This window comes from Rhinatrema bivittatum, chromosome 5 (assembly GCF_901001135.1).
Source record: "Rhinatrema bivittatum chromosome 5, aRhiBiv1.1, whole genome shotgun sequence".
NCBI lineage: Eukaryota > Metazoa > Chordata > Amphibia > Gymnophiona > Rhinatrematidae > Rhinatrema > Rhinatrema bivittatum.
The window spans coordinates 379,990,561-380,134,739 of NC_042619.1; the positions used below are offsets into that span (position 1 = coordinate 379,990,561).

At 42.0% G+C, this 144,179-nt stretch overlaps 1 long non-coding RNA gene across 1 annotated transcript; it reads left to right on the top strand.

The window, feature by feature from the left end:
* The first annotated feature begins 18,829 nt into the window (after positions 1 to 18,829).
* On the top strand, positions 18,830 to 121,305 carry LOC115093122. Its single transcript, XR_003857175.1, has 4 exons — positions 18,830 to 18,921; positions 20,600 to 20,717; positions 88,650 to 88,768; positions 121,086 to 121,305. It is a non-coding gene; the product is annotated as an uncharacterized LOC115093122 (long non-coding RNA).
* The last annotated feature ends 22,874 nt before the right edge of the window (positions 121,306 to 144,179 follow it).

The window sequence follows — 144,179 nt, forward strand, 5'->3', positions numbered from 1 at the left end:
TTTAATTAATTGATGCCGCACTCAGGCCGAAAAAGAAGGGCACGGGAGAGGGGTATGACTGAAACCCCACCTGCGCTACCGTTTGTCGGCCCAATGGACGCCCATGTGGTCACTGGGTTTACTCAACCTGGAAGACAGACACTGGAGGATATCCAGGAAGGCATGAGAACAACTGATATCCTCCAAGATTTAAGTACTTCATTATCCCCGGTAATGAGATCACCCCCAGGTAACTCAACGTTGGTGAGAGGAGACCATCAAGAGTGCAGTCTGAAGATTCTAGTATTATAAGAACTTTAAAAGAGGGAAATTTAAAGGAGAAAGCACTGGTGACAGAGACGTATGGTGAAGCTGGGGGGATTACAGTGGGAGGAGAGAAGCAGATAGAGGCTAATAACATTAGGAAATATTAAAGATTTAATTGTTTCTAAGATAAACCCAATGGTGCGACCGACAACATTTACCCATGAAACTATTTGGGAAACATTAGTGCAGCTTAATGAAAATATCGCAAAACAATTCCATTGGTAAATAAAGTTGTGGAGAATGAAACAAATATAAAGAAAATACAGGAGGAAATTGTAAAGAAAGATCATACATTACAAGTAATACAAAAGTCAGTGGAGAATTTGAATGATCAATATCTATTATTAAAGAAAATCAATTTTTGGAAAGAAAAGTAAAAAGTTTAGAAAACAAATTGTGTGGAAAGAATTTAAGATTGATAAATTTTCCAAAAGTGCCAATGGTCCCAGCTAGGGACATGTGGAGTAGATACGCTGTAGAGATTTTGAAATGTACACCTAATACTATTCCACCCTTAACTAAAGTGTATTATATACCATCACTGAAGTTAAGAGATAGTGAAAAACAAGATTATCAATCTTTTACACCCCTAAATGTATCAGAGATTCTGGAAGTCTCTGATACAGAGATTGCTCAACCTTCTACATTAATTATATCTTTTTTTGTTTGGATTCTGATGAAGAATTAGTAATGAGAAAGTATTTCCACATTAAAGAATTATTTCTTCGTTTGAAAGTTCAGATATTCCATGATGTGGCAAGGGATACTCAGAAGAGAAGGCGTCGGTTTCTGCTAATGAGACCTCAGTTAATACAAATGGGGGCAATTTACAAATTGAAATATCCATGCAAGTGTTGTATTACCCATAAAGGGGTTAATTATATTTTCTTTTGTCCATTACAACTATCAAAGTTTATAACAGATACAATGTCTCATATTCCTATTGAAAATAAACCAGAATCTGCGACACCTTAGTAACACTGTAATGATTCTCTAAGATAAGAATTAAGTAATGCCCTTTCGCTATGGCTCTTTTAATATATGTATTATTATTTTGCCTTCATTTACTTGTTTGATCGATAATTATTGTGGACTTGATTCAATGGCCATTGATAGTATAAGGACACATATTGGATAAATGTAGTTTAAATCTTAACAATTTACTCAATTGGTCATTGTAAATTTCCTAGTTAATAAGTATTTGCTTGTTGAGATGTATGAAAAATTTTGCAATAAATACAAAATTTAAAAAAAAAGAGCACTGTTCTGTTCGTACATCTCACTTTGAATGTCAAAGTGGCCTCTAGCCCCTATGCTAATACCTAAACCTCACCTCGAGTGACTAGGTAGGCCTCATATAAAGGTATAAATACCTAACTACTAGAAGGGTTTTCTAGCTAGTCTCTCTCTCTCTCTCTCTCTCACATAGCTAGGCTGGATCTCCAGCAGCTTAAAATGCGCCCCCCAGTGGTTGTATGTAGGAAATACAATTCTGGCACTTATCACATGTGAAAAAGTTATCACACTTTGTGATAAACTGCCTATTACCATTAAACATGCCCCTTTTTCTATCGCATGCGATATTTAGTGCATTTTGATAAATCCAGGCCTTAGATTGTAAGCCCTCTGTGGATAGGGAAATACCTACAGTACCTGAATGTAATCTACTTTGAAATGCTGAAAAGAGTGTGAAAAGCAGAACATAAAAATCTAAATAAAAAAAATAAACAACTTTAGAACCGTATTACAACTATTAATCTTTGCAAACACAGTCTATTGCAATTCTATCCTGCTGGGACTCCCAGCTTCTACACTACGTCCTTTACAGGTTCTTCAGAATTCAGCAGCAAGACTACTGACAGGGAAGAAGAAAATAGATCACATTACATCTGTATTGATATCTTTACATTGGCTCCCAGTAAAACAGTGCATTGAATTTAAAATCCTTTGATTAATACATAAGATCATTAATAATGAACAGACTGACTTATTGCAGCAATCAGGCTGCACGTCGCTAGTAGATATCTTCATTCAGCTGATCAGGGTTTGTTAACAAACCCTTCGATAAGATCGGCTCATCTATCTGGCCTATGAAACAGAGCCATCTCTGTAGCAGGCCCTAAAATCTGGAATTCATTGCCAGTCACCTTATGTACTCAGTCGAACCCCAAGATATTCAGAATGAACTTAAAAATCTGGTTATTCACTAAAGCATTTGAAGAGTGACAATAAGATAACATCCAAATAGCACACTACATACTCTCACCCAGTATGAACCTTTTAATCATAATCTTATCTTCTTTTATTTTTACTTGTAACAAATAATATATCTTGTTTTATTTTGTAATATGTTTTTTATTTATTGTTTCTTATATAATTTGTTTTATTTATAATCCTTTATGCAAATGTTTGTATTTCTTGTTTCTATGATATTTGTGAACCGTTATATACCATTATGACGGTATATAAAAAATAAATAAATACAAATAAATAAATAAAATTCTCTGGCAATGAATTCTAGAGCTTAACTATGCACTGAGTTAAAAATAATTTTCTTCGATTTGTTTTAAATGAGCTACTTGCAAACTTCATGCAGTGCCCCCTTGTCCTTCTATTATCTGAAAGAGTAAATAACCAATTTACATTAACCTGTTCAAAGTTTTTTCATGATTTTGAAGATCTCCCCTAAGTCATCTCTTCTCCAAACTGAACAGCCCTATCTTCATTAGCCTTTATTCATAGGGCAGCCGGTCCATGCCCCTTTCAATTTGGTTGCCCTTCTCTGCACTTTCTCTAGTGCAACTATATCTTTTTGAGATGCGGCAACCAGAACTGCACACTATTCAAGGTGTGGTCTCACTATAGAGCGATACAGAGACATTATGACATCCATCATTTTATTTGTCATTCCCTTCTTAATAATTCCTAGCATTGTTTGCTTTTTTGATCGCCCCTCTATTTCCCTGCGCTTCACCCCATTCTCCAGTTCCATTCTTCTTTGTTGTCCAATCTACTCTCTACTAACACATATGGAAACTGAGCTCTATCCCTTTGGCTGTACTCTCCAGCTCTTCCCCCTTTCTCTCTAAAAATAATCAATTCACGTTCTACTACCACAAAGTTCACATGAGCTCAACATGCACTCTCTACTACCACACATCACAATTATGTACTTCCTACACTTCTGAGTATTTCCCAGCCCTTGGAAAGTCTTTGCTTACTACTTTTAAATAATGAATAACAATGGGTTTCTCATCAAAACATTATTTAAACAAACTTTAAATAGATTTCTATGAAATTGTGGAAAAAAGCAACAGTAAAGATGAATAAATAAGTGAGTCATCATGTGCTTTTTAATTATTAGAAACTGGCCAAAAAGTTGTAATTTGGCATCATGGTTATAAACCCTGCCTCTAATCCATGAATTTCCATACAACCTGTGTTCATTAGCTTATAGTCACTAAGCACAAGATAGAGTGTGTATTGGTGGTAATAATAATATTAGGGATTTTTCTCATCATAATAAATCTTTCTATTGGGATCTATAATTGTGATCCAACAAACCCTGCCCATGGGGACAATTCAGCAAACATCATGATACCTGGTCACAATTTTTTTTTATACATTTTCTAAACTTTATATAAAGTACTTGTAAAATTCTTAAAATATACACTGACATTTAGAAAAATTGAAGAATTTTCACTAGTCTTATGGAGGATAATTTACAAAGGGATTAATTTGGGTCTAAGTGTTTTATATGCAGAAATGGCCTTTTACAAAATTGCTCACCCAATATGCAGGCAAACATAGGCCTGGATTCACCATTCTATCGCAGAATGGTGAATCCAGCGAAAATGGGTGGCAGGGGGGTGAAGAGGAGCGGGCCTGCGAAAGCCGGAAGCCATCGCACCACCACGGAGTTTTCGCTGTTGGCTTTCGCACCCAATAGTGCCACCATGAAAGGTGGTGCTATTGGGCGCGCTGCTGGCGACGATAACGTGGCTTACCTTATCACCGCCAGCAAAGACGCCGCGAAGTCCGCCTCCTCGCTGCCCCGACTCCGCCCCCGCATGCTATCGCACGCGAAAAGGGACATTTCGCATGCGATAGCGGCTTATCCAATGCGATAAGCATTACAAAATGACCTTCTTAGGCATGTATGAAATGTTCATGCATAAGTTTACTTATACCAAGTGGAGGCATTCCTGGGAGCAGGAGGGGTCTGCATTTATGTGCATAATTTTGCATTTTCAAAAGTATGCATGTAACATTTTTCAGAAAACTTCTGTGCACAATTTAGTAGGCGTAATTATGTACAGGTAGTTTTAATGGGCTGATTTTCGAAAGAGAAAGTAGGCGCAGACAAATATTAATGTGTGTATGCTTTCCATTTGGAAACTGGTGTAGTTTATGCATATATATATGCTATCTAAATTATGTGGGCTGTTACAAAATTACTCCCTTAGGGTTCAATATTCTAAGATCATGTGATGGAGTATGCTTAGGGCTGGATGGCATTCAGGGATCATTATTTTGTAAAACATGGGTCAGAACTGCAGGCAAATAAAAAGGTTTATGCTCCCTGCAACTCAGCGCTCCCCATTGAGTTCTAAACCTTGTAAAATAATAATCCTCAAAAGCCTTCAGCTGTATGAATTCACAACATAGGAGTTAACTCTTAAAAAGGAATTTTTCCCCATTCTGTGCCTATGACCTCTGCTTTATGTCAACGTGTGTAACTGAACCTGTATCAAAGCACATAGATACACAACACTGTTGTGAAAATCCAAATTCAATATTGCTTTTTATAGCCTCATTGAAAATCCTTAATCCTGAAATTGATTTAGGAAATGGAGTGCACTGTGACCAGTGATTTCAGTCAGTACTGTTTAATGTAGAAGATTTATAAAGTATTTCATTATTGGGACTACTTGCATTGTTGAATTTTTGTGCATTTGGAGATCTGGGTTAAACAGCTAAATTTCTCCCCATAGTGTGGCCACATTTAACCCCTAAATTTCACTGTGGATAAATATGGCCAGTCAAATTCTGGACAGGCCTGGGGCTTAGGTTGGGCGAAAAAGTTAGATGTTAGCATTCTGCCTTCTTAACTTGACTGGCAAAAATCTAGGCATTGCAAACCAGACCTATATTATAATAGTCTGTATGGTACAATATAACCACATGTACAACGAGGTGAAAACCATTTCATGGCAACAAGTTATTAAGAAACCATACAGTTATTAGTTTATAAAAAGCAGTCTTGGCAACTTTAATAATCTGAGTTACTGGCAGATTTGTTAAAAGTGTTACAGTCGGTATAAAATGCTGCAGTTAGGATTATTTTTAATATATACTCTCCCATTTCTTTTTTTAAATATTCAAACTATAAACAAATGAAAAATGATCCAACAACAAAAATGAACAATTTATCAAGTTAAGACATTTAGGGGTAGATTTTCAAAGGGTTACACGCGTAACCCCCGAAAGCCTACCCCTGTACATGCTGAGCCTATTTTGCATAGGCTCGGCGGCGTGCACAAGCCCCGGGACGCACGTATGTCCCGGGGCTTCAAAAAAGGGGTGGGCCCGAGTCCTCCGGCACAGCAGCTGTGCCGGGGATGGTGCACCGGCGCGTGTAACTCCCTCAAATAAGGTAGGGGGGGGGATTTAGGTAGGGCCGGGGGGTGGGTTAGATAGGGGAAGGGAGGGAAAGGTGGGGGGGGGGGGGGGGGTAGAAAAAAAAAGTTCCCTCCAAGGTCGCGCCAATTTCGGAGCGGCCTTGGAGGGAACGGGGAAAGCCATCGGGGCTCCCCTAGGATTCGGCGCACGCAAGATGTACAAGTGTGCACCCCGTTGCGCTCACCGACCCCGGATTTTATAACATGTGCATGGCAGCGCGCATGTTATAAAATCGGGTGTACATTTGTGTGCGCTGGGTAGCGCGCAAAATGTACTAAGTTGCATACTTAACTGTGAAATGTCACTTTTGTTTTGAATTGAAATAGTGTAATCATCCTTTTTATATTTTCTTATGACAGTCTTTGTCCTTGGGGTGTTTGAGCTTATGTTAAAAATGCTATCAGCATCAGCAGTTTGTATGCTGATAGGGAGGAAAACTTTAGAATATGTGCATATGCGCCTATACATGCATGTAAACGAGTGCACATGCTGATGCACATGTATTTTATATAGTGTGCACACCATATAAAAACAAACGACAAACAGGAGCACTACTGCACGCAAACCACAGAAAATGTGCAGGAAGAAATTCAATGTCCACACGAAGTTCAGTAATTTATAGTGTTTTCATTTTAAACGGCAACTCCACAGTGTGTATTACAGCAGTTTAAGGTGCAAAGTGGGTCCCCCGACACGGACCCGTGTTTCGCTGCGAGGCTGCGTCGGGAGGGACAAACGAAACTTTAGTTGTTCTATGTTCAGCTCAACATTCACCTGGGAGTGAATGTTGAATTGAACATAGAACAACTAATTATGTGGTTTCTCCCTCAGCCACACAATCATGGGAGCCTAGAAGCACTGAGTATACTGTACCAATACACATACATACACATCCGTAAAGAATAATGGTATATTCATCATGGTAATGCATGCTATCAGTAATAGACCCCATTGCAATCAGTGGTAACCACAGTAAATAACACGTACTAACATGTGGCATGGGGGTGATAAATAGACCCTATATATTATTATCTAAATATTTATATATTATAACTTCTTGCTTAGAGAAACAGCTTGACACTGAAGGCTATATCTATAGCTATCAATCTATCTATGTAAATATCGATATAGACTCCTGTTTCAAAAGTTTTCTCTATAACAAGCAAGCAATGATAATATGCAAAGTATTTTCCTGGGATAATACCTATCCTTATAAATGAACTTTATTCTGCTCCCTTGTTTTGTTTCCCACTGAGCGCTACTTCCCTTCCCTTCATAGTATAGTTTTACGGAATCTTCAAATATGGTTAGAAAATCATTACACACACAGTATGCACAGTTCATATTTTGTGCTGGTCTGTCATCCCTGCTTTGCTGAATGATTTATAATTTCTGACTAATGCCCATCAAAAACTGATGCTAGTTTTCCTCATCTATGGTTTGTAAAACTAAGCATGCTTATGTAACAAAAGGGAATGGCCTCTGCTATTACTGGCATCAGTAACTTGGGATCTTCTTGGTGTTTGGGTAATTGCCAGGTTCTTATGGCCTGGTTTGGCCTCTGTTGGAAACAGGATGCTGGGCTTGATGGACCCTTGGTCTGACCCAGCATGGCATGTTCTTATGTTCAGAGTCAAAGGCAGATGAAGTGCTGTGGTATACACAGTATGGGCCCATGAGGTAAGGGCTAAAAAGGAGCTAGGTTTTGTAGTTACAGTGCATGCTACTGCAAGCCATTAAAAGCTATTTAGATTCATCTTTTATGTACTTGTAAAAAGTATAAATGCTTTAAAAAACACATTAATGCATATTTTAAAAGTGTAACATAGTCATATAATGCACCTAGTTTTATTTCTCATTGGTGAATTAATCTTTTATATAATGCCATATATTTGATTATAAATGCAGCTTGTAAAACCTGCATATTATCAAAGCATTTTCTTTCAAAAAACATCTGTAGCAGAAACACTAAAGTCCAAGGTTTGACTTTCTTTATTCGTAACACACAGATTCACACACACACACACACACACACGATTTTGTATGCAAAGCAATGATTCCGAAACCCAGGCTGGGGGAATAGTGCAGACCAAATAAAATTTCATTTTGATTTGGCCTCCTGCTGAAAATGGGACTGCTTTGTTCCAGTCGGCAGAACGAACAAGCCAGAAATGCATGACTAGTGGTGTGACAGTGAGGAGCAAAATCAGACCCTTAATGTTTTCAGAGCTCAGCATCCCATCCACATCCTGTAATGTCCTTTTGCTTTTCTATGTGCTTTCTTTCTGTGTTGCCTGCCATCTACCTGCAGGGGTTAACTATGGCAGACCATATCACTGTTATTTATTTTGGCATATGTTTAATGGCTGATTGGCTTTTTTTTTTTTTTCCCCCTTTGCATTTGCTTCCTCATTTCCTTTCTTCAGATTTTATCTTTCATTCTTTTTTTCCTAGGTGTTAAACACATGCACACCACCTTAAAAAGAAATTTTATAAGTACTGCTGGGATGCTCCAGAGAATTTGATTAGATTTGCATTGCTGAATTGCATTGTAAATTTGAAGATGCACACAGTAACTTCGTAGGATGCTGGTTTCCACATCTCTTATTGAGCTCTTTAGGAAGAACAAATGCTACTCATTTTTGTGAAAAACAATTTTTTATTCCCTATTTTTTCTGTCCTAAAATATTTTAAAAGTGACACCTTGATTTTTCATTGAAATTACGTAAATATATTGCACGATTTTCAAATGTTCTCAGTACACCATTTATAAGTGAATGTGCAAAGATTTATGACAGTATTATAAGCTTTTGGATGGAAGCTATACATTTGATAAAATACATTGTATTTCTACAGAGAGAGAGAGAGCACCCTTATATACGGACCATTGTAAGGGGGCACTTTGATTTGGGGTGAGTTTTTGGGAGGTGGGTTAGGGTTAGGGGGGTAGTGTTACAGACACATTCAAAGGTATCCATTGTAAAGTTAAGAACATAAGAACATGCCATACTGGGTCAGACCAAGGGTCCATCAAGCCCAGCATCCTGTTTCCAACAGTGGCCAATCCAGGCCATAAGAACCTGGCAAGTACCCAAAAACTAAGTCTATTCCATGTTACCATTGACATCATTAAAGCATTTTGGACGTTATAAGTGATGGAAATTATTTAAAAAAGGGGTTTTGTTGCGCGTCCCGGCCGCACTAGGCCCACGCCCAGGCCTGCTCACCTCGCAGCGGGTCCCTGCATCCGCGGCGCCTTGTGGCGGTATTCCCAAGCCCTTCGGGCCTTCAACCTCCCAGTTCTCCTCACAACGGGGATCGGCATCCTCCTCCGCGTTGGGTCCGCCCCTAGGTGCGCGCACACATACCGCTCAGCCATTTAAAGGGCTAATGGCGGGAAACCACTCCGCACACGTCACTTGAGCACAGTATTTAAGCGAGGGCCCGCTCCTCAATCCCTCACCTTGGCAAACGGGTTGTCACCTCAGTGTGAAGATAGTTGCCATCCTTGTTCTAGTGTTCCTGCGTTCCTGTGCCTGTTCCAGTGTTCCTGTGTCTGCTTCTGTGTTCCCATGGTTCTTCCTGTGTTCCAGCCTCTGTTCGTGAGTTCCTTCATTCCTGAGTCCTGATCCACGTTCTGCTACCCAGGTAGTACCTTCTCGGACTGATACCCGGAACTGACCTCTGCTTACCTCTGACCACGCTCGGACTGATAACTGGAACTGATCCTTGCTTTGGCTGACCATCCTCAGACAGATACTCTGGCTTTGACCCTTGCACTCCATTCGGACACTCTCTTCACTTCTCCTGTGACTACCAGGCCTGCCTGCTTTGACGCTGCCTGCAGCCTTCTTTGAGCTGGACCACTAGGCGCTGCCTATCCTACCCGGAGGACCTTCTGTTCCTGCCTTGTTCTCCTGGTCTCTGGTACTCTCTTACTCTCGGTTCCGGTCTAGCTTGCCTGTTCTCCGACAGCCGCGCACCCCTTTCTCTTGGTGGGCACACCTCTCCGTCATCTCTCCAGGAGATGCCCAGAGGCCCTCCTAAGCCCAGGCAATCCAGGAATCCAAGGGCTCAACCTGCGGAGCCCCCGGACCGTTATTGGTGAAGTTCCTGTCAGCCTCTGTCTCCTCGTGTGCTCCGCCTCCTGGTGGCAGGTGCCCTCTGGGATCCCTCAGAGGGCCGTACCAATCCTGCGCCAGGCCAAGGGTCCACCTCCAGCACAACATGTTGATTTGGACATTGCAGTCTCTGCTAGCTGCATTGTACAAATCAACTCCCTTTCATCACTTATAGTCAAAAAAATCTTTAATGATATTGGAGCGGACTGGGAGGAACTGGTAAAAAGGCTAATCGCATCACTGCATGTAATTGAAAAATCCCTCCCCCCCCCCCCCCCCACGAGTATGTGCAAACGGGGCACCCGCCCGCACATGCGAGCACCGATTATAAAATCAGGCATTCATATGCATGCGGATATCGTATTTTATAATATGGTATGGCAATGCGCGCATGTTATAAACTCGGCGCGTCCATGTGCATGCGCTAGGAACTGTGCGCACATGGACGCGCTTGCACGGATTTGAAAATCAACCCCCCGAGTGACAAAGAATTTTCTCTGTTTTGTTTTAAATGCTCTACTTGCTAATTTCATAGTGTGTCTCCTAATTTTTGTATTATTTGAAAAAGTAAATTACCACCCAATTGCCATCATCTTCATCAGGTTGAAGCCTGATGGGTTAGTGTCACTCCAACTCTTCGTTCTGAAGAAAGGTCGAGATCCCCCTCAGACCCCTTACTTGACCTGTCAAAGAATTCATTTCCACAAGAAGATCTCTTGTACTCTAAATTCCTAAACAATCTAGTTAAGGTAATCAGAGCCAATATCCATAGGGGCAAGGATCCTCATACTGAGGTCTTTAGATTGCTTCATATTCTAGAGATGCTTTCCAAACCAGCAGTGATCCCAGTCCATCAAATCTTGTGGGATTTACAAATAAGAATGTTGGATAATCTGGCCTCATGCTTCCTAGTAGAGAGGAAATTGGACCTTAAATACAGACTCATTTTTTGTTTTTAGTTTTTATCCAATAGTTTGTATTTGCTTACTTATTATAGTATGGTGGATGAGATGATTGATTTCTGCCATGCTATATCATTTTATTGTGTGTGTGTTTCTCTGTAAATTGCTGTGGGTCTTGCTATAGGCAACTAACAAATGCAAATAAACTCCTTGGTTTGGAGTAGTCCAAATACCACACCAGTCCATGGTAGGAGAGTCAGCTTTAAAATGAGCTAAAAAGACTAGAATTTTTACAACACACCACCTCCTTCCCAGACAAGGATCCCAGAATGTTGGACAATTTCAGGAAGAAAGTCTTACAGAGTTCAATGCTCAATGCCCATATTGCGATTCATCAACTCTATACGGTGCAAAACTTACACGACTGCATCAACAGCTGAAGCCTCTGGTAGTCTCTGGACAGGGAGCAGGAAGGTTATTGACAGGCTCTTCTAGATGTTAAAAAGCATGAGCATGTGCAGTTAGTGTAACTGCTATTAATCAAGTTGTCTTAGAGAATATCCACTGCTATTACTAGCATCAGTAGCATGGGATCTACTTAGTGTTTGGGTACTTGCCAGGTACTTGTAGCTTGGATTGGCCACAGTTGGAAAAAGGATGCTGGGCTTGATGGACCCTTGGTCTGACCCAGTATGGCAATTTTCATGTTCGTATGTTCTCATTTGGTTGGTAAACAAATCATTCAACACCATGGCAGGATCCTCTGCAGCAGCCATCAGGCCTGGTTGAGAGCCAGAAACCTTTGTGAGGTTGTTCATGACAAGTTAGTCAATGCACCTTGTTCCGGGAACAATTGCTTTTGGAAGAAGGTCCAGATTGTTAGGATTCATGGGTTAGTGGGTCCAGATTGTTAGGATTCATGGGTTAGTGGGCCCTTGGCCGAGTTGAGAGATGGTACCGCCCATGGGGAGGAGCCCCGTTGAGCTTCACCATCGGGAGGCAAGGTCAGAGCTATGTATAGTGCAGGCCAGTGAGGAGGAAGAGAGTGAGAGGCTGGGCTGTGGAAGAAATGAGACAGAGAGGATCCCTCTGGTAGTGGAGTACTGAATACGCCCCGAGGAGCAGGGAGTGCAGAGAGAGCGACCCCAGAAGTGGAGTCACAGAGAATGTCTAGCACAGGAGGGATGACATAGGTGATCAGAGACCTGGGGAGCCCAGGGGTCTCTGGTAATGCAAGGAACATTACCCCGAGGAGCAGGGAAGTGTGGCACAGTCTCAAAGTGTTGGCGGGATGTTACTCCGAGGAGCGGGGAGCAAGATGTAGTAGCAGTTACAAGGCATTGGCCCGAGGAGCGGGAGAGCACCAAACAGTCACAGTTCACAAGCACAGACCCGAGGAACGGGGGGCATGGCTGGTCCCTAGCGATGGCAGTGGCCCGCGGAGCGGGTTACACCAGTGCTGATTCTCCATGAGGCAGAGTAGCACGGCAATGGTCCGCAGAGCAGGGTACATCAAAGTGGAGGCTCACGAGCAGGGTAGTTTGGCAGTGGTCCTTGGAGCAGGGTACACCGAAGTGGAGACTCACGAGCAGAGTAGTTCCTGAAGCAATCCCCGAGGAGCGGAGGAAGGTAGACAGCATCTGAGGCACAGGGCCCTCTGAGAAGCAGATAGCCAGAGAAAGGAGCAGGGCCCCCGAGGAGCGGATACCCGAGAGTGTCTCACACCACAGGAAACAGGAAGCAGGAACCAACATCCGTATAAAGCATAGCAGGATTCAGCAAAGCAAGAACTCAATGTCAAGTCGATTAGAAGCAGGCCCCGATGGTGCTTAAGAGTCCAGGGCTAGTGATGTCCTCAAGGGGAGATGCCCCTGAGCTTCCCGCCCTGGCGTCCACAAAGAAGGGCCCTAGAGCGCGTGGGCCTAGGGAGGTCCAGGAAAACATGGCGGTCGGTGGCGTCCTTGTCGCTCAGAGGAAGCCTGAAAAGGAGCCATGAGGGTCGGAGGCAGCTAGCCACAGCCACGAGTCTTCCCAGAGAAGAGAGGGCAGTGAGGCACGAAGTGAGTTATAGCGGTTGGAGCTGTCTACGGCCGACGGTCATAACACAGATTAAGGAGCAGCAAGCAACCATTCAGTATTTATTGGTGGGAGCTGAAAAGCATCCTTCATCTAGATGTTTTTACTTCATTTTAAGCACTCCTTTTTCTATAGACACACCTTCCATTAATTTCAGTGATACCACACGCCACCTGATCTGCTGCAGCATCATCTTCCAGCATGCAGACAGCCATATAAGAGGTGGAAGCTAAGGCACAACAACAATCCTGGCCCAAACCCGAGCCTAATTTTTGATGATACTCAATTCTCAGGCTTCAAACCCTCTGGTAGGGGGGAGAATTACCTTTTCCTCAAAGGGTGGCAGAAGATCACCAAGGACCATGTGGTCTTCAGTCTTGTGAAATATGGTTATGATTTGCATGTTTCCCATCCCTCAGCACTGCATCAATGTTTAGCCTTCAATCCAGATCTGTCTCAATCTAGCCAGCTCTGTCTCGACCTGGAGTCACTTTTCTGCCAGTGGGTGATAGAATCTTTCCCTCCTAAAGACTATAATAAAGGGTTCTATTCCCGCTATTACCATATCCCCAAGAAAATAGACTGAGACCTATCCTGAATTTATGAAGACAAACAAAAGCCTGTTATGAGAGAAGTTCAAAACGAACACCCTGTACAGCATTCTACCCTTCATCCAAGTGGGAGACTATATTTTCCCTGGATTTGAAAGACACATATGCTCATATACCCATCCATCCTTCTAATTAGAAATACCTTACATTCATGCTGGATTCCTCTCTCTACCAATAAAAGGTTCTCCACTTTTGGGCTCTTAGTGGCCCCCAAAGGTCTTCACAAAATGTATAGCAGTAGCAGTGGCATATATTTGTCATCAGGTGATTTGTATTTCTTTCCTTACCTGCAAATGGCTGGTGATGGGACCTTCTCAAGTAGGGGTGTTAGATGCCCTGCAGAAAATGATTCAGTTTCTTCAATCACTAGACTTCATAGTTAACTTTGCCAATTTGAACATAAGAACATAAGAAAATGCCATACTGGGTCAGACCAAGGGTCCATCAAGCCCAGCATCCTGTTTCCAACAGTGGCCAATCCAGGCCATAAGAACCTGGCAAGTACCCAAAAACTAAGTCTATTCCATGTAACCATTGCTAATGGCAGTGGCTATTCTCTAAGTGAACTTAATAGCAGGTAATGGACTTCTCCTCCAAGAACTTATCCAATCCTTTTTTAAACACAGCTACACTAACTGCACTAACCACATCCTCTGGCAACAAATTCCAGAGTTTAATTGTGCGTTGAGTAAAAAAGAACTTTCTCCGATTAGTTTTAAATGTGCCCCATGCTAACTTCATGGAGTGCCCCCTAGTCTTTCTACTATCCGAAAGAGTAAATAACCGATTCACATCTACCCATTCTAGACCTCTCATGATTTTAAACACCTCTATCATATCCCCCCTCAGTCGTCTCTTCTCCAAGCTGAAAAGTCCTAACCTCTTTAGTCTTTCCTCATAGGGGAGTTGTTCCATTCCCCTTATCATTTTGGTAGCCCTTCTCTGTACCTTCTCCATCGCAATTATATCTTTTTTGAGATGCAGCGACCAGAATTGTACACAGTATTCAAGGTGCGGTCGCACCATGGAGCGAAACAGAGGCATTATGACATTTTCCGTTTTATTCACCATTCCCTTTCTAATAATTCCCAACATTCTGCTTGCTTTTTTGACTACCACAGCACACTGAACCGACAATTTCAATGTGTTATCCACTATGACACCTGGATCTCTTTCTTGGGTTGTAGCACCTAATATGGAACCCAACATTGTGTAATTATAGCATGGGTTATTTTTCCCCATATGCATCACCTTGCACTTATCCAGTTTAAATTTCATCTGCCATTTGGATGCCCAATTTTCCAGTCTCACGTTCTTCCTGCAATTTATCACAATCTGCTTGTGATTTAATCAAGTTTATTGGACTCGTTAGAAAATAAAGCATTCCTCCCATCAGATTATGCATTTTGTCTTCAAGCAATGGTCCAAAATTTGCTGCAGTGAGATCAAATCCCAGTCTGAGAAATCCTGTGTGTCCTTGGTCACAAGGTGGTAGCATTGTGTGCAGTCCCCATGAAGAACTTAAAACTGAGAGTTCTCCAGTGGAGCTTCCTCTCTCAACAGTATCAACTGTATCAGCCCTTGTCACACCCTGTAAGAGTGACCACTGAGATGACCATATCCCTTCAGTAGTGGCTAGAGCCATATTTCCTGAAGATAGGTGTCCCACTTTGAGTTCTGCCTCATCAGGTAACGCTAGCTATGGATGTGGCCACCAGGAAGTGGTACATGCACACATATTCTTTCCCAACTCAGGGGATCTGGTTGATAATAGAGCATCTATTTCTGATCAATCTCTTAGAACTACACGCCATTCAGCATGCACTGAGGTTATTCTCGTATCTTCTTCACGGAAAAAAAAAATTCTGATCCAAACCAACCCGGGGCAGTTCAAGGCACATGCGAGCACATGCTATGTTATACACATAAGTGTTCATTTTACATTCACAGCTTTTTGAAAATTCACCTTTTAGTTTTCAAATTGACTCAAACCTAAAAATGTGGAACCATATCTCTGCTTTGATTTGCTCCTCAATTAATTTTTTTTTTTTTAAAGAAATATTTGATATGCAAACTGATTTATTTACTTGTTCTATCAAAATAAAATTATTATATCACACCCCTTCTGGGACTACTGCTGGGATCAGTTTTACATTTACTGTTAATTCAAAATTCATCTGCAAAGCTAATCCTTGGTGAAAATAATTGGATCACCATTCCTTGTAAGGTTACATTGGCTCCCTATAGTCAGCGCCCCTGATTTCTCTGTAGCAAATTTTTCAAAATTCTATGTCAAGAGTTAGCAAATTCTGTGGCAATCAAGCAGCAAATTGCCATAATTTTGTACACAATAGCTTATTTATGAATGTATTTTACTTTTTAAAAATATCCTTTTCTGACATTTCTGTGTCCAGTTAATTTATTTGTCTCTTATTTGTTGGGGGAAGGGATCTTAGTGATGGTATTAGAAGGGGAAGAAGAGGCTAGAGAAAAGGGGGAGTCAGGAGGAGAGAGGGGAGTTTAGAGAAGGAGTCTCAGGCAGGAGAGGTAGAAGGATAGAAAATGGAAGGAGTCTAGAGGTGCAGGAGGGAGGGGAGGATGGGAGAACTCAGGGATCAAAAGGAAAGGGAATGAAGGGTAAGACAGATTAAGAAGAAGGAGGAAAAAGAGAAGATCCTGGATGGGGAAAAGGGACCCAGGATCAGGGGAGGGAGGGATGATTCAATGACACTCCTCTTCTCAATAGTGATCCCTTCAAAGACAACTCTTCTCTTCCCCTCATTCAGAGCCCCTCTGATCACCTCCCTCATTTTCTGCACCCTCCCCCCCCTTCCAATTTCACCACTTACACTCCACACATCCTGAGGAATTAAGAGTAGAAAGACCTATTTTTCCGAGTCTTGAGGTCTCCATTTTATAGGTCAGCTGTATGGAGCAAACGAGTAGAACACGTATACATTTTGCAAAGCTTGGCACATTTGCTGGTTAAGAAGTTGCTGTTATCTCAGAAGTAAGCTTATTTTTAAGTCAGCTTCTAGACACATTCTCATAACCTAGTGCACGCATGTGCTTAGTGTGAAAAAAAACATGACACAGCTTAGTTTGCATCAGTATTGCAACAGACACCCAGCATGAAATGACTGGTAAAACCTAGCATGGATGAAAAAGGGGTGTTGCTTCAGTATTTGGACTCGGTTACAGGGGCCAATAAGTGATTGGGTAGAGATATTTGATTAGGGCTGTGATTGGACAAATTGTATGATGAAAAAAAAAATAAGGATGTGATGGGAAGGGGCTTGTCATCAAATAATAAGGCATTTGATTGGGTTATATAGTTTTTTTTTAATGAGAAATTAGAATTATATTAGCCCTGTTTTGTAACGTACGGGGGGAACCAAGGGAGGGAGAGAGCAATTTGCCAATGTCATGTACGTTTTTCTCAGTAAAGAAGAAAACCAAAAGATGAAGCTTTGGTTTACTAGATAAGTTAGACAAACTGAAAGTTGCTTGATGGAAATGAATAATCCCAGGGTCTTCTGAGAGCTGCGATTAAACTAACGGTCTTTTTAGACCATAAATCTGACAATCCTCCATTCTCCTTACTCACTTTCCATCCCCCCCCCCAATCTGAGTCCCTCACTCACTCTTACCCCATCTTCTCTTCCTCCTTTCCACGTCTCCTCTAATCTGCTCATTCACTCTCACGTCATCCCCATGCTTTTGCCTCATCCTAGTAGTCACCATCTCTCTCCCTGTAAGCTCTCCAATCCTCTCGTTCCCTCTCCCTTCCCTAGCCACTCCTATCCTCTCATTCATCCCCCTCCCTCCATCCCTTCACTATTGTTCCCGAGATTTCTTCATTTACCTGAATTCAACCCCACATCCCATCCTCCTCCTCAGTACTTCTCCTCCTCTCCCTCCTCCAAGCTGAGTCAAAGGCAGGAAGAGGACTGGAGCAGGAAGAGCCCACTGGGCTACTTCCTCATCTCTTGCTGTTAGAGCCCAACTGCAGCTTTCAGTGGTGCGGCTCTGTGTTCAGCCAGGTGTTTGAAAGCTGCAGTCAGGCTCCTGCGGAAAGAGAGCGGGAAGCAGCCCAGAGGGCTCCTCCTGCTCTAATCCTTTTCCTGCCCTCTGATCCACATGTTGGTGAGGTGAGAGGGAGGACTTAGATTGGTACCACCAGTACCCCTGCAGCAAGAGAGCAATCAGCGTTTGGGGAGGGGGAGAGAGGGAGGGACTTTAATCATTGTTGGCAAGGCAAGAGAGAAGAAAGGAGCCCAATGTGCTACCACTGCTCTCCTCCTCCTCCTGCCCTCATATCAGCATGCAGGAGGAGAAGAGGGAGGGACTTAGACTGTTGCTGGCATGGTTTATGGTCTTCTATGGCAAATTTGCTGAGATAGGAAAAATCCATGGGAAGAGACAAATGTACAGAGGGAATCACAGGAAACTGGGGCCCTGCCTATAATAGCCAGGATTAAGTTAAAAATATTATGTTTTGTTTTTAAGTCTTTAGTAAGAGCGCAAACAAAATATATCCATAAGATACTGGCGCCTTATCAGCCAACGTTAAAGTTGCACATGGACGTTTGCATATATTTGAGCGAGGTATTGCAGTGTATATGCAAATGTGTGTGCAGCATTCACATGCATACTTCTGTGTCTTCAGGGGTGTGGTTTCATGGGTCATGCTGCCACCAGCAAAGCAGCCCAACAACCTCCAGGGATGTCCAACACCTGGATATCCCTGGTGGAAGAGCATGAGTGTAACTTGTTCCTGATCCAGGGAATGAGGAGGAACATTTACTATAGCAAGTAGGCCTAGCCCACAGTATTTTTTTATTGTGGAGCATCATACCCACCTGGGGTAAGTGCCACGTGGACTGTGAGTTTGGAGGTAGAATTAGGTCAGGATGTGCATGGTCAATCACTAGGGGAGTTCTAGGATGGGGTGGGATGGGGGTGGGGTCTACTTTTGGGGCAGATGGTTGCACACCACTTCCAGATGCATTAAAGGAGTGCAAATACCCATTCTACTCACTTCAGACATTAGTAGAATACATTGCCACATACCAGTATGGATATCACAGTGACAGTTGTGGTGCACACTCAACTTTGTCATTCTCTGTATAGATTGAAACCTGAAGAAGAAGGCCCGGGATCTGCAACAGAAGAAATGGATGTGGCTGGACCAGCTGCAAGCCAGGCAGGATGGGGCTGGAGGTAAATTCATGATATAGCCATCAGGAACAGTTTCACAAGGTCATTCTATATCCTGTTTCCAACACTGGCCATACCATTGGCCTACTGCTCTGCACGATCCTTTGTCTTCAGTTTAAACAAACACTCATTCATACATACTTAGATCTAGGCTGGGAAATGCTGCAGCCAATGCTTGCCCTCCCTCCCCCAGCCACTAGTTTTCATGATATAAGAAAATGCCATACTGGGTCAGACCAAGGGTCCATCAAACCCAGCATCCTGTTTCCAACAGTGGCCAATCCAGGCCATAAGAACCTGGCAAGTACCCAAAAACTAAGTCTATTCCATGTAACCATTGCTAATGGCAGTGGCTATTCTCTAAGTGAACTTAATAGCAGGTAATGGACTTCTCCTCCAAGAACTTATCCAATCCTTTTTAAACACAGCTATACTAACTGCACGAACCACATTCTCTGGCAACAAATTCCAGAGTTTAATTGTGTGTTGAGTAAAAAAGAACTTTCTCCGATTAGTTTTAAATGTGCCCCATGCTAACTTCATGGAGTGTCCCCTAGTCTTTCTACTATCCGAAAGAGTAAATAACCGATTCACATCTACCCGTTCTAGACCTCTCATGATTTTAAACACCTCTATCATATCCCCCCTCAGTCGTCTCTTCTCCAAGCTGAAAAGTCCTAACCTCTTTAGTCTTTCCTCATAGGGGAGTTGTTCCATTCCCCTTATCATTTTGGTAGCCCTTCTCTGTACCTTCTCCATCGCAATTATATCTTTTTTGAGATGCGGCGACCAGAATTGTACACAGTATTCAAGGTGCGGTCTCACCATGGAGCGATACAGAGGCATTATGACATTTTCCGTTTTATTCATCATTCCTTTTCTAATAATTCCCAACATTCTGTTTGCTTTTTTGACTGCCGCAGCACACTGAACCGACGATTTCAATGTGTTATCCACTATGACACCTAGATCTCTTTCTTGGGTTGTAGCACCTAATATGGAACCCAACATCGTGTAATTATAGCATGGGTTATTTTTCCCTATATGCATCACCTTGCACTTATCTAATGAATATGCATGAGATTTATTTGCAAGTACTGCTTCCTATGTATGCAAATAGTTCTCATGCATGCTCATTTGGGATATCATTAAAACCCAACTGCCTGGGGGGAGGAGGGCATAGGACTGGTTTGAACACCCCTGATCCAAGCATTTCTCTGGGTCACAGGCAGCACTATCATGAAGAGTTACTTGCAAGGCACCCTCTGGACTACTGGAAACCTTTCAGGATGTCCCCACCCACTCAGAAATTTCTGCCTACTGAATGATTATGCCCCCTATCATATACAAGTATGTACTGCCTAATGGCCCTAGATGCCTTGCTATGTTGACCACAGCCCTACACTTCAAACATTGACATAGAGTCAATCTCTGTCCCCATATCACAAGCGATGCATCATCAAATTACATACTACTGAAATCAAGCTTCAGTATATCAAAGCATCATAATATGGACTTGCCATCATCTAATTTCATGGGTGTCCCATAGTTAGGAGTACTTCCCTTTGCCTGCAGCTATCCTCAAAAATGAATGTCTTTTAAATGCTTGTCTGAATATGCACATCGTACCTTGGAGTATATGAGCACACCTAATGACACCCATTTGCTCTTCTCTTCACAGGTGACAACTCCTTATCACCGGAGGAGGAGGTAGAGGGAAGATGATGATAAGATCCCAACCCCTGGTGACATCACAGGTCATGCCATATAAGGCCCAATATCCATAAACAGCTATTACGGTAATTAATAACGAATAGTAGCTTGAGATTTATTTAATGTTTGGGTTCTTGCCAGGTACTTGTGTCTTGGATTGGCCATTGTTGGAAACAGGATACTGGGCTTGATGGACCCTTGGTCTGACCCAGTATGGCATTTCTTATGTTCTTATTCATCCCCTCTTCCACTGGAGGACTCAGCGGTGGCAGATCAGCTCCTTCACCCACAGCTGGTGGGCCCTAGGCCCCAAGAGGCCAACATTCCTCTCCCCATCCCAATAGGCCCTGCTCCCCTTCTGCCCAGGGAGGTAGTGATGCCAGTAGTCAGACTGACCAGCACTTGATATCTGATGGAGTCCCAGATCCTCCTAATCTTCACCTACTATTACCTGCCACCCTGCTTGGGGCTCCTGCTCCGGGCGATGAGGCTGCCTCTGTACGCTTTTCAGGGGAGGGCATGGTGGATGAGATTAGAGGAATGTGAGCTGACCTCCAGAGTCTGCTCAGGATGGTGGAACGGCACGTGAACAGCCACAAATGCCTCACTGTGGCTGTGAATCTGATAGTAATGAACCACCCACCATCACAGCCAGACTCCTGTCTGTAGGCCGTCCCTGATCCGTTTTGCTTGTGTAAATAGTTTGCTCCCAAGCTGGCTCACTACTATTTCATTTTATTTAACATTTTCTAAATAGTTTTTTTAAAGTTTATATTTTTCATATTTATGATAAAGGTTTTATAAATTTTGCACATTTTTAGTCTGTGTCTTTTTTACTACGTACTATGGTTTATTTTTTACTACATTAAAAGCCTTTTTCAGCATATCGTATAGCCATGACTCTCTCAACCAGACATAGCCCTGCGTGTTGTTTGCGATGCTGTTTTGTCCAGTAATAGTTAGATGCCTCTTGGTAAACATAGCACCCATAAAACCGCTACCTGTAAGGGAAAACACAATTCAAATAATAGATATATATACACTCGTACCAGTCAACTCCACAAAGGGCACCAGATGTGAGTGCAGGCAAGCTAGAAGCAAGAGTTGTATGCCTTTCATTTGTTGCATGTTAGCTATCCTCCTACATTAAATCACAGCATAGGGATGGCCCTTTCACGATCATTATACTTCACAACAGAGATGAGGGGGTGATATAAGGATTCTGGAAGGAGCTACAGTCCATTCCCCTGAAGCAGGCAGCAGCTTAAAGGTCTAGTGAGGTACCCTCAAGTCCCATACACATCTACTGTATGCAGTACTGCTCAGAAACATAACTCACCTGTCATAGAAATCAAAATATATACTTTACCATCTGAAATGATCTATTTTTAATAATGCATGTACTGACATCTCTTGAATTCGGGGACTCAGTCATAGGAGCGCAGTTTAAGTGTAACATTATAAATGAAAATGCCAGCTTTAGAGTGTTTATTCTGGAAATGCATTGCTGGCATTAACATGGTGCTGGCAGGCTCTGGCTATGCCGGAAGCTCTCCAGTCACTTCATTTTAAGCACATTCCTACAGGTACCGCTTTCCATAATGGCTGGAATACATCTTGTTAATAGCGCGAATAAGGAATATCTGCTTCTCTCGAATCATTCAAATATTAAGCTGATTTGCATTTGTAAATTAAGATTTTCTTTTTTTTTGCTAATTGAAAAAGATTTTTCATTTAATACGAGTTGTGACAGATTGGATCGCAGTGGCAATGGTAATTTTGCAGATGCTTATATACATTCTTTTGATACCATTGCTGCACACAAAGCTTTTGCCTCCTTGAGTGACTATCGTCGTCTGGCCTGGTGGTGCGGGGGAAGGGCAGCATGCCTCGGAAAGGAGACTGGCATTTGGGAACAGACCCAGAACATGACTTCCTTGATGTGTCTGGTGCAGATGGCTTCCAGTGGACAGCTAAGCTATCGCTGCAACAGTCTTAAAAGCACTTTCACAAAATAGCTCAAACAGGCATGTTACTTTCTGATTGTTTGCTTTTTTCTTTTCAAATAGATTTTATTGAAGAAAAATATGCACAAGCAAACACATAGGGTGTCTGCTCCAAAAAGAGTTGCATATAGCTAGATATGGCCTAGCTACATAGTAAAAAATACTGGCTTTCCACTATTCCCTTGGTTATTCATTTATGCCCCCTTCATCTGCGCACTCGATAAATGGCTTTTATGTGATCCCTGTAATAAGGTTAGAAATCTTTTATAAAATAAACTTGTTCATCTCCAAAATATGCACTGCTCGATACAATCATGATGACTTCTCTGGGTAAATCCATTTTTTTTTTAAGCAGTGCATATCCACTCTAAAATGGTCATATTAAAGCAAACCTGGACATTTTACCATGGCCATATCATTCTTATTTTTATCGGCCCAAAGTTAAAGGGCTGGTTAGTTCAGCAGAATCTTCATCCTCAAAAACAAATCTCCCTCCTACAGCTCCCCGGCGTCAGCAACAGGAACCTCCAAAACCCTCTAGCCAGCAGCAACATCCCTCTTGATCCCCTAGATCATTCCCAGACTAGACCCCGGAGTTCCGCAACTTCCTCAGCACCCACGCCCTCCTAGGTCCTCTTCGACTCCTAATCCCTCTGCTGCCACTTGTGGCGTTAATCTTACCGCTAAGTTATATTAAAACTGTTTATTGCTATGTTATGTTAAAACTGTTCACCTTCAAGTCTTGCTGCTGACCACCCTTGTCATCTCTCCTCTGTCCCATTCCTTTATGCCTGTTCCTGCATAGATCTTCTTTTTGCTCTTGTTATCTGTACTCCCACCCTCTGCCCCTGTTTAATGTATTTTCCACCTTTGAGTTAGATGTGAACCGGTATGATGTAACCACTAATACCGGTATAGAAAAGCTGTTAAATAAATAAACAGGGTCTCCCAGACTTCTGAGCTAGCAACAGTACTCTACCATCTCCCCAACACTTCCCTTCTAGGCAACGCTTCTCACCGCTGTCTTGCCATTTCTAATGAAATGACAGCCCTGAGCATGAATTCACACTTTGCACTATTCACTCACAATTTTTTCTTAATATGTGGGTTTTATGCAACACGAGGGAATTTTAGGGGATAATAGTTTGTCCGGCTAACAGGATCATTCATCAAAATACGATGGGCCATTATTGCGTGCTTTAGGGCATTATTGCACGCGCTAATGCCCTAACACATGTGATAACTACTAGGGATGTGAATCGTTTTTTAACAATTTAAATTATCGTCCGATAATTTTAAAATAGTCATTAATCGGTAAGGGACTCGATACAATAGGAATTCCCTCGATTTATCGTGAAAAATCGTTAAATCGAGTACGGGAATTATTTGGGGGGAGGGCGGGAAAACCGGCACACCAAAACAACTCCTAAACCCACCCCGACCCTTTAAAACCAATCCTTTACCCTCCCCCACCCTCCCGAACCCCCTCAAAATGTTAAATTACCTGGTGGTCCAGTGAGGGGGGGGGGTGTCCCGGCGCGATCTCCCGCTCTCGGGCAATCGGCGCCATTTTGGCTACCACTGATAAAAATGGCGCCGATGGCCCGATAAAAAAAACAAACACCTCGACCCTGTGACATAGTGAGGGCAAAGGCGATCGGCGCCATTTTGAAACCAGCACCGGCACCGAGGGTATGATTGAAGGGATGGCTCCCGGACCCCCCGCTAGACCACCAGGTACATGTAAAAGGTTTTTGGGGGGGTCGGGAGGGTGGGAGTATTTATAGTCATTACATACCTAGCACATTATTGGAGAGGAGGAGTAACCTAATAGAGCAGTGGGCTATAAAGCAGGGAAACCAGGGCTCAAATCCCAGTGCATCTCCTTGTGACCTTTTGCGAGTTACTTCACCCTCCATTGCCTCAGATACAAACTTACCTCTAGATTCATCAAAATGTCTTAGTAATGCTTTGATAAGAAAAAGGGTAAGGAAATGTTAGAATTACCGCTTTGCATTGGTAGTATCACATGGTGCAGTAAACTTATTGTGTCCTCCAATAACTCCTATTTTTGCATGAGAGAGAGAGACTATCTACAAGGCCCTCATAGTAGTCAATAGAGATGTGAATCGGAATCGGTTCGGTTCCGGTTCCGATTCAAATCTTATAATTTTTATCGTCCGGCCCGATTGGTTTTTTGTTTATCGGCTGCGCCCAATCCGATAAACAAAAAACCCACCCTGACCCTTTAAAACTGACCCCTTAGCCTCCCCCACCCTCCCGACCCCCCCCCAAAAAAATGTTTTAAAATTACCTGGTGGTCCAGTGGGGGCACAGGGAGCAATCTCCCGCTCTTGGGCCAACGGCTGCGCTAATAAAAATGGTGGCGATGGCCCTTTGCCCTTACCATGTGACAGGGTATCCGTGCCATTGGCCGGCCCCTGTCACATGGTAGGAGCACTGGATGGCCGGCGCCATCTTTAAAAATGACTTGGGCATGGCCATTTTTTTTATTGGGCCATCGGCGCCATTTTTATTAGTGGCAGCCGACGGCCCGAGAGTGGGCGATCGGTCCCGGGGCTTCCACTGGACCACCAGGTGATTTTAAAACGTTTTTGGGGGGTTTGGGAGGGTGGGGGAAGGTAAGGGATTAGTTTTAAAGGGTCAGGGTGGGTTTAGGGGTTGTTTTGGTGTGCCGGTTTTCTTGCCCTCCCCCAAATAACTCCCGTTAGTGGACACAAACCCGATTAACGATTTTTCACAATAAATCGGGGGAATTTCTATTGTATCGCACTCTTTAACTATTTTTGACGATTTAAAAAATACGGATGATATTTTAAATCGTCAAAAACCGATTCACATCCCTAGTAGTCAAGTATTTATATTTTATAGGTGGGCAATTTAATAGGTTGAGGTGAGGTGCTGGTGGTGGTTTAAGGTTTAGGGACCAGTTTCTCATGTAGAGAAAACCGTATGAACAGCACAGTACACCTTGATGAAGATTTGACGTCATTTGGAGTGAGGAAAGTCTCACAAAGATGCCATGTCTACTGTGTTCTCTCACCCTAGTTTGATGGACTCTATAACAGGGTACCATTAAGGTGGAGACTGTGAAATATCCAGAGTACCTGAATGTAATTTACTTTGAAGTGCCTGAAAAGTATAATGCAAACCAAATAATTGAGAAATAAAATAAATACATTATTTGGTATTCTTGTAGAAAATAGTCAGCTGGAGAGCCAACAGGTTGCAATGTGTCCAGTCCTGCCACAGCTGTATCTGAAATGGTGCTGAGCACCATCCATTCAGATGTGGAGAAGGTTATCTGGCTGGCATCCATCTCAGCTATAATGTGGGCCTGCTTCCACTTGATGAGACATTGGAGGTCCCGCAACTTGTGGCTCAGGCCTTTTTCACAATAACTGATTAATGTGAAAAAACGCATTGAGCCTGTTGCAAATCTTTTCCCACATTCCCTCTTTCCTGTATGAGCCCACTCTCCTGGACTTGAAGCCATACAGAACATACTGGGCCTTCATGACCTCATGGACAAGAAAGTCCACCTCCCTAGGTAGGACATTTGGCTTCCTCAGAAGTGCTCCACTCCTTCCAGATATGGTGCATGAGAGTAATTTTAAAAAGCATTTAGATGCAGAGAGCCAGATTTTAAAAAGCCTTTACATGCTTAAAAATGAGCTTTCACATTATTCCAGTAAGTGTTTTTTGAAAATTGTTACAATATAAGCCATTGAATTATCCATAGCATTTACTTGCATAAGTACACTTTACATGCATAAATGCCTTTTGAAAATTGCTACGTTACATTTACACATGTAACTCCTTTTAAAATTACCCTTAAGTTGTTTTTTTTTTCAAATTCCATTTTCTGTATACCATAATCCTCTTGGGCAGAAGGTTTTGTTCACATATGACGTCATTTTTGGCTTAGCATGTTTAAACTGACTGGAAGTCAATCATCTAGTCCTGAAGTGGATTCATTGGTGGTGGGGGGGATGGAGGGTGGAATTAGTTTTGGATTGTATACCACCTAGTGAGAAATTGACTTAGGCAGTATATCAAGTGTAATAATAATAGTAGTAATAATAATTCAGTGTTTTTCAAGCTTGTCCTGGAGTATATGTCATATCAAAACATGATATATAGAAAACCTTGGGGTTTGCTCCAACCACTTCCTGCTCCCGAAGAACTGTGGACACATCTCTCCACAGATTTCATTGTGGACTTGCCACAATCTAAGGGTCACACTGTTATATGGATCACCATCGACAGGTTTTCAAAAATGGCCCCATTTTCTTCCATTGTCAGGCTTACATTCTGCTACAGAATTGGCACGCCTGTTCTTCCTCCATATATTTCGTCTGCATGGCTTACCCAAGGACATTGTCTTGGACGGAGGTCCACAGTTTGTCGCCAGTTACTGGCGCTCACTCTGTCGTAAGTTTGGCATCAACATCAGCCTTACCACAGCTTACCATCCACAGGCTAACGGACAAGCTGAACGTATGAATCGCACCTATATAAATGATCGGCAAGACAACTGATCTGAACTTCTTCCTTGGGCGGAGTTCTCCCACAACTCCCATATTGCCACTGCCACAGGTATGTCGCCTTCCATTGTTTATGGTAAGCAGCCCCAGCCACCTCTAACCATACCACTGTTAGTACCTTCTGCTGCGCAAGCTACTGCAGATGCCCTCAAGGCCCTATGGAATCAGACGAACCTTCGACTACGTCAAACCTCAACTCGGGCCAAAAAGTCTGCGGATATTCATCGACGCTCTGCTCCTGAGTTTCTTTCTTGCCAAAAAGTCTGGTTAAGTACACAATACATTTGTCTTAAGATACCTTCCCAAAGGTTCACACCTAGATACATCGGAGCTGTTGCGTACCAGCTTCGGCTGCCGCCAACTTTGGGAATTCACAATACTTTCCATGATTCACTTCTGAAACCAGAAATCCTTTCCTGGCCTTTGCGCAAGGTTCCAGAACCCTCCCAGCTGGTTGCGGAGACCAACACCACTTACAAGATCCACGAAGTTCATGATGATCGCCGTAGGGGCCGCTGGTGGGAATGCCTCCTCTCCTGGGAGGGGTATGGCCCAGAAGAGAATTTGTGAGAGCCAGCTCATAACATCCTGGATAAAAACCTCCTCCTCCTCCAGTTTCATGGTGCCCATCCAGGCAAACCAAGACCTCCAAGAGGAGGGCGTAAGGGGGGGTACTGTTGCGTGTGCCGCCCGCGGCCAGGCCCTCTTACCCTCTGCTGCCTACTCCAGCGTCTAGCTCCACTTCTCTTTTGGCTGTGGGCCACTGTCTCCATCCTTGGGCCATCCCTGGCACTCCTGTTTCCATGACGGACTCCTGTGCTCCGCAGTGGACCTCTCCACGTGGTCCGCAGAAGTTGCCGCCATCCAGCGCCGCACCCCTCCCTAGGCACGCGCACACATCTCAGTTCCTTATGAAGGGCCTGCAGAAGGAACCTAGCCACAGCCTTGGATGATGACATCATTGAAGTCCCAGTATATAAGGCCGGGCTCAGCTCCTGTTAGTCGCCTTTGCAACATGTCTCCACGCTGGACGTGTACTTCGTTGCCTCCTGGTGATTCCCTCGTGTTCCTGGTTCCTGTTCCCTTCGAGTTCCTGTTCCTGGTTTCATTTTCTCTGTTCCTGTGCTTTGTGCTACTCAGCTTATCCCTAAGGACTGTCTGACTACTCTATTGATCTTCTCTTGGACCCGACCACTGCTTCGTCTGACCACGCTACTGATCATCTCTTGGTCCAGACATCTGCTTCGCCAACCACGCTACTGATCATCTCCTAGTCCAGACCTCTGCTTTGTTTGACTACGCAACTGATCATCTCCTAGTCCTGACCACGCCATTGCTTCTCTCCTGGACTGACCACACCATTGCTTCTCTCCTGGACTGATTTCAGCCTTGCCTTGCCGCCGCTCCTGGATTGACACCTGCCCTAACTTCAGCCTGTTCTACAGTGCCTCTACAGTCTTAGTTCTGGACTTGTCCTTTCAGGCTTTGGCCTGCTCTTGCTCAGGCACCCCCTGTCTGACTGTTCTTCCTATTGGCGCCCGGGTCTCTGGGACTTCGCCTCATCTAGTACAGACTCTTCAATTCTGCTGTTGCTGACCCTGGGCTGACCTCTTCATCTTCTCATCGATGGCCATGAACAGAGGCTCACTTAACTCCAACTGGCCCCTGTACCCAAAGGCCCAACCTGCGGGGAATGAGGGCTGGGATTGGTGAAGCTCCAGCCGGCCTCTGTCAGTCAGCCTACTCCACCTGCCAATGGTGGGGACCCTTAGGGCCTCCCCTACAGGTAGCATCAACCCCACCTTGGCCCAAGGGTCCAGCTCCTGCGCAACAGTATCATATATCTTTAAATTGTACCACATCTTCCGTTTGCTTTCAAATCAGACCTTGATTGTGTATCTTAGTGACTTTGGCATCCCATGCATTCATTTGAGAAAGTAAATTGCTATTTCTCTATATAACTCAATATTATCCTTCACTAGAAAACTGAAACATATATCCATTTATTAAAATAAGTAGCCTTGCTTACCTTATTGAGATCTTAACTGTCTGTAAATTTGTTTCCCCAAGTTCTGTTCCCCCAGTAAACTTAAAATTTATATAGGCACAAGAAAGAGAGTAAAATGTATTATGCCAATACTACCCTTTTTATCTGAGTAAATTTAAAAAGTTGGTCATAGCAGCTGTATTCTTCAGCATAATTTACCTATTCAAAAGAGAACAAATCTTTATTGGCTTCTAACAACACCATCATTCTTTGCCATATTTTTCTGCCAAAAACTGAATACATGATAATTGTGAATCCCTGGATAAAAATTGGGCAGACAGAATGTTTATCCTGTAAGGTCCTGCATAAGCTCAGTGTTCAGCAGAGGCCCACTCTGTTTATCTCTGTAGCCAGTTTGCCTCTACTTCAGCAAAAATAGCTCTTTGTAAAAAATATGGTATGGTATTGGCAGAAAACATCATATATTCTGATATTTCTGTTTGAAACTTTAGTGCATGTCTTTTCATTTATCTCCTAAAGAGATTTGCTAGTTCTGATGGAAGCCACTCCTGCAGATATACACATTTAAAGTTTAAACAGGAAACATGCAAGAGGAGGAAAGACGGCCATTGTGGGGACTGGGAACGTGTGCCAAGGTCTTAGGGAAGCCTTCAAATACATCTATTACTAAGTGTATCAGAAATAATAGCTAGGGAGGAATTGTGCAACCAAGATAGAGATGGAGGCCTGCACAACTAGGAGAAGGGTTGAGGCCCACATGGCTGGAAGACTTGGGGTTGGCCACTCTTTTGGGGAGGGTAGGTTGGCAGTCCTAGTTTGAACTAGCAAACAAAGAATGTCTGATGCTAGGCTAAAGTGTATTTTATTATTTAAGTTTTGTAATGCTTTCAAAAACCTATCACAGTGAATGCCACTCCCACACACCAGGTTTTCAATTGGCAAATCCTTACATGCTTGATTCCAAAAAAACAGTCAGTGCTTCAAAAATGGCATTTAAACCAAGTCAACAAATAAGGTTCCTAATCTGTAACCCACAATGTCTTTTGTAGAAAATCTATAGGCACTAGCAAGAATCAATTTGAATTTCTGCTTGAGTCATGCCAGTTTGAACCTTGGTGTGATGTGCTGAGCTAGTTGTGCCCTGAAGGAATAGAATTGCATAGTTTTATAAGCAGCTGAGATTCCTTAACTCAAATTAGCTTGGAAGATGGGCAAAAGAAGCAGACTATTATCATATAGGAACTATATCAGAGGCAGATAGAAGAGTTTTTAAATCCCCAAATAATATGAGAGTAATCATCTGACAAAGTAGAATCCAGGCTGTGCTACTTGAGCTTTATCAAAATTTTACTCCCATACAAAAATGAGCTCCAGTTCAAGATGGAAATACTGGGATATTTTTTATTGATAAATCTGGAAACATGTATTTTGATCTTTCCCCCTGGATGTTTTACAATACCTGAACAAAAAAAGATCGAGCAATGCTACTAAGATCAAGAGTGACAGTGGAAGAGTGCAGTTTGCTATGAGATCAAGAACATCTGGAAGCCTTTTTTTATGGGAGTTCTAGCATTATTAACACTGGCATTTTATTTCTCTGTTTGTTTTCCAGTACTACAAATTAAATTATTATTTCTTAGGTGTGCATACATGGCTCAACATTAAATGGACAGTATCTCTTTCCTCTTCCTCTCTAGTTCTTGTCTAACTTGCAGATATTTTAGTCTGCAAGAACGATACCATTTCAATGTTGCTAGAGAGGGATAGTCAATAGTTCTTTGTTTTGGCTTGCTCCTTCAACACTTTTTATTGGGGTCTCTGTCTTCCCCAGAGTTAATGATCTCTAACCTAATCAGTCTGAAAGGGTTTCTGCAGTTTCTTGCTATTGGACTGCATTATGCCGTGCTTAATTCTTGAAGTAGTAAGCAGAAAAGGAAGTATTCTCTTCAGAAGAAGACAACATGCAGGAAAAGCTATTATGAGGACAATTTTCAAAGCCATTTATCTGGATAAATTGAATTTATATGTGCAAAATTGTCTGTCTGAAAATCACCCTCCCTCAATATGGTCCAAAAGATATTGCGTTGATCCACAACACACATACATTTAGCTATCATTTCTGGGGCCATGTTTAGATCGAGGTAGGAAAATAACATGCGCAGATTGTATTTTCAACTCTATGCACATTTTCTGCCTTGGAAGAAAGCACCTCACATAAAGCAGGTGCAAAAATTTCCCTGGGAATTTTGCATCCGTGGCCATTTTCAAAGTGAAAGTTACATGGTACTTTCTCCTTGAAAATTGGTGCAAAGACCATGGCAAAAAGTGCCCACAGACTTTGTTGTAAGGTACTTTGAAAACTGTTCCCTTAACCTCCCGTTTTCCTTGCCATGTCACATATGAGGTGATGTGCCATGATAGATTATACTATCAGAAACATGAATTCATAACCACCAGCCAATGCATCTTGTTTGGATACTTGTTCAGTAGCAACTTTATATGCTCTTTCTGTGAAAAAAACAAGTGACGTCCTAAATCCACAAGCACTGAGCTCCAAAATGGCAGAAAGAGAGTTTACTGAACAGTGAGGAAAGAGGTTCAAAGGCACAGTAACACCTACGATCCTCTGTGGCAGATAATGGAAAGACGATACCTGTAGACAGTTCCATGGGGTAAGCAAGCTAAACTAAAAATGAATGACGAAATATGAAAAAAAGTCAACATGCCACAACATACATACAACTCCACTTGGGAATGAAGACCAGGGTTTTGAGAATGAGAACTCTCTACCTACGCACATCACAGTATAGGAAAGATACATGCAATGTAGGATGAATTTTGGCACAATGTTTGGGCTATGAAGGAAAATTCTGTACAGTGCATTCACACCCTTCCCCTTGACTGTATAGAGGACCTTGGGCAAGAAACTTGCATATCTGATTCCATTGAGGTTATTCTGAATTGTTTTTATCTAAGGCTGCTGCTAATTACAGTGCTGCTGCCAGGGATGGCAAGTTGGGAGTTTTGAAATCACTAGCATTGGTTTCAGTTATGGTTTAGCAGCCCAGAGATGTAAAATGAAGCAACAGGCTTGGTCCATCCTGCTAAACAAGTTCCCATAGAACTGCTCCTGCTGAGTCTTTATTGCTTCAGGCCTGGATTTATCAAAATGCTATGATTTTCACATGTGATAGGAAAAGGGGTGTGTTTTATGCTAATAGGCATATTGCACTAATACCTATGCAAAGAGGTAAGTTACTGCAAATTGTAATACCTTTTTTGCACTTTCAGATAAGTTTGTACATTTCTATAAGTAAATATGAACCACTGTGATTCTTCACACTATAACCAAAAAAAGGTGCAAGTTTTTATTTAAAAATTAAAAACTCATCTAAAAAGCAAAAGAAATATAGGGCATAATGAATAGATATGATCAGGTAGCTCTGTGTTAGCTTTTAGATATTGTCAAATTACCATATTATCAACTTTGACAATGTCATTTCTATGACCAAATACCTTTGGATCTTTAAGTACAAAGGCATTATTATACATATAGATGATAAATCAGAATGTAAAAAGGCACATTAATATACATTTTCAAAGTTTAAAAAACAATTACTGCATTGGTCACTTTGAGAGAAGGACAAGCAGTCTCATGTTTAAGGCACTGAGATAAAAGTCAGTAGAACTTGTAAATATATTTCTCTCTACTTCTGATACTCTGTCTGGATCTTAGCTTAACCAATTGAAACAGAGGAATTATAGCAGTAACTGGCACTGCATTTTTTATTCCTTATCGTCATTGCAAGCTATCCTGTAGGCCAGGCACTAGAAAAGAGCTGCTAGGCTCCAGCCCACTATTGGCCATTCTGAGATTGAAGATGAGGCACATCAGTGGCGTTTTCAAAGATTGTAGGTTTGGTCTACCCTTGACTTTACTGGGCTGTGGGGCCCAGAACGTTGCTGGGACTGTAGGCTACACTTCCATAATGATCTTTCTAACGATACAAGCAATTTCTCATCAGTGGCATGCTTAAGTTACTGTATGCATTAATTCACAATATATATGAATAACATAGGCTACTGACGAGTCCCATACAACTGTGTCCTCAGGGAAATACACTGTATATTTTTCCTGAAATTCTTCTCCGAAACCACTAATGCCAAACCTACAGCCGTGCTGTGCAAGTTGAGGTATGGCATGTGCAGGAAACTTAGAAACAGCATGACCTCAGTATAGAATCCAACAGTAATATGGATTTAGCAAGGAATCTGTAGATTATACAGTTCCAAGGCAATTGCTGGTAATAGCTCAGATCTAGCAGTGTATGCAGAGGTAGCAGAGTTTTAGAGAAGTCTGCACAATGTATAGCAGAAAAATACTGATACCTAATGGCAGCAGAAGAGAAATTTAATTTATGGCGTGATGCCTCACAGCTTCAGAAGTGAGGAAGAAGAATTAGGTTTTATAGAGGCAGAAGGGGATCAGTTATAAGAACATAAGATAATAAGATATGCCATACTGGGTCAGAAAAAGGGTCCATCAAGCCTAGTATCCTGTTTCCAAAAGTGGCCAACCAAGTCTCAAGTTCATGGCAAGTACCCAAACACTAAATAAATCTCAAGCTACTAATCCTTATTGATTAACAGCAGTTTATGGATTTCTGCTGTATGTATGTATGTATGTATGTATGTATTTATTTATTTATTTATTTATTTAGAGTCTCTTCTATACCGATAGCCGTTTGCACATCGTATCGGTTTACATAAAACAAATAACTTTTGGGCATGGCCCTTACAAATAACAATCGAAAGACAAGTAACAAAAAAAAAATATATAAGGGGGATAAGTGTGTTAAGATATATATATGTTTTAAGATCCAGAACTATATATGGGGGTATCATAGGCATTTACAGTAACAGGAACTATAAATAATGCTGAGCAGCATAACAATGAATACGACAACTATAATACAATACAATGTACCAGGAGACAGCATTCTTAAGGCGTTCTTAATCAGTTTCTAAGGGAGGGGTAAAAGCCAGGGATGGGGGGCAAACTTAAGAGATGGTAGTATGCAGGGGTCGAGGAGCACACAGAAGGGAGAGCAAAGATAAAAGGAAAGGGAGAGCTATAGCGTCATTAAGGATTCATAGGGGGTAGAGAAGACCAAGGGGGGGTGATGCATAAGCGACTAAAAAAAAAAAAAAGGGGGATAGAGAGGATGCAGGGTAGAATCGAAGTCAGTAGATGGGGGGAGAGTAAGAAGCATAACAGGTCAACTACTAGGGTGCCTGTTAGGTATTTTTCGTGGGGGGGAGGGGAAAGGGTAGGCTTGACGGAACAACCAAGTTTTCAGTTTTTTTTTTAAATTTAGGAGTAGAGGTCTCAGTGCGTAGATCAGGAGGCAGGGAATTCCATAGGGTGGGGGCAGCAAGGGAAAATTCTCTGCTCATAGTAGAGGAGAGTTTGATAGATTTGATTGATGGTGTGCGGAGGGTTCCTTGAAGGGCAGGGCGAGTAGGTCTAGTGGAAGTGCGAGGGAGGAGAGGGGGGTTGATCCATTTGAGGTTTGCATTTAACAGACTTTTATGGATGAGGGAGAGTGCTTTGTAAAGTATTCGTGATGGTATTGGGAGCCAATGGAATTTGATAAGCGTAGGAGTAATGTGGTCCCTTTTTTTAGAGTTTGCAAGAATACGTGCAGCGGCGTTTTGTAATAGTTGTAACGGTTTGGTGTGCGTTGAAGGGACGCCAAGGAGGAGGGCGTTACAGTAGTCTATTTTAGAAAAGATAATAGACTGAAGAACTGTACGAAAATCAGAAAAGTGTAGCAATGGTCTGAGTTTTTTTATCGTTTGTAGCTTAAAATAGCAGTCCCTTATGATAGAGTTAATAAAGGGTTTGAAAGTGAGATGGTTATCAATGAGGACACCTAGGTTGCGAGTGTGCGAGGAGAAAGATGTAGATGCATGTGAGAGGGGGATAGCTGGAAGAGGCTGTTTGTTAGAGATGATTAAGAGTTCAGTTTTGTTAGGATTGAGAGCCAGGTGCATGTCTGTGAGGAGTTGGTTAATGGAGGAAAGGCAAGATTCCCAGTTTTGTAGGGCAGTTTGGAGGGAGTCAGAAAAGGGGAAGAGAATTTGAACATCGTCTGCATAAATGAAGTGCTTGATGTGAAGATTGGTGAGAAGGGTGGTAAGGGGAAGCATGTAAATATTAAAGAGGGTAGAGGAGAGAGAGGAGCCCTGGGGGACACCCAAGGAAGACTGATAGGTTCAGATTCAATGTTATCAACTAGGACAGTGAAAAAGCGATTTTGCAGATAGGATTGTATCCAAGAGAGTGCGTTTCCAGAAATCCCAATACTTCTGAGGATGTTGAGGAGGATAGAGTGATTGACAGTGTCAAACGCAGCGGAGATGTCTAGCATAGCAATCAGATAAGAGGAGCCCGAATCGGTTCCTTTGATAAGTGTGTCAGTAAGAGAGAGTAGTAGGGTTTCAGTACTTAGATGCTTCCTGAAACCATATTGAGTTGAGGGAAGAATGTTGTGTTGTTCGAGGTGAAGGGAAAGGCGAGAGTTGACTAGTTTTTCAAGAATTTTAGCTAAGAGGGGTAGGTTGGAAACAGGACTGTAATTAGACAAGGTGGAAGGATCAAGATTAGGTTTTTTGAGTAAAGGTTTCACTACTGCTTGTTTGAGAAAATTAGGGACTGTGCCTTGCTCCAAAGAGCAGTTGAAGATGTTGGATAGTGGTTTGGCGATTACTTTGGGAATAGATAGTAGAAGTTTAGAGGGGATAGTTTCAGAGGGATGTGAGGAAGGTTTCATCTTTTTTAGGATGTTTTCTATTTCCAGCGAGGAAGATGAGTCAAAAGAGGAAAGAGTAGCTGAAGAGCTGAGGATAGGAAGAATAACATTGTTGTTGTTATGAGAGAAGTGTGCCGTGAAGGAGGCAACTTTATCTCTAAAGAAATGCGCTAACTCGTTGCAGCGATTCTTGGAGGTGGCTGCTAGTGGTTGTGTGTGGGAGGGGGTGGTAAGGTCAGCAACCATAGAGAAAAGAGCCTTGGGGTTATATTGTAGACCGTGTATCTTTCTGGCATAGTATTCTCGTTTAGTATGGAGAATGGAGTTTCTATATTCGTGCATGCGTTGGTAATAGGTGGTTTTGGATGCAGGGGAGAGGTGCTTGCGCCAGCACCTTTCAGCAGCTCTAAGCTGTTTTGAGAATTCTGAGATCAGGTGTGTACCAGGGTTTTCTATTTCGATGGGTCGGATTGATAGTTTTTGTTGTTAAGGGGCAAAGTTTGTTGGCAATGTTAAGGGTGAGGTCGACCCAGGAGGAGAAGGCGTTGTCTGGCGAAGAGAGGTCAATTTGGTTGGCTATGTCAGAGCATGCTTGCTGTAGGAACTTATCCAAACCTTTTTCTTTTTTTTTTTTAATTTAAAGTTTATTAAGCATATCCAATAATGTACAGCATAGTGGACATGTACAGAATAACAGATACAATAATGTATTAATTATCATCAAACTGTAGCATGAATGTTAATACACATTAAACTTCTATCGTGCATTTATAACAACAAATCCCCTATCACATTGCAGTAATGGTCTTAAACCTTTTCTCTTACACCTATACCCACCCCACCCTCCCTAGGCACAAGAATAAGTCTACCAAACATTCCAAAAATAAAGTTCACTAGCTAGTAGTGGAACACTTCTGTTGCCACAAAACAAAGCAATGCCACATTTTCTCAAACTTAGTTTCCTCTTAATGGCTATGAGTCTTCTTAAATGATAGATCTGGGTCAGCCTCCGAACTACTCTGGAGATTTGCGGAACAAAGGTATCCCTTCAAAAATATGCTATTTCCCCTCTGGCTGCCAGAATGATTTGCTGGGAAAGTAAAAGAACCTCAGAAGTCTGGTCATTCAAAGATATATTCAATAGAAAAAAACATAGGTTCTTTATACACTACAATCCCCACTCTTTCCTCTATCAGCCTTACAATATCAGCCCAAAAGGCAGCTATTAAGGGGCAATCCCACCACATATAGAAAAAGGTATCTAACCCCCCCGCATTTCCACTACCATAGCTTATCTACCTTGGTGTTGGGTGCATCAGCCCTTGATCCGAGGTGGTGTTGGCGCTACCTGTGGGGGAGACCCCCGCAGGTCCCCACCATCGGAAGGCAGGGCTGGACAGGAAGCAGAGGCCAGCAGGAGCTTCACCACTACCAGCTCTTGTTCCCCGCAGGTCGAGCCCTTGGGTGCCGTGGCCGGCTGGTCATAGGTGGGCCTCTGAGCGGATGATCCTGTATAGCACGGCCAGACAAGGCGGGGCGGCTACTAGGGACCGATGGTCCGAGGCAGGCAGCAGAAGGCATGGTCAGGCCTGGTCCAGAGGTCAGAGGCAGGCGGCAGAAGACGTGGTCGTCCGGTCCAAGGGTCAGAGGCAGGTGGCAGAAGAGGTGGTCAAGTCCGGGTCAGAGGTAGGAGACAGAAGAGGTGGTCAAGTACAGTCCAGAGGTCAGAGACAGGTGGCAGAAGACATGGTCAGGAAGCAAGCTGGGTCAAGAGCCAAGGTCCTTCTGAGGGGTGAGGAGTAAGGAACTGGAATGGAAACGCAGGAACAGGAGCAGGAACTAGAGCTGGAAATCCAGAACAGGAAGTGGAACACAGGAACAGCAACTCAGGAACACTGGCAGAAGACAGTGAGGTGACCCGTTGCCAAGCTGCCTGCTGGGAGCCCAATGCAGCCTTAAATAGGCTAGAGCTCATGATGTCATCAGGGAGGACCAGCAGCAATTTCCTGCCGCTGGCCCTTTAAGGCCCGGGAAGAGATGTGCACACATAGGAGGGGCCCATAAAGGAGCGACAGTCAGTGGCATCCTGGCCGCAGGAGAGGGAGGAAAGACTCCAGCGGTCCCAGGAAGGGAACGGCTTGTGTCGGCAGCGGTTCCCTGATGCTGCCAGAGAGCCCGGGCCCACTGCTGCTGCTGCTGCAGGGCAGCGGGAGATGAGCAAAGCTGGCCGCAGAGCCCTGTGGTCGGCAAGCATCACACTTGGGATACAAATGGTTCAATTTATTGGGGATTAAGAACCATCCATATAGCATTTTATAACTGTTTTCTACTACTGCTGCTGAGACAGAGCTCTTTTTTGACTGAAAGAAAGCATAGATCCCATTGCTTATCCCATAATTCAGATACTAAATCTTTTTCCCAATACAATATATATGAAGGGGGTGGCTTAAGATCTTTGTCGAGAAGACTGTATATTCTAGACATCCCTTTCATGGCCAAATGAGCTCTATCACAGAATCCTTCGAATAAATTTTTACCCAGCCTTAGGTTTTCCTTTACCTCCCTCTGCGACATAAAATGGATGACTTGCAAATAAAGGTAATAGGCTGAGGATCTAAATGAAAAGCCCCCATCATGTCCTGAAAGCTCTTCAAGCCAGATCCTGTCCAAAAGTGTTCCAGTCTGCTATATCCCTTCCCCTCCCACTCTCTTGCGACCCTAGCTGAACATCCTGGGGTAAAAGCTCTATTCAGAGAAATATCTATCTATCTATCTATTTATTTATTTACTTATTTAATAGAAATAAGTTCTATCACCCACATTCAGATTTCCACTTATCCCAAATTGTTAAAGTCAAAGCCATTTGTGGTGGAACCAGGTTAGGAATGAAACGGGCTTGATTCGGCAACTACACTAAACTGGGTGTTCAGTAACCCCTTCATAAAAATGTAGGAATTTGTGAGGCAAGATTTTACTTGGGTAAATTCATGCTGGCTGTGTCCCATTAAATCATGTCTATCTAAATGTTCTGTGATTTTATTCTTTATAACAGTTTCCATACTTTTTCCCAGCATTGAATTAAGGCTCACTGGTCTACAGTTTCTCGGATCTCACTTGGAGCCCTTTTAAATATCAGGGTTACATTGGCTACCCTCCAGTCTTCGAGTACCATCGACTATTTTAATGATAATCTAGGAGATTGGGATTGAGAGGTGGAAATAATTAATGAGTAGAGTGAAGGATCATAAAGGAAAGTCACATAGAAGGGAATTATATTGGTAAAATGAGAGTGAAAGGGCTCATATTTGGAGAAAGATGAAGACATGCCAGTCAGAGTACAGATGTTTGAAAAGAGACTGTTAAGGCAAGACGCCAACAGGGGTCAACCATGGAGTTTATGATTAGAGCCCTAACCTTGAGACCAGCTCAACTGAGAACATGAAGCAAATTTAATCAGAGAGCCCTTAAGGTTACACTCTTGAACACGAGGGATTGGCTGGAATTCAGTCAATAAGGGTTGCTGGGAAGCAGGAAGCTGTTAGCAGCCATCCAAAAGCTAACCTGCCCTTCTGCTACTGAACTTCCTATATGCAGAATCCGTCTTGCCAAGTTTCTCTTATCCAAGATATGTTACCTGTGTTCTCACTCCAGTTCATGGCCTGCAATTCCTTCTCATTACTCATACCTGCTTCAGTTTGAAATGTACTTCCTGATTCGTTCCTTACTTGCCACTTTAGCTCACTGCCAACTCCTTTTTCTATTCTGCAACCTGCCAGATTCCCAGACAGTTCCTAACCAACGCAAAAAAACAGGAACAACCCTCACTAAATATAGGATACATGATCTCAGACTAGAAATATAAAGATGCAGACAAAAACTAAACTGGAAACTCCCATGAAGACAAACTCTGTATGCAATGCAACGCTGGAGAAATAGAACAGAAATGCATCTCCTCCTGTACCATTCAAAATCAAAAAGGGCAATATCAAAGCTATTTAGATGGATGACTCACAAGTAATCTATCTAAATGGCAAGTTATCCATGTAACTCCAAGTTAGCCATTTATATGTTTGGTTTTGAATACTGACCTCATAAAGATCAGAGATACATATTTCCCAAAGCTTACAGAGAAAATCCACAAAAAATGAGTAAGACAATCTCTTTTTATTCCTGAAGGAAAGAGGAGAAACATCAACTATAGCAGCAAAATATTTATTTATTTATTTATTTATAATTTTTCTATACCGAAATTCCTGCATTAGATACAAATCATTCCGGTTTACAGAGAACAGGAACTCGCCCGGGGCTTGTCTGGCCGGGGCTTTTTACATTAAAACATGTGGTATCCTACTAGGCCAGAAATGAAATCTGACCAGGGACAACACAGACCAACATTCAAAACCTGACATGTCCTTGATGCTGTATTTTCTGTAACCTTTATCTTTATTTATTATCATTTTGTAATTATTTTCCATTCTTTTCCTACTCTTTTAATTATTCTATATATTATTTTGGCAACAAATGTAAAATTGTCATGCCAATAAAGTTATCAGAATCTGTTCCAGACCCAGTCTGAGTGTCCACTCCCAGGGCTCAGCCCTGCCCTGAGACCCATAAGCCCCTAAAGGGTGTGAACCTTGCAGACTCAAAACATAGACTGGGAAAGGGATGAGATTATAAAAGCAGGAAAGAGATAGATTGGTGAGAAACTACACTGTGGTGGAAGAGAGATAGAGGGACAGTAACAGAAATTCAGAATGGTCCATATTATTACTTGCTGACTTGAGGCAGGAGATAGCATCTTTGAATGTAGCCAATTTTTTCCAGCAGCTGGCTAAGAATTGTCAAGAGCTGGCAGGGCTTGACTTGCAAACGCGAGGGTGCGGTTGCTTGCTCAAGAGGGATGTGAGCCCTTGGGCTATGGCACGGCTTAGGGAGGAGCCCCAAGGCACACACCATGGAAGGTCAGAGTGTCCAAGCACAGGCTGGAACAAGGCTGAAGCAGGATCAAGAAGTGGAACTTCATAGGAACTGCAACAAGGCAGGCTCAGACCTCCGCTGAACCTACACACACACACAGGTGAGACCCAGCAACGCAATGCTGGTCTCAGGAGTATCCCTCTGGCCACTTGGTAGCCCTTTCAGACCTGCCACTTGGGATCGACGAGTGCTTGAGGCCAGATGGAGGCTGAGGGCAGGAACATAATGAGACGTGGAACTGAGGAACTTGGAAGACTTAGATGAGGACTCAAGAAACTTGGAAGACTCAGAACTTGAGGAACTTGGAGATTCAGGTTCAGATTCAGGATTCAGGCACTAGTACAGGGTGAGTACTACACTGCAGCGCACCCTACACAGACGCCTGTGGCTGATTGTGGACCACGCTGGAAGTGAAGCAGACTCCAGATGAGAAGAAGACTTGAAGCTGGAAACATGACAAAGATTCAGGAGAGACCTGCACCAAGGCATGCCCTACACAGTCGAATGTGCCTGGTCGCGGACCACGCTGAAGCAGAGCAGGCTCTGGCTTGAGTCTAGAGCATGGACAGAAGCAGAAACAAGGAACTCTGAAGACCAGGAACAGGATTCAAGGATTCAAGACTCAGGATTCAAGACTCAGGATTCAGAACTTGGATTCAGGAACAGACCTCGGCATTAAAAGCAAGGGCCTTCCAGAGACTTGTGCTGCAGATATGAATACAGGCCTTATGCCACAAAGCACCCTACACAGCCCTCCATGGGTTGGTCTCAGACCATGATTAAGGCATGCCAGGAAAGGTGGACAAGAAGGAAACCTGGGAGCAGGATGAAGAGCCAGAGACTGGAACATCAGGACCCAGACTGGAACATCAGAACCATGGAACATCGGGAACATAGAACAGTCAACTAAGGAGCTCTGAAGAAGAGCAAGACCAGGAACATCCTCAGGAGACCAGGAACATCAAGAACATTCAATGAAGGACCATCTGGAAATGAGAAGACCATGGAGGACGTTGACCAGGGATGACCATGAAGATCCAATGCGAAGGTTCCGAGGAGTGGAAGCAGAGTCCTTTTATAGGGCTGACATGGTACAGACTGATGACATCATCCATTGGGGGGCCGCAGGGCTTTTACCACCGCTGGCCCTTTAAATATTGAGAAGAGGCGCACGTGTGTACCTATGCAGGGACTGGGGAAGAAAGAGAAAGTCGGCATCGGCGACAACCCTGCTGCGAGGAGGTGAAGGTAACATCGGCGGCACTCCACCACGAGAGGACGGAGGTGATAGCAGCATCCCCTTCTGCGCAGAGATGGTTCCGGCAGAGGCTCCTGCCGCAAGAAGGAAAAGACAGCGGCGGCCCCTCCTGCTGTGTACAGTGGTGTCAGGCCGTGTGGGAGTGGCAGCAAGCACCGATGGTCTGGGGGAAGGCATAGGCCACATCAAAGCAGGGGACCAGTGGTCGGGGCCCGCGAGCAGCGAACGCAACATCAACATCAACTATGCCAATGTGTTAACTACCAACCAGTTGTGCCTAGCAGCCTATCATCCTGGAATATTCAGCAGCATAGCCATGCTGCTGAATATCTCATTTAAGTTAGTTGAATAACTCTCTCCAGCTAACAGATAAATGGATAATTTCTGAATATCTACCCCTTTGCCTCTACGTAACCAAATAAATTGAAACTTATCCGGGTAAGTGCAACTACTTAGCACTTTCCTTTGTATTGCCAATTCTACATTTCCCCAATATCGATTCAGGCATTTTTTTACATGCATGTTTCAGGATGCGTTTACATATATTTTATCATATACAGGTAGGTTATTAAAATCCAGGAGTAGATTGTCACACAACCATATATATATGCACATATGTGTGCATGCAGCTGTTTGAAGGTTATCGTTCCTATGGGAAGAAAGAAAACAAAATGCTGACCTTGTCAGATATAGAAAGATGAACATTTAGAATGAACTCCAAAGGAAAGAGCAAAATAGTGTAAACCATACTATGAGCCACAAAAGAAATGAAAGAGTACCCATGCATTTTCACAAGGCACAATGAGCAGGAAGAATTGATAGGCAACCATGTCATAGATCTGAAAACATGAAAAGCAAACTGCTGTTTTTAGAATATTACAGATTCAACGGTGAAAGAGAAAAATGTCTGTGGGATAAATGATTCAGATCTGAGAGAGCACCTGTTGTGTTAAGTGGATTTGACCCTGGATTAATGCTTGGAGATTTGTAGAGTTGCAGCACTTTCAAGCGAAGGACAAGGACCATTGAGAGGAAATGTAGAATTGGCAATACAATCAAGTACTCCAAAAACAACAGTCACGAAGGCACACAGACATAGAGCTCTGTAGACAATCTGGGCGAGTCCTGTGACGGAAAAGATAACTGGTGAAAAGGGAAACTTTTTTGAGAATATGTTTAAAAGATGAATGAAACTTTTCTATGGCAGTGCAAGGCAAAACAAAACCCAGGAAACTCAAGCAAATGGGAAATCAAATGGCTCAGAGGACTGAAAAATTAGATAAATATATTCCAAAAAGGGAATGCATGTTTTCAGGAAATACGTTCGATGGAATCTATGAACATATATCACTATCTGGCCATCTCAGAGGAAGAAATCAGCCGACAAAGGAAAGAGATGAAAATCCTTGAATGCTGAAAGTAGTCATCTCGAAAGTATGACTGAATATAAAAGGGATCTCTGCTTGAGGCAACACCTTTTTTCGATGTCAAATGAAGTTGGTATACAAAATGGAATTTTTTTATATGGGAGAAACGTTGCACGTCCCGGTCGTGCTGGCAGCATGCCCAGGCCTGCTTACCTTGTTCCACGCTCCGCAGGTCCCGGCCCTTCCTCCGTCGCTGCCGCAGTTAGTTGGCTGCATTCCTGGCTCAGGACGGTGGTGTCCCCAGCTGCCTCCAGTGCTTTGGCATCCCAGGCCTCACTCCTCGCCACAAGTAGGGGCTTGGTATCCTCCGCTGCCTCTACTCTGCCCCTAGGCACGCACGCACGGATCGCCCGGCCCTTTAAAGGGCCAAGAGTGGGAAACTCGTCCGCGGCGCGTTCTGATGACATTACTTGACTCAGAATTTAAGGGCCTGCTCCTCAGTCCCTCGCCTTGGCAATCGGGTTGACATCCTCGTGTGTAGCTAGTTGCCATTCCTTTTTCCTGTACTTGTTCCAGTGTTCCAGCATTCCTTGTTCCTGTGCTTGTTCCAGTGTTCCTGCATTCCAGTGTTCCTGTGTTCCGTGGTCCTTCCTGTGTTCCAGAGTTCCTCTGTCTGTTACAGAGTTCCTCCGTTCCTGAGTTCTGTTACTCGTCTTGCTACCCAGGTAGTACCTTCTCGGACTGATACCTGGAACCGACCTCTACTCGTCTTGACCACGCTCTGATTTCTGGAACTGACCTCTGCTCATCTTGACCACGCTTGGACTGATACCTGGAACTGACCCCTGCTTTGGCTGACCACCCTCGGATGGATACCCCTGGCTTTGACCCTTGCGCTCCACTCAGACACACTCTTTGCTCCTCCTGTGACCACCAGGTCCATCTACTTTGACACCGCCCGCGGCCTTCCTTGAGCTGGACCACTAGGCGCTGCCTACCCTTCCCAGAGGACCTTCAGTTCCTGCCTTGTTCCCGTGGTCTCTGGTACTCTCGATTCTGGTCCAGCTCGCCTGTTCACCAACAGCCGCTCACCCCTTCTCTTGGTGGGCACACTTCTCCATCATCTCTCTGGGAGACCCCCAGAGGCCCACCTAAGCCCAGGCAGTCTGGGAATCCAAGGGCTCAACCTGCGGAGCCCCCGGACCGTTATTGGTGAAGTTCCTGTCAGCCTCTGTCTCCTCGTGTGCTCTGCCTCCTGGCAGCAGGCACCCTCTGGGATCCCTCAGAGGGTCGTACCAATCCTGCGCCAGGCCAAGGGTCCACCTCCAGCGCAACAAGAAAGGGTTAAAGTCCCTGAGGACATGAGAAAAGATGACTTTGACTGCTACATCAGAAGGCTCAATTAGTGTATACAATGCAGGGATGAAGAGACAGGTTGGAAACTTTATGGAGCTGAGCAAAATCTGACAATATTATGAAAATAAGCAATAAAAACAAAAAAAGCTATTGTAACCATGTGGTATCCCAGCAAAACCAATGGACAAAGGTCAACAAAGACCTATTTAATATAAATAGTAAAGATATTATAGTAACAGTATGTTAAAGTGCAAATTAATTTCTGGGTAGTTGACTATGTTTGAAAACTCATTTTATGAGATATGCCTTTCCAGAGGTGATGTGTCTAGTTAACATATCACAATGCGCTTCAAAATAATTCCAGTTATTTGGTTGCCTGTGGAAGGTTGAACAATATCTGATATCATCACTAAGGTACTCCCAAGGGCAATGATGAAGTGAAATTCATAGTGAACACAGCAAAAACGATTTCAAATAAAATCAGTAGCGCCAGCTACAAGCAAATGAGCCTATGGAAAGTACACAAGGGGTTTTTTCAGATTGAAAGCTCCAAACATATTTTCACTCCCCTTACCTATTTCCACCCCTGCTTTCCTACCTTTTATTTGACCCCGGGTCAAAAGTGACTGTGTTGTGAACAACATAAGTGCTGTTACCTGCAGTGTTGGTAGGGGAGGAGAGTGCAATTTTCCGCTGTTTACAATGTAAAAAAAGTTTTTTAATATTGCTTACTGTAGGAATGTATCTTTTTATCATTTTTTGTTGTGTTTAAACAATGGATGGACAAGCAAGAGAAAACAATGTGGAAGAATAACAGGGTGGAAAAAGAGTAAAGGAAAGAATAATTACCATCTGAGATGTGCAGAAACCTTAAAATAGTAAGGTACACAGAGAATGTATCAGAATAACTAGTCGAAGCATGAATAGAACAAGACTGAGATTTAAAGGCAATCAAAAATAGATTTCAGAGTCAAAAGACCATAGTAGAGAAGAAGTATGAAGAAGTCATCACATCAAAATAATTATGGTTCAGGTTTATCTACAGGGTTAGCAGGAATGATATGCCCTTCAGGTACACGGAGATAATTCTCTTGCTTTTTCTTTTTCTTTTTTTTTTTTTAGGAACGGGGTAAATTATTAGCCAAAACTAATGCTTATGAATTATGCAGTAGATTAGCCAGATAATAAAAACATATCACAGAAACTGACTCCAAGTAAGTAAGACAGCTTTTTTAGTAAATTATAGAAAGGCCACTGGAGCTGCAGAGCTGTAATTACTGGAGAGGCTGTGGCTGATGCAGCTCCAGAGACGGGAGAGAAATAGAACTTCGGACTAAAACTGGTGTCCTTGTTATGCTACGGGAGCATTAAAAAAACTAATTTAGTTAAGATTGCTGGAACAAGATATGTTATACTGGAGGAGGAATGAAAGAAAGCAAGGACTCTAATGGAAAGAAGAGTCAAAGAAAGCAGTAGGAAACAGGGAATTACATAATTATATATCTGTGTAATGAAAGCTGTATTGTATTTACTGTTTTGTACTGCTTTGTCATGTTCATTATCTTTTTCTCCACATACAAAGTGCTAAGCTTGGTTGCCTCTGATGACCATTCACTTTGCAACTTTGTCCTCACTAAGAACATAAGAACATAAGAACATGCCATACTGGGTCAGACCAAGGGTCCATCAAGCCCAGCATCCTGTTTCCAACAGAGGCCAAACCAGGCCATAAGAACCTGGAAAGTTCCCAAAAACTAAGTCTATTCCACGCTACTGATGCTAGTAATAGCAGTGGCTATTGTTTAAGTCAACTTGATTAATAGCAGGTAATGGACTTCTCCTCCAAGAACTTATCCAATCCTTTTTTAAACACAGCTATACTATCTGCACTAACCACATCCTCTGGCAACAAATTCCAGAGTTTAATTGTGCATTGGGTTCTATACACTCAGAGCTAATATGTCTCTATTATTATAGAGAATTTATTTTTTTCAATCACTGCTGTTTTCTAACCTAGATAGCGACTTGAGTTTCTTTTCCTCTTAAAACATGTATTATGTTTCTGCTTTGTTATTGATGATGACTGTGATGAGTCAAGGTTTTCTTTAAAGCTATCAAGCCAGATGGAGTTTGAGCTGCCTACTCCCTGACTTTCCAGACCCTACGTCATTCCCCCTTTCTTGGGGATTTTTGGTATAGTTTTTATTGCTGCATCTTTTTTTTGATGTTTGATTTTTTGTTGATGTTTGATTTTGGTCTGAATTTTACTTTTTTCTAGTTTTCTACAGGGTAGCTGTTTTGTTTTTTGCATTTTCAATATGGTTACTACATATTTCATTGGTTGTTAACACTATTCAGCTATTGAACATAAGAACATGCCATACTGGGTCAGACCAAGGGTCCATCAAGCCCAGTATCCTGTTTCCAACAGTGGCCAATCCAGGCCATAAGAACCTGGCAAGTACCCAAAACACTAAAGATCCCATGCTACTGATGCAATTAATAGCAGTGGCTATTCCCTAAGTAAACTTGATTAATAACCGTTAATGGACTTCTCCTCCAAGAACTTATCCAAACCTTTTTTGAATCCAGCTACACTAACTGCACTAACCACATCCTCTGGCAACAAATTCCAGAGCTTTATTGTGCATTGAGTGAAAAAGAATTTTCTCCGATTAGTCTTAAATGTGCAACTTGTTAACTTCATGGAATGCCCCCTAGTCCTTCTATTATTCGTAAGTGTAAATAACCGAGTCACATCTACTCGTTCAAGACCTCTCATGATCTTAAAGACCTCTATCATATCCCCCCTCAGCCATTTGGCACTAGCCAAAGTCTCCAGAATCTTCTACTGTTCTGTAATTCGCTGGGCCAGGCCAAGGATGACCTGGAGCACCGAGACCTGTGCCGGGTCCATGGACTTGGCAATCTGTTAGGATTTGTGAGTTTGTGGGCCCTGTGCCAAGGTGAGAGATGGCACCACTCATGGGGAGGAGCCCTGTGAGCCTCAGCGTCGGGAGGCGAGTTCTCAGCAGCTAGGTGTGCAGGGCAGCAGGTACTGGAGAGAGAGAGAGAGAGAACCACTGCCCACGGAGTGGGGAGTGCAGGCAAGAAAGTCACACAGAGACAGAGGTGCCACAGAGTCTGTGGAATGGGGTATACCCAGGAGGAAGGATTCATCAGTAGCGATGATATGGTAGTGGTCTGCGATGAGGGTTCCTTAGTAGAGATGATATGGTAACGGTCCGTGAAGTGGGGTACACCAGTGAGGGTTCCTCAGTAGAGATGAAACGGTAGTGGTCCACAGAGTGGGGTACACCGATGAGGGTTCCTCAGTAGAGAGAATACGGTAATGGTCTGCAAGCGAAGTACTCACAGTGGAGGTAGCAATGGTGCCAGAAAAGCCCTGGGGAGCAGGGCAGGAAGTGGTCCTAGGCGCAAGAACTTCCAAGGAGCGGATAGCCAGAGACGAGGAAGGGGCCCCCGAGGAGCGGGTACCCAGGAGTCTTACGCCGAGGAAGCAGGAACTGGAACGGAAGTCCATTGTGAGTGAAGCGGATTCAGCAATGAGGAACTCGTTGTCAAGTCGTAGGCAGACAGGGCCAGCTGGCTTAAGAGTCCACGATGAATGATGTCATCTGGGGGGGGGGGGGGAATGCCCCCGAGATTCCTGCCATGACATGGATAAGACTGGCCCGGGAGCGCGCGCGCATGCCTAAGGAGCTTCGATGGTAGGATGGCAGTCGGCAGAGTCCACGCCTTCCAGGGAGGCCTGGAAACAGGGGCTGATAGGCCGGCAATAGCTGGCGGAGGCTATGAGTCTTCCTAATGGAGTCAGAGCCGTGAGGCAAGAGGTGAGCAACAGCGGTTGCAGCCGTCTGCGACCGACGGGCGTAACACTGTACTGTTTGTTTACATGTTATTAGATGATATACGTATGTATACTTGTAAACCCACATAGTACAATGTATTATTTTAGGTGGTATAGAAAATGTTTAACATAAATAAATAAATAGATAGCTAAGTAAATAATAAATGGCTTCTTGGAGGGGACTTTGTAATTGCAGGCTAACAATGCAGAAGAGCTTAAAGCCCATGTTCTCCACTATCTGCAGGGACTAGTCATCAAAGGCAATAATTTTCCCAGTGCTTCTCATTACTACTTTACATGTTGTCTGCATGTTGCCCTAGGACTGTGCTATGGAACACCACTCTATTTCCTCTTCAGAAACTGCTGGCAACTGCTGGCCTTCCACCTGACTGCTGGAAGGTGCCATGGAATCAGCACCAGCAAACGTTTTCCCCTTTTCAATCCCTTTCCTCTCGTTTTTAGGTTGCCTGGCAGAAGAGGCCCCCAGGCTAGTACTGACACCCTCCCATGATACCAATGATAGCAAGAGCTGCTTCTCCAGGTAATGCTGCATACTAGCATTTGTGATTTGCACCACTTTCTTTCCTGGACTTATATCTTTACTGCAGTGAATGCACTGAACAAAACATAGGTTCTAACCCACTTTAAAGTGCATCCAGATTAGGGATACCTTCTGTGATATCTTATCTATACCCTTGAAGACTGATGCTGGCACTGGAATTGAGGTTGAGTGTGGAGCCTGTGAAAAAATGTCAGGGGCATCACTCATGCTCTCTACCTGTTGGAAACAGGATGCTGGGCTTGATGGACCCTTGGTCTGACCCAGTATGGCATGTTCTTATGTTCTTAAGAGTTTAATCTGCAAACTTATAAATCATCGTTATGATATGTATTATTTCTCCATACAATTTTTACATGGTAATATGCACTTACTGAATCACAAATACATCTGTGTTTAATGGCAGCACATACTTAATAGAACACCTGCTGCCCTATTCCTAGTCCACAGAACTTACGGCAGCCAATCACTTCATACAATAACCATCCAAGCCAAATAAAAGTAAACATGTTGTTTCTTTCCATTGTTCATCATCTTGCAATTTAAATGTTCATCGAATCTTAGTGAATGTTGTTGACATTCTTCCTTAACCATTGGTGGTTTTAACATGTATTTCTTCTGCCAATTAAATCAAATTCCATTCTATGACTACATTTAACCCTTTTGGTTCCACAGTATTCAACCGATATATCCATGGTTGCTCTTTTCTAGTTAAGTATGCTTCCACATTACCACCCTGACAATGTCTTTTAACCACCTCAATCACATGGCATCGAAGATGTTCAAATGTATGGTTTTTCTTTACATAGTGGCTCACCAGGGAAGATTAATATATAAAAATGTTACTACTTCTTTGGCTGCCATTTATTTTAGGGGTGGGGTAAGCTTTGATGCCTTTGCTGCCCAATTTTGAAGTTCCTCCACAGTGGAGTCCTTTCACTGCTAGCAATGCCCTCAGAGGGCACAGGACCCCGGGTGTCATTATAGCTGCGGGAGGGTCGTGCAGGGGGTCATGATGCAGGCTGTATGGGCAGTGGTGGTAGTGGCATTACAAGAGGAAGTTGTTTGATGGTTGGTGGTAGAGCAATATGTGGAGCACACAATGGTGTAGGTGAACTTTTGGCCTGATGAAGTAGCATCCAGGCACCTGATGCTGAAATGGGTGATGAGAGCTACAAACAGGGCAGCATGAAATAGTTGGAGAATATATTGCCTTATGAATGCCCCACTTCTCCTCATTTACAACATCCCAGAGGGCCTGGAATTCCCTTCTCATAGAATCCTGAAGGCCATGCAACTCTGTGCATGGTCCCGCTATCTCTTGCACTATTCTGGCATTAATACTGACAAATAGCCTCTCTGCAAGAGTAATCTGCACCTCCTCTTCTAGAGGAGAGGTAAGTTCTTCCTCTGGCAAACTGCCCTCCTGCTGGTCATCTGCAAGCTGGCTTAACCAGGAGACTGTGCAAGAGTAGTTATCTGCTGGGTCTCTTCTTCCTCCTTCTCCTCCTTGGGCTGTCACTGCTCAACTGTCTCTGTGTCCTCCTCAGAGCTAGCAGGCAATACCCATGAGTACTGCCTTGACCTTCAGTGGCCTCTTTGGCCCGGCCCATCTGACTCCTCCCCAGCCTGCTCCCCTGCAACACTGAAACTAGTATATGCTTTAAACATACTTGCAATGTGGGTATTTCTTGTTGCACTCAGTTGATTTTCCATTATGCCTAAAAGATTAGCTCTATGATCCCTAATAAAGTCCCTCCAACTACACCACAAACTGAATAGAAAGCATTGATGTGGTACAGATATATACCATGGAAAGGCTTGCAAAGCACCAGCTTGCAATTCCAGAGAGATTTATTTTTATTTATTTAACAGTTTTATATACCGAAGTTCTGGTAACAAAGTTACTAATCACTTCGGTTTACATTACAACAATAGATTGACAGTATATAGAATAATGTCTTACAATGAACAAGGTAAATAGAACTTGGAAAAAATAAATAATAATAACTTACAAAGGGCAAGGAGAGTATATAAATACAAAATATTTTGAGGAAAAGTGAATATAATTGCTGGTAATGAACAATGTAGAGAATTATGTCGACCGTCATGAAGATCAAAGTTTGGTTATTGGGATTAGGATTAAGAGTGCTTGGTTGAACAACCAGGTCTTGAGTCTCTTTTTAAAGGTGGGTGTCGATTGTTCAATTCTACGGTCTGGTGGGAGAGAGTTCCAAAGTTTAGGGCCAGCGGTGGAAAGAGCTCTTCTGCTTAGTGATGTCTTGAGAGGATGGGCCCTTAGCGTGCCTCTCTGTGCTAGTCTCGTCGGACGGGAGATGGAGTGAAACTGTAAAGGGATGGTGAGGTCAATTGGAGTTATTGATGACTTTGTGGATTATTGATAGGGTTTTATAGAGGATTATATATTTGATAGGGAACCAGTGAAGGTTCTTTAAGATGGGAATAATGTGGTCCCTTTTATTAGATTTAGTTAGGATCCTCGCAGTGCCATTTTGTAACATTTGTAGAGGTTTCAAAGTGTTTGCAGGTAAACCAAGCAGCAAAGAGTTACAATAATCTATCTTCGAGAAAATGATTGCTTGTAGTACATATCTGAAGTCTTGGAAGTATAAGAGGGGTCTTAGAGATGAGATGAGATCTCTGAGATGGCACAGTAAATGGTTTGGTTCTTGAAAAGGGTTGCTCATTGGCTCTAGGTATAGAGAACTGGAGAATAAGATAGCAGCCAATATTTTCCTACTGTGGGGGGAGCAGGGTGATAGTGGTACCTGTCCCAAAGAGGTGCCTAGTGTTGTGGGTTTGGGGGTGACAAGAAAGTGGGTTTCAGCAGTTTCTGTGTGCATACATATACTGCAGCTACCCAATACTGGAAAGGCTCCCAGTTACAAATTCAATTCAATTCTATTATACTTCTCCCATGTCATAGGTGTACAGAGCATTTTATTGGAGTTTGGCAAAGTTGCTGGAAAATTCTCAATACTTACAAGAACATCAGGGCTATTACATTTCACTGCTTTTGATCCTAGGAGATAAGATGGTCTAGTGTACTATTGTGCCCAAGTGCCCAGGTCTGTCATTGGATGATGATAATTTATATCAAAAGTCAGTGAAATACATAAGAAAAGAGTCTATAAGCACACTTTATCTGACTTTCCTGTACACAATGCTCATCTTGCTGGTGTTCTGGCTCAGAGGTGTTCAAGTGGCCAACTCATCCCACAGGTGCATCCAATTTGGTGCATCCAATTTTGGTGAAGCTGGCCTAACTGTAAGGCCCTTCAGCTGTCATGCTGGCTTGTTTCCTCTTCACCAGCCATTGGAGGTCCTGTCACTTGTGGTTGTTGTGAAATACCACATTCACCCTGTGACAGATCTAGCACAGCTGCTCCTTCCTTTAGGATCTCAGTCTCCTGGACTGGAGACCATACAAGAATTGCTGGACCTTCATGATCTCCTTGACAAGAAGCTCCACCTCATGAGGTAGGAAGTTGGGTTTCTTGACAAGTGCTCCACTCCTTTGGGGCATGGTGCAAGTAGGAAGACATGCAAAGGGAGCCAACCCTTTTACATCTGCAGTCATAAGCAAATTGCATATATCTGCACAGGTTTGGGAAGTGGATTTACGCAGCTAATTATTATTGGTGTAAATCATTAAAAAGGAAAGGAGAATTACATGTAGTCATTGTTATTCACATATACCGGTATATGTGTAACTTTCATGCATAACTTCCACTTTTGATGTGTTGTATGTGTATTATTTCTACTCATCAGTGTAGAGATGAATTATACCAGGGAATTTCAGCTCAGCCCCCATGACACATCAAGGCATTCAGGTTGTCTCCTATACACAATTATAGGGCATGAGATAGATTACCATACAATGCAAATAGTACATAATAATATAGTTCATGCATATTAATTTTGGATGTCCTGAACACCTGAATGCATAGGTGTGTCCCAAGTACTGGGTTGTGAGTTCCTGATCTATACTAGGGATAACAGCAGGATCCTTTTTTTATGGGGCCATTAGATCTGACCCTTTCATTCTCCTCAAAGATACCACTGTGGGAACTTGACCTGAACCTGATCTGAACCTGCCCTGACAGCCCCTGATGTCATGTGTGCATCTGCTATTCTACCACCACAAAGTATACCTTGGAATATAGGATATCATGGAATGTGTGAAGAATACTGAATCATCAGAGGTCTGGATGATTATGCATTGAAGCTGTGCCTTATTTCCTGTTAATCAGTATTTCTCTCCATCTGCAAATGGACATATTTACCATTATGTATCACCTAGTCATTTAGATGTGTCCTTTATCCTACAATATATCCAGCCCAGATTATCTTGTCACACTCTTGTTTTATATTCTACCCTTCCAACCCTTTGTCTTCTAAAATCCGTATGAATGGGAAATAGCTGCTGACAATTACACTTTAGACTAACCACCAGGTGCTAGACAAGCCCTGATAATTCCCTTATATCACATCACTGTTCTAGTCCATTCCTTTTACTAGTGATGAAATAGGGGGTCCAGCTAATTAGATCACCAAGGAATGGCCAATTGCTCTCAACTGGGAACTATCATCTAAGAATCCTAAAACACCACATGATCCTGGATGTCTTGTTGACCCTATCAGTCTTACAGCAGGCAGATGTCCTTTGAAAGTAAGGTGTTTGACAGCTCTTCATTCCGATTAATATTTGAAGAGATTTGCAGATGGAAACTTGGAGCTTTAAGTAAAAATACTGGCCCTTACTTGTAAGATCTAGCAGTGAGAACATGAAGGGGCTAGATGATGGTCATTAATCCGACATCTGTTTTAAGGCTGGTAGGTATTGCATCTTTGTTGTATTTGAAACAAAGCAAATCTTTTCTGTTACATTGGAACTTTATGGGACATGGAGCTAATTTTATAGACCTTTAAGCATCAGCCTACTTCAGAGGAATGCAGCTCTTTTCAGTATCTGTATATCATACCTCTTCTCTAGTGTGAAGTGTATTGATTTTGAAAAGGGCACCTCTTGTGTGCTCCTCATCTTCCTAAACAGTGATTTTCTTTTAGAGGATATCTAACATACTAGAAACTTGATACATTAAACCCCTGCTTGTAGCCTGGCAGTATTCACATCTGGTTCCCTTTGGGGCGGTAAGTAGTGCATATAAATTTATACTCCTGATTTGTGGTCTCCCTCACTGGTAGCTGTTTTAGGGATGCAAGGTTAATACTTCTAAAACAGCTACATATGCTGATACTAGGGTAGATAAGAGGAGTATAACAATTATTGGAGAAACCAGCATAACATGGGACATGCAGGGCTATGTGTGGTTCTGAGAGTTATGGTGAAAAGATATTCTTAGTCTTTACTGTAGTAGAAAATAAACCAAGTATTTAGTAAATAATGGAAACACACACCCAAGGTTTAGATAAATATAAAAAAAATTGTATAACCAGAATAAATTAATAAACACTTTAAAAAACTATTTACAGTATTTAATAATAAAAAGAAACAGGAATTGGACAATCTAGGGAGCTAATGATTTAGTAAAACAAAAAGAGGCCCAGGTATCTAGGGAGACCAGGTGCTGGTCAGTGTGATGGGATCCTAATAGCCATGAGCTGTACCACCATTAGGCACTCTTGTACCCTACCGAGGCATCTCACTATACTTAGCAGACTCCTGAGGTCCACTCAGATTCCTCTCTATCATCATCTACAAACCCTCATCAGCCCCAGGTAGGATAACAGAGGATGATGGTAGATAAAGAGAATCCTGGTCTCCCTCTTCCAGCAAGGTCTGAGTGCCAGCATCCCTCGATCCCAGGGAAGAACAGGGAGGAGGCCCTACTGGGATTGGGAGAAGGGTGATGTCATCATCAGATCCGAGGCTCATTGGTTGGGGTGGAGGGACTAGACAGCCACTGCTGGCTCCCCAGTGGTGGCATTAGCTGGGGCGACTTTAGAGACCAGGACCTCACAGCCATCATTTTCCTCCTCTTCTTCCTCCTCCTCAAATGAGGTGTTGTCACTTGTGAAGAGAAAAGCAAAGGTATATCATTTTGTGTGCTCAAATGGTCCAGGATGAGAAGTGAATGATCATACAAGTAGTAGTTAGAGGGCATTCTTTTCTGGGATAGGTGAAGGCAAAGGGAAGTGCTCCTAGTTATGGGACATCCATGTCATATAATAGTGGCAAGGCCACACAATGATTCCTTGATCTACAGAAGCTTGATTTCAGTAGTCTTTTTCATGATGGTGCCTTGCATGTCATATGGCCTCAGAGTTAGTCTCTGTGTCAGTGGTTTTAGTGTTGGGATGTGGTCTACATAGCAAGGCATCTAGGGTCATGGGGCAGTACACAGTAGCACAGGATAAGGGGCATATACTTTCAGTGGGAGTAAATGAGGAGTATGTGCTTGCAGCCTGAAGAATTCCCAGCTAGGCCTGAGGGTGCCTTTAAAGTTACGCTTCATGACAGTGCTGCCTGAGACCTGGGAACATTGCAAGCCCTAAGTATGTTTGCATGAGAGTTTTTATAAGCTGAACGCAAATACAGAGTGAAGGAGAGTAATAGGCCTTTAGTGTGGCCGGTGATGGAAGCAGGGCATTCTATCTTGCATTCTGTCTTGCACTCAGCCGGTTCAGCCACCTCAGTCTCTTCCAGCGCAGCTCCCAGGCCTTCTTCTTCATGTCCTCGATCTATAAAGAGTTATAGGGTTGCTGAGTTGAGTGTATACTGTAACTGTTAATGTGACCTTCATACTGGTGCGTAATAATGTATTCTAATGATATCTGACGTGAGTAGCATGGGTCTTTGAATTTCCTTCAACAAGCTAGAAAGTCCCCCAGAACAGGGATACTCCTTGAACTGCCACTGTATCCCTTTTCATGAGGAAGCAAGCTGAGCAGTGCAGCTCATGGTTAATATGCCTTTCCATGGAGCACATAGCTTAGGGTAGTAACAGGAACCATGTGACAAGGTCAGATTTCTCCTAAAGGGGGCCATAGGTTTCCTCTGCTATTGGGGCCACAATTCAATCTATGATGTGTCCCATAGGAAGATCTAGCTTGAAATTGCAACTTTGCTATACTTGTGACTATTGGTTTAAGACATCCCTTGTCATGCTTGCCTGCAATTTTATTCTTGCCTTATATTACATTGGAAACACATGTGCCCATTTGCGCATGCATAAGAGCTTGCATAAATGCTTTAAAGTTATTCTCTTTATGCTCTACCATAATTCACAATGAAATGATGTTATTGTCTATAATTGTGGTAGTCTGTATCAGTGCAATTAACCTGAAGGAAATGTATTTAAAAAAAATATTGTAATTCTGTGCTTGTTAAAATAAGTCATGTTGATGGTTCAACAAAGAAAAATAACAGCAAAAAATTGGTTGAGAGTTTTGGAGATTTTGGGGTTTTTTTTCCTCGAGTTGCAAAGTGGTGTAGAGATGACTGCTTGATTTCTCTTTGTATCTGGGAAACCCTACAAACTCTTGATAGATATTTTCACTACATCTCCTTTCTTTTTTTTTTCCGTATGTACCAAAAGTTTCCTCCTCTCTCTTGCTAACATAAGGATCTCCATCTGCTATTCCAGACTTCAAGCAGAATGTATTGTAAACCCACACGTTTCCTCAGGCTTTTTATTCCCATAGCTCTACCCATCCCAGACTACTTTCTTAGAAACATGGGTGTCGGAGTGTGTGTGTGGAGGGGGGGGGGGGGGGATAGATAAATGAAAATTGACCTCCAAAAATGCAGGGGGTGCATTTCATGTGTCTCTTTAAATTTATTTGTATTTATGTGATTATGCTGTAAGCTACAATATATATTTCAGCTCCTGTATCAGTTATGATAATACTATGCATATATAACAAGGGGAGATCCCCATCCCACTTAACCACTTGAGTAATACCTTTGCAGTCTTAATTGACATCCCTGGGAGAGAAACATTTGGCGAGAACCTTGTCCAATTAGTCCTTGTTTTTAAAGGCAGCACATTTATTGTTTTTAATCTAGTACGTTTTTGTTTTTTTTTAATTTTCATTTTTCAGCTCTATCCCAAAGCTCGCCGTGTTTTTACGACTGTGCTCATTCTCTCACATCATAGACCTTCTCGGAAATCTTCTGCTCACACTCCCCTCGTTGTGCTATGCACCACAGATGCTTGCTCCTAATAAAAAAATCCCATTTCATTGCTCTCATTTGGCCCATGGCACTCATACAGCAGGCAATGTCTAATCCTACAAATGGAGTGCCGGAAAAACTGGAAGAGGAGTTTAAGGACCATCTACCGTACGGCGATAAAGTTCATGCCTTTAGATTAGGGGTTTCCTTCTTCTTTTAGAGTTACCTAATCAGGGTTTCCTTGCCAAGCAGTTGTCATTTTTAGAAGGTTTATCATTTGTCCATTCAAATTCATTTTTAGAGGTTTAGTCATCCTTTTAGTATGCAAGTCCTTTGCTAATTTTTTCAGCCCTTTGACTGGCACTTTTTGACACTGCTCTCTTTTTCATGCAATCACATGCAATTGCTTACTTAACAAATATGCAATATCCCATGATTCTCTACTATCTTCTTAGATACAGGATTTTTTTTTTTTAAATCAGATTCTCAGTATTTGCTGGAGTCCATTGCTCTTCACGCCGCTATGTGCACATTTTGCCCTCTGGTTCCTTCATGTTGTGCGTGTGACCTGACTGGGATGCGAATCCATTCTTTTCCCGAAGTTTTTAAGGCATTGTTTCCCGTTTTCCAACCTCTTTTCCAAAACTAAAAAAAGGGAGAGTAGTTATGTTGTTACCAGCTGCCTTTAGTTGAATAGTAACGCTTTTCCATTTCTACTTTGCATTCGAAAGCTTCAGTGTGTTAATTTGCCCTGTTGCTGTGATCTGGTATGCTGATAGCAGTGATGTTACTGAAGAGTTTGCACAGTATTAGTTACCTGGTTTAATTCCGAAGCTGGTGTGTGCTTTTTCAAGGTCTAAAGGGTAGAACTTCAAAAAGCCAGGCACATCCTTCCTCCTTTGCACTTTATCAATATCTCAAGAACTCCAGCTGAGAGTAACTGCCACTGAATGAAGCACTGCTGTTCTCCAAACTCAGCTCTCAGGTTTCTCTGATGTCAGATGGCTCAATTTGTCCCTTTTTAGGACAGTTTTGTAGCATTCATACTACTAGATTGGGGCACATATTGAGAAAATATAATGTGCTTGAATAGTGTTGCCATTATAGTTTATCCTAAATTTGGAGTTTACAACTAAATAATACCAAAAGCAGTTTATAGCTGGAGTAAAAATGGAGGAACTGTATATGATTTTAGAGCATCTTGACCGATTGCTATATTATTTTATATTTGTGTAGCATTTTCTGAACAAACCAAATCTTAATCTACTCTACTGTTACAGCAGCAGAAACATTCATGTAGTTGTTATGAAGTAAATGACTGGCAGAGCATTTTGGCTCCTGCACTGCATAGCAGCTTCCAAAGAAGAGAGGGGAAAAGTCATTTGTTACCATGTGGTAGGGATGTACGTTCAATACACATGAATGTGCATTCCAAAATGAATGAGACCCTATTTGTTTCATTTGTGGGGGTCCCTGAAATGAATGGAAGGGCCCCACAAATAAAACAAATCTTATTTGGCCCATTTGTTTTGGTTTCCCATTCATTTCTATGGCCATGGAAGTCTATAGGTCATGGAAATGAATGGGGAGCAAGTGTAAATAACTATAGCAACCAGTCCTTCTCTGTGAGTCATATGCGACCTCCTCACTGCCTTGTCAGAGCCTGGAAAGGACATGTTGTCAATAGAGGCTCACTCCAAGTACCCCCTGCAAAAACTACCAGACACGCTACCCTAAGAGATCGTGCCACCTCCACAGCTGGTCCTCTCATGTGGAACTCCATTCCTACAGATCTCAGACAGGAGCCCTGCCTCCTAACTTTTAGAAATAAACTTAAGACTTGGCTGTACAAGCAAGCATTCCCGGACACAATCTAATGACTCCACTATCTCCTTCTCAAAACATTCAGCCATCAACCATGCTTTTGTATATAGCACTTAATTTGTATATTGTTTAACCGTTACTATTCTATCCTTTCTCTTCCTCCTTCTCCCAGTTCTGCTACCCCTGTTAAATGTAACTGCACCTTCTGTCACCACAGTTCCAGTTTGATGTATATGCTGCACTCCTGTTTTATGTAAACCAGCAAGATATGTTTTCATGATTGCCGGTATATAAAAACCTTAAATAAATAAATAAATAGATAAATAAAAATAAAAAATATCAACTTATCTACTTTATTGTTGCCATCTGGATCAAATGATACTGACCCTAAAGTTTGAGCATGTGCGAGAAGTATTATATTTCTTCTGTAGACTTTCTCTGAGAAGGATGTAGTATTTTTTAAGCTCTCACACAGTTTTCAAAAAAAGCTTTTGGGCTGCACTGGTCTCACCCACTGTGATAGTCAACAAAGAATGGCAGGCAGTACTAGCAGTGGCTGATTTTTCTCTTCTTTGGAAGAGGGTGGAGGGTCTGGATATGAGTGAGAGAGTGTGGAGAGAGTTGCAGTGGTGATATTGAGTGATTTTGTCTCTGTCTGGGCACGGGTCCAGTGAGGTGAGCAGTGCTCAGAGACTGAAGCATACCAGCCAAGCTTCCAGTCTGTTTTTGTGTGTAGAGCCTGTCAGCAGTTTCAGCACTAGTACACAGCACAATACTTCACTATCTGTGTATGTGTGTGTGTGATAGTTCTGCATACACACACCACAAACACACACACACACACACACTCATACACACACACATATAGGTACAGTCGGAAGGCATACAGCCAGGTGCAGTACTAATAATAAAGAAAAATCCGCTAATATCCAAATCTCCAGTAGGCAGTGACAAATTCTATCATGTCAGGGAAAGGCAGAAGTCAAAGGAGAAATGTTGTTTGCAGGGACAGCACTAAAACAGGAAGTCCTGCACCTAAATTGAAAAGAGGCTTTTTCAAATCCAAAATGACAGGATAGGCAAGCTGAACCAGCCAGATGAAATTGAAATTTGGAGAGGATGAGCAGAGAGTGTAAAGGTGGCAGAGCTATCAAAAGCAGAGCGCAGCAAGCAAGCAGAGATAGCAGAAGTTCAAGACCCAAAACTAGCAGCACATTCTTCTTTGGTTACCGTTGCTGAGGCAGTGAAGGCAGTATTTGCATCTGATTCTGAAAAAGAATCTTCTTGAATGGGATTCTCTGCATAAAAAATTAAAGAGCTGACTTACAGTTATACTATGAATGGGGAAGCTGTGTGCCACGTAAGCTCCTGCTGACAATTATCCTGTTTTTTTTACTAATCATTAAGGGTGATTCACTTTGGTGAGTCATGGCGCTAAATAAAGAGACTATGAAATGATTGCTGCCTTTCTTATGGGCAGATTGGGCAGTCACACTAAAATAAGCTAAAAAGCCCGAAGCTGCCAGGCCACCAATGAAACACAAACCTATCTCTAATGAAGACATGGCCGCTGTGCCATGTGAGGCAGATGAGCAGTTCGCTTCCATCTGGGCTTGGATGGAAAAATTTGCAGAGAGGATTTCTACTAAATTAGATGATCGCCTAGAAGTAGTTCTGGTGCTACTGATCTGCCTATCTTCCATATCCTGTATACCATTATAAGGGTTTTGCTGCTGCTGCAGCTGCTCTGCCTAACTACCATGCCCCTTATACCACCTCAAGAATTTTATTGCTACCAATCTGCCTGCCTGCTAATCCATTTACACCTCCATAGGATCTTGGTGCTAATGATCTGCCTACCTACTTTGCCCCTTATACCACCTCATGGATCTTACCCTTATCATTATCATTACTCTGCCTCCTTGCCAATCCCCTTACACTACCACAGGGGTCATACTGCTACATACCTATTTTCCAGACCCTTATACCACCTTAAGGGTCTTGTTGCTACTGCTCTGCCTACCTGATATGCCCCTTATACCACCTCAAAGGACTTACCATTATTGCTCTGCCTGCCTGCCTTACAACATCACATTGATCTTATTGTTTCAACTCTGCCTGCCTGCCAATCCATTACACCACCACAGAGGTATTGATGCTTGTCTACTAATCAACTTATACAACCTTTTGGCACTTGCTGTTACTGCTTTACTTAACTATCATACCTCTTATATCATCTTGTAGCTCTTATTGTTTCCACTTTGCCTGCCTGTCAATCCTCTTACACCAGTGGTCTTACTGTTACCGTTCTGCCTACTTGCCAATCCCCTTACTTTGCCATAGATGTCTTGATGCTTCTGATCTGCCTATCTGCCATGGCCCTTATACCACCTTGGGTTCTGATGCTACTGCTCTGCCTACCTCCCATAACCATATATCATAATAGGGGTTTTGCTGATACTGCTCTGCCTGCCTGCTAATCCCTTTACATCACCACAGGGGATTTGATACTACCACTGTGCCTGCCTGCCAATCCTCTCACACCTGAACAGGTGTCTTACTACTACAGATCTGTCTTCCTTCCATGCCTCTCATATCACCATAGTGGACTTGCCAATGTATGTCACTTATACCACCATAGAGGTCTTACAGCTTTGATTGCCTACCAATTCCTTCACACCACCACTGTGGTTTTATTGCTACATATCTGTCTTCCTAGCAGGCCCCTTATATCACCATTTGGATATTGCTGATACATGCCTACATTTTAGGCTCCTTATAGCACCTTAGGGATCTTGCTGTCACATGTTTACCTGCTAGGCCCCTACGACCATAGAGATCTTCCTGCTATTTCCCCTCCTACATACCATGCTTATTATATACCAATATGAGAGTTTTGATATCTTCCTGTTGTTTGCTTAGTTTGTTAGTTTGTTGGTTATAATAGGAGGATTGTTTTTGCTCCGAAAAAAAATGTGAAAAAGTATAAAAATTAATACAAGTTTCTCCTTCATACTCAATCCATTCTATGGTTCTTCCTTTTGTTCTACCTCTCTACAATCCCAGTCTGGTTCTCCCACCATGTTTGTTTGTTGGTTATACTGGAATGTTCTGTCCCAAGAAAAAAATTTTGAAGAAAAAACAAACAAATAATACAAGTTTTTCCTCCTTCTCTGTGGTTGTTTATTTTCTTCTAATCCCTCTACAGTCCCAACCTTGTTTCCCACCCTGTTTGTTTGTTGGTCAGAATGGGATGTTTTGTCTACAAAATCCCTCAGTCAGAAGAAAGAAATACAGACAGAACAGAAAACATGCAGAGAAGAGACTAATTAAATGTTCTGAATGTGATAAAAGTTTCAGAAGAAAGAAGGAACATACAGAATCAGAAAATCAAGAAATGAATGAGTCTGTGTTCAGCTACAGAATATGGGAAAAGCTTTCTTAATAAAGCAAACCTCACAAATTACCAGGAAATCCACATTGATGAAAGACAATTTGCATATTCTGATTGTGATTGTTTCAATCAGAAAGCAAATTTCACAAGAAAACCAAATTGTGACCCAGCAGCATTGGTCATTTGGGTCATATCATGCACACTTATGCTCCACCTCAGCTGAAGCATGCCACCATTACCATCCTTACTCCACAGCATTTCAAGAAGCCCTCCAAATAATTTGTATGATGGACTCCTTGGTCAGTGTTTCAAGACAGGTTAGGTGGGTCACTGACATCACCACAGACCCCTGGCACCCAGCATGGATCTCCCCACCAGGCAGCATGGCACAGTCATCCAGTTCACTGAGGACAGTCTGCTCAGGTTGATAGTCACACCAGGAGCAATGGACCCCATCACCTTTAACCTCCTTTAACCCCCTTCACATAGGGAGGGAGTTTCTAAAAGAGAATGTGATAGTGAACATCTCCCTTCAGCGCAGGGAAAACAGGAACACTGATGCACTAATCCTCAGGATTTTGATATCATTCTTCCTGCATTTCAGCCCTATATCTCTAGGGCTGAAATGCAGCCCTATATCTCTATCTAAATGCAGAGATATATCTCTATCTAAATGCAGAGATATAGGGCTGCATTTAGGGCTGCATTTAGCATATCTCTATCTAAATGCAGAGATATATCTCTATCTAAATGCAGAGATATAGGGCTGCATTTAGGGCTGCATTTAGCATATCTCTATCTAAATGCAGAGATATATCTCTATCTAAATGCAGAGATATAGGGCTGCATTTCAGCCCTATATCTCTAGGGCTGAAATGCAGGAAGAACGATATCAAAATCCTGAGGATTAGTGCATCAGTGTTCCTGTTTTCCCTGCGCTGAAGGGAGATGTTCACTATCACATTCTCTTTTAGAAACTCCCTCCCTATGTGAAGGGGGTTAAAGGAGGTTAAAGGTGATGGGGTCCATTGCTCCTGGTGTGACTATCAACCTGAGCAGACTGTCCTCAGTGAACTGGATGACTGTGCCATGCTGCCTGGTGGGGAGATCCATGCTGGGTGCCAGGGGTCTGTGGTGATGTCAGTGACCCACCTAACCTGTCTTGAAACACTGACCAAGGAGTCCATCATACAAATTATTTGGAGGGCTTCTTGAAATGCTGTGGAGTAAGGATGGTAATGGTGGCATGCTTCAGCTGAGGTGGAGCATAAGTGTGCATGATATGACCCAAATGACCAATGCTGCTGGGTCACAATTTGGTTTTCTTGTGAAATTTGCTTTCTGATTGAAACAATCACAATCAGAATATGCAAATTGTCTTTCATCAATGTGGATTTCCTGGTAATATGTGAGGTTTGCTTTATTTAGAAAGCTTTTCCCATATTCTGTAGCTGAACACAGACTCATTCATTTCTTGATTTTCTGATTCTGTATGTTCCTTCTTTCTTCTGAAACTTTTATCACATTCAGAACATTTAATTAGTCTCTTCTCTGCATGTTTTCTGTTCTGTCTGTATTTCTTTCTTCTGACTGGGGTTTTAGGGCTACTCTTCTTTCTGTGTTGCTCTACACCTACCATTTCATGTTGTATATCACAGGCATGGCAGATACTCAGAGTGATAGCAGCAATACCCCTAAGGGGAATGGCCTATATATTGTCAAGCCTTTCCAATATATATGTGGGATTGAATTATGCCCTTTCAGTATTTTTTTTCCCCTTTTTTGAATAATTTCTTGATATAGTGAAGCATGTCTGACTCCTGCATTGCCGGTGAGTATACCTACATTTTCTTCTTAAACAGATGGTAGTGTTAACTGGATTTGACAAATAAGCACAAAATCTAACTTTATCTCCCATACAGTCACTGATCTTAGTCAGGGTCAACCATTTCTCCTGGAAAAGAGATAAATAAGGGGCCTAAAAAAACCCATGTTTTTTTACATCTTATGTATGCCATCCTTTTTGGATAAGTCTTATGGCTGGTAAAATCAAAGAAACACTACTTGCAAGGAATTCAGTTATCTTTTGAACAAGTAAATAACCTCTTTTCTAGACTAGCAACAGCAGTGATAATTTTATTTTATTATGCTGAAATATCTTTCTCATATGGGGCATATACTATAATACTAAACAAACCTTCAGACAAACCCCAACAAGTTCTTCAAATGACATGAACAACATAGGGCTAAGTTTTAGCAAAATGGTTTCTTTATAACTCTTTCTATGGACCTTGTATATCAAATTCAACCATTCTGTGAGGAATCAAAATTAGTCAGGTTTTGGTATACGGTAATTAATCTGGAATATTGAAACACTGAATGGACCTGTTTATACTGTGTATATATCTTGGTATTTTCTGGTGCATGTTCATAGAAGAATAGGGTATAGAACAAGGAACTGGACATATGCATGAAAAAAAATCATTTATTTATTTGGCTCAGAGATTAATTGTGTTCAGCTCAGGCCAAAAAAAATAAATGATATGTTTTTTTCATGTCATTTGGTCATTTGTTTTCCATTAAAATCAGAGGAAAGCAATGTTTCCTATTTTGGCTCTAAAATTTGGGTTTTCGTTCCAAGTTTTATTGAAAATTGTAGGCATACATTAAAAGCAGAGGAAAAAGCACTTCAAACACCAAAAGTGAGGCAAAATATCACCAAGAGTGGCATAAATAGCCTAAGGCACCAGGACAGGGCAAAGCAGCCCTAAAAGAGGCATGAATACCTAAAGATGCTGTGAGAGGAGCAAATCAGCAACTCTCTTCACCTTGCCAAGTTGTGCATGTAAGCACTGAGTGTACAGGATGGTGGTAACCTGTTTACTGAATGTTGTGTGGAAGGACACATTGTAACTAGAGGTTAAGAGTTACAAGAGTAACTTTATTCCCACAATCTCTATGATTTGCACAGGCTGATAATCCATAGCAATCATTTCTCCATTTCAATGTATCAACACTATTGATGTTGTCTGCATTTTACTATGGAAAAGTGATGTTGTAAAACACCCTATCTGCTCCATGTGTTATGAATTAGAACGTAGACCCTTGTTCCGAGGTTGAGTCAGCGCTACCAAAAAGGAGATCAACCCTCTTCAGTCTCTACCGTCGGATGGCAAGGCCTGCTGATGAAGATGTTTGGATGAAGGCTTTACCCTGGAAACTCGTGATCCCCCCAGGAGGGGCCCATAGGGACACGGCCACTGGGACTTAGGAGACTCCCTGAAGATAGTCTGGATGCAGGCGCCTCCTGCAGGTCATGGGTTCCAGACGGCTGGTGCCTCCAGCTGGTCAGAAGTAGTCCGGGAGTATACATTGAAGAATAGTCCCAAGCCGGTCCAAGGGTCGAAGTCCAGAGAGAGGTCGAGAACCGGTCCAAGGGTCAAAGTCCAGAGTGGAGCAGACGGGATAATGGTCCGAAGCCAATCCAGGAGTAACAACGGAGAAGCGTCCAAAGCCAGTCCAGGTCAATAACAGAGAATCACCACCACTGGTCTGAAGGTCAGGAGCCAAAGAGTCAATCCAACAGGGAGAAGAGGCAGAACGGGATGGAGAGCGGATCCAGGAGCATGGAACACAGGAACAGAGCCTCGATACCAAGGCAAGGTCTGAGTTTAAGACCCTGCCTTAAATACAGGAACAAGGCGGAATCCCAGGAGGAGCATGACAGTTTCCTGTCATGGCTCCTTTAAATATTTTCTTCAGCCGCGTGTGCGGCTCTTAGCAGAGACAGAGTGGGGGGAGCCAGCCCGGCCGAGAGGAACCATGTGGCCAGGCTTGGCAGTGGCAGCAGCCCTGAGGAAAGCAGAAGGCTGCCTGCAACAGCAGGAACCTCCGCCAAGCCTGACGCTCCGGGTGAGCAATTATTGATGCGGCCGTCGGCCCGACGGGTCATGACCTGCCACAGCTAGCAGCCTTGACACCTGGCCCCGGTTGCGGGCCGCCAAGGCCGGCGGTCCTAACACCATGTTAGCTTACTAATGATGTGGGATTGAGGGTTCCTTGCCTGTCGCCTCATGGGAGGATGGAGCCAGGGGACACTTTAGAAGAAAGTCTTTCCATTTTCTTTGGCTTTCCTGCTGCTGCTGCTTTGAGTGATAGAGGGGACCCCTCTACCACTCAAAGCAGCAGCAATGCTAATGAGTGTTCTTTTTTCAAATGCATGCCACTACTGATGGCCTTACGAAATGCTAGTCCTCCATAGCTCTAAAGTAAACTACACTCCTCAAATGTCTTTCAAGATCTCCTCTTTCTCTCTGGATCAAGGATGTTGCTGCTGGAGCTAGGGTTGACTGGACTGGGAGAGAAAAGGCTAGTGGCATCTCTCATGCCTTACACTACCTGCTCTTCCTTGGGGAAGGAGGGAACCGGGGTGATGATGTTCTTGTCTTGGCGGAATCACTTTCTGCCTCCTCTAGCTGCTTACTAAGAACATAAGAACATTACATAAGACATGCCATACTGGATCATTCCAAGGGTCCATCAAGGCCAGCATCCTGTTTCCAATAGTGGCCAGTCCATGTCCCAAGCACCTGGCAAGTTTCCAAACATTAAATAGAACTCAAGGTACTATTCCTTATTGATTAATAGCAGTTTACGGATTTTTCCTCTAGGAACATATCGAAATATGTTTATGCCCAGTTAGACTAACTGCTGTAATAAATCCTCTGGCAATGAATTCCAGAGCTTTATATACTGAGTGAAAAAGAATTTGTTTTAAATGAGCTACTTGCTAACTTCATGGAGTGCCCCCTCGACCTTCTATTCTCTAAGAGAGTAAATAACCGATTTACATTAACCTGTTCAAGTCCTTTCATGATTTTGCAGACCTCTATCATATCCCCCTCAGCCGTCTCTTCTCCAAACTGAACAGCCCTAACCTCTTTAGCCTTTCCTCAGAGGGAAGCGATTCCATGCCCCTTATCATTCCATACCCCTTATCAAAAAACCCTCAAAGACTGCTTTTCTGGGAATCCTGCCTAGCTTCCATCAACGTCCTTTTAGCCAACCTCCAACTTGCACTTAACACAACCAAAACGGAAATCCTCCTCATATCCAATCCTGAAATCATTTCGCAGATCACTTCCAACACACTCACCCCCACGCACCCCCACCTGCCTTCTGTAAGAGACCTAGGTGTTGTCTTAGCTCAACGCCTCAATTTTCAACCCCATATCAAATCTCTACTAAAAGGGGGTTTCTATAAACTCCGCATCCTCAAAAAACTTCATAGAAACATAGAAACATAGAAATGATGGCAGAAGAAGACCGAATGGCCCATCCAGTCTGCCCAGCAAGCCTCACACATTTTTTCTCTCATTCTTATCTGTTTCTCTTAGCTCCTTGTTCTATTCCCCTTCCACCCCCACCATTAATGTAGAGAGCAGTGATGGAGCTGCATCCAAGTGAAATATCTAGCTTGATTAGTTAGGGGTAGTAGGGGCAGTAACTGCTGCGATAAGCAAGCTACACCCATGCTTATTTGTTTTACCTAGACTATGTTGTACAGCCCTTGTTGGTTTTTTTTTCTTCTCCCCTGCCGTTGAAGCAGAGAGCCATGCTGGATATGCATTGAAAGTGAAGTATCAGGCACATTTGGTTTGGGGTAGTAACCGCCGTAACAAGCCAGCTACTCCTCGCTTTGTGATTGCGAATCCTTTTTTTCTTCACCCCTGTCGTTGAAGCTATGCAGGATATGCGTGAAGCATCAGTTTTTTGTTTTTGTTTTTTTGTTTTTTTTTTCCCCTGCCGTTGAAGCAGAGAGCTATGCTGGAAATGCGTGATGTATCAGTCTTTCTCCCATGCCGATGAAGCAGAGAACCATGCTGGATATGCATGGAAAGTGAAGTATCAGGCACATTTGGTTTGGGGTAGTAACCGCCGTAACAAGCCAGCTACTCCCCGCTTTTTGAGTGCGAACCCTTTTTCTTCTCCCTTGCCGTTGTAGCAGAGAGCTCTGCTGGATGTGTGAAGTATCAGTTATTCTTCTCCCCTGTCAGTTATTCTTCTCCCCTGTCATTGAAGCAGAGAGCTATGCTGTATATGCATTGAAAGTGAAGTATCAGGCATATTTGGTTTGGGGTAGTAACCGCCGTAACAAGCCAGCTACTCCCCTCTTTGTGAGTGCAAATCCTTTTTTCCATTACCTCTTGTTGTTGAAGCTTAGAGCGATGTAGGAGTCACAGTAAGCATGTGTATGTTTATTTAATAAGGGTATTGTGTCAATAGCCATCATTCTGGCGAGTCACCCACTCTTCATTGGCGGCCTCTTGACTTTATGGATCCGCAGTGTTTATCCCACGCCCCTTTGAAGTCTTTCACAGTTCTGGTCTTCACCACTTCCTCCGGAAGGGCATTCCAGGCATCCACCACCCTCTCCGTGAAGAAATACTTCCTGACATTGGTTCTGAATCTTCCTCCCTGGAGCCTCAAATCGTGACCCCTGGTTCTGCTGATTATTTTCCTACGGAAGAGGTTTGTCGTTGTTTTTGGATCATTAAAACCTTTCAAGTATCTGAAAGTCTGTATCATATCACCTCTGCTCCTCCTTTCCTCCAGGGTGTACATATTTAGATTCTTCAATCTCTCCTCGTACGTCATCCGATGAAGATCCTCCACCTTCCTGGTCGCCCTTCTCTGTACCGCTTCCATCTTGTCTTTGTCTTTTTGTAGATACGGTCTCCAGAACTGAACACAGTACTCCAGGTGAGGCCTCACCAAGGACCTGTACAAGGGAATATTCCCTTTTCTTACTCGATATTCTTCTCTCTATGCAGCCCAGCATTCTTCTGGCTTTTGCTATCGCCTTGTTGCATTGTTTCGCTGTCTTCACATCATTTGACACTATCACCCCAAGGTCCCTCTCCTGCTCCGTGCACATCAGCCTTTCCCCCCCCATCGAGTACAGTTCATTTGGATTTCCACTCCCCATATGCATGACTTTGCACTTCTTGGCATTGAATCTCAGCTGCCATATCTTCGACCACTCTTCCAGTTTCCTTAGATCTCGTCTCATTCTCTCCACTCCTTCCGGCGTGTCCACTCTGTTGCAGATCTTAGTGTCATCCGCAAAAAGACAAACCTTACCTTCTATCCCGTCCGCAATGTCGCTCACAAAGATATTGAACAGGACCGGTCCCAACACCGATCCTTGCGGTACACCACTTAAAACCGCTCTCTCTTCAGAGAAGGCTCCATTTACCATCACACATTGTTTTCTGTCTGTCAACCAATTTGCAATCCAGGTCACCACCTCGGCACTCACTCCCAAGCTTCTCGTTTTATTCACCAGTCTCCTGTGCGGAACCGTATCAAAAGCTTTGCTGAAATCCAAGTAGATGACATCTAGTGCTCTTCCTTGATCCAATTCCTTGGTTACCCAGTCAAAAAAGTCAATCAAATTTGTCTGACAGGATCTTCCCCTGGTGAATCCATGCTGCCTCTGGTCCATCAATTCTCCAGACTGTAGATAGTTCACTATTCTCTCTTTCAGCAGTGACTCCATTACTTTTCCCACCACCGAAGTGAGGCTAACCGGTCTGTAGTTGCCTGCCTCTTCCCTGTTCCCACTCTTGTGAAGCGGGACCACCACCACTCTTCTCCAATCACTCGGCACCACTCCCGTTTCTAGGGATCTATTGAACAGGTCACACAGCGGACCCGCCAGAACATCTCTGAGCTCCCTCAATATCCTTGGATGAATCCCATCAGGCCCCATGGCTTTGTCCACTTTCAGGTTCTTTAGTTCTTCCCACACATTTTCTACTGTAAAAGGATTTTCATCTATTCCCCTTCCCTCCAGTTTCTTGTTGTTTAGAGATGGTCCTTCTCCAGGGTCTTCTTTAGTGAACACAGAGCTGAAGTATTTGTTTAATATTTCTGCCATTTCTTCGTCTCTCTCTACACATTGATCATTACCACCTTTCAATTTCACTATACCACTTTGGACCTTTCTCTTTTCGCTGATGTATCTGAAAAATGTTTTGTCACCATTTTTTATCTCCTTGGCAATCCTCTCTTCTGCTTGACTCTTTGCCAGCTTGATTAATTTCTTTGTCTCCCTCAGTTGACACAAATATTCTTCTTTGTGCTCCTCCCTTTGGGATCCTTTATATTTCTTGAATGCTGTTCTTTTAGCTTTAATTTTGTCAGCCACCTCCTTTGAGAACCAGATAGGTTTCAGTTTCCTTTTGCTTTTCTTTACATTTCTAACATATAGAGCAGTTGCCTTGGTGATTGCTCCTTTTAGATTGGTCCACTGCTGATCCACATCTCTCTCGTTCTCCCATCCTTTAAGTTCTTCCTCCAGGTAGTTCCCCATTTCCTCAAAGTCTGTGTTTTTGAACTGTAAAACTCGGGTCTTTGTGATTCTTTTCCCTATTCTTTTAGTGATATTAAACCATACCGTTTGATGATCACTGCTGCTGAGGTGGGCGCCCACCTGGACATCTGAGACATTATCTGCATTAGTGAGCACTAAGTCGAGTATAGCTCCTTCTCTCGTGGGTTCCAACACCATTTGTTTGAACAAAGATACTTGCATGGCATCCACTATCGCTCTATTATTTTTAGTTTCTGCAGATGGGATTTTCCAGTCTACATCTGGCATATTAAAGTCACCCACGATCACCACTTCTCCCTTCTTACCTATCTTATGGATGTCTTCAACCAGATCTCTGTCCAGCTCTTCCTTTTGGTTTGGAGGCCTGTAAACCACTCCAATATAAATGGATGCTCCGTCATCTTTTTTTAGGTCGACCCATAGAGCTTCTTCAATACCCCAACTTCCTTGTAGCTCAGTTGCTTGGATGTTGTTTCTGACATAAAGAGCCACACCTCCCCCTTTTCTATCCTCTCTGTCCTTCCTTAACAAGTTGTAGCCTGGTATTGTTGTATCCCATTCATGAGATTCTGTGAACCATGTTTCTGTGATAGCAACAATGTCCAATTCTGCGTCAGCCATTAGGGCCTGCAGATCTGGGATTTTATTTCCCAAACTATGAGCATTTGTGGTCATAGCCTTCCAGGTTCTCTCTTTACGGTTATTGCATTTCCTGGACTCCTTGTGAGATATTTGTTGAGATTTGTTATTCACTTCACTATTTCTTTTTGCGGTAGTGCCACTGTTGACAGAGTTATCCATCTCAATTAGATTTTTCTTTTGCTTATGGATCTTGAAATACTGCATGCATTGTGTTTTCTCTCTCTTTTCGGGTAATACTGCAATGCTTTTCTCAAGAACTTCTTCAGTTTTTATTTTAGAGAAGGCTTGTTGTTCTTTTTGCATTTGGTACATTGTGTGTCTCCTCATCACAGGTCTAATTCAACCAGAGCCAACTGTATTCCTGGTTTTTAAAGAATTTCCTAATGACCTGTTTGAGTGGGGCGGTATACCTGTTGGCTGCTCTTCTGTCAAGAATGGGTGACTGTGGGTCCTACCTGAGCCTAATGGATCTCCTTTTCTTGACTCCTGGTTTGTTTGTGGTATTGGGGAATTATTTTCTGAGTAATGCAATGTGGGTGTAATTCTTTTAATTGAAGCTAATTGATCTTTAATCACAGTCAGCTCCATTTTCAAGGAAGAGAGTTGTGCACAATTGGGCAAGCTCTAAGTTTCCAGATGCTTTCCCTCAGAATAAAGGCTCCACAGCAGTTACATTGGATAGTCCTCATCTTGGTAATTTGTGACTTTATTTCCTTGACTGTAACCAATGTACTAATTTATCTTGCTGCCAATGGTAATCTAGGCAGTCTTTATTAGAAACAAGCCCCAGGGGTCGGTGGGTAGAGGGGTAGGGTGGGAGGGAGTCAAACAGTTTAGCCTGGGACAAGCTGGGTAAAGCAGGGCACTACTGGACTGTTGTCTTTGCGTTTTGGTCAATTCTTTTTAAAAAAAAACAGTCTTTATGCCCCAGTTTTTTAGTTTGTGCCAGCTAACCCCAAACTAGAGAAATTTTACCAGTTTAAAAGCTGATAGCTTTGCAGACAGGAAAGAATCACAGAAGCTTTCTACACAAGCTTTCTACACAAAATGAAACAGACTATAAAGAAGTTAAAACACAGGCAGGAAATAATCACAGAAGCTTTCTACACAAGCTTTCTACACAACTTCAGATCAATAAGTAAAAATAAGCAGAAAATACTTAGCCAGAATGAAGATTTTGCAATGCAGTAAACAGTTCCACCAGAGAAATCCCTTTAGCATGTGCTCAGGACAACAATGGCTAACAATGGCTCCCTTCCTTGCTCTGATTACCTTGCACAGGTCTGAGTCACACCCAATTTAGTTAGATTACGTCACTTCTGGACTGTTGTCTTTGCCTTTTGGTCAATTCTTTTTAAAAAAAAAACAGTCTTTATGCCCCAGTTTTTTAGTTTGTGCCAGCTAACCCCAAACTAGAGAGATTTTACCAGTTTAAAAGCTGATAGCTTTGCAGACAGGAAAGAATCACAGAAGCTTTCTACACAAGCTTTCTACACAAAATGAAACAGACTATAAAGAAGTTAAAACACAGGCAGGAAATAATCACAGAAGCTTAACTTAAACCCCTCCTCCACGCTCAGGACTTCCGTCTAGTTTTGCAGTCTACCATCCTATCTAAATTAGATTACTGCAACTCCCTTCTCCTAGGCCTCCCTTACTCTACAATTAAACCTCTACAAATCCTGCAGAACTCCATGGCTAGAATCATCACTGATACACGCAAAAGAGAACACATCTCCCCAGCATTAAAAGATCTGCACTGGCTCCCCATCCCTTTCCGGATAAAATACAAAACCGTAACCGTTCTTCACAATGTGCTCTACAAAAACAATCCTGCATGGCTCAAGGAAATGCCACACTTCCGTGCCTCTAATCGCCCTTCCAGAACCACCCTCGCAGGAACCCTACACATTCCACCCCTCAAAACTGCACACCTCTCCCTTACCAGAGAAAGAGCATTTACCATAGCTGGCCCCACACTATGGAACTCACTCCTCATGTCTCTCCGCCTTGAACCTTCCCTACCCCACTTCAAAAAAGGCATCAAAACCTGGCTCTTCTTACAGGCCTACCCTGATGCCAATCAAACCTAAACCCCTTCATGGCGTCCAGCCCTGCTACCCTCTAATAATGATGTATCTCAAGGAAACGTTATCTATATAATCATTGAAATGTTGTTGCCTTAATGTTTTTGAATATAGTTCCTATCTACTTTCCTTCTCTCCTTTACGCTCTGCAACCTTTATTTCTTCACGCTACTTATGCGCTTGCTCTCACCCACCCCCTTCACTCCTTTTTCTATTCCTGCTCCCCTTCCCCTATCCCTGTTATTTTGTAATTTCTCTTTCCTCGCTACAAGAGTTGATTGTAAACTGGCATGATATGTCCTATGAATGTCGGTATATCAAAAGTTAATAAATAAATACATCATTTTGTTTGCTCTTCTCTATAATTTCGCCAGTACAACTATATCTTTTTTGAGATGTGTCGACCAGAATTGAACACAGTATTCAAGGTGTAGTCTCACTATGGAGCGATACAGAGGCATTATGATATCCATTGTTTTATTTGTCACTGACTTCCTAATAATTCCTAACATTCTATTTGCTTTTTTGACTGCTATAACACACTGAACCAACGCCACTATGATGCCTAGATGTTGTTCCTGGGTAGTAACTCCTTAGAACTTAGCATTGTGTAACTACAAAAAGGGTTATTTTCCCCTATATGCATCACTTTGCATTTGTTCAAATTAAATTTCATCTGCCATTTGGAAGCCCAAACTTCCATTCACAAAGTCCTCCTGCAATTTATCACAATCCACTTGATATTTAACTACTCTGCATAATTTTGTGTCATCTACAAATTTGATCACCTCATTTGTCATGATGATCACCTTTCCAGATCATGAATATATTAAAAAGTTCTGGTCCAAGTACAGATCCCTTAGGCTCTCCACTATTTACCTTTTTCCACTGTGAAAAAGACCATTAAATCCTACTCTCTGTTTTCTGTCATTTAACCAGCTTGCAATCCACAAAAGGACATTGTCTCCACCCCATGACTTTTTAGTTTTCTTAGAAGCCTCTCATGAGGGAATTGGTCAAACACCTTTTGAAAATCCAAATCACCACATCTACCAGTTCACCTTTGTCCACATGTTTATTCACCCCTTCAAAAAAAAAAAAATGAAGATTTGTAAGGCAAGACTGCTGGCTATGGCAAAATTAAACCATGTCTATCTAAATGTTTTGTGATTTTATTCTTTATAACAGTTTCCATGATTTTTCCCAGCACTGAAGTCAGGCTCACTGGTCTATGGTTTCCTGAATCACCCTTGGAGCCCTTTTTAAATATCAGGTTTACATTGGCCACCTTCCAGTCTTCATGTACAATGGATGACTTTAATGATAGGTTACAAATTAATTGTAATAGGCCTGAAATTTCATTTTTTAGTTATTTCAAATCCTGGGGTATATACCATCTGGTACAAGTGATTAGCTGCTCTTCAGTTTGTCAATCAGGTCTACCACATCTTCTAGGTTCACCGTGATTTGGTTCAGTCCATCTGAACCATTACCCATGAAAACCTTCTCCAGTACGGGTACCTCCCCAACATCCTCTTCAGTAAACACTGAAGGAAAGAATGTATTTAGTCTTTTTGAGATGGCCTTAGCTTCCCTAAGTGCCCTTTTAACGCCTTGATCATCTAATGGTCCAGCCAATTCTTGCAGGCTTTCTGCTTCGGATATATTTTTAAAAGTTTTTATTATGAGTTTTTGCCTCTGTGGCCAACTTCTGTTCAAAGTCTTTCTTAGCTTGTCTTATCAATGTCTTACATTTAACTTGTCAATACTTATGCTTTATCCTATTTTTTTCTGATGGATCCTTCTTCCATGATAGCGCACTGAAAATGTGACTCCCCAAACCCTCCTGAGCTTTACAAGTTCAGGGTTCTCTGAGTCTTAAAATCCCTGGCATGATTCATCTGAATTAGTACTTTCTCAAAATACTTACTGCAGATACTGCTAAAGAAGAATCCAGTGTGGAAAGGGGATGTGGGATCTATCCCTCTTTTGGGTGCTCCACTCTTAGTGCACCTACCCGTATGTCACCCTCCACTGACTCTTCCTTCTCCTGCCCCTGCACCATAGGATCAGAGACAAGAGTGGGAAAAGTGACAGATGCTCTTCTTACCTACCCAGCCTTTGGTTCCTCCTGCTAAAAAAAAACAAAAATCTCTCTTTAGCTTGGGTGGAGGAGTTCTTTTGTTTTCTGTCATACTGATAATGCTACTAGCATTTATATTTGCTCTAGGTCCCTTTTCAGAAGGGAAATCTTCTGCTCTCTCTTTCCTATTGTTGTTGTTACTAGTGCATCTACCTCTTGCTTCCTGTAACATAATGAAATTTGACACTGTCATGCAGTCACTAGTACTCACTAGGGCTTTGAGCTTACTTCAAGTGGTCAATATTCAAAATTATTTGTCTGGCTAAGTTTGGGACTTAGCCAGGCAAACTTGGGGGTTTTGAATATGTCCCCAGCTGATTAGATAAAGTTTAGGTGGATAAGCCATTACCAGGTTAAAAGTTACTTAAAACAGAAGCATCCAGGGGTGGAATAACCTTCCAATTTTATGATAGAAGAGATTTGGAAGGCCATTGGTGTTTTGGGTATCACTTTGTGCAAACAGCACATATTGTGAACAAAAGTCAGTTATTAGAGGGGAGAGTTACTACCCAAGATGCCTGATATTGGGAGACGTTTTGAGACTAGCAAAGTTGCTGAGGTTCAAGATACACTGCTTCTTCAATCTAAGGGCTAGATTCATCAAACTATTGCATGTGATAGGGAGTGTTTTATGGTAATAGCCTATTTATTACAATATATGTTATCTTAGTGCTTTGCATAGGTATTACCACAATTATTGCATGAGAGAGAGAAGGAGAGAGAGAGAGAGAGAGACTATCTATAAGGGCTAGGGATGTGCATTCGTTTGTGACAAAATAGGAAATAAAGACGAAATTTCCTATTTTGTCGCGTTTCAAGGGGGGCGGGGGGCGATGGAACAATAAGAAATCCCACAAAATTTTGTGTGGTTTTCTTATTGTTTTTGGGGAGGGGAAAAAGGGCACATTTAAAAAAAACAAACCCCAAACCTACCCCAACCCTTCAAATTTAATTAATTGCAACCCCCACCCGACCCCCCAAGATTTGCCCAACTCCCCCCCCCCCCCAAGACTTACCAAAGGTCTCTCGTGGTCCAGCGGGGTCCCGAGCGATCTCCCCGTCTTGGGCCGTTGGCTGCCACTAATCAAAATGGCACCAATGGCCCTTTGCCCTTACCACGTGACAGGGGCTATCGGTGCCATTGGTTGGCCCCTGCCATATGGTAGGAGCAATGGATGGCCCTTGTAGTAGTTAGCTATTTATACTACTATAGGATGCCCACCTAATAACTCAAGGTGAGGTTTAGGTAGTAGTGTAGGGGTTGGGGGCCACTTTGACATGCAGAGTGAGATGTACGAACAGTACAGTACACTCTTGTGAAGATTTGATGTTGTTCAGAGAGAGGAAACTCACACAACGATGAGATTTGTACAATGTTCCCTCAACCTAGCTTGATGTTACCCAGGTAGAGAGTCCATCAAGCTAGGTTGAGAGAACATTGTACAAATCTCATCATGTTTCCTCACTCTGAAGGACATCAAATCATCACAAGAGTGTACTGTTCTGTTCGTACATCTCACTCATGTCAAAGTGGCCCCTAACCCCTATACTACTACCTAAACCTCACCTCGAGTTACTAGGTGGGCCTCCTATAGTAGCATAAATAGCTAACTACTACACAGCCCTAATAGGTAAGTGTTCTCTCTCTCTCTCTCTCATCACAATTTGCATTATGGGCACAGCTTAACACATTTATTTTTGGCATTAAAATTGTGCAATATCAAACATTATGGCTTCACACTGTGCGAAGCCAGCCCACTTTTACAAAAATCTAGCCCCCGACTCCTCCTCTTTTAAAAATTAGCATCGCACCATGCGTTATGGTGCTTTTCACATATCTTAAGGTGTTTTCCACATGCGAAAATACCTTAATGCATGCAAAAACATAACGTGAGTTGGAAAATATTCCCCTAAGCTTAAAAACTTTGAAAATTCATTGAGATGTCATAATATTTGCCTTATTAATTTCCCCAAGGTTAAATCTCTTTTTTGCAGTGGAGGTTTTTAAGCAGTATGTGGGGGACATTTTGAAGGTGCTTGCTCAGTTGATGCTTCCAGCTGTAAGGGTATATTACTTACCTCTGTATAGAAAGAAAGAAGTGGAAGAGGTTCAGCTTGAACTTTCCCAAACATTTCAGGATAGTTTGAACTTAACTGCCTTTTTACAGTCATCGGATGAATAAGTTACTCCAGCAACTTTAATAGTTTCTCTGGCTCTAGAGTTTGATAGGGAGTGGATTTTTAAAAATTTTTCCAAGCATCCTGAGAAATAGTTTATGAATTTTCCAAGCATCCTGAGAAATAGTTTATGAATTTAACAATTAGAATTTTTTTGATGTTGCTAAAGTTACACAGAAAAAATGTAAACAGTTTATTTTATTGAGATCAAGAGTACTTCAGTTATGTACTTATTTTGTATTAAAATGTCCATGCAAATGTTATATTAAGTATCAAAATGTTTCCTATATGCTTTTTGAGCCTGGGCAATTCAGGTTTTTCCTAAATGATAAGACTGTGCAGTTAGATGTTGCCTCACCCCTTATCTACTCCTTAACTCCCCTGTTATTTGTCTTTTCTATAATTCAGTGGGAAAGCTGCACATGGGTTTTATTTTCCACTTTTTATTGTATTTCTTCTTGGATTTTGGTATTGCTCCTCCTTACAATGGTGATCTTTGTGTGATCTTGCAGATAGGGAAATCTTGCTTTTCTTATTTTTGATAAATCTTAATTATATCATTGCGGTGTCTACAAACTCTAATATTTCATTTCAAGTTGTATTTGCTTGATGTGTATCTTTAAAATTGCATGAATAAAAAGTAAAAGAAAAGAATAGAATAGAAAGGAAAATTTATTTCATTTCTGAGAGTTTGAACATTTTTTCCATGCAATAAATTGATCACCAGACCAATGAGAAAGACGGAAACAATTGAGGACTCCCCTGGTCTCTGGAGAAGTCCATGAATTCTGCATTCCAGATCAATCATCTGGAATGCAGAGAAATTCATCTGAAGTATTCAACAATCATGTGAGATTGAACTAAAAACGTATGCTAATAATCTGGCCAGAATTTAGAATGGAATTTTAAACTAATTTTTATTTTTCTTGAAATGATCTGAACTGAGATATGGGTTAGAGGTTTTCTATAATAAATTACAAAAAGCAAACTTTCTTGTTTCTTGCAAATGTAATATTGTGTGCTAATTTTATTTTATGTTATTTTTTATTTCTGCTTCTATCCTCTCCTCCCCATTCATAGGAGAATCTTTAGTTGTGGGGGCATGTTGCACATGCCCATTCTAAATCACACAGCAGAAAGATCTAACGTATGTGTCCCCTCCCATAGATAGGATTTACATTCACATACCGGTTTTTAATTGGCTTCACTTAGCCTAAATTTGACTTCTTCCTTTTACCCAGCCCAAACTATAATCACACGTCCCATCCTTGTTGATATATTTAAAATTTTTATGTTACCTATGCCATTAAAATATCTTCTTACAAATCTTTTAGTGCTTCCCTGGCACAGGCCTGTGTTTTGAACCTATTCCTCCTCCTATATCAGGAAGATTTCTTTGATGAATATTTAAACACCTTTTTCTGTGGACAGCATTACAATAAAAGAAGTCTCTCAGGTTGCATAGATCTTAGTTTATAAAACTCAAACTTATTTATTTGTTTATATACCGCTTTTTCAATAACAATATCGTTCAAAATGGTTTACATATTAAAAACATACATAATATAACTAGGAAACATAGGCCTGGATTTATCAAAATGCAATAAGTATCGCATGTGATAGAAAAAGGGATGTGGTTTATGCTAATAGACAGTTTATTGCAATGTGTGCTAATTATCTATGTGAAGAGCTAAGTTAGTGCAAATTGTGAGAATGTTTTCAGACTTTGTGATAAGTGCCAGACCTGTTGTATTTTATGCATACAACCACTGGGGGATGAGAGAGAGAGAGAGAAAGAGAGAGAGCACCTAGCCATAATGTCCTCTCCCTAGATAGGTTTTTGTATCCCTATGGGAGGCCCACCTAGTAACTTGAGGTGAGGTTTAGGTATTAGTGTAGGGGTTTAGGGGCCACTTTGACATTCAACGTGAGACGTACAAACAGAACAGTGGTCTCTTGTGAAGATTTGAAGACCTTCGGAGTGAGGAAACTTACTCCAAGATGATATTTGTGCAAGGTTCTCTTAACCTAGCTTGATGGACACTCTACATGGGTAACATCAAGCTAGGTGGAGAGAACATTGCACAAATCTCATCTTTGGGTGCCCTCCAAACCATGCTCTAGCTGCGGCCCTTTTACACCCGTGTGTAGTTCCTTTCGAATGCCTCCTGTATTTCGTTATTGAACAGATCGTGCCCGATATCTGATAGGTGTACTCTGTCCTGCCGGTAAAAACCTTCACACTGTTTAACCGCCCATTCGTGCTGTATCTGACACCCCCCATGCGCACTAACCATCCTCCAACCTGTCTAACTTCTTCTGGGCTCTCCCCCATAACTTCTGTTTTGCAAATTAATGCATGATATGATGTCAGACCAGCAATTAAGCACTCCCGGGAACCATGATTGTATTTCCCGTAGGTCCCTCTTTACCTGCCGTAATGGCTGTCTTGCCCAAGTGTATTATTATGATGTCCGGTCTTGGCAACGATTCACTCTTGATCCGTAGTATGGGCAGTAACTGCCCCCAGGGCATTCCACACTTCCCCATCCAAGTGATGTGCACCCCCCGGTGTGGCAGGCCGAGATGCGGACCATATCTGCACAGTGGCGCCCTCTGTTCCGTCCAATGCCACCCAATGCACAAAGGAGTGCCCCACAATCCACACCTGTACCAGCCTAGGATACAAATCTGCAATTAACAATACTCAAGTTAACTGACATGTTATACTGCGCTGGCTCGATTCCACCTGATATGAGAATTACCACAGAGGAACTCCATCCCCTATCTGTTGTATGGCCTCAGTTGTCAATCCTGCCTGCACCGCGCTAGTGGCTGCTCCTATTCTGAAGGAGTGTGTCCCAAAATTATCCGCATTCTCTCCCACTTCGCTTAAGGTTCGCTTGAGTAACACTGAAAACTATTATAGAGTTAAGAGGGGCCCCATCCTCCTGTATAAGTAAATACTCCCCCTTTTTGGGTTGCACGGCTTGATGTGTCTCCAAGTTAACCACCAGGCAAGTGACCTGATTATGCAACCATCTTAGAGTCACGGTAGCGCCCCGCCCCAAATGATCTGTTTTGGACCTTGTCATTAATATCCTCAGCATGTCACCTTGCCCTGTGACCTTCCGCATCAACATTCCCGTGTAGCCGACCTCCTTCTTAGCTGCCACCACCAGCTTGCCAATGCGCAGTGCGCCAAAAAAGGCCAGTGCAAAGACCAGTCCAAACAACTGTGTCTCAAATACCGAATCGCATACGTCGCCCCAACCTATGCCATATTAATACCAACAAATCATGCGTTATGGGATGCCGCCCATCCCTCCGGACCCCCAGCCTCCTTCCCCAACCCTTCAATACTTTTGAGTCAGAATCATTGCTTGTCCCTCTGGACCCCCAGCCTCCTTCCCCAACCCTTCAACATTTTCCGACTCACAATCCCTTGGTAGGGTCCTCCCACCTTGGGCTCCCATGAAAAATTCTAGGCCAACTAGTTGCTTCACCAGTATGCCCTGGACAGTCCGGCATCCTTGGCCCATGATATGTATGCCACAATCTGTTCTCCTGTCACCGGTCCTTTTTGCCAACCATGTTGTCTAGGAAGGAGCGCATTCTCCCGTATCTCCTGCAATAAGCATCCCACGTGGTGGGAGCCGCCGATCGCCGTAACAGATCTACAGTGGTTGGAGACCAATTGACCATACATGCTCCGGGACTGGGGTCGCCACCTCGTTGGCGTTGGGAACCTGTTTGTGACACAAAGACCATTTAGCACGAGATAGCGAATCCGCCACACCATTGCAAGCCCCTGGAATATGACGCGCCTTTACCATGGTATTAATGTGCAGACTACTTAGAACTACCTGCCAAAACATGTCCACCACCCGTGGATATTTTTCTGACTGCCTGTTGATGACAGAAACCCCGGCTTGGTTGTCACACCAGAAGACGATGTGTTCACCAGATTACCAGCGCCAGCCACATGGGGGAAAAAACTTCCAGGATTGTAATATTTGTTGTTATTCCTTCGTTCACCCATGATGTCGAGCGTTGCATGATGGACCATGCACCCTGACCGTAAACGCCGAATCCCCAACCTCCTGAAGTCTGGCAGGCTCCTGCCAGACTGATATGACATTGTAACTTCTCAGGAATGAGACCTATTTTGCAAGGTCCTCGCATATGGTTGTGATATTCGGATGAAGTGATGTGGATGTTGCACCCCTGCTGTCGCAGCGGCTAGTCTGTGCAGGAAGGCTCCACCTATTGGGATTACTCGGCAGGTAAAGATGCTTTCCACTCATCAAGAAAGATGCAAAGATTAACAAACAACCGCAGGTATGGACAAATGCAAAGAGAAAGAGGCCAGCCCCTCATTTATTCTTCAAAACTGGAAGAAGGATTCACCCGAAGAAAACAGGAAAAACACCATCATTGCCAACCAAATGCAAAACATCGATGAGACAGGCTAAGAGAACCCGAAAAGAACTTGGCCACAGAAGCAAAAAAACCCCAATAAAGTTCTACCAAATACATCCAAATCAGGGAGCCTGCCAAGGATCTGGCCGGACCGTAACATGAGCAAGGTACCAAAGGGGGCACCCAGGGAAAACAAAGCCATCCCGGAAATACAACGAATTCCCAGCCTCTGTGTCCCTCGACAAGGAACACAAGAACATGCCGTACTGGGTCAGAACAAGGGCCATCAAGCCCAGCCTCTCGTCTCCAACAGTGGCCAATCCAGCCCTAAGGACCCGGCAAGTACCCAAAAGCTAAGTCTATTCCCTGTTAATGTTGCCAGCAATATCAGTGGCCATTTTCTAAATCAACTTAACCAATAGTAGGTAATGGACTTCTCCTCCAAGAACCCATCCAATCCTCCTTAAACCCAGCTACACTAACTGCACTAACCACATCCTTCGACAACAAATTCCAGAGTTCAATTGTGCGTTGACTGAAGAGAACTTATTCGTCTAGTTTAAATGTGCCACATACTAACCTCATGGAGTACCCCCCAGTCTTTCCACTATCTGAAAGAGCAAATAACCAATTCACATCTACCTGCTCTAGATCTCTTGCAATTCCAAACACCTCCATCATATCCCCCCCTCAGCCATCTCCTTTCCAATCTGAAAAGTCCCAACCTCACCAGTCCTTCCACCCAGGGGAGCTGTTCCACTCCTCCATCATTCTTATCACCCCTCTCTGCACCCTCTCAATCGCAACTACATCCTTCCTGAGATGTGGCAACCAGAACTGCACCCAGCACCCAAGGTGTGGTCCCACCATGGAGCAACACAGAGGAACCACGAATGCCAGGGATACCCCATACCACACACAGTCCCACGGGGGCCCACAAAACACGTGTCCCTCTACTTGCGGCCATTCCCCGAAGCCACACCTGCCCCCAAGGATCCCAGAAAGACAAATTTGGAGGAAGCTCCAGGCAGACAATGCCATAAAATTGGCAGGGCATGCCCTCAGCCTGGGGAAGGCCCGTGCCCATGATCTGAAGCCCTCAGCAGCCCAGGCATGGGCAAAAGGAAGTGCTCCAAGCCCATCCAAAAGCAGCCCCTCCTCCCGCTCCAGTGTCTCTCCATCCTCCAACCAGAAGGGAGGAGGGGCAGACAACATCCACAAGCCACCCCCCGCCACTCGTCCTGGCTGCCGATGGGCTGCCCTGGCTGCGATGGGCAGCTGGGTGCTGGGCTGCCTCACCTGCAATAGGCAGGCCACCAGCGCCTTTCTCTTTTTTTTTTTTTTTTAGTTTCTCCTTTTTCTTTTTTAATAATGGGCCTTGTTCTCCACGGCCCCATCCTCGGGTCACCGTGATTCCCAGCGGCATTCCGAATCCCCCATGCTCCGAGGCCATACCTGCGGCCAAAGTAGGTCCTCAGAAAGAGGGACTCTCTACCTGGGTAACATCAAGCTAGGTTGAGAGAACATTGCCCAAATCTCATCCGAAGATCAGCAAATCTTCACAAGAGACCACTGTTCTGTTCGTAGGTGTCACGAATGTCAAAGTGGCCCCTAACCCCCTACACACTTACCTAATCCCCACCTCGAGTTACTAGGTGGGCCTACCATAGGGATACAAATACCTAACTATGGGCCATGATATTATGGCCAGTCTCTCTCTCTCTCCCCCCCAAGGCTCTGGACCCATCAATTCACCTGAAATAGGACTTACGGGAGCCATCACAAATGGCAATGAAAGCTTACCGCACGGTCACGGCAGCTAGCGCTATCGCACAGCCTAACGCAATCCAAAGAGGTGTAGTTAAAATTGGCGTTATGGCTGTGCGATAGCTCTACGCAGACAGGCTAACCCAGCCCACTCTCCGCCCCTAACTCCTCCTATTTTCTGAATTTGCATCGCACCATACGATATGGTGCGATCACATGCGAAAACGCCTTATCGCATTTTGATAAATGACCCCCTTAAATGTGAAATACCGATTGAGTAGAGAATCTGAGTGAAAAGGGGGGAGTTCAAGCTGAAGTGCCAGGAGGGTCTCACTGACCTGCAGATGGACTGGATGAACTAGTATTTTTTATTTAGATTTATATTCCACTTCTTGCAGCAAAGTGGATTACATTTAGGTATTTCCCTATCCCTAGGGGGCTTATAATCTAAGTTTGTGCCTGAGGTAATGGAGGGTAAAGTGACTTACCCACACTCATAAGGAGCAACAGTGGGACTCAAACCCTGGTCTCCTGGTCTGTGGCCCACTGCTCTAACCACTAGGCTACTCCTCCACTTGCTAAGACTAGTAAGTCACTAAACTAGTAGACTTATTCGTAAAACTGGTAACTTCACTGCCATGCGCACGTTAGAAAATCTCCCAACTTACACAAGTAAAAGTCAATTTATTGTGGTAAATTAATGTAAATGGTACAGGTAAAATCTCCATGTGTATATTTTTAAAGTTAGACATTAAAATACACTAGTATAGCAGTTGCACACTGTCAAGTAAATTTTAAAAACTCTACACATGCAAAACTCCTGAGATATGCGCGTGGCCGGGACAAGCATGCGCCGAGTACATTTTATAAACGGCCCGACCATGCACGTATCTGCCAATACGTGCGGAAGTGCCGGGGTTTACAGAAGTTGTGGGCCAGGGCAGGGTCTGGGCTGGGCGGGGCAGGGGGTGAAGTGCAGGCCGACCAGGACAGCACCATTTTGTGCTCTCCCGGTGAAGCACATGCTGGCAGCCAGCCAGCATGTGGAACTTACTTTATCTATTCAGATGAAGTAAGTTCCAAAATAATTTAAAAAAAAAAAAAAAAAAGGTAGGGAAAGGGGATTTAGGGGATGGGGAGGAGAGGAGAGGGGAAAAGTGAGGCAGAGTAGGACGGGGTATAGAAAAGTTCCCTTCAAGTCTGCTCCTTAATTGGAGCAGAGGAGTGGACTGGGAGGGAACAGGGAAAGGCCTACTTGTGTCGCTGCGCGCTTTTTTAGAAAATCCCCCTGTTGCGCACGCGAGTCTGAACCCGCCCGCACATGTGCATGCCGATGTTAAATCAGGCACACATCTGCGCACAGGAATCATATTTTATAAGATGCATGTGATGACATTTACATGTTATAAAATCGCCACGTCCAATGTGCGTGCACCGAGAACCGCGCACCCATGGATGCATACGCACATGTTTAAAAATCTACCCCTATTTATTCAGATAAATTCCGATTTGTTTGGATGTCTCAAATAGTGCTACTTATCCAGATAAATAGCTTTATTTGAAACTTATGCTTCTATATTACTTAGCCAGATAGGAAATTCTATTTGAGGCTTATTCGTCCATCTTATAATAATAAGATTGATGGATAGGTCTTAAATAGTGCTACTTATCTAGATAAGCAGTTCTATTTAAGACTTAACTGCCTATCTTTCTAAAGTAAGAAAAATAAGTCTCAAATAAGTCTTATCTAGATAAGTAGCTTTATCTGGGTATCTGACTTACGCGGATATGTACAGTAGCTCTATTTGAGGCTTGTGCAGATGTCAGAACTTGTCCAGATAAGTGCAATGGGCCGGATTTTAAAAGGGTTACGAACATAAGTTATGCACATAACCCTCTTAAAAGGCCCCTGCGCACGCCGAGCCTATTTTGCATAGGCTCGGCGGCGCGCACAAGCCCCGGGACACGAGTAAGTCCCGGGGCTTTGCAAAGGGGGCGTGTTGGGGGCGGGTCGGGTGGGCGGCGCAAATTTTGGGGCGGGGTGGGAGGCGTGCCGGGGGCGTGGTCGAGGCCTCCGGACCAGCCCCTGGGTCGGGTGATGGCGCGCCAGCAGCCCGCTGGCGCCAACGCAGATTTACGCCTTCCTCTGGCAGGCGTAAATCTGCCGACAATGGTAGGGGAGGTTTAGATAGGGCCGGGGGGGTGGGTTAGGTAGGGGAAGGGAGGGGAAGGTGAGGGGAGGTGGAAGGAAAGTTCCCTCCGAGGCCGCTCTGAAATCGGAGTGGCCTCGGAGGGAACAGGCAGCGCGCACCGGGCTCGGCGCGCGCAGGTTGCACAAATGTGCACCCCCTTGCGCGTGCCGACCCCGGATTTTATAAGATACGCGCGGCTACGCGCGTATCTTATAAAATCCAGCGTACTTTTGTTCGCGCGTGCGCTGTTTTTGAAAATGTACCCCAATATGTATTTGCACATTTTTTTGCATGCATGCACATGTTGCAGACTAAATTTACGCATATATTATAACCTATATATATCATATACATGCAAGTTATAAAATACACACATGTATATGGGAGTTTATTCACTCCTTTGGTTCTAGGGGCCTGAAAGATAGCCAGATAAATCAGGTACATTTTTGGAGCATTCCCAGGTGGAGTTAATTTATTCGCCTAGGTTAGGCAGAAGCACCTATATTCAGTGCTATCTGCTGAAGATTAGACCAACAATTAGCTGAATAAGGTAAAAAAAAACAAACAAACACCTACATACAAACCAAAGAAGCTAAACAGCAGGCCATCCTCCAATCCTAATAACTGAAAAGTTATAGTGGGCAAGCAGCCACTTCCCCACCTATTCCAATGCAAAACATAATAAGAAACGTGAAGCAGCTGCTTATTCCAATTAAAACATTAGAGCAAACCCAGTGGCACCCCCTGACCCCCAAATCCACAACCCCATCATCCCTTATACTTCCACCCAGAAGCCCTTGAAAGTGCTGAAATGCAGAGCAGAAGGAGAACAGCCTCCTGTCTCGACCCACTCTCCGTGCACAAGTGCTCAGAGCTCTGACTGCTCAGACAGCTCGGGGCGCTTATGAATTCCTTTATTCACTTCGCTGTTTAGTGATTGGCCCTTCAGCTGTCAGTAAAGGGCCAATCACTAAACAGTGACTGAGGCAGTCAAATACCGGAGTTCCCAGTGGGGATTGGCTCTTCAGCTGTCAGTGAAGGGCCAATCGCTAAACAGTGACGTGAGCAGTCACTTATTGAGAGAGGGAGGAGATAGGAGTCTGTGCTCCTCCCACTCTGCATTTCAGCTTCTTCTGGGGGAGGTCCAGAGTGGGGGTGGCGGGGTTAGTGGTATGGATTTGGGGGCAGCAAGGGAGCCAGTAAGCCTGCTCTAATTTTTTGTTTTTTTTATTGGGATATTGGGCTGCTTGTCCACTCTAATTTGTTCTTGTCTTAGGTCAGGAGGGGCCTCTCACCAGTTATAACTTGTTTTGTATTGGAATCAAGGGGATGGGTCCTGTTCACCAGCTGTAACTTCTTACATATTGGGATTGGGAGGTGTGTGTGTGTGTGGCAGGGTGGTTGGCCTACTATCATTTTTTTTTTTTTTAATTTAGGGTCAAAGAGGGAGAAGGGGGTGAGAAGTCATCTGTAGTTCCCATATTTGAGAGATTTCTTTTTTTCATATATTTAGCAAGCCAGCAAGTGTGACAAAGTTACCCACATAATTTTGTCAGGTAGCTTCAGACCAGTACGTTCAGTGGGAGACTTGTTTCACTGAATATCTGGCTGAAGTTACCCTGATAAATTTGCCGCTCCCCAGCTCGAGCTTACTGAATATGGATCTGAAAGTGGATTGCTAAAAAAAAGTCTCATTAGAAAATAAATGCTGCATATGATTTTTAAAAGAGGTGGTTTCTTTATTTTATTTGCTTACGGTATTTGTATACTGCCTGTACCAAGGCTCCAGCTGGTGAACAATACATGCGATTTACTCATTGATCCCAGCTCTTTTGTAAATAAGTTCAGTTTTAATGGTTTTGGCTGGGGAAGCATCATAGGGAATATAAGAATAACATTTTTACTTTGCCATTTAAAGCCTTCATGCTGAAGTCTTTTTTTTCCCATAGACACAAACCCTTTAGCAAACATGGGGAATTTTTATTGTTTGTTTGTTTTTCAGCTGGTTAATTTTTTTTTAAGGCACTAATGGTCACGAACAGATTTGAAGAACCAATATATTGGACAAAATGGAAATCGGACAGCAGAACCATTGTTCTTACTAAGATGGTCTCCAAGCAAAAACATTCACAAAAGACCAGGTTTGTTGTCTGTTTTAGTGAACTCTCCTTTTGTGCTGTTTGTTTTCACCAAAGGCCTCGAAAAGACAAATCCAGCTCTGCTCCCCAGGCTTCTGCAGTCGATGTTCCTCTGTTTCGGGTCAGGGAGGAACGGTTATGGCAAACAGGGTAAAACTTGAAATACCTTCTTATGAGTAAAACTGTGCATACAGCAACCTTCGGTGTGCTGCCAATCGACAATGAATAACAATCAGTTACTATGATTCAATAATTAATTTGCAATTTATTAGCAATAATACAACCATAACAATACAAAAAAAAAATGCTTAGTAACTATACTTCCCCCATTTATCCTTTTTATTGCTTTTTTTCCCCCTAACAGCTAGATTTGTATATATTTAACAACATTACAGGAATAAGTATCTATTATTTTCAAAAAATATTCTTAAAATACAGAACATGTTGAAGAACATGCAAGTGCAATTATCAGCAATCTAAAATATTATAATCAATGGTTGAATGTTCTAAGTTAGAAGCAGAAATTATCATTCAGTGGGTATTTTTTTGCAACTTCAAGACGCACGGCTGCATACCTGCAAACGGGTTGTAGAATATGTGCAAATTATCATTACTGGCTTTACTGACCATTTCTTTGTGTTTTGGGTATAGATTTCTGTATGGCATAATATTTCCACTTGCACTGGTTTCCTGGCATGAAAATGTTTATTGAGCTCATTATCTAAGAGGATGTCGGCACTGGTCCAATGAACACAGATCTGCCTTCTGATTTCAGCCATTAAATTGCAATGGGATTCACAGGCTTAACATTGTGGGTGTGAGAATAATAAATTGGAGCTCCATCTTTAGCCGAGTTACCATGGATGCAGTTAAAGGTCATAGTGGCAGCTGCTAACTAGTTGTCTTTTTAGCTGTTATCCCCTCCTGCCTTGTGTTTTCATGCACCTTCATTTCTATAAGTTTGTTGTATGTGGAGTAATTTCACCAACATATGCGATATCTCATTTCCCTTCTTTAAAAAATAATAGGATTCCTCCCACAAGAACGATTGCTATTAGCATCCGTAGTTTCTCTACTTTACATAAAAGTAAGGGTTAGACCTTTCATTTAAACATCGCAAATGTTGCTTGCTTAGCAATTTATGAACTGCTTTCTCATTTTCTGTGCACTGGGTTTGCTTCCCACTAATAATGTGTAAAGCTCCCATCTCAGTTCAACTTCTAATGAATTCAGGCATTGGTGCATTCACAAAGTGGTGATCGACTTCTTTGTTACTTTTTTTTTGCCCCAAGTCCTAGAGTTAATTCCCTGTACTGCAGGTCGCGGCAGAGTAATTACTACCAATGGGTTGTATTTCTGTGCTTTCTGACCTGCTCCGGGAGGGCTTCCATTCATGATGCACCACCGCATCATCACACTGTCTTTTTCAGTAAGGACAAGGTAAAAGAAAGAGCAGGGGAACAAGGCAGTCTCTCCAAGAAGAAATAGGGAGACATGAATAAAAATGAACAAAATAAAGTAGAAATCAAATACGAAAAGCTTACTTTGGGTCTTATTCAAACGGGACTTCTCCCTGGTCTGTAACTGTAGGAAAAATATATGTTGACTAACAGACCTATATAATACAGCCACCTAAAAACATTTAGCATGAAAGTTGTTAAAAATGTAACATGCATGGTAAAACATCACTTAACATGATTTGCAATCATTTTTAACAATTGCATGGTACATTTTTTGAATACTAGGGTAGTCATGGTAGTAACATGCATAATAACAAGAAATCTATCCAATCAACAAACAATTTCAGTCCCAGAATTTTCAAACTTTACTCAAAATAGAGCCATCATATTTACTAGGTTTGTAGATAATAAACATTGGTCCATAATGGACTATAGGTAATTCTGTGTTTTTTGTTTGCATATTAAAACTTTTCTCTACATGATACCCTTAGCTCAGTGTTCAAGAGCTAAGGGTATCAGGGCTGTATCTATTTAGTTATCCATCTAGATAGCTTTTGAATATTGACCTCCAGAAGAATACAAATATTTTCGGTTTCTTGCACACATTACCCATGTAAAAAATAGACCACTCTTCCAGATTAGGTTTGTTCTGCAACAAACATTTGAATAGCATATATGCAAAGATCTATACTAGCATATTATAACCTGGATATATGATATATGTGCATTTTATAAAATGTCAGGGTTATGCATAGCAAACATTTTCATTTTGTTCTTTCATTGAGTTTGAACAATTTTCCATTTTTTTTATGTTTTATTTCCTTTTTTTTTTTTCCATTTTGGTTTTGGTTTTGGAAAATACTGTGAGCCATTTGTAAATAGTGTGTGCTATTTTCCAATACCGAAAATAAAGTGAAAAAAAGGAAAAATCCTGGTGATCCCTGTCCCCACTACCTCCTGCCGCCACTGGAGGCTGCTGAAGTTCCCCAGTAAGGCAATGTTATATAATTATATATATATTATATTATATAATTAAACCACCCTTCCACATGTCCCTCCCCAACCTCTCCCATTTGTTAAAAATAATCTTCTCCAGCTGCCAGCTCCCCTATTAGCCAGCCTAGCTCATCCTACAAACCCTCCTCCAGACTTGTCATGTATGCCCTGGTGATCTAGTGAGGGGCCAGAGTGACCCCCTCCATTCCTGGACCTGGTAGCCACCATTTTCCAAAATTGCATTACCTAGCCCTTTGCTCCTATTGTTACATTTCACGGCTGCGGCAGGCCCGCAACTGGCTCTACTCACCCCTGTCGCCTGGGCTCCGGACCTGGCCCTTCCTCCTTGGGAGCGGTAGGCAGTTGCCTACACGCTCGCGCTCCTGTTCTTAGGCTCCTAGGGAGACGCAGCCATTACCTAGTTCCAGTCTGTCCACTTTAGGCACGTGCGGCACCATCACTGACTTTAAAGGGGCCGCGGCGGGAAACCTTCCCACGGCCCCAGATGATGATGTCTCCAGGCCTTACTATTTAAAGCAGGTTCCGCCATTTGATCTTTGCCTTGGCAACAGGTCTCCACGCTTCCTTTCGTGTGCTTAGTTGCTGCTCGTTCGTGTTCCTGTTCCTATATCCGACCTAGTCTTCATGTTCCTTTTCTAGTCCTGTGGTCAAAGTTCCAGCTTCCTGATTCCTGACCACCCATTTGATGGACTCCTTGGCTTTGACCCTTGCTTGTTCCTGACAGTGCTCTGGACAGATTCCTTGGCTTTGACCCTCACTTGTTCCTGACCATGCTCTGGATGGATTCCTTGGCTTTTACCCTTCCTTGTTCCTGACCACACTGGATGGATTCCTTGGCTTGACCCTTGCTTGAACCTGACCTTGTCTCCAGCCACCTTCCTGACTTCAGCTTGAACCTGACCTTGTCTCCAGCCACCTGCTCTGACTCCAGCTTGAAACTGACCTTGTCTCCAGCTACGTGCCTGACTTCAGCTTGAACCTGAATCTGCCTCCAGATGACTACTTGGACTTGGCCTTTCTTAGGCTCTTGCCTACTTACAAGCCCAGCCTTAACATGTTCCTGCTAACCTGCTTTTGTCTGTCCAAGCTTCTGGAACCGGGCCTTGTCTTCAACCTGGCTCAGTTGGACCCTGCATCTCCGCTGCTTCCTGGCAGCTTGCCTTGGACACTCTCCCCAGGATCAACCATGTGGAGGCCCGCCTAAGACAATGGCGTCACATGTTGTGGCATTGACTTTGAAGAGACGTTATTTGAGTGTCCGGGTTAAGAGAATATTGTGCCGATGGTGGATAGTAACTATTTCCCCTGAAGAAGACTGTAATAGTCGAAACATGGCCCATGTCGGGTGAAAAATTTTGAGAACTTGTTCCAATCAAAAATCAGTGGCTGATGAGCATCTGAATTGGCTAAGTATTCCGGTTTCAAGATAGAGACAATAGGTTGATACATTTTAATAGATGCGTTAATAAAGTTTTGCTATAAAATTGAATAACATAGTCTTTAGTAACAGAAATACAAGAGACAATAAATGATTACAAAAAATACTGCTCAGAAGGCTGACGACTGCCTGGGGCCCATTGTGGGCGAGAGACAGTATATTACAATTTTTGAGTGATTGTCTATGATATTGTCTCTTGTGTATAGTGGTTTGTGGTAATAGGATTGGATTCTATTTCCTTCTCTCTGGTGATTTTTGACTGTTAATATTGAGAGGAGTTGGCTTCTGATTTTTGTGATTTGGTAACAAAACATGCCATAAATCTTAGCCTACTTATGATATTAATACTTGTGGCTAACTTAATTACCCCTGATTACAACTTTCAGGTGATACCTCTGTTCACCTCTGAAATAGGTTCTGGCTGGATCACTGGAGAATATGTGCAGGGGAGAGGCTTGCTTCCTGGCTTGGTGCTGGCAGAGCGGGCAGGCTGTACAGGAAGGAGACAGGCTTCTGGCTCTGGTGCTTGCCGGCTGTCTGGGCTGCATCTCACCCTTCCTTGTCTATAGGCTACTCTCCGCACCTAAGCCAGGGTCTCCACTCTCTCTGATCACCTGGCCATACCTACTCTTCTCCCTTCTCGATAGCAGGGAGGGTTGGTTTGCCTCTGGTCCCCCTTTCGCTTCCAGGTTCCAGAAGCCTCAGTACAGGTTCTCACTCTCTGGGTTTTCTCCCAAGGTTGTGCCTTCTTTACTTCAGGGGGTCTGTTGCTTGCCTCCCTGCTCCCTTTTGGTTGCAGTCGCTCTCCCAGGGAGTCCATTCCTTTCTTTCTCTTTTCTTTCCTCCCTCCTTTTTTCTTTCTTACCCCCTGTCTTATACTTCTCAGCTGATAAATATGCATAATCTCATGCATAACCTCATAGAGGGTGGTCTCTTGCCGCATTGCAGGTCTTCCCCCTCCCATTCTTTGGGGGGAAAACTGCCACATCTGTATGACATGGTGTGTGTCAGCATTGTCTCAGGCTGCCCCTTCTTCTTCCTTACAAAGGTGGGGGGGTCTTCTGCTTGCTTGTCCCCTCACACTTGCTTAGGATCTTAAGTCGTATTATCTCATCTTTCTTGTTTCTTTATTTGCACAGGAACTGACAGACACATCTGATAAGGCATCCTTCACTCTATTAGGACAAGACCTCTTCATTTTCCACTGATGCAATGCAGTTTAAAGTTCACCTGAGTAAAATTCCTTCTCTTGCTCTAACAACATCAGAAGCCTGTCAGAATTTGGCCTATAAATGACTATTATAATTATATATGTGCTTCAGCAGTAAAACAGTGATATCTCCCTACAGAAATGCCTACAGAAATCTTCTAAATCCCTAGCAAATTATACATCTCTCCTAACAAAATAACTGCACACTAACCAATAGAGTGAAAAAATATTACTATGCTAAACATCTAATTAAGGATCCATTATCCTCCATCTCGAGAAACTATAACTTTTCAAAGGCTCCTTGCAATGAATATGCCACTTCCTTCTTAGATAAAATCAATAGTTACAAACTTATTTCACCATCTGTTCTCCCACAATAGCACCTGAAGATTCACACAGCCTGGTAATGTGGTCCATGTTCGACAGAGTAACTAATCTTGAAATCAATCAAATCATTGCTAAAATTAAGCCTGCTACTCACCTACGTGACCCAATTCCAGCCATTTCTTTGAAACAAGTACACCATGTTATCACTCTGACAATCACAACCTTAATTAATCATTCACTATCAGAAGGAATTGTTCCACATGGATTAAAACAAGGTGATAAAACCGATTCCTAAAAATAGAACTGGTAGAATCGACTATTGGGACAACTATCATCCAATTTCCAATTTGTTTTTTCTATCAAAAGTACTTGAAAAAGCAGTATTAACCCAACTTGTAAATCATTTGGAAGACCAAGATATTTTCTTCCCAAATCTATTCAGATTTTGGAAACATCGTTCAACTGAGAAACTACTCCTCTCATTAACGGACTCTATTTTATTTTTTTATTTAAGTGTTTTTATATACCGGGATACGTTGGGAACATCATCTCGGTTCACAGGTAACTCAAAATAGCAAGGAGCTTTACAGATAACAATAACAATGTGAACTTTGCAGTGTAGGCTTTACAGATGACAGAAAACAATGTGAGCATGAATATGGGGAGCCGGGATTGGATAGGTAACAGGAAATACGGTAGAGACATTTGAACAGGGGTATAAGGGGGGGATGGTATATACATAAAACATTAAACAGTAACATAATGGTTTGAAAAATGTACAGGATACAGGGAGGGGAGAACGGAGTATTTACAGGGGACATTACACATTTTATGAGAATTTGATGCGAATGAATCTTATGTTCTCGTGCTAATCAACTTAACAGCCGCCATTGACACTGTGGACCATACCCTGTTGTGCCATCAATTAAGCAACCCTGTGATCGAAAGCAGTGTTCTCAAAAAGTTCTCTTCCTTTTTATCTAATAGAACATTCCAAGTCAAACTGGACAATCACATATCTGATACTTTCCATATTGACACAGATGTCCCTCAAGGCTCATATCTCTCGGCAACACTTTTCAATGTGAAAATTGCTGGTGGATTTAGGAATTACATTCTTCCTGTATGCTGATGACATACAAATTTACATCACTGTCTCCGAATCACTTGAAAATACAGTAATTGACACTGTCAACCTAAATGAAAGCAATACAGCAAGAACTGTCACAACTTAAACTAACATTACATCCCGAAAAGACTGAAATCATCTGGTTAAGTAGAAACTCTTCAATAGCTAAGCCACCGCCTCTTAGTCCTGGGTAATTTTTAAATTACTCCTTCAAACCAAGTAGGTATCCAGCTAGATAAGAAACTTACTCTGAAAAAGCATATCATCAAATTTTAAAAAGAAACTAAAGACATGGCTATTCTGCCAAGCCTTCCCAGCCAATAGCCCAACAACCTGATTTAGAATTATCTTATCATTTATGTAAATAATCAAACGCTAATCATGCTCAAAAGTCATCACAAGATTCTGCCTCTGCCTCCCTCCCATACACCATTGTATATAGTAGTAATTTATCGTATATAGTAATTTATCTTTGTTCTCCCCCTCTTTTTTTCCTTCTCCCAGTTAAGGCAACCTTGTTAGAATGTAACTTTTATGCTCCTTCAAATTGTCTCTTGTTATATGGTTGGTTATAGTTCTGCTTCGTTTGATGTAAACCGAGTTGATTTGATCTGTATCAAGAAAGTCGGTATATAAAAGCCTTAAATAAATAAATAAATAAATAAATAAATAAATACAGGCTAAGCCAAGTTGTGTATATTACATTAGGTGAAACCTGAATTGTATTGAAGACTCTAATTTTCTCAATCCTAGACTATTGCAACTCCTTATTTCTCAGTCTTCCCACATGTCTCTTAAAGCCATTACGGGTACTTCAAAATGCCTCAGCAAGACTATTGTTGTGAACTAGGAAATCTGATGACATTACATCTTGGCTGATTTCACTGCACTGGCTGCCAGAACAATCGCAAACCCATTTAAAAATATTAACATTAATATTCAAAATCATACATTCAAGTAACACTGGTGTGATAGGTGTGACATTACAACCATACACACTGCAAATGAACACTAAGATCTCAAAATAAAGGACTACTGAGTTTCCCCACAATACAAAACACACACCTAGCACATATAAGAGACTGTGTGTTTTCCATAGCGGATCCAAAACTTTGGAATTCCCTATCTGAGATGTTACGTTTGATACCAGATAGAAAGAGATTTAAATGTGAGCTAAAAACATGGCTTTTCAAGAAAGCATACAAACTAACTTAAAACATCAGAATGCAGAGATCCAGAATAACAAGAAGGACAAGAGAAACTAACTGATGCATGAGGAACAAATTTAATGAGAGATTGTAAATCTATATTTCTATACACATTTTTTGTTCCAGATCTTTAGTTAGTATGTAGTGAAACATTTATTTGATAGATGTTAATGCCTGTTTATGAATATACCTCTGTAACCCGTAATTATCTGCTGATTATAGCTACAAATATTACTTTGTAAACCATTGTGATCTTTACATGGAATAACGGTATATAAAATGTCTAAATAAATAAATAAATAAGCAAGCAAATAAATAAATAAATTCTTTCAGGAATAATACTAACAACTTAGCACTCTTAGATAATAAACTGTAACATTTGGCCAGCCAAGGGATGTCCTGTGACTGGCCACACTCACCAAGACACAATCATGGCATGAACATTACCATCTTCTGGCTTCCCTCGTTCAGCACATCTGGTCCCCAGGTGTGTACGCGCATGGCACATGCCACTCTAAGTAAGCTCCATGATGGAAAATCTCAATTTGGGCACTTCCCTGATGACATCATGTGGTGGGGTATTTAAATATCCACTATTCCTCTCACTACCTCAGCAACATATTTCTATGTTTTTTTTCAATGATATGTTTTTTTTCAATGATATTGGGTTCCAATGATATTTTTTTTGCAATGATATTGTACACCGTTTTGATTAAACTCTGTTTGTAAAGGCGGTATATAAACAATTTTAAATAAAAGACTGGAGGGTGGCCAATGTAACCCCAATATTTAAAAAAGGCTCCAGCGGCGATCCGGGTAACTATTTTTCCCAGCACTGACTTCAGTCCTGGGAAAAATAGTGGAAACTATTCTCAAGATCAAAATCGGAGAGCATATAGAAAGACATGATTTAATGGGACACATTCAACATGGATTTACCCAAGGGAAGTCTTGCCTAACAAATCTGCTTCATATTTTTGAAGGAGTTAATAAACATGTGGATAAAGGTGAACCGGTAGATGTAGTGTATTTTGATTTTCAGAAAGCGTTTGACAAAGTCCCTCATGAGAGGCTTCTATGAAAACTAAAAAGTCATGGGATAGGAGGCGATGTCCTTCCCTGGATTACAAACTGGTTAAAAAGACAGGAAATAGAGAGTAGGATTAAATGGTCAATTTTCTCAGTGGAAAAGGGTAAACAGTGGAGTGCCTCAGGGATCTGTACTTGGACTGGTGCTTTTCAATATATATATATATATATATATATATATATATATATATAAATGATCTGGAAAGGAATACGACGAGTGAGGTTATCAAATTTGCGGATGATACAAAATTATTCAGAGTAGTTAAATCACAAGCAGACTGTGATACATTACAGGAGGACCTTGCAAGACTGGAAGATTGGGAATCCAAATGGCAGATGAAATTTAATGTGGATAAGTGCAAGGTGTTGCATATAGGGAAAAATAACCCTTGCTGTAGTTACACAATGTTAGGTTCCATATTAGGAGCTACCACCCAGGAAAAAGATCTAGGCATCATAGTGGATAATACTTTAAAATTGTCGGCTCACTGTGCTGCAGCAGTCAAAAAAGCAAATAGAATGTTAGGAATTATTAGGAAGGGAATGGTTAATAGAACAGAAAATGTCAGAATGCCTCTGTATCGTTCCATGGTGAGACCGCACCTTGAATACTGTATACAATTCTGGTCGCCGCATCTCAAAAAAGATATAGTTGCGATGGAGAAGGTACAGAGAAGGGCAATCAAAATGATAAAGGGGATGGAACAGCTCCCCTATGAGGAAAGGCTGAAGAGGTTAGGGCTGTTCAGCTTGAAGAAGAGACGGCTGAGGGGGGATATGATAGAGGTCTTTAAGATCATGAGAGGTCTTGAACGAGTAGATGTGACTCGGTTTACACTTTCGAATAATAGAAGGACTAGGGGGCATTCCATGAAGTTAGCAAGTAACACATTTAAGACTAATCGGAGAAAATTCTTTTTCACTCAACGCACAATAAAGCTCTGGAATTTGTTGCCAGAGGAGGTGGTTAGTGTAGTTAATGTAGCTGGGTTCAAAAAAGGTTTGGATAAGTTCTTGGAGGAGAAGTCCATTAATGGCTATTAATCAATTATACTTAGGGAATAGCCACTGCTATTAATTGCATCAGTAGCATGGGTTCTTCTTAGTGTTTGAGTAATTGCCAGGTTCTTGTGGCTTGATTTTGGCCTCTGTTGGAAACAGGATGCTGGGCTTGATGGACCCTTGGTCTGACCCAGCATGGCAATTTCTTATGTTTTTATAAACAGGTCCTCCTACCTAGCAATGCATGTTGTTTCTCCTGTGCCCTTCCTGCTTCTTGTTACCTTGCTTCATTGTCTTGATTTTATTTCCCTTGCTGTCTTGCTTCTGTTGCCTGCTCCCATTGTTTTTGTCTTGTCTGTCCTGCATTGCCTTAGTTCTCTATGTCCTGTCTCCTATACCATCTTTGTCTGTCTTGGTCTGATTCCTGATATTTACCATTACTTCAGACACTGACCTCTTTCTTGCCTGCTGCCTGCCATTGGCCTTTGCTTCAGGCACTGACCTCTCTCTTGCCTGTCGCCTGCCTCTGACCCTTGCCCTGAACCTGGAGTATGCTCTTCTTGCTTCCTGCCCCAAACCTTTACCTGTACCCAGTGACTATCTGATTGCTGCCTGCCCTGAGTCAGCTCAGCCCCAGACTCTCTTTGTCTTTGCCCTGTAGGATGATCACCTAAGTCCTGCCAGCCCCTGGAACCCAATGGCTCTATCTACAGGGAACAGGGCTGGTACAGGTGAAGCTCCTCTTCTGTTATAGCACAGGCTATGTCTGCCAGCTGTTGGCATGGGTCTAGTAGGTTCATCTACTAAGCGGTGCCAACCACGCCACAGCACAAGAGCCCACTTCCCTTATATCAAATTATACTACAATCCCTAACACAGAATAAGCTTATAGTGATTAGTGTTTAGCAGATTTGGAATAAACCCAACTTATAATGACTTGGACTTTCTTGGAATGTTACTAAGAAACAGCTAGATACTCCAGAACCAGACCCAGGAGATAACCCCAGTCTCTCCGCTGTACAGATTTCTTGTGTTTGTGCTGCAAGCTTGAGATCACAAAGTAAGTCTCTGTCACTGGAAACACATGCTGGCATCTCTACACCCTGTGGAACTGGAGAGGATTTTTCTAATACCTTGAGAGGAAAAAGTCAAATTTGACTCTTGCTATGAAGCAGCAGGGTGAAAAAAACATTTCATGTGTATTTTAGGATACTGGATCTTGTCTGACAGCTGGGGGCAGGGGCTGGAGCTGTGCCTCTGTTGTCTTCTTAGTGGTGTTAATTGATCTTCATCGCAGACCCTTAAGCCCTTCTCCCATGCAATTTTTATGCATATGAAAGTAGGAACACATGTAATTCTGATTGGTTCTTTATTTGCGCTCGGACAGCTTGATACCACCCCCTCCACTGGAGGGTCATCCATCAGCCACATGACAGAGAGCTGACCTGGATCCAATAAGGCCTCCTTTGCTGATTGGTGGGTCTGAGCTCTCCTGTAAGCCTCAGATCTGTCTCCTCACACATGCGCATAGCTCTTGCATTGTTCAGAGTAGTTAAATCACAAGCAGATTATGATAACTTGCAGGAAGACCTTGTGAGACTGGAAAATTGGGCATCCAAATGGCAGATGAAATTTAATGTGGATAAGTGCAAGGTGATGCATATAGGGAAAAATAACCCATGCTATAATTACACAATGTTGGGTTCCATATTAGGTGCTACAACCCAAGAAAGAGATCTAGGTGTCATAGTGGATAACACATTGAAATCGTCTGTTCAGTGTGCTGTGGCAGTCAAAAAAGCAAACAGAATGTTGGGAATTATTAGAAAGGGAATGATGAATAAAACGGAAAATGTCATAATGCCTCTGTATCGCTCCATGGTGAGACCGCACCTTGAATACTGTGTACAATTCTGGTCGCCGCATCTCAAAAAGATATAATTGCGATGGAGAAGGTACAGAGAAGAGCTACCAAAATAAGGGGAATGGAACAACTCCCCTATGAGGAAAGACTAAAGAGGTTAGGACTTTTCAGCATGGAGAAGAGACGACTGAGGGGAGATATGATAGAGATGTTTAAAATCATGAGAGGTCTAGAACAGGTAGATGTGAATCGGTTATTTACTCTTTCAGATAGTAGAAAGACTAGGGGGCACTCCATGAAGTTAGCATGGGGCACATTTAAAACTAATCGGAGAAAGTTCTTTTTCACTCAACGCACAATTAAACTCTGGAATTTGTTGCCAGAGGATGTGGTTAGTGCAGTTAGTATAGCTGTGTTTAAAAAAGGATTGGATAAGTTCTTGGAGGAGAAGTCCATTACCTGCTATTAAGTTCATTTAGAGAATAGCCACTGCCATTAGTAATGGTAACATGGAATAGACTTAGTTTTTGGGTACTTGCCAGGTTCTTATAGCCTGGATTGGCCACTGTTGGAAACAGGATGCTGGGCTTGATGGACCCTTGGTCTGACCCAGTATGGCATTTTCTTATGTTCTTGGATCCCCTCTGTGTTTGTTGAGAAAAGATTTCTTTCTTTAAAAGAGGCCCAGGTAAATGGCAAAGCAGATAAATCAGTCACATACTGCGGCCTGTGTTAGCAGTTCATCATCCCTGTATCTCTCTGCTGAAATATAGGCCAAGTGTCCATCATGAAGTCAAAGAATACATAGTTGCTGTGTATACAGTAGTGAAACTTCGGGTTTCTTCCTACAAGAGTGAGTATAAACGAGGTAACATCTGTACATGGAGCTGTAATAATATAGACCAGAACTAAAAAAAAAAAAATCACATTTCAGGGACACAGTCTGGAGCTGATACATTTTTAGAAGGTACTTTGACACAATCTTCGCAGTATTTTGGACAGACGGGATGTGAGAGCCACACAGACGTCGTGGGATACAAGACACTTACGGACAGAAAACCAGATCTCAAATGGGAAGGAATCAGCAGTAATGAATTTATCTGTCAAACTGATATCCAATGAACAAATTACTGTGATAAATAGAGGGTAATCCTTTGCCCCGATGAATAACTTTGATTTGTTCCAGTTTGAAGTATGTTTTTAAAAATATATCCATATTTTATGGTTGAAATTTTTTTTCCACTTCACACGCAGACTCCAATGAAACGTCAATAGCAAAGAGTTTGTATTCCCCATTTCCTGTGGATCCTATTATTGCTACATTTAGGAACATGATGTTGAGATATTCGAAGCAGGTCGATAGAGAAGCACATCAATATAAGGTTTTTCAAAATGTAACATGGGGTGAACATTCAGTGCTACAACAATTGAGAAAGAATAAGGAGATTGTCATTAAAGCAGCAGATAAAGAAGTTGCTGTAGTTATTCTCAATATGGTAGATTATGTGAAGAAGGCTAATTTACAACTGAGCAACATAGCATACTATAAAGCACTAATGGAAGACTCTACAGTATTCTTAAACAAAGGATAGATGATTTATGTACTAAGGCTTTTGCACTGAATTGGATTACAGCTAAAGAATTGTCATTCTTAAAGGTAGATTTTCCAGTTTCTGTATTTTTACATCTTACCTAAAGTACACAAAAGTTTGACACATCCACCTGGATGACCTATTATTTCAGCAAAGGAATCTCTTTTAGAACCCCTGTCCATTTTTTGACTGATTTTTTTTTTAGAGATTTTGTTAGTGCTTTACCATCTTGCATCAGAGACTCTACAAATATCATTACCATACTTGAACATCTGACAACCGCAATTCTTGATTGACTTTGCACTGTGTACAAATATACCACAGCACGGAGCCCTTGATATAGTTAAGGGTGTTGCCATGAGGGTCTCTATGGCCTTCGATATTGCTAACCTCTATGTCAGAATTTTTGAGCAGATTGGATTTTATAATTTTCTTATAAATATAAGATCATATGCTGGAAGTAATATATTGATGACATTCTGTTTTGGTCTGGAAGTAGAGGTTTGTTAGCTTTCTTTTTTGAGTGGTTGAATGTTAGAGATGTCAACTTACAATTTCCGAACATGTTCAATGAACGTAAATGTTTTTTCTTAGACATCATCCTCATTATGTACACTGGTTTGGAGTTCCAATTTTATATTTTTCAAAAGAAAATTGATTTTAATACATTATTGCATTATACAAGTTGAAATTTACCATATGGGCAGTTCTTATTTAAGATTACAAAAATTGTGCTCCTCAATGCAAGAATGTATGCAGTGGGTACAAGATATTCAACATCATTTTTTTTTTTTGGGGGGGGGGGTATCTCTCTGAAGTAGTACAACATGCTTATAAAAGGAAAGATGGGTAAATTGAGACCTGCAACTATCAACTTGGGTCTCTCAAAAGGAGGCATGCACAGGGCACATTCTACCATATACACCTTTAATTTGGAAAGTTCAATAGTGTATTAAATAAGATTTGGGGATCCTGCACCTGCACTCTGTTTTCAAGACATTTTCATGCTCACTTTCAAAAGAGCACAAAACATCAAGGATTATGTGGTGAAATCAGCCTATTATTTCCAGGACGTGTTGGATGGACAAGTAACAGCCCTTGGGTATTTTCCCCATGGCCAATGTGGCATTTGTGCCAGGCCCTTTACTGGGGATACTTTAATTTTCTTGATTGTCACTCATTTGTGCAGTTCTAAAGGGGTTATTTACCTTGTCTGTTTGTGTAAATTATTGTGAAATCACCATAAATATGCTAAGAATGACCAATTATCTTGAGGAACAAAGTCAGTCAATGAGGAATGCCTCTGCAAATGACTTATGATCTCATTTACCACCTGTTTGTATTGACGCATACATCTTTGGCCATCATAATAGGCATCATTGTGTGGTGTTATACAGCCATTGTCACTCTGCCTTATATTTAATCTTAGGTCAGTCCATATTATTAGAACACTTGTTAGAAAAAATTTTTAAGAATTTTTTTTGGTGCTTCTCTCCCCCGTGCAATTTAAAATAATATTGATGATTCTCAATCTTTATATTATTAACCTATTCAAATATATAAGTCCATGATAAGAATTGAGACTTCCACTTGTCTTAACTCCAAAATTTTCTTCAACGGAATGCTGTCAAACAACCAAGATCTTCATGCCAAAACGTTTCGCAATGTGAACAGTTAGCACAGTGCGATCTTCATGCCCGACACGGTACTGTGTTTCGGACCAAATAATGCCCTTCATCAAGGGCTCAATCTGCATTTTACCAGCGACATGCCATGTCGCTGGTAAACTCAAATTTACCCATGTAAATGGGCTTTTGAAAATTGCTAAAATATATGCTATAGAATTGTCCATAGGATATTAAAGTGTAAGAGCACTTTATGCATGTAAATGACTAAAATTGTTGTGATAGTATGTTACAGTTACACACATAATGCCTTTTAAAATTATCCTTTTTTTGTGTTTTTACTTGCACATATAAATTATACAATCATTTATTTTGCCTTTGGTGAAGTCATTTATGGACTATACACTTAAATACCGATGAGACAGGTAGATGATTAAACCAGATGCTATTATGGCAGTAGTTAATGATGGAATAAGCACACAATATGATACCAATATTTTAATACTAATGCGAAACAGCTATTTGATAGTACCTAATTCTGTGTTGTATACCTACCTACGTTTCAGGTACGGAGTAGTGAGGCATCTTTCTATTTTTTGGAAGTAATTAGAATGCCCAGTTTATTATCTTATGCTTTGTTTATACATGAAATTCTAAGAATTAACACTATTTTTCCACTGTGCCAGAACATAAAAACATTTTTTTCACATTTTGCCTCTTTGTTATAAGCATACATTTATATAATGTGTCATTCTGTAAAAATGAATTAAGTATTATATGAGCCAAATGTTTACTTACACAGAAAAATAGTTGCTGGTGTTTACTGGCAGGATGCCAATGCCATGGTATTCATTATTATTTCAAACAAATATGAAGGCTTTAATTTCATTATATAGTTTCATTTTTAGACCACCACCTAGCACCACTGTGTGAGAGACAGATAAATGTGTGTTTAATTTCTCTAGCTTTCTGTGTTCTGTATGTTGGATGTGTATGTGTCTGTGCATACTCACATGTGTGTGATTTATTTGGGGCTGCAGCTCCATTGAGGACATGGTGCCCCTTGTGATGCCATATCTGTGGGCTGAATTTTTCCAACTGCTCTCTAATCATAACAGCAATTTTTATAATGCAATGTGACTTGCACAGCCAAAGAAATAGACTGACAAAAGAGCCCATGAAAGATGAAACATAAAAGTAATGGTCAAAGGAAATGCTACAGGATGTTAAGGGATGCTTGGATGACATCACTGGTTGAGCAAGGCTGCACTGTTAAAAGAAGAAAATCATTTTCTTAAGCTGCACAATGTTATTGAGAACTTGGAATGTGTCTTAGATGATCACTGACTCCTGGATGTGTGGTTATTTCTTCAGTACCTTTAATCAGAGAATTTTTCCTTATGCTTTGTTTACTGTTGATATTTTCTGGCTGATTGGAGAGGAATGACATTTTGACAATTTACTGTAGCGGCGAGCACTGTACAAACAAAAGGTGCTGATGAAAACTGGAAACCCATTATTATGTAAATTATGGCTGACTATCACAGATTCCATCTCCCAGTCACCATCAGTGAGACCAGTTTTTACTGAATGATAATAATTTTCATGATTGCGGTCTTCAGAGTGATCAGGAATGTGTTTTAGCTGTTGCATTTATCTACTGCCAGTACTTGACCCTTAATTAAATCGTATAACTTTTTTTTTTTTTATATAATAAAGTAAAATACAGCTGACACCACTGTTCAAACAGAAAGTGACAAACATAGATCTGTAAATTAAAAAGAAGAGATGGAAGGCTTACCTTTTTGTAATGATAGTAAACATGAAGGCCACAGTGTCTCTCAGAAGTGAGCATAGAGTTTGAAATGCACAAATAAATCTAGTTATTTTAACAGTGCTATTTGTAGTATAATGTGTTTACTAACTGAAAGACATAATAATAAACATGCTATTTCAAGCAATATTGACCCTGATTTTTATCGCATTACTTTCTTCTGCATCTTTTAATCAATAGGGCCCATGCTCTAAATCTTAATGTGCATGTTAGAGTTATTTAGCATGCACCAGGAACACCATGCTATGCATTAAGGCCTTAGCACATATGCTAAACCAGATGAAATGCCATTAGTGAGTATGTGTTGAAATTAGTATTTACCTGTATGTAACTGAGACATCATTATATGTAAATTAGGATTTAGCAGGTGAATGGTAAATAACATGATACCATGTGATACGCTCATGTCCACTCACTATTTACCGTGCACCTGCTAAAGCTTAACATTTAACACCTGCCTTGGTCCAGATCCTACCTTTTTAACATGAAACCTATTGAAAAGGCACAGCTAACAGCAAGCATTGAGGCTTCTGGATGGGCTCAAGAGATGGTACTATAAACAAACCACTTGGTAAAGAAGAAGGAAGGCATATAGAACAAAAGACTTGCAACTAACAATGCAAAAAAATGGTATGTGATATTTCAGAAAAGCTTTTTGAATATAAACAAACATTTTTATAGAATTAAAGTACTAATAAGTGCAATCCAATAGATATTCATAATACAAGAATTTAAAAAAAAAAAAAAAAAAAAAAGGAAAGAAGTATTTGAGTGAAAACCGGTATGTTCATAAATCCGCTGCAAATTGCAAAACGAAAGCACTTGATCGAAAAACGGTGACCTTTATCTAATCATTACATACCGCAAACAAACTCAGAAACTTGTTTGTCAACAACCTTTTATTTATTTATTTTTTATTTAAAAATGTTATAGTAAGAAAGTTCAGCTAAGCTGGTTACAATAAACATTTAAATAATCACTTAAAACAAAGTAAAACAGCAGACTGAACAGCAAAGTACATGCATCACATATCACTAATAGCTGAAAATTATAAAACCCTCTAATACTATTCAGGAATGGACATGAAAGCTTCCAAACATAATAGGGCTTTCAATTGCTTTCTAAAGCATTTAAAATCCGTAATATTCCAAAGCTCTTCAGGTACATTATTCAACAAAGTAGGCCCAATAATGAAAAGGGCATGCTTTCTTGTCTCCTGCAGATGAGCAATCTTGATAGAGGAAACCTTTAATAAATGGCTATGTTGAAGGAATATGCCTTATTGCAAACTGTAGAAATAATGTAAACTATATAATAGTATAGTTCCCTATAATATATTATGACAAACCTTAATATATCCCTTTGATGATCATTGAAATTCCCCATAAACATTTACCCACAAATCCTTGAGCTATAAAACATCCTTTTCTGTACTTCTCTTTAGAAAAGAAAAAGACACCAACATATACTATTTTTTTTTAAACGTCCTACAGTATTCCACAATTTATACCACAAAATAACTTTTCAAACAAAATGGGATCTGTTTCAAAAGCGTTGCTCACGCAAAAAATGCCCATGTACGTGAGAATGTAGGCAGTGCATGAGCAATGTGGATTTTAAATGCCATGATTTACACATGTAAATGTACCTGCGCTAGCAAGAACTAAGGAGGAGGAAAAAGGGGCGGGGAATGGGCAGGGAGTAAGTGCTCCAGGGCATTGCCAATTCTAACATGCATAATTCCGTATTTTAAAGATGGAGGTAACAGTGAGAACTGGCTTGTTAGCCATGGGTGGAGAAGAGCATATCACATGGTATGTTATTTACCATTCATCTGCTAAATCCTAATTTACATATAAAAATATATAATTGCAATGGAGAAGGTACAGAGAAGGGCTACCAAAATGATAAGGGGAATGGAACAGCTTCCCTACAAGGAAAGACTAAAGAGGTTAGGACTTTTCAGCTTAGAGAAGAGACGACTGAGGGGGGATATGATAGAGGTGTTTAAAATCATGAGAGGTCTGGAACGGGTAGATGTGAATCGGTTATTTACTCTTTCGGATAGTAGAAAGACTAGGGGGCACTCCATGAAGTTAGCATGGGGCACATTTAAAACTAATCGGAGAAAGTTCTTTTTTACTCAACGCACAATTAAACTCTGGAATTTGTTACCAGGGGATGTGGTCAGTGCAGTTAGTATAGCTGTGTTTAAAAAAGGATTGGATAAGTTCTTGGAGGAGAAGTCCATTACCTGCTATTAAGTTCACTTAGAGAATAGCCACTGCCATTAGCAATGGTTACATGGAATAGACTTGGTTTTTGGGTACTTGCCAGGTTCCTGTGGCCTGGATTGGCCACTGTTGGAGACAGGATGCTGGGCTTGATGGACCCTTGGTCTGACCCAGTATGGCATTTTCTTATGTTCTTATGATATCTCAAAGACAACAACAAACCTTTTCTGTTGGAAAAAAATCAGCAGAACCAGGATTCACGATTTGAAGCTCCAGGGAGGAAGACTCAGAACCAATGTCAGGAAGTATTTCTTCACGGAGAGGGTGGTGGATGCCTGGAATGCCCTTCCACAGGAAGTGGTAAAGACCAAAACTGTGAAGGACTTCAAAGGGGCGTGGGATAAACATTGTGGATCCATAAAGTCTAGAGGATGTGAATGAAAAGAGGGTGGCTTGAGGGAATGACGGCTACTACCTGTAGATAATACCATTATTCAATAAACATACACACGGTTAATGCGACTCCAACATTGCTCTATGCTTCAACTGCAAGAGGAAATGTCGAAAAAAAGATTTACATTCACAAAAAAGGGGGAGTAGCTTGCTTGTTATGGTGGTTACTACCCCAAACCAAATAAGCCTGATACTTCACTTTCAATGCATATCCAGCATAGCTCTCTGCTTCAACAGCAGGGGAGAATGAAGAAAAGATGATTTATATTCAGACAACAACAACAAGGACTGAATTACATAGTCTGGTTAAACAAAAAAGCATTGGTGTAGCTTGTTTGTTATGGTGGTTACTACCCTGAATCAATTAAGCCTGATACTTCAATTTCAATGCATATCCAGCGTAGTTCTCTGCTTCAACGGCAGGGGGAATGAAGAAAAGTGGATTTATATTCAGACAACAACCAACAAGGATTGAATTGCTCAGGCTGGGTAAACAAATAAGCGTGGGAGTAGCTTGCTTATTGCGGCGGTTACTACCTTTAACCAATTAAGCCAGATTCTTGACTTAGATGCTAACCAATTAACCACCTCATTTATCAAAATGCGCTAAGGTATTTTCGCATGCATTAAGGGCTTATCATGTGAAAAGCCCCGTTAATGCATGTGAACACATTTTTAAAGCATGCGATAGCACCATATCGTATGGTGCGATGCAAATTTGAAAAACAGGAGAGGAGTGGGCTGGGTTAACTAGTCTGCGAAGTGCTATTGCACAGATTTAACGTCAATTTTTACTAAACCTTTTTCATTAGTGTTAAGCCATGCGATAGCTTGCATTATGGGGCAGTAAGCTGTTATTGCATACCGCGATGTCTCCTGAAAGGCCTGTTGTAGTTGATTTGAAGAGAGAGAGAGATGGAGAGGGAGATAGAGACTATCCATAATGTCATCTCCCTAGATAGGTATTTGCATCCCTATGGTAGGCCCACCTAGTAACTCGAGGTGAGGTTTAGTTATTATTGTAGGGGGTTAGGGGCCACATTGACATTCAACGTACGAACAGAAAAGTGGTCTCATGTGAAGATTTGATGACCCTTGGAGTGAGGAAACTCACCCAAAGATGAGGTTTGTGCAATGTTCTCTCAATCTAGCTTGATGGACTCTCTACCTGGGTAACATCAAGCTAGGCAACTAGCTTGATGTTAGCCTCCAAAGTTAGCTGGGCAAATCTTTGGAAAATTGAGACAAAAACCAACATAGCGGTGAATGAGGGCAGAAAGATAACTAGGGGCCAGATTACAAATGAAGCTGTAAGTAAAGACTTTCACAAATAGAGCAAAACTGACAGGAAGTTAGGGAGGGATGTGCACTCGTTTGAAATGAATGGGCAATCTGAAATGAATCAGCGCATTCTTAGCAAATGAAAATAAAAATAAATGAATGACCAAAATAAACCAAATAATATTTCTTTTATTTGAAATGTAATAATGGAGGCAATGTAATAACGGGCGGGGCAGGGGCATGGCCAGAGGCCTTCGTGGGGCTGCTAGGCTGGGGGATCGCGTGCCGGCACTCGGCAGGCGCTTGCAACCTACGCCTGCCCAGAGGCAGGCGCAACTTGTAAAACAAGGTGTGTGGGGTTTTAGGTAGGGCTGGGGGGCGGGTTAAGAAGGGGAAGGGAGGTGATGGTGGGGGAGGCGGAGGGAACGGGGAAAGCCATTGGGGCTCCCCTAGGGCTCAGCACATGCAAGGTGCACAACTGTGCATCCCCTTGAGCACGCCAACCCCGGATTTTCTAACATGCGTGCGGCTGCGTGAGCATGTTATAAAATTGGGCATACATTTGTGTACGATAGAAAAGGTCCCACCTCGGTCCTCGGTCCTCATGCTTCCATCAAACCCCCTCCTCCTAATGGGCTTGTGTATAGCATTAAAAAATGTATTGATGCCTCTCTCTTCTGAAGCAGATCCAGCAGCAGATTGTGTTTCAGAAAGGGAGCCTCCCCCGGAGGCTCTCCACTCAATCTCCCTCCTCTTGTTTTACCTGCAGTGAAAGTGGTAGCAACATCAGTGGCTCCATGGAATTTCTGTGGTTTCTGCTCAGGTACCTCTTTCTCCCACCATCATAGCATTCCTAGTTCCTCCCCTCACATTCTTCTGCAGGCAGTCTACCAAAGCAGCCAGCAGACCTCTCACTGCTGTCTCAGTGACTGGGCCCTGTGCAAGCAAAAAGTAAAAACGTGGTTGTTTTACAAAGTCTACACTAACTCTCATACTCCACAACATGTTAACACCCAAAGGAACTACCAACCAAATCAACAAAAATAACTTATCTCCAACCAGCACCAAACAAACCCTCCTCACTCAAAAAAAAACTGCTTGTCTGTGCACCCTCCGACTTAATATCATGGCGATATTGTCTGAGGTCCGAAAAGTTAAAAAAAGTAAAAAAAAAAAAAAAATAGAAATAGGCCCGCGGCTCGTGGATTGAAAACCGGATGCCCAATTTTACCGGCGTCTGGTTTCCGAGCCCGTGGCTGTCAGCGGGCTCGAGAACCGATGTCAGCAAAATTGAGCGTCGGCTGTCAAAACCGCTGACAGCCACTGCTCCTGTCCGAAAAGAGGCACTAGGGACGCGCTGGTGTCCCTAGCGCCTCTTTTTACTGCCGGGCCTAATTTAAATACATTTATTTACTGAATCGCGCGCACAGGAGAGTGTCCTGTGCGCGTGACGGGAGAGCTGGCACTCGCCCGCTCTCCCGTGATTTTACTGTATCGGCCCGTATGTGAGAAGGAGAAAGCATGTGAGAGAATGTGTGTGTGTCAGTTAGCATATATGTGAGACAGGGAGAGATTAGTCACATGGATTAGTCCTGTGACTAATCCACAACAATCTGAGGGTGATTGGAATCAAAAGTTCCTAGTATGGAAAGCAGGAGATTTTTTAAAATCCATTATTGGTTTTTATTATTCGGTATTGATATATCTGCTGTTTTAAAATATTTTATTGATTACTGCATGTTCTATTCATCAGCTGTTTTGAAATATTTATTATTCTTATTGGTATGTTTTTATAGATATCGAGATTTAAGGTAGGGAAAAAAGATTTTGTTTTCAGTTTTTACTGATTAGAATATGCCAGCTTTGGAAATGTTCATTTCTTTGTATTTTGTATAGTACCGGAAGAAATGTAATTCTGCTTCCCTTTCTCCAGTGTTGCATGTGGGCTTTTTATGGCTTCTATTTCAGGTTGTGTGTACATATTTCTAATTTGAGGTTAGTTATTCTCTATTTGGCGAAGATTTGTCTGCATTTTTCATGTGTGATCAAGGTGAGGTACTAATGTTCAGTTTCTGTGTAGGGATCTGAAGCAGCTTGGCTTGTTCTGTTTTCCTAATAGGTGTATTGGAGTTCCAGTGCACAGTATAATGGGCCAGATTTTTAAACTTATGCACTGGCGTAGATTTGTTCGCGCAACCCGGCGTGAACAAATCTACGCCCGAGTTTATAACATGCACGCGCCATTATATCTTCCAAATGTTGAACATTAACATGTAATTATTCAATTTTCTGATGCTGCAAGAGGTTTTAATGGGTATAGTTGGGAGACAACATAAATGTGCCCAGTTCTACCAGGCATTATTATCTATTTTAGATGACTTACACCTTTCTTCATTAACTGCCAAATGGAACGCAATATCTTTTCTATCCTTATCAACTTCTGACCTTCACTCTTGTTTATTTTTTTGTTAAAATCAATGCCATCTCTGAAAATGTAAGCATGTATAGTGCTCTCACTGGTCAGATGTCATTGGTGAAATTCATGCTACTCCTCTCTGCCTTGCCAAACTGATTGTACAGGATAAGGATAATCTGCTTTCTAAATGTAGTCCTGGAGGGCACTTTGTATTTGGGGGCTAAGATGTTGTAATGAGTTATGCTATGGTATGCGGTATTTGCCTTGTAATCTGTATTACGCAAACAAACTAAGAGAATAACAACACTGACTATGTGTTGTGAAACAATGAATAGCTATTTTTTCTGTATATAATTGTGCAGAACAGGTGCTTATCAGAACACCCGAAAAAAAATAACAAAACAAAATATATACAATATATCAGTACAATAAGGGGCGTGGGATAAACACTATGGATCCATAAAGTCTTGAGGATGTGAATAAAGAGAAGAGGCATGGAGATGGCTTGCGGAAATGTCGGCTTCTACCTGGTGATTAATACCCTTATTCAATAAACATACACACGGTTAATGCGACTCCAACATGCTCTATGCTTCAACGGCAAGAGGAAATGTGGGAAAAAGGATTTGCCTTCACAAATAAGCATGGGAGTAGCTTGCTTGTTGCGGTGGTTACTACCCCAAACCAAATAAACCCGATACTTCACTTTCAATGCATATCCAGTGTAGCTCTCTGCTTCAATGGCAGGGGAGAATGAAGATAAGAGGATTTACAGTCAGACAACTACCAACAAGGACTGAATTGCATAGTCTGGGTAAACAAATAAGCATAGGAGTATCTTGCTTGTTGCGGTGGTTACTACCCTGAACCAATTAAGGCTGATACATCACTTTGAATACATTTACAGCGCAGCTCACTGCTTCATCAGCAGGGGGAATGAAGAAAAGAGGATTTATATTCAGACAACAACCAACAAGGACTAAATTGCACAGGCTGGGTAAACAAATAAGCATGGGAGTAGCTTGCTTATTACGGTGGTTACTACCGCTAATCAATTAGGCTTGTTACTTCACTTTGATGCAGCTCTAGCACTGCTCTCTACATCAATGGCGGGGGTGGAAGGAAATTAGAACCAGAATGTTACCAATAAGGGCCCTGACATCAGCGGTCAGAGTAACAGATAAGTATGAGAAAAATAAGTGTGAAAGCGTGCTGGGCAGATTGGATGGGCCGTTTGTTCTTCTGCCGTCATTTCTATGTTTCTATGTTCCTATGTATAGGGTGTGTCAAAAATCCAATCCCGAATATGTCTTAAAAGGCTAGCTAAGTTATATAGCAGTAGGTTTGGGCAATTTAAGCCTCCCACTTTTTTAGGACACATTAAAGCATCTAGGGCTATCCTCGGTTTCTTCCCCCCCCCCCCCCCCCCCCCCCCCGAGGAATTGCCTAATTCCCTGATTAATGGCTATACTATTACATTTGGATAACCAAATGGGCAGCATATAAAATATATAAAGCAATTTGGATATTTCCATCATTTTCAGCAGATATATTTGTCCTGATAAAGACAGTCTACCATGATTGTACCTTGCCAAGCAATTTTTTCTTTAAGGGGCTGATATTGTGGTCAAATAAATGTGCAGGGTTAGCTGGATTATAGATGCCTAAGTATTTTAATTTCTGTGCCACCCATTTAAGGGGGAAGGTACCTGGCAAGTGTAGGCACAGAGTATCAAGGATATTAACAGCCTCTGATTTTTCCTGGTTAATTTTTAAACCCGCAAATTTTCCAAAGTCCTGTTGTATATCCAAGACCACTGGCAAATCAAGGATAGGCTGGGTTAAAAATATTAAGACATCATCGGCAAAAGCTGCCACAGTAAATATATTACCCTGCATTGAATAGCCTTGGATCTGGGGAAAATATACCTGTTTCCTAAGTAGGGTACCAATAGTTAAAATATATAGGATGGGAGAAAGGGGGATATTCCTGGTGAACTCCTCGTTGGAGATATATGGGGTCAGAAACAAAATCATTAGCTACTATGTGAAAGGTCGGGTTTTGATATAAAACAGCAATATAACTGAAAATTGGGCCTTGAAAACCAAATCTCTGCAAAACTGAAAACATATAGTCCCAGGAGACCCAATCAAAGCCTTTCTCGGAGTCAAAGCCCACTGCAAGCGGAGATGTATCTGTTGTCCATGAGGATTCAATAGCCGAGATTAACCAAATAACATGGGAACCCGCATTGCGGACCTTGACAAATCCTGCTTGGTAGGGAAATATAAGATGCGGGATAACATTGCTTAGGTCACAGTTTAACAGAGAGATTGGCCTGTAAGAAGAGGGCTGCAACAGGTCTCTATCAGGTTTTGGGAGAACTGATATAAAGGCTTTATTGAAATGTGGGGGAAATGCATTTTTCTGGCAAGCATCTTGGAAAAAACAGCTTAGGCGATCCACTAAGTGGGGACATAAAATTTTGTAAAAGTCAGCTGTGAATCCATCTGGACCCGGGGTCTTGTGGGACTTTCTACTTTTTATCATTGCTGTAACTTCCATCATAGTAATTGGGCGATTTAAGTAGTTTAGCTGAGATTCCGATAGATTAGGTAAAGATAGATTTTCAAAAAACTTAGATTTGTCAGTAGCATTACCCAGTCTATCCTCTGTGTAAAAGATCTGTGTAAAATTGTTGCAGAGTCTCACAGATTTCAGGGCCTGTTTTAGCTAGCTCACCAGATTTAGGGGGAAATTTTAAAAGATTTACGCGCGCAGGGGGATTACGCGCGCTGAGCCTATTTTGCAATCCACTGATAGAGAATCCCATATCAGTCCATATTAAGGCATGATCCTCCTCGTCTATGGGCCCTATTATCTGCCGAATCTACTTTAGAGAATAAATCAGGAATGTAGTCTATTATAGACATAGTTGCATAAGCTTGGGAGTCATATGTATACTCCCTCACTTCAGGGTATAGCACCCGCCAAATATCTAAGAGCTTTAGTCGCTGAGAGGTGTAAACCCCCGCCTCTGCAGGCTGCCTAAATCTTGCAGGTAGCATTGATTTGTCTGTGAGCGGATCATATATGCTGTTAAAATCACCAATGACAATTAAAGAACCCTGTGTATAAATAAGCAGCAAATTAATGATATTAGTACATAAAGTGTGATCTGGTGTATTTAGGGCATATATATTACAAATGGTGAGTCTTCTCCAAATGGCTGGATCTTTCACCTTGTTGGACAGAACAAAATTTGTGTTCTTTTTTTACCAGAAAAAACTGTACCAGAGATGACCTCATCTCGGCTGTCGCTAATAACCTTGAACACCTTGAACTCACCAATGCAGACACTGCACTTGCCTCCTGGTACGACATCACCAATAATATAGCCAATACTACCTGTCCCCTACAAACTAAACTTATCTGTCCACAAAGCAATAAGAGTAAGAAACCTTGGTACTCCCAAGAGTTAAAAAACCTCAAACACCACCTTCGGAAATCTGAAAAGATATGGCGCAAGGACCCTTCACACACACATCTGGCACAATTTAAATCCTCCCTACACCTATACAGTGACAAACTTAACACGACAAAACGAGACTTCTACGCCATCAAAATACACCAATTCCAATACAACCCCAAAGTTCTTTATGACTACGTTAACTCACTTACCAAGACGGCTACTCCTGACATCCCTGATGAACTAGCTAAATCCAAATGCAAAGAATTAGCCACTTTTTTCCAAACCAAAATAGATAAGTTAATATCAAAGTTCCCCTCTTCTGCTATTCCCATCAACCTCGTTGAACCTGATCTCATCCATACAATGACTAGCAAAAATACCACAGTGCTATCCTCTCTAGACTGCACCTCAACATTAGAAATTGAAACCTTTATCAAAAAAGCCAAACCTTCCACGCACCCATCTGACACCATACCCACAAAACATCTCCTCACAATACCCAATATTATTGCTAAACCTTTAACAAACATTATCAACCTATCCATTAACTCTGGACAGGTACCGCTCCCCCTGAAACAGGCTATTGTCAAACCGATCCTCAAGAAACCCAAACTAGACCCTTCTGATCTAGCCAATTATCGCCCTATTTCTAACCTTCCATTCATCGCTAAACTCCTTGAAAAAACTGTCAACAAGCAACTGACAGAATACCTTGAAGACAATCACATTCTTGCCCCCGCACAATTTGGCTTTCGTAAATCTCACAGCACGGAGACTCTATTACTTTCACTGACTGACCACATTCTTAAAGGATTTGAGAAAGGACAATCATACATACTTGCCTTCCTTGACATCTCATCCGCATTTGACACCGTCAGCCATCCCATTCTTCTACAGCGCCTAACTGAAATAGGCATTACAGGTGTTGCCCACAACTGGTTCACATCCTACCTCAGCAACAGAGACTACAAAATTCAGCTAGGCAATCACGTATCCAATGCCATCCCCCTTAATCAAGGTGTCCCTCAGGGATCATCCCTCTCCTCTACCCTCTTCAATATTTACATCCTTCCCCTCTGCTACTTCCTTTCTAGCCTAAATCTCCCCCATTACATATACGCTGATGATGTTCAGCTGCTCATACCCATCACTGACTCCCTTTCGAAAACCATGGATTTCTGGAATGATACCCTCCAATCCATAAACAATCTCCTCTCTTCCATCCACCTAGCCCTTAACACAACTAAAACTGAAATCATGCTCATCTCACCCCCCAACCACTCGATCCTCCCCCCTCTATCACAGTTCAAATTTGCCCAACAAGTCCGTGATCTGGGAATCATCCTCGACGGGCACTTTACCCTGAAGAAATTTATCAACAATATACTTAAAGATGGTTTCTTTAAACTCCATACACTGAAAAAACTTAAACCCTTACTGCATGCCCCTGATTTCCGGACAGTGCTTCAAACCACTATCTTTGCCAAAACAGACTACTGCAACTCCCTGCTCCTCGGCCTTCCTAACAACGCCATTCATCCCATTCAAATTCTGCAAAACACAACAGCCCGAATCCTGACCAACCTACGCAAACATGACCATATTACACCTGTTCTAAAAGATCTACATTGGCTCCCAATAGCATCCCGTATACAATATAAGGCACTCTCTCTCATCCACAAGGCTTTATACAATCCTGAAATGAACTGGTTCAATGAATCCTTCCGCTTACACCAGTCCAATAAACCTACCAGACATGCACATCTCGCAACCATGCCTATCCCCTCTCCCAAACTCCACAAACTAACCTCCACAAGAGCCCGTGCACTATCCATCGCCGGGCCGACCCTTTGGAACACAATGCCAGTTGAACTACGGCAAGAGGAATGCCTGAAATCCTTCAAGCGGAAGCTTAAGACCTGGCTATTTGCCAAAGCATACACCTAATCTCCACTCTGCCTTTCCACGGCCCCCCTTTCGGTACCCCGCTTTTGCCCCATCCTTCTTCTTTCCGCCCCCTTCTCCCCTCTTCTCCCCCCTCTGCGCTCCACTCCCCCCTCCCCCCCTAATATTCCCAAATCCCTTTTCTCTCAGTTCTCTCAACATTGTACATATGTATATAATTGCAATTCTTGTTTAATATTTAATGCAATTTATCCCATGTTCTCTTATCCCGTTATTCCCTTGTTAACATGTTTTATCTGTTCCATATAAAGCGCCATGCATGGCGTATATTTGCGTTACACTGTGAACCGATGTGATATCCTGGATGAATGTCGGTATATAAAAATTTTTAAATAAATAAATAAATAAATAAATAAACCAATAATGCCACCCCACCCTTTCTCCTTCACAGGAGAGAAAAAAACATGCTGAAACCCACTCCCTATATAATTTCATGCTCTCTACAGTATTCAGATGTGTTTTTTGTATGCCAGCTACACTAGCCTTAAACCACCTGAGGGCTTGAAATACTTTTTTTCCTTTTTATGGGGAGCTGAGACCATCAACATTCCAGGATAAAGAAATCTATGTTTACCCCCCAATACCCAAGAAAAAAGTTGAAATGATTAAGAGGAAATTGCCACAGTAAGCATGAAGAGCTCCCAGCCCAGCAACCTGTAAAAAGAGAAGAAATATAGGTTTGCAGTGACAAATAAATTTAGTAGAGAGGTAACTAGAAAAGGTACAAACTTATGTGATACCATACAATCTAGAAATAACAGACCCAACGTCCTGATCCCACACAAACCTTGAACCCCTCCCCTCCCCCAAACCCCCAAAAAGCCCAAAAACTCAAGGAGTCATCATCGGAGATCATGTCTCAATATGACTGGGTTCCACATCCCCTCACCCCCTGCTATGTTCCTCAAGCCATTTTTTTTTCAACCTCTGGAGATTCATACATAGCCCATTTTCCCTCTTAGAGCACTCGAAGCTTAGTGGGAAACAGTAATGAGAAACGAATATGCTTTTGCACCATCTCACCACAAACTGCCGAGTAGGCCCATCTCATTGTAGAAACTCTCAGGGAATAATCTGGAGCCAAGTGAACAGAGGCCCCTTGAAGCTGGTCAGATGCTTTCCTCGCCGCCTGTAAGATTCGCTGCTTGTGGATGAAGTTGAGGATCTTAAAAGTCATGGTCCGCAGCCTTTGAAGGGTATATGCTGTTCATGGGCCCAGCTGGTGTGCTCGCTCGATCTCCAATGTCCTGCACAAGTCTGGTAAATTTAGGGCCTCTGGAAGCCATTCAAGTAGGAGGTCTTGAGTGATACTTCTTCTACTGCCTCTGAAAGGCCGACTAGTCGGAGATTAGATTGACACGACCTATTTTCTAGGTCGATTTTGTCTGTGTGTTCTTTTATAACTTTCTCCATCTCCGAGATTTATCTCATGAGGGTAGTAACATCATCTTCCAACATCAATGTTTGCCCTTTGACTTGATCAATACGCGGTAGAAATTCCGAACGGGTGGCTTGCAATGCGGCTATTTGAGAGGAGATACCGGTCAATTTTCCTTCTAGAGCCATGTTCACCGCTTCTCGAATCTCCACTGTTGACGGATGCACTAATTTCTCGGTCTCTATTCCAGAAGCCGCTGCCATCTTGCCTTCCAGAGTGCATGGTTGTCTTTTCTCACAGTTTTAGGAGGCATAGGAGCGGGCGATTTCTGCATGTACGAAGTAATAGACATAGGAAATGTCTGCTAGATGTTTTCCAAGACTCTGAGGCAAACAGAGTTCCGGGGATTTAGGGACGCGGCACCCAGAGCTAGCTCGGACACAGCTGCCCCAGCTCTCCACATCAGGTGATCTCCAGTATGCCACATTTTAAGTGTATGTGATATAACAGAATTCAACCTGCTCAGCGAGTATAATGAGGGGAAGTAGTTGGAAAGATAAGATGTAAAATTTAAGTAAACTCATCCTCCTTCCTTTCTGTTTTTTCTCTTCATCCTTCATTTCCCAAATTCATCTTTACTGTACATTCTTTGGATAAGTTTCTTCGCTTTCCCTTATGTTCTTATTGTTCTTTGCTTTTTGCAGTTTTTTCTCTTTATTTCTTTTCTGATCTTTTTTTTCCTATTTACTTCTCCATCTTCGATGCATCTAATTTCCAAATCAATATTTCATTCATGCTTTTTCTACCGCTGCCAAAAATATATATAACACAAATATTCATTAAGAGCAAGTCACGAAAAGTGACTAATGAATCTGCATGCATTAACAGAAATGACATCATCATCCATCAATTTAATGTGATTTATCTTTGGGCATATTTATATATATATAAATGCTAATCGGCATTCCAGCTAACACCCTTAAACCCCTTCAAATGCTGCAGAACGCCGCAGCCAGGATACTAACCAAGACCAACAGGAGAGATCATATCACCCCTATTTTGAGGGACCTACATTGGCTCCCAATTAAGTACAGAATACTTTACAAGACATTAACTATCATTCAAAAAACCATATACAAGGGCAGTCCGCTTGAACTCAACTTTCCTCTTCTACTTCATCTACCATCCAGACCAACGAGATCAGCTTATAAAAACACTCTCCAAACAACACACGTAAAAACTTCGCTTAGCAAACGAGCCTTGTCCTCAGCAGGTCCATCCTTCTGGAACTCGCTACCTTCTTCTCTCCGGACAGAACATTGCCCAATCAATTTCAAAAAAAGACTTAAAACCTGGCTTTTCGAGCAAGCGTTCAAATCATGATAATAAATCACATCAACTTCCACACACCGGCAAATAATCCATCCAAAGACTCTCAATCAAGCCCGAAACATAACACTTCACATTCAAAGATAATTTTAAGTTTCCCATTCTTCCTTTATGTTTTAAGTTATTTTACCCATGTATTCTGTTCCAAGTTTTTAAGTCCCTGTTCTATGTAACTTGCATTCTACATGCATGTCTTGTTCAGTTATAATGTAAACCGAGCTGATATGCAATCCTGCATGAAGCCCGGTATATAAAAATGTTAAATAAATAAATAAATAATAAATATATGTATACATACATACTATATAAATAAATGGATGAGTACATTTTCCCAGTTCGGTATGTTTTCTTCAAAAGCTAAAAAAAAAGCCCAGTTTCTTTTGATTTTACCTCTTTCAAATGATGGAGCTGTACTGTACCAAGGCATTTTAGTTCACAAAGGAGAAAATGTGGAGAGGCAGATTTGTGAAAAGTGGGGTATGCATTTTATTAGATGTAACACATTCATAACCAGTCTGCTTGAAGAGCCAATGAGCTAAGAAGGTAATTACTTAAGTGGATTTTGTGAAGATCAGAAAGATGATTGTGCCACATTAAATAACAATTGTATCCTTAATGATGTGTTGGACTAAAATGCAAACATCCTTCTACCATTACATGCACTACAGTATACCTTTCTAATTAATCTAGTGGCTTCCATTCCCCTGCTAAGCTGATGCACTTTCAAAAGACTATGTACACATTAAGTGGGCTTTTTTTTTCCTTAAGTACAGGGAGTACAGCTGCATGGTCATTGATAAATTGGCTATAAATTACAGGCAGATTGTATGTGAATATAATCATGGCTTTATTCATCATTTTTCCTTTATGAAATGCACGCTCCTTAGATAAATTATCAAATACCGTAAGTATACTTTGGTGATATTTTTTTTTCAGGCTAACATCCAGATGTGGCAGAAGAGCAGTGCAACTTAGGAGGCATTAGTGAAGAAAAAACTTAAGGTATCAAGATATTGCACTAAAAAAAGAAGAACAGAGTACACTGATTTTGTAGTTTATGATTCTTTTAAATATTTTAATATTTTTTAAAGAGACAATGTCCATTGGAAATGAATTTTCAAACTTTATGTGTAAAAATTAGCATATGCTGTACATAAGAAAGTAGCCTCAACTTACGTATTCCATATTTTAAAAAAAGTCAAAACGTCATGCGTATTTTCACTTTTGCATGCATATATACATACATACATAAAAATGTATGTATATATGCATTTATATATACATAAAAAGGGAGTGTCTGGGGCATTCCAGGGTGAGGCCAACACTCACATAAGTTTCTATTTTAAAAGAAACGTGTGCGCATACATTTGCCAACCTACTTGCACACTTTTACACCTGTTATATCCTGGCCTAAGTTATATTAAACATACTTATTGTGCAGTACTGACTGGGTGGGAGGTCTGAGTCAACTGAACAGAGTTCAGGCTGAAGAACCAGGAAAGTCTCAATCACCTGAGGAAAGACTGGGTGAACTAGTGGACTAATTCGTAAACTGGTTAATTTCATTTATGCATGCGTGTTTTAAAATTGGCTGACTTATACATTTAAACTCAGGATTTACACAAGTAAATTCTACATTACTTTTGCATGTAAAATATATGTGCATACATTTTTAAAGTGGGTAGGAAAAGTATGCACATTTATAATACATTGATTTACATGGTTTCAATGCATTGCATATATTCATGCCTAAGCTTACCTTGCGCATATGTTGTGGGGTAGGAAGATGCATATTTTATTAAATGTACATATTGTATATCATGTGCATGGGTTATAAAGTACTTGCTTATATTTGCTCATTGCCATATACACATATATATATATATATATATATATATATATATATCTGCCATTGTGTCCATTTGTTTGAAAGTTATCCTCCCTGTGTATTACTTCTTTTTTATGTACGTGTTCTTATGTTTATTAAACATTAAACAAACTGAACAACAATAAAGCTTGCATCAAGAGTACAGAGAATATGGTAGCTTGAGATACATAGTGAAACATTGGTGCCCAAACCATCTGAGACCAAAAGAGCCATTTGTCCAGTCCTTTCAGTGGCAGCGACCTCACATTTACAAAACTGTAAAACTGTATTCCACAAACAAAGGAGAGAGGAGATACTACTCACTCAATGAATCTAACAAACAAACTGTCGACAAACTTATTATCCAACAATTAATTACCCAACAAATGACAATATCATCAAGATTATTGCTCTAGTATTGTAATCTGCAGCCTCTCGCCACGCAATGGGCCGCAGGCTGTTGTCAGCTTACAGAGCTTCTTTTTTATAATCATTTACTGTCATTTGTCCACCCACCAAATACCTTTATTCAAAAAAACGGTTCTATAACCATGTCAATCTTTTCAATTATTCAACCTTATACAGAACAGAACGTTCTTTCAAAGTCAAGTTCAAAAAAATTGAATACTTAGCCGTAAATTTTTCATCGAGCAGCTACAATGCTTTGCTGTTCAATTTGACCGTCCCAACATGTTTCGACTGAAGTATCAGTCTTCATCAGGGGAATTATAATATCTCGAATCAGGCCAAAATATTCCGTGTACCCTGAAAGTTAAAAACCATAAATTAAAACCACTCAAAGCAGACCACACACCCCTTCTTATAAAGAAAAATCCTAGTGTAAACTATAATCCACTATTTAAGAGTCAGGAGGTATACTCCACTTACCCGGACCAAGCTTACAGGTCTCACTGGGGATTCAAAAATGGCGCCTCAGCGTCCCAGTTGATCTCTACAGCCATATTCACTCTGAATTTAAGCACATCCCACTTATTCTGACAACCGGAAATCCGGATCATCTAAACCAAATGAACTCCAATTCCCACAATTCTGTACTCTTGAAACGCCGCGGTTTTTCAAAACACTGACCAGTCAATGTCTTTGTTTAATCCATTTGGATCTACCGTGTTAAAGTAGTAGATCCATTTTTGCTCTCTTTGAAGTAGGTAACCATCAAAATCACCTCCGCGGCTCTTAGGCAGAGGTTTTTCTATCACGGCAAATCTTAAAACCTCAAACGTATGCAAATGTGAAAGGCAGTGTTGTACTACCGGCGCTTCAACCTTGCCGCGTGTAATGGCACTCCTGTGCTCAATCATGCGGGTCTTTAAACAACGTTTGGTTTTGCCAATATATAAACGGGGGCATGGGCACTATAACCCATAAATCACACCCTTAGACTCGCAGTTAGTAAGTGATCGAAGCTGAAATCTGCTATTAGCAAAAAACGGTAGAACACTACCTGCAAAAGATTGAGTACACACAGTACAATTTGGTGGGTGGACAAATGACAGTAAATGATTATAAAAAAGAAGCTCTGTAAGCTGACAACAGCCTGCGGCCCATTGCGTGGCGAGAGGCTGCAGATTACAATACTAGAGCAATAATCTTGATGATATTGTCATTTGTTGGGTAATTAATTGTTGGATAATAAGTTTGTCGACAGTTTGTTTGTTAGATTCATTGAGTGAGTAGAATCTCCTCTCTCCTTTGTTTGTGAATAATTCAGGAGAGGTAGTTGCTTCATATTGTTTGATAAACTGTATTCCACGACATATTAAAACATAAAGAAAGTTACCTATCCAGTTTGTCATCAGCAGATGTACTGCTACAGAGATCAGAAACTCAAATAGAACAATTTCCTATTTTGAAAGGGGTTGAGACATTTACATATTACAAAGGAAAGGGAATATTTTCGGATATAGACAGGATATCATAGAGGTAGCCCTAGACAGATGACCAGAAGTCATAAACATTTGCACAGTAGAATAAAAGGTGAGAGAGAGAGTGGCTCTAGTTTGTTTACAAGACCAGAACAAGTCAGAACTTTCTTTAACTATTTTCTTCAGTTTGACGGGTCCATACTGCTGTAGGAGCTATAAAATAGAGGGATTTATTTATTTAAATGTTTTATATACCATCATTCCATGTGAGAATCACTAGCTCATGATGGTTTATAGGTAAAACATCCATAAATATAATGTTACAAGGTGGACAAACATCCACAGAAATGGAATTAATGCAATGGTAGACATCTAACATGAAAACAGAGCTAGGTTATAGGGGTTTGCGAGGGGGGGGGTTATTGTTTAAGATTTAGTTAGATTATCTGAGTCATGGGAACCTGAGTGCTTCTGTCAAGCAGAAGGCATTTTTGAATAGCCAAGTTTTTAAGTTGCTTTTGAATTTCTTTTTATCTGTTAATGTTTGAAGTTCTTCTGGCATAGAATTCTAAAGTTTTGGGCCAGCAATAGAAATCACTCTATCTCTAGTTAGCATTGGATGAGAGCCTCTTAAGTTCAGGATTTCTAGGAGGCCTTTGTCTATGATCTGAGAGATCACAGTGGGTTGTGAGGTTTAAAAGTTATTCCTAGCAGATCATTGTTATTCAGGTTGATGTTATTGAATATTATTGTCAGAAGTTTATGATTTCTAGATGGTACAGGAAGCCAATGCAGAGTCAGTGTTGGGGTGATGTGGTCAAATTTCCTTGCTGCAGACAATAGTCTAGCTGCGGCATTTTTCAGTAGTTGCAGGGGTTTTAAGTGACTAGTCAGAAGACCTAGAAGTAATCCAGGTTTGAGAAAATGAGAGATTGTTAAACTTTTCTGAAATCTGTTGGGCTTAGTTAGTAGAGGTTTCAATCGGCTCAAAATCCACAACTTGTGGAAACCAGATCTAATGCTTATGTGGGATTTCATTGTTTAATTTCCATCGATTTGGACCACTAGATCTCTCAATTGGGTTGTAGGGATTATTTGGCAACTTCCAACATCTAACACTGGGGGTATAGTATTTTGTAGGTTGCAGCTAAATCATATTATTTCAGTTTTATTGAGGTTCATCGAGAGTTTCCATTGAGATAGTTTTTCTTTTATTTTAATCATATATTCAGAAATTAAAGATTTTTTTTCTAAATGATTTTGTTAGATGGATATAGGATTGTGAAATAGATTGAGAAATCCTTAATGAGTTTATCCAGAATATAGACCATTGTGAGTCCTCAAAATCCAATGCCAGTTCAGACTCCCAAATGTTTTTCAGTGCCTAAGCACCGCAAAGTAGAGTTGGTTTTCATCATTTTATAAAAGGCTGCTGCCTATTCCCCTGTGTATTACTTCTGATCTATCAACATATTGAATGACTCTAGTTAAGTGTTCACTCAGTTTATCTGACTGATTAAAAGACATCCTAAATCATAAATATTAGAATTAGATATTATGACTTCTTATTAGAGGCTTACCTCAAACAGATCAAGAAGTCAGCTTATTAAAAGCTTGAATTGGGACTTGGTCACACATTGAACCTCCTAACATCATAGGACAATATGTAAAAATATCACAATACTTCTGTTCTATTACTGGTGATTATCCATAGGGGTACCAACTCTATGTCTGTCCCAGACACAAGCTTTATATTATTTTAATAACAATATCATATAGTTGCCAAGTGATTTTTTTGACCCTCGGGAGGGAACCTGCAGAGGCAGACCAGCTCGCTATTGCTGCAGGGGGTAAAAGTTCAACGCAGCACATAGACCAGCTGCGGCTGGAAATGAGCGCAGGAGGAGATCTTGAATGGAACCCTGCAGCATTGATACATCAAGGGGGAGAAGGACTGTCGGCTGGCCCAGAAAAGGGGAAGGAAAGCGACAAGAAGGATTGGTAAGAGCTATTTCTTCTTCTATAACTGAGATAAACCCTCAAAATGTGACTTTAGAATTAGTATGGAAGACTCTCACCTCCCTGGAATCTGCTATAGGGAATTTATCAAGGATAATGATGGACACACAACAGAGAGTTTGTCAAATTGAACCTTTAATAACATCTCAGTCAAGCAAGATACAAGTACTAGAAAAACAAGTAGCACAGATGCAAACCACACAAAACACCTTAATACAAGGAGAACTGATAAATTCTAGAAAAATTGAAAACTTAGAAAATGAACTGAGAGCTAAAAACTTAAGAGTTTTAAACTTTACTCATATTGCTCTAATTTCCCCATTAGAGCAATTCAAGAAATATCTTCTGGAAACTTTGCAGCTTTCAAAAGATTTAATACCATCTATAATAAAAATATATTTTATAAAAACAGTGAAAGGATGGACAATGCGATCAGCCTCCAAATTTAGGAATTGGAAACTTAACAGAAGAACAGATTGACTATTGTGGGATGTTGTTAATAAGTTTTTCATTGGTATCAGAAAGAGATATGATCTTGAAACTCTAAGAAATAGAGAAAAAAAGTATTTGGGATTTAAGCTATGGATGTTTCCAGACTTGACTAGAATGACCCAGCAAAGATGGAAACTTTTCTTGGCAATGTGTCAGGAGGCCAGGGGTATAGGTGTGCAGATCACCATACGTTATCCCTGTAAATGTATTCTTAGATTAAATGATGTGAGATATATTTTTTTTGATCTCAGTTAAGAATATTTTTAGATATGCATTCCTTGACTAAACAAAGCTCTAACTAATTCCTGTTTTGGGATTTAAGATAGTATTTCATTGCTGTGCCTCTCTTTTTCTTTTTATGAAAAAGTGTTTTCCTTAATTACTCCCAATGTTATAAGGATTCTTCCTCCTTATTTCCTTATAAAGGGATGATTTGGTTTTGTGAACTTATTTCATGTTTGTTCCGCGTAATTTTAATGGATATACCTGTGGGAATTTGATGTTCCTGTATTTTTTCTTGTATACCTTAATCCCAATCTCTTGATATGCGTATATTGCTATCATGTTTGTTTGAAAATTAAAAAAAGAAAAGAAAAGAAAATAACAGAAGCACAAAAGCAGAGTAGATAGGAAGAAAACAGAAATGAAATGTCAAAATAACACATTTATACAGAAACCCAAGCAAGAAGATTAGTGCCATTAAAACACTACCAACCAAAACAGAGAATGTCTGGAGAAATTTATCTACGGATTCCACAGAATATAATAAGGAAGTAGAATGGCAACCCAGCATACCAAAGAACATTAAAAGCAAATATCAAAACTGTAGAATAGGCTGAATCAACCTATAGTTGACTATTTCCACAAAATAACTTGTGCATAAAGGGGTTCTGTTGGCTACCAGACTCCTACTTTAGTTAGTCGGTCACATTTCTTTTTTTTATCACACTTACAATAAGCAGCGTCTTCCATTAATCTTGGTATTTTTCTCAAATGTGACAAAATTATAACAAATTGAAAGGTGTAATATTCATGATCTTTTCTCTCACTGGACTTCAAGTTGATGGTAATCTCTTCCTGCACAACTTAGTTTGAGTTTATAGGTTAGCATATGCTTAAACATTCTTTCACTTTATTCTCATCAATAAAAAAGAGGCATAACATCACTGAACCAGCAAGTTTGTGCTACACAGCTATCCATTTTCCACTCTGTAAATTAATAAATGCCGGCATTAGCCAGTTTGCTGGTGTCTCCTAGACGATTGAAGTTAAAGTTGTTTCTAGAACTGTTTATTATTGAATGCACTTTAAGATAAGTAATGAAAGGCTCGTAAACCTGAAAAATGATGTTGTTTCCAACACGGCGAAAAGAGGTGTAATAATAAAATATATGCTTCTGAACAGTTTTCAGTTTCAGTAGGTTTGTCACCTCACTCAAGTGGAGTAATTATTCAGCACTAATATTTCCTTTGAATGGCTTAAATATGTCCAATTAGTTAGGCTCGTGTGCTGAAGTAAAGCTAGTGTTAGCAGTTAAAGGTTTATTAGATCAAATTTTTATTTATTTTTTTTCAAATGCAAACCCCATTTTCAAAGAGATAAATGGGATTTGCATATGTAAAATTAACATATATGTATGTCAGTGACATGTATGCAAATACCAGGGGGAGCAAAGACTCACCCTGCTGCCATTACCATGGTGATAGAGCGAGCATTCCGACGCAGAATCAGCCCAGGATTTCATGGCCCTCCCCCTCCTCTACATGGAGGCCTAAGCTCCTCTTGGGAGTTTTGATTTAAATTGAGACTTTCGGCTCTAGGCTTGGATATTTTGAAAATGGGGTAAATAAAATTAAAATAAATACATGCCTGATTGTTGCTGAGGCCACAGGAGCCTTGGGGTGATCCTGGCAGCCACATAGAGAGAGCCCAGAAGTGCTGCAATGAGTTTTTCTAAAATAGATAAATGCCACTCGGGGCAGTTGGTGCCACACTACAGTAGCAGCACTGGGAACGTTGCCTTTGCCAGTTTAAGCCAGTAGACAGGGCTGTAATCAAAGCCCTGGCATGATTACAGGGCAGGCCAAGAGGTTCTCATAGACTTGGGGCAGTGATGTCAGCAAGAGGCTGCCTACACATTGCATGTAGGAAAATTAAAGTTTAAAAGGTGATTAAAATCTTTCAGAAACTGGGGTTTGGTGGTAGTGGTCACCAGGTGAGATCATATAAATATGGATTTAACCCTTGGTGTGGTGAAAAGATGTTATGGAATTAAAAAATATAATTAGCTGTAAAAATGTTAAAATAGCTAATATGGTCACAAAAAGACACAGGACTACTGTTGCATTTATTTAGAAGCTAACCTGAAAGTTTGGTGTGATTTTGAACTGTGCAAGTGGAGTTTTCTTATTGGTTTCATTTTCTAGCTCTCGGAGAGAAAAAAAAAAGAAAACTCTTTGCCATCCCATAGACAATGCTATGCAAGGCAGCTGGGTGATTAGGTCTGCATAATAACATCAAGCTGAGGCAAAGCACAGAAAGATTTAAGAAGTAATTTGCCTTTAAAGAATGCTTTGAACACACTACAAATTCTTTTGAAAGCTGTGTTCCTTACTCAAGGTGTTTTTAAAAGGTTTCTTGGTGATAAGAAGGGTTGTTAAAGTAGATACAAACTATTTCTTGAGAGACTTCATAGGAGTAAAGATCTCTTCTGAGGATTTTTCAGAATCTATGTGGAGACTGCTGAGAGAGCTCCCTGGAGCCTCAGGCAGGGAGAGCTGTGTGCCAGAGACTGAGAGCGAGATCTGTGTGCCTGGAAGCTACACCGAGAGCTGCTGTGCTGGAAATCTGAAGCAGGGTTGTGTTAGAAATTGCAGAGAATGCAAATGGAGTTTAAGGCAAAGAAAGCTGTGTGTTAGAAACTGCAAGGAGAGTTCATGCAATCTGAGAGAGAGCTGTGTGCTATAGACAAATGGAGTTTAATTGCATTCTCTGCAATTTCTAACACAAACCTGGAACAGATGTGGAAAGTTCTAGAAGACTTGGAGTAGATGAGGAGAGTCCTTGAAGACAACAGTTCTGCTGGCAGCCTATAGCAAGTCTTTAAGGACTTTTCACGTCTACCCCAAATCTTCAAGGACTTTCCTCATCTACTCCAAGTCTTCATGGACTTTCCTCATCTGCTCCAAGTCTTCAAGGTCTTTCCTCGTCTACTCCGTCTTCTAGGATTTTCCTCATCTACTCCAAGTCTTCACGTCTACTCCAAGTCTTCAAGGACTTTCCTCATTTACTCCAAGTCTTCAAGGACTCTCCTCATCTACTCCAAGTCTTCAAGGACTTTCATCATCTACTCCAAGTCTTCTAGGACTTTCCACGTCTGTTCCAAATCTTTACATCTACTCCAAGTCTTCAAGGAATTTCTTCTTCTTCTTCTTCTACTCCAAGTCTTTTAGGACTTTCCTCATCTACTCCAAGTCCTCACGTCTACTCCAAGTCTTCAAGGACTTTCCATGTCTGTTCCAAGTCTTCATATCTGCTCCAAGTCTTCAAGGACTTTCCTTGTCTGTTCCAAGTCTTCATGCCTGCTCCTTCAAGGACTTTCCTTGCCTGTTCTAGCCTCCCAGACTTGGACTGGTTTCACCGCAAGGGCACACACTCTCCTCATCCCATGCTGGAGAGCTCCCAGTTGCACTCTGTCCCATCACAGTGCAACATAATTGCCAAAGCCTTGTGCCCATTGGGACTATCTTTGTCCCGGGTTCTGTTCTGGACCCCAGAATTTTATTTGGGACTTCTCTCATACGACCTGCTGGAGGAATCAGCTGTCTGGATTCCATGACCCGCAGGAGGTGCCTGCATCCAGACTTTTTTTATTCCCACAACAATTCCAGGTTGGGGTCCCATGACCTGCAAGAGGTGCCTACACCCCACCTGATGATTGCTGCTTCAGCCTGATCCCATCCTGGATTCCCTCCCATGTCTTCCTTGTGTTGTTTCTTTCTTCCTTATGCTGTTTCTTTGTTCCTTGTGTTGTTCCTCGTTCTCCGTTTGTTTCTTCTTTGTTCCATTTGTACCTTGTTCCATCTGTTCCTTGTTCCATTTGTTCCTTTGTTGTTCTTCGTTTGTTCTTTGTTCCTTCCATTGTTCTGTTCTTGTTGTTTTGTTGTTCTTGTTTCCTCTGCTGTTTTGTCCTTTCCTGTTTTTCTGCTGTTCTTTTGCCCTGTTCTTTGCTCTCCCGTTCCTTGTTCTGTTCTTCCCTTACTCCGCTGTTCTTTGCTCTCCGCTGTTCCCTTTGTTCTGCTGTCTTGTTCCTTGTGCTCCGCTGTTCTGTTCCTTGTTTTGTTCCTCCATTTCTTGTTCTGCTGTTCTTTCTTGTTCTGCAGTTCCTTTGCTCCGCTGTTCTCTTGTTCCTTGCTCCGCTGCTTTTCTTCTTCCTTGCTCCACTGCTTTTCTTCTTCCTGGCTCTGCTGCTTTTCTTGTTCTTTGCTCTGCTGCTTTTCTTGTTCCTTGCTCCACTGCTGTTCTTTGTCTTTTGCTCCACTGTCTTGTTCCGAGCTCCATTGTTCTGTTTTGTGTTCCACTGTCTTGTTTCTTGTTCCATTGCCTGCTCTCTTATTTGTTTCTTTCTCCCTCTGTTATTCCTGCATTCCTATGTTTCCTCATCATTTCTGTCTCCTTTGTTTTTGTTCTACTGTTCTCTTCCATGACCAGAAGGAGGCGGCTGCACCATCCTTACACCAGTTGCCTGTTCTTAGACATCCCGAAGGAGGGAGGGGACCTCCTTTGGGGGGGGGGGTGCTGTTGCGATCCTACTCATGGCAGGGCCATGAGCAGGCTCTTACCTCCACGGCTGGGCCACCATCGTGCCATCCTGGGCTTTTTTCATGCAGTAGGAGCTGCCTCCAGACCCCTATCTTGCCCTCTTCACAGCAGCTGGAGCCGTGGACTTCGGCGTCCTCTTCGTGGCTCGGGCCGCCACCCATGCCACCCCTCCACAGGCCTGGAGGCCTTCTCCACAGCAGCAGGGATGCTGCCTTGCTCCGCCTCCCATGTTGGGGCCTGCACGGCCCAGCTCCAGCTCCTCCCTGCTTCAGCGTCTGTGGGGCCGCTGTCCAGGGGCCTGCAGACTTTCTCTTCCTGCTCCTTCTAAGGTGTGGCCCCCTGGCGACTCCTCCCTGGGCATTGTTCGTGAAGCCCTACAAAAGGGCCCTCACTCATTCAGTCTTTGCTTCAGCAAGGGGCTTAGACCTCCCAAGGATTCCTCATCTCCAGCTCCTGCCTGGCATCTCTGATCTTCATCCATGGATCTTCTTATATGCTCTGTTCCAGTCCTAATGTTCCAGTCCTAATGTTCCATTCCAGTCCTGATGTTCCGTTCCAGTTCTGATGTCTGATGTGTCATCCCAGTCCTGATGCTCCAGGTCCTGAACAACCCATGCCTCCTCCATAATCTTCAGAGAAATAGCCGTGTTAGTCTAGTATAGCAAAAATGACAAGGGGTGGGTGGAACCTTACAGAATAACCAATTTATTGAGGCATAAGCTTTCAAGGACAGAGTACACTTCATCAGATGCAATAGCAGAAGCAAAGTTATGCAGAACTGGACCTGAGCATGTTTCCAGGGATGTAGGTACTTGAGCACACATCTCTTGGCTGCCCCCAGAATGCCCATGCCCCACCCAAATCACACCCCATCCCATTCCTTTTCTGTCCAAAGTGAGATATTTATGCATCAGGACTTTTGTGCACATGTGGGTGGTTTTTAAAATCAGGTGTGTAGGGTAAACGCCATTGACCCTAAACTGGATGTGCATCATGAACTTGAGGCTTACTGCTATGCACCCAGTCTGAGTAAAAAGATGCAGCCCTAAAGCAATACAGACATGGAGATTTGCATCTATGTGATGCTTTTGGCAACTTTATAAGAGACTGATTTTCACACAGAGGAGAAAAGTCTGTGTTTGTTTCTTCATAGCAGATAGTTGTCATCACCTCCCAAATGGGAGAAGAACCTTGGACCAAAACTGAGAACATGTCCTTGGTAAAACTTTGTATCCAGTCTGAGACCAGCTATGAAATGGGTAGTGTTCTAGCACATGTTTTGCTGATAAACTCTATTGAATGTATGAGAATATTCCTATGCATCAGGACCCAGATGACATCTGCATCCCAACTAATCCTGTATCTATAGGAGGTGGTAATATCTAATCTGGATCACCATTCGAACCTTATGGGACTGAATATTCATAAGAGATTCTGAGCTACCCAGATGACTTGGATGTCAATCATTATCCTGGGGATACTATCTGAAAGAGCCTTTGCTAAGGGCTTTTTCCCATACCTTTTTCTATGAATTTCCCAACTCTGCCAAGGGAGCTTTGTTAACAGAATTTTAACAGCTGTAGTAAACATGCAAAATAAACTGAGTTTCAGGCACTCAATACAGTCTGCTCCCTAACCGAGAAGCAACTATTCTTGCCAACACTCCTTGAAAGACTTTTGTCCAATTAGTGAATCTTATCCTTTTTCTTCCATCATATCTCATGGAGACATCTATGAGACTTTTTGGATTTTATCTGTCATCCACCAAAGGGGCTTCATTGGATTAAGTCTTAGTGTTGAGGCAAATTTCTGGACTTGTGCAGTATTACAGAGAGTGAGAACACTGAATTACCTTTCAGCTAGGCTAATTCAGGCCTAGATTTATCAATTTGCTATAAATTTTGCAAAAATATTGTCCACGATAAAAAAAAGGGGCGGGGGAGAGAGAGATAGAGCGCACATTAGACATCAGTGAAGATTTTATGTGATTTTCAGTGATGAAAGGTACACAAAGATGAGATTTCAACAATGTATTCTTGACCTAGCGTGATGCACTCTCTACCTAGCTGATATCAAGCTAGGTCAAGAGTACATTGTACAAATCTCATCTTTGTGTACCTTTCATCACTCAAAATCATATAAAATCTTCACTGATGTCTACTGTTCTGTTCATACCTCTGAATGTGCATGTAAAACTGACCCCAAAACCTAGCCTACCATCAAAACTTCACCCCAAGGTCATAATGCCCCCTCTTAAAGTGGTATAACATTTTGACTTATATGTGTTCCTCCCTAGAGTATCTCTCTCTCTCTCTCTCTCTCTCCCTCCCCTTCCCATTCTGAAATGGGATTTGTGATAAATCATGTTTCAGCTGTAACGCACAGCTATTGCAGGTATAACACTGGGAAAAAAGATGAAATTATTTCCAGCATTAAATCCTGCAATAGCGTGCGTCACGTTATTGCACGCAGTGTTAAGCAACTCTCATGTTCATAAACTCCTCCCACTTGAATAAATTTTTCAAATTTGCATACACATTTTGCAATGCATTATTTATCACATGCACTATGGTGTTACTGCTGGCGTTAGGGCTCTTACACCTGTGATAAGGCCCAAATGCAATTTGATAAATGATGCCCTTAGTATGGCAATGGTGTAAGTCTTATGTATAAAGTTGAGCTTAAAGATAATATTTATATTCTGCATATCTTACATGACAGTGCTTGCAATATAAAACTGAAACTGTAACAAAAACAAAGAAACAAAAGAAATAATTATAATGTATTAAATCTTATTTTACCTTATGCTGCATCTGTTTTCCTGAAACTAATGAATTCATATCATAAGATTATTGATTAAATCTAATAATCTACTGTAAGGTCAGACATTTACTACAGATGGGTGTGCTCATGTCCTACATGCATACATAGCTCCTGATTTTGGCACGTGCATAGTTTTATATTCATACATTATGTTATGCAGAGAGTGGGCCGAGACGAGGTTGGTGCTACCTATGGAAGGGCTTCCTACATGTCCTCAAAATCGGGAAGCGGATGCAGGTGATGGAGACCCAACTGGACCTTCACCTATACCAGCCCTTATTCTCTGCAGGTTGAGCCCTTGAGTATCGGGGCCGGCAGGACTTAGGAGCAGGTCTCTGGAAGAAGATGAGCTTAAAGACAGAAGGTGGAAGCAAGGTTGGGCATACCAGAAGTCAGGGCTGGCTGTGAGCAGAAGGATCCAGGAATGGGTCAGAGGTCAGGGCAGGGGGCTAGCAGAAAAACGATAAGCAGGCAGGTGCTCAGGGCAGGCAGCAGACAATGCAGAATCTAGGGAAAAGCCGAGTTAAGAACTAGAAGAGCAAGCTGAGGGGTGGAGGATCAGGGACTCATGGAGCGGGAGCAGGACCACACGGAGCAGGAACAGGATCACACAGAGCAGGAACAGGCTCACATGGAGCAGAAACGGAGCAACCAGTAGCTCTGAGCAGATCGGGACCTGTTGCTGAGGCAAGGATGGGGCAGCAGGAGCTGCCTTAAGTAGGACCCGAGGGTGATGTCAGCATCTGGGGCCATGGACGGTTTAAATCTGGTGGAGAGCCACACGCAAGCGCCTAGCAGCAGCTAAGGCCAGCGGCACGGCAGATACAGGATTGTCACCCCACCGCGCTGGAGGGAGGTGATGGCAGTGGCTCGGGGGGCCACATGGAAGGCCCGGGCCGGCTTGGGAGGTGAATGTGGCCAGCCATGGATTTCTTCAGGTGAGTGATATGAAACTTCTTGAGGAGTCTTTTGTCCAGAATGTTGGACGTGGGTTCCCAAAATTTCTTTTCCGGGCCATGCCCCTTCCAAGCTATTAAGTAATCCCATCTCTTGTTTCGACGACGGACATCCAATATTTCCTTCACCTGGTACATCTCATCTTCCTCAGTGGAGAACCTTTGTGGATCAGGCAGTCTCCGGTTTGGCCAAGACAGGATTACTGGCTTCAGTAGGGAAACATGAAAGACATTGTGGATTCTCAATGATGGGGGGAGGCCAAGCTGATAAGTTACTGGAGTGATCTGTTGTAGGATGGGGAAGGGGCCAATGTTGAGGGCACCCGAAGTCGTATATTGAGGGTGCTCAGCCATACTTTGTGTTTGAGCTGCGGAGTGGGAAGCTGATGTCTGTTGGTAGTGGTCTTCGCTATCTGGGTGGCTCTGCAGATCATAGTCTCGATTTGAGACCATAGTTCCTGAAGCTCATGTGCTGTTAACTGAGCGGCCAGAGACAGAACAAAGGTACAGGAAGTGGGGGGGAGCGGTTGTCTCCCATACATGATGAGGAAGGGCAATGATCCAGTGGCAGCATTTAAGTGTGAGTTGTGTGAGAACTCCGCCCATGGAAGGAGGTTGGCCCAGTTGTCCTGTTGCTTGTTTACAAAAGCCCTCAGGAAGGTATTCAATGTATGGTTAGTCCGTTCTGCTTGGCTATTGGCCTGGAGGTGGTAGGCCATGTTAAAATCTAGCTTGATATTTAACTTGCGACAAAGGGATTGCCAGTATTTAGCAGTGAATTGGACCCCATGGTCGAAGACCATGTGATGAGATAGTCCATGGAGGTGGAAGATATGAGAAGTGAACAGCTATGCCAACTCTGGAGCGGATGGAAGTGCTGGGAGGGCGATGAAATGAGCCATCTTGGAAAAGCAGTCAGTGACAACCCAAATTACTTGGTTGCCACTAGAAGAGGGGAGATCTACTACAAAATCGGTAGATGTGGGTCCAGGGTTTCTTGGGGGCTGGCAGTGGCGATAATAGCCCCCAAGGTCATCCCACCAAGGGCTTTTGTCGAGCACAGGTGGTACAAGAGTCCACATATGCCTTCACGTCCTTGTCCATCAACGGCCACCAATAGTACTGCTTGAGCAGAGAAAGGGTCCGCGCACAACCAGGGTGACCGGCTACTTTGGAGTCATGGGCCCACCAACACTTGTTGTCGGAGTCAGGTCGGGACCACAATCTTTCCTGGAGGGATTGCTTGGGAAACAGCCAGCAGAATACGTGTGGGTCTATGATGTAGCCGGGAGGGTCTGAGTTATCTTCGGGCTGACGGGCTCCAAGGACTGAGAAAGTGCATCAGCCCTGATGTTTTTGGCAGCTAGCCTGTACTTCACTACAAAATCAAAGCAGTTAAAAAACAGGGATCAGCGGGCCTGGTGGGCATTCAGGTGCTGGGGATGACGAAGGTGCTCCAAGTTCTTATGATCAGTATAGGCAGTGATGGTGTATTGTGCCCCTTCCAACCACTGTCACCATTCCTCAAAAGCCAGTTTTATGGCCAGGAGCTCCTTATCTCCGATGCCAAAACCCTTTTCCATGAAAGTGAACTTACGGGAAAAATAGGACAGGGGAAGATTCCCTTAGCGGTGAACTGGCACCCGGACTGCCCTGACTGCAAAGGAGGAGGCATCAACCTCCAGAATGAAGGGGCGCATGGGGTCCGGATGGCAGAGGCAGGGCTCATGGAGAAAGGCTTGTTTCAGGTTCATAAAGGCATCTAGCACTTCTGCAGGCCACTCTGATATTGGCTCCTTTCCTAGTGAGTGCGGTAAGAGGGGCGACCAATTGAGAGTAGTGGGGAATGAAATGCCTATAGAAACTCCAGGGAGGAAGACTTAGAACCAATGTCAGGAAGTAATTCTTCACTGTGGTGGATACCTGGAATGCCCTTCCAGAGGAAGTGGTAAGACTAAAACTGTGAAGGATTTCAAAGGGGCATGGGATAAACACTGTGGATCCATAAAGGCTAGTGGATAGGAAAGAAGAGAAGAGCCATGGGGGTGGCTTGCTGGAATGGTGGCTACTACCTGGTGATTACTACCCTTACTCAACAAGCCTTCACATGGTTAATGCAACTTCAACATTGCTCTCTGCTTCAACAGCAAGGGGAAATGTGGAAAAGAGGATTTGCATTCAGACAACAACCAACAAGGACTGAATTACACAGTCTGGGTAAACAAATAAGCATGGGGGTAGCTTGCTTATTGGGGCGGTTACTACCCTAAACCAATTAAGCCTGATACTTCACTTTGAATGCATATACAGCATTGCTCTCTGCTTCAATGGCAGGGGGGAAAGTGGAAAAGAGGATTTACATTCAGACAACATCCCACAAGGCATTGATCTGTGCAGTCTGGGTAAACAAGCATCGGGGTAACTTGCTTGATGCGGCGGTTACTCAACATGCTTTTATAACTGCTAATTGACTCATACAATTGAAATCACATTTGTCTTTTGTTTGGGATGGAGGTCTGGGTGAACTGGTGGGGTATCAGGGTGGTGTTAGAGGATTTAGGTAAACTGGGTGAATTGCAGAGGTATCAGTGAACTGGTAATTCCAACTATGCATGCAAGTATTTTCAGAAGCAGAATATATAGATACTTTATAAAATACCTTTTTCCGTATTTATTTCTGTGTTATTACATGCAAATTATTACAATTATTACATTTGTAAAATATACAAGTATATTTTTATAAAATGGATGGAGAATATGTACAAATTGCTGCATTAGAAATTTACTCATTTACTGAAACATAAGTGCATATTTTCGGGGCAGAAATGTGTGGCATTTTATAAACCACGGTTTATAAAATACTATCATAATTCCCTGTAGGCCCCATTACACATGCAAATGGTGAATTGTGGTCAATTTTGATTGTTTGATTATGTCTGAGTTTCATCTTTGTTCATGATTTTTTATTTATTATCATTAAAAATAACAAAAACAGAACACCAACCAATAATATCAAACAACAAGCCATATGATTCAATAATGATATAAAATAAAATAACATGTAGACAAGAAGTAAAAATATTCCTAGGAAGTTAAAAAGAATGACATAGGTTCCCATATTTGTTTGATTTGAAGCAAATTACCTTTTCTTTCCACAGTGGCTAATTAAAACATACTAAGTTCCACCAGATGTTCAATCACAACCTTGAATTATCTTTCCATAAGTTCAATATCAATTTTATTGCCACTCCAATTAAAAAATCAACTAACTTTTTACCAGCGAGTGATAAACAAGATTTTAAAGCTAAAGATTTCCAAATTACTGGCTCATAATTCAGTTCTTCATGAATATGTAAAAGAAAACATACCCATTCCTATGCATTGCTCCAAAAACCACATAAATTATAGCAAAAAAAATTGCATATGAGATAAGGTCCCAACTTTTTTAACACAACAACAACAACAAATATTGACACGTGAATTAGCCAATTTCACAACTTTATCAGTCCAACCATCACGTGCAACCAAAAAAGAGAGATTGAGTAACAGAAGCAGATAATGAGATCTTAGTAATATTCTTACAAAACTTTCCTCATAACTTTAAATCCAATCCCCTAGCAATATCTTTTTCACAAACGTTTTCTGTAGACAAGCATCTTGAATCAACAAGAGCATTAAGAAGCTTATAAAAATTAGAAGCCTGCTTAGATGAAGATATTATGATTTCACACGTAAGCAACAATTTCCGTTCATCAAAGTATCAAAATCAAATTTAGAATATAAAGTAATGTCTGAGCTGAAGTCATGAGAATAAGAACATAAGATTATAAGATTTTCCACTGAGTCAGACCACAGGCCCATTAAGCTCAGCAACCTGTTTCTAAGAGTGGCCAATCCAGGTCACAAGAACCTGGCCAGATTCCTAAGTTTGATAGATTCCATGCTGCTTATCCCAAGGACAAGCAGTGGATTTCCCTAAGTCCACCTTAATAATGGTTTATGGACTTTTCTTCCATAAACTTGTCCAAACCTTTTTCAAACCCAGACACACTAACAGCATTTACCACATTTTTCTTAGAGTTTAATTAAGCATTGAATAAAAAGGTATTTTCTTCCATGTATAACCTACCTAGTAACTTCATTGTTTGTCCCCTGGTCTTTGTCCTTTTTGACAGTGTAAACAACAGAGTCACATTTACCAGTACCAATTCACTCATTATTTTAGAGACCTCTATCATATCGCCCCTTAGTTGTCTCTTCTCCAAGCTGAAGAGTCCTAACCTCTTTAGCCTTTCCTCATAGGGAATCATACCATCCCTTTAATTATTTTCATCACCCTTCTCTGTACTTTTTCTAATTCTGCTATATCTTTTTTGATATGTGGTGACCAGAACTGCACACAGTACTCAAGGTGTGGTCAAACCATGGAGCAGTACAGAGGAATTATGGTATTCTCTGTTTTATTCTACATTACTTTCCTAAAAATCCCTAGCATTCTATTTTCTTTTTTGGCTGCCACTGTTCCAAACCCAATCAGTTGTGGACCCTTGGTCCGGAGGGTACTCACCGGGGAGATGTCCAGATGAATTCCCTCCCGGAAGGTGGAGCTGTAACTCAACGGTCGAGGCAGGCGGCAGGCAAGGCGAAGTCCAGTTCCCGGCAAAGATCAGGGCAGGCAAAGCAAAGTCCGGTTCCAGGCAAAGGTCAGGGCAGGCGGCAGGCAAAGCAAAGTCCGGTTCCAGGCAAAGGTCAGGGCAGGCAAAGCAAAGTCCGGTTCCAGGCAAAGGTCAGGGCAGGCGGCAGGCAAAGCAAAGTCTGGTTCCAGGCAAAGCTCAGGGCAGGTGGCAGGCAAAGCAAAGTCTATTTCCAGACAAAGGGCAGGCGGCAAGCAAGCAGAGTCCAGTCCAGGCAGGTCAAAGTAGGCAAAGGCAAGCTAAACACCAACAGCACCAGGGAACCTTGTTGCAAAGGCAGAGAGCTTTTCCCGGGGAGAGGTTTAAATCTCCCCGGGCGTCTGACGTCACCTCCAGGGCCGACCCGACTTTCCCGCCTCAGCCCCTTTAAGGGGGCGGGCCCTGCCACACTCTCCCCGATGCTGCTTCCGTCAAGGGACCAGTCTGGTTAGGTAGGAGATCCCGGCCAGGAACCCCTCGGCCCGGGATCGCAACAGTACCCCCCTCTTACGCCCTCTTCTAGAAGGACCAGGCTTACCGGGGTGTAAAGAATGGAAGTTCTGGAGTAAGGTCTTATCCAGGATGTTTACGGATGGTTCCCATGAGTTCTCCTCCGGACCAAAGCCCTCCCAAGCAATCAAATATTCCCATCGCCTGTGGTTACAACGGACATCAAGAACTTCCCGTACTTGATAAATTGGATCATCCTCAGATGCAATTGTGGGTGGTTGCGAGGGAGCAGCATGGAACGAAGAACGGATCACAGGTTTAAGCAAGGAGACATGGAATGAATTATGAATACGGAGACTGGTTGGAAGCCGCAAACGATAAGTGACTGGACCCAAGCGTTTGCTGACCAAGAAAGGTCCAATAAACTTAGGAGCCAGTCTCATAGATGGAACCCGAAGACATATGTGACAGGTACTCAGCCAAACACGGTCTCCCGTGTTAAATACTGGAGCAGGACGACGATGCTTATCCGACATCCTCTTGGAGGCGGCCGCCACACTGGACAGCTGAGCATTAGTAGACTTCCAAAGTTCATGAAGGTGTGATGTGGAAAGGTGGGCCGCCGGAGAGGCAATCGAAACTGGCAAAGGAAGAGGAGGTCGGGGCTGCTTCCCATAAATGATCTGGAAGGGAGAATTCCCAGTGGCTGAGTGCTTGTGTGAATTGTGTGAAAATTCGGCCCAGGGCAATAGTGAGGACCAATCATCCTGACGATCATTCACAAACAGGCGGATGAATGTCTTCAATCCACGATTGATGCGTTCCGCCTGTCCATTCCCTTGTGGGTGAAAAGCAGTGGTGAAGTCCAACTGTATCCCAAATGTTTTACACAACGCACCCCAGTGTTTGGCCGTAAACTGTGGACCTCTGTCTGATGTAATGTGGAGTGGTAGACCATGAAGACGGAACACATGAAGAGCAAACAGTTTTGCTAACTCAAGAGCGGATGGTAATTTGGGCAGAGGAATAAAATGCGCCATCTTTGAAAATCGGTCGACCACCACCCAAATAATATGATTGCCGGAAGAAGCAGGAAGGTCCACCACAAAGTCCGTGGAGATATGGGTCCAAGGTTCCTGAGGGGGTGGTAGAGGTTGGAGGAGGCCCCAAGGTCGACCAGGTACTGGTTTCTGTTGGGCACATTTTGGACAGGAGTCCACATAAGCCCGTACATCCTTGTTACAATCGGGCCACCAATAGTAGCGAGACAGTATGTGCATCACTTTGCACTTGTTCACATTACATGCCATCTGCAGGTTGAATGCCCAGTTTCCCAGTATTGTATGGCCCTCTTGCAATTTCTCAAGGTCCTCTTGTGATTGAACAACTTTGAATAATTTTGTATCAACAGCAAAGCTGATCATCTCACTCATTATTCCCATCTCTATGTCTTTTACAAATATGTTAAACATCAGCGGTCCCAGCACAGATTCCTAGGGCACTCCGCTAGTCACTTTTCTCGAATGAAAAAATTGACCATTTAGCCGTACACTCTGTTTTCTATCTTTTAACCAGTTCTCAATGCACAATAGAACATTGTCTTCTATTCCATGACTTTTTAATTTCCTCATTAATCTCTCATGAGGTACTTTGCCAAATGTTTTCTGAAAGTTTGTTTCATTGTATCAGCTGGCTCACCTATATCCACATGTTTATTCACACCATCAAAAAAATTAGGAAAATTAGTGAGGCAAGACTTCCTTTGGCTGAACCCACGTTGGGTTTGTCCTGCCAAACTATGTTCAGCAAAGTTTTCTTTATATTATAGTTTCAATCATTTTTCCTGCCACTGATGTCAAGCTTATGTCATTTCCTCTGAATCATCACCTTTCAATATCACTTCTGGCATGGATACCTGCCTCACATCCTTCTCAGTAAAAACCAAAGCAAAGAAATAATTTAATCTCTCTGCTATGGCCTTTTCCTCCGTTAGTGCAGCTTTTGCTCCTTGATTATTTAATGGTCAAACTGACTCCTTTGTAGGCTTTTTACTTTGAATGTTCTTGAAAACATTTTTATTTTAAATTTTTGCTTCTTCCACAAGTCTCTTTTCAAATTTTGTCTTAACCTTCCTTTATAGGTGCTTTGCATCTAACTTGCCAATGCTTATGCTGTTTTCTGTTTCCTTCATTTGGATCCCTTCACCCATTTTTTGAAAGATGTTCTTTGTGCTATAATAGGCCCTCTCACCTCATCTTTAAATTATGTCAGCAGTCGTTTGACTTTCCTTCCACTTTTTTTAAATGCATGGAATGCATCTGGTCTGGGCTTCCAAGATGGTATTCTAGAACCACATCCATACCTGATATAAAGCCATAAAGGAGGGCTTTAAAAGCCTAATGTGCGCCAAAACCGGGAGATATGTAAATGTCGGGCCGGCGCACACCAAGCAGATTTTAAAAGCTGCCTAGATACATGCATACTTACTGATAAGCACACAAGTGGAAAGTTAAAAAAGGGCTGGGGCAAAGGCAGATCATGGGCAGTCGTGGATTTTAACTTGAAATTATTGCGTAAATATTTATGTGCACAGGTGCACGCGTGAGTCCCCTGCTGCGTAACTTTTCTTCTGCTTTGGATGACATGCAAGTTATCAAATAAAGATAAATAGATCAGTGGGAATTTAAAGGTCGAGGCTAACAGAGGAGAAGGGAGGCTATTAAACTACAGATTGACAATATATAAAATAAATAAATAGATAAATCCTTACCTGGGTGAACTGAGCGTAAACTGGGGAAACTGGCAATGGAATCGGTGCATGTGCCTTTTAAAATCCCCCCATTTATGCAGTAGAAGTGGCATATGCACACACATGGTCAGGCTATTTTATAACATGCTTGCAGATACACGTGCGTGCTATAAAATGGCCACATTCCTGGGCGTGGGCCGACCAACATGCGCACATGTGAGTCCATTTGCCTGTTTAAAAATTACCATCTTTACCTTTGCAATGGTTCCTTTCAGTTTTTTCCTATTTTCCTCATTTTCTCATACTTACCTTTTTGAAAATGAAATGCTATCATAATAGGTTTCCTTAGTATCCTACCTCCAGTTAACAAGTTAAATTTGATCATGTTATGATCACTATTGCTAAGTGACCCAACATTAATATATCTTGCAACAAATCATTGATTCCACTAGGGATCATAAGAACATGCCACACTGGGTCAGACCAAGGGTCCATGAAGCCCAGCATCCTGTTTCCAACAGTGGCCAATCCAGGCCATAAGAACCTGGCAAAACCCAAAAGCTAAGTCTATTCTGTGTTACTGTTGCTAGTAATAGCAGTGGCTAATTCCTAAGCCAAATTAATTAATAGCAGGTAATGGACTTCTCCTCCAAGACCTTAACCAATCCTTTTTTAAACACAGCTCCACTAACTGCACTAACCACATCCTCTGGCAACAAATTCCAGAGTTTAACTGTGCGTTGAGTGAAAAAGAACTTTCTCCGATTAGTTTTAAATGTGCCCCATGCTAATTTCATGGTTCCCCCTAGTCCTTCTATTATCCGAAAGAGTAAATAACCAATTCACATTTACCCATTCTAGACCTCTCATGATTTTAAACACCTCTATCATATCCCCCCTCAGCCATCTCTTCTCCAAGCTGAAAAGTCATAGAGGAGCTATTCCATCCCCTTTAGCATTTTGGTCGCCCATCTCTGTACCTTCTCAATCGCAACTATATTGTACATAGTATTCAAGGTGTGGTCTCATCGTGGAGCGATACAGAGGCATTATGACATTTTCCGTTTTATTCACCATTCCCGTTCTAATAATTCCCAACATTCTGTTTAGATCAGATCTAAAATAACTGCCCCTCTTGTTGGTTCTTGTACCAGCTGCTCCATAAAGCAGTCATTTATTTCATCTAGAAACTTTACTTCTTAGGCATGTCCTCAGAATACCAAATTACTTTTGGAAGGCAGGAAATGATTTCAACTTATTTTGAAAACATAACTGAGAATGGGACCAAATTCCACAA